This window comes from Sus scrofa, chromosome 18 (assembly GCF_000003025.6).
Source record: "Sus scrofa isolate TJ Tabasco breed Duroc chromosome 18, Sscrofa11.1, whole genome shotgun sequence".
Taxonomy (NCBI): Eukaryota; Metazoa; Chordata; class Mammalia; order Artiodactyla; family Suidae; genus Sus; species Sus scrofa.
In genome coordinates, this window is record NC_010460.4 from 13,545,192 (window position 1) to 13,667,087 (window position 121,896).

Below are 121,896 nucleotides of genomic sequence, written 5' to 3' on the forward strand. Positions count from 1 at the left end.
ACACGACTCACAGCCTAGCTCACAACTGACCCAACCTACCCTGCTCAGCTTCTCTACCAGGTGTTGGGAGCTGAGACATCCTCAAGTCTCCCCCTTTGAACTGGGGGGGCAAAGTCTGCCATTTTGTGGCAGCCATGTCTGTCTGTGCTCATGCCAAAGAAGTAAAAGTTGGTCTACAGACAAAAAGAAGCGTGGATTAACCTGAAGAAAGAAGTGGAGAGTTGAGGTGGCCCCAAGTGAGAGAGAAAAGTGAGAATGAAATAACTACTACCCATTTCCTAGTTTCAGCCTTCATGAAGCTCAAGCTCTAGTTCTTGGCCTTGGAGTCTTGAGATCCTCCAGTATTTGTCCAATAAATCCCCTTTAAGAGAATTTAAGGAGAGTTAAATGAGTTTAGAAGCAGCAACAACAACAAACGAGTAATCCATGACTTCAAAACCCAGAGAATCAAGACAGAGAGCAATGGGGCTTCACCAGATCAGTGCAGAGCCACACATCCTGGTGCAAGACCCTCTTCCACTGTAAGAAGACATCAGTTCTTAGGTGCTTCCTGTTAACCCAGGGTGAAGATACCCTGCTTGGCAGTCAAGTGACACAGTAGGCAGGTCTTATCATGAGCCAAGGGCTGCACTGGGCTAAGCCCGTGAACTCATTTACATGATGCGTGTGGCAATCCCATCTCTCTTCTTTCCAGCTCTTTATTGGCCATTCAGAGAGCCTACAGCTGACATCTCACAGCCTGTGTGTGGCATGTCCTCTCTTGCCTATATTAGTATAAAGAAAAACACAAGAAAATGTCTGTAGCTCTTTAGTTCGATTTATCAGGTTAATTTAGGGGGTGCAATTAGGAACTTAAAATGCCCACACCTCCAGTGGGAATTTTCACTTTTATATTGAAATGTTTTATGTGTTCAGGCTTTCAAGCTAAAACCAGACACTAGGACCTCTCTAGAAAGACCCACGGGAGAGAGAAGAGAGAGGCACCCATAGGAAGGCGGAACAGAGGAAGGGCAATGATGAAATCACAGGGAGGTAGCTGGGGAGGGAGAGGCCCCTGTGAGAGAGAGAAAGTGGAGCTGAAATGACAGAAATTGAATCTGCTAATCTATGGCAAACGTGGGAAAACTAGCTATCACCAACTACTTGGCCTGGATAAATCTTTTTAAAATGACCCTGGTGCAAGTGACAGCAAATAAGAAACTGGAAAGGGACTTTTATGAAAAAGCTTTTCAGAATGTGTGAAATAACAAAAGCTCTAGTTTTCCATCTAGCTCTTTTGTGTAATCACATCAAATAGAAACTCAGCAGGCCCGAGGGCCACTGCTGCTTCTAATTAAGGCCCCAAGGTGAGGCAGCACTTTAGGGGGTAACATCCCAGCAAAACAGAAATTCCACCTCTGTCTCTAGCAACAGAAGGCTGATTGGGGCCCGGGATGCAGTGTTTGTTCTCAGCTTGCACTGAATGTGGCAGGCCGCACCTGCCTTCCAGATAGCCTACAAGCGAGTTTATGCTAATGCTGATACTCTTGCTCAAACAACTCGAAGCACGGGTAACAGATGTTAAATAGAAGAGGAATGAGAAGCAAACCATTTCTCATTTTTGTGTGTCTGTTTGTTTGTGGAGCAGGGGTTTTATCCCTGCAAGAATCACAGTCGCTCTCCTCTGCAAAAATGATACCCCATCTGTCATCTGGACGTCAACGCCGAAATCATGGGCGCTGATGGAGGGCCTTATTTCAGCCATGTGTCTCAAGGAGAGGGGGTCGCAAACTTCCAGGAGCATTGGAATCCCGTGGCGACCTTGTCTGACTGCAGAGCACCAGCCTCACCTCCAGAGTTTTTGACTCAGTAGGTCTGGGCTGGAGTCTAGGAATGAGCAGTCTAACAATTTACCAGGTAAGGCTGATGCTGCAGGAACCCCACCTTCAGAATCACTGCTCTAGGACGGCAAGGAGAAAAGCCTAAGATCATCCACTGTGCAGCCTCAGGCCCAGCCTGATTGGTTTTTCAAGACTCTGCGGTGGAGCCGGCTGTGTTTGGATCTGAGCAGGTATGTGAATGGGTGAGCTGACAGCAGGCAGAAAAGAGCTTCTAAACGGTCACCAATGGAACGGTTGGTTATGAAGACGGGGTACTTAGCCAGGGAGAGTGTCAGGGGGACTCAAATTTGTTGCAGGAGGGAGTGTGAATCTCTCTAACTTCTGCCCCAGCTTCCTAGGGGACCATGGGGGGGGACCTGTTCTTCATTTCTTCCCTCTCTCAGATGCCGTGGGTGCCCGGGCCGCCAGACCCACCCCAGTTACTACCACCTCACTGCCCGTCTCCCCCTGCAGGTAAACCAGGCCAGTGGAGAAAGGCCCTTCCTCAGCGTGGCTCCCAGCAGCGGAGACTGAGGGCTGAGATGCCCTTTGGGGTGTTGTTGTTGGGGCCTGAGACGCAGGGCTGTCAGCCTCCAAACCAGCTCCCAGGCAAGCATCCCTCACATCCCGTCAGTCCTGCCAGAGATGAGTCATTCTGCCAGATGGGGTGGGTGGGGAAGGGGCTCTGTCATACAGAAGCTCTTCGGTTAATTAAACAAGGAAGCATTAGACTGAGGGGCGCCAATGCCATGGCAGCCTGTGTAGGCAAACCAAAGCCTAATCAGTAAATGCCTCCAAGTCCCCAAATCAAGACGCCAAGCATAGACAGAGCTGGAGATTATCACACTAAGTGAAGGACATCAGGGAAAGACAAGTATCATATGGTATCACTTATATATGTGGAAACTCATAAAAAAAAAAAAAAGGTACAGGAGTTACTGTCATGGCCCAGCAGAAATGAATCTGATTAGTATCCATGAGGACGAAGTTCGATCCCTGGCCTTGCTCAGTGGGCTAAAGATCCAGCACTGCGGTGAGCTATGGTGTAGGTCGCAGAGAGGCTTGGACCTGACATTGCTGTGGCTGTGGTGTAGGCCAGCAGCTACAGCTCTGATTCGACCCCTAGCCTGGGAAGCTCCATATGCCTGGGGGGGGCAACCCCAGAAAGCAAAAAAAAAAAAAAAAAAGCGATCAAGAGAGCCAAATGAACTTATGTATAAAACAGAAACAGACTCACAGATCTCGAAATCAAACTTAGGGTTACCAAAGAGGAAACGTATGGGGAAGGGATGGATTAGGACTTTGGGATTAACGTATACACCTCACTATATATAAAATCGCTAACTAACGAGGATCTACTGCAGAGCACAAGGAGCTCTATTTAATCTTCTAGGATAACCTATACGGGAAAAGAATCTGAGACAATGGATATACGTGTATAACTGAATCACTCTGCTGTACCTCTGAAACTTAACACAACATTGTAAATCAACTGCACTCTAATAGATTTTTTTTTAAAAAAAGACACTAAGCACAACCAATCATAAACCCAACCAGGCTTTAGTTATAGCCAATCAAATTTCCTTACTTTTCTCTCCCAATTCCTCTCGGTCTGTCCCCAGCTCCTGCTGGGCAGAGCACTCCTAACCACCTCCAGTTCATTACTACCTGATTCCAGTCAATTTTTGCTGAAATAAACTCTTAATTTTCCTTTTTTCTTTTTACACGCACCCCCGGCATATGGAAGTTCCCAGGTTGGGGGCTGACTCTGAGCTGCAGCTGCCTGCCGACACCACAGCCACAACAACACGGGATCCAAGGCATGTCTGCGACCTACACCACAGCTCACGGCCACGCCAGATTCCCGACCCACTGAGCAAGGCCAGGGATCAAATCCGCATCCTCATGGATTCCAGTTGGATTCATTTCCACTGTGTCACAACAAGAACACCCATAAACTCTTAAAATTTTTAACAGGCTTCAGTTTATCTTTTAATAAAGGAAAGAGGAATACAGCATTCATTTTTGCCTGGAGTCTTCCTTTCCCCACTGACCCACCTCCCCACCAGTGCTTAGTGAGATAGTACAGGCTGCACGAAGGAAACAGCCACAATGCCTAGTCTCAACCACATGTGATCTGAGTCATAGCAGGACCACCTAGGTAACTGTCAGGCCTGGTATAAAATGAAAATGCAAGGCCCCTTTTTCAAAGTAGAAAGAATTTCAAGATGGCACTAAAGAACATTAAGCCAACCCCGAGGCTTACCTATGCATGGGGCCCCGAGCAACCACGCTGGTTGCACATCCACAGAGCTGGACCTGGTCATGGATCATGTATGGAAGCCTTAGCATTCAAGTAAGAAGCTCCAATCTCTCCCCAAGTGGGCCTGCTGCCCCCAGTGGGCTGGAGGGAACCTCTCCTGTGGAAGGAATCGAAGGGGAGTGAGGTCGGACAAACAGGAAATGCAGCCCCTGACCTCAGAGACACTCTGGGGCCCTGGGCAGGCAGCTATCAATTACCAAAGAACAGGTTCTTAGAACAGTTTCCTACACCCAAGGTACTGCAGCTGGCCATCTATATATCTAACTCCACTTGCTGGCACTTCTCCAGCAAGGTTGTCCAGGAAACCACTCACTTTCAAGGGCTGGAAAGGTGAGACTGAAATTAGGAGGCTTAGGCACTTCTGCATGATCACTGCATTTTTAAAAAATTTTTTATTATCATCTTTTTTTTGTTTTTGTCTTTTTAGGGCTACACCTGTGGCATATGGAGGTTCTCGGGCTAGGGGTCGATTCAGAGCTGTAGCCAGCCAGCCTATGCTACAGCTACAACAATGCGGGAGCCGGGAGGTCCCGTGGTGGCACCATGGTTAACAAATCCAACTAGGAACCATGAGGTTGTGGGTTCGATCCTGGCCTTGCTCAGTGGGTTAAGGATCTGGTGTTGCCATGAGCTGTGATGTAGGTCACAGACACAGCTTGGGTCTGGCATTTCTGTATCTGTGGTGTAGGCCAGCAGCTCCGATTAGACCCCTAGCCTGGGAACCTCCATATGCCGAGGGAGAGGCTCAAGAAAAGGCAAAAAGACAAACAAAACAAAACAAATAATGCGGGATCCAAGCCTCATCTGTGACCTACACCACAGCTCACAGCAATGCTGAACCCTTAACCCACTGAGCGAGGCCAGGGATCAAACCTGCGTCCTCATGGCTGCTAGTCAGATTTGTTTCTGCTGAGCCACGATGGGAACTCCATCACTGCATTTATATGTCAGTTTCTGGAAGCCTCTGCCAGGACTCAGAATTCTCATGTGTACATCGGAAAGCTGAACGATCCAAACTCTTGGTCTCTCCCAGTCCTCTGAGCACGTGCGCAGCCTTCTTTACCACAAAGCTCCAAGCATTTACTATACAACAAACTACCTGAAAACTTGGTGGCTTAAAACCACCCCCATTTTATTATCTCACAATTGTGTGGACTAGAAATTCAGAGAGGGCTCAGCCATCCCATTTTTCTGCTTCACCTGGTATCAATTCACTTGGTATCAAGGAAGGAAGACCCAAGACGGGCGCACTCACGTCTTGTGCCCACGATGGCTGGAAAGCTGAGCCCAGCTGGGACTGTCCTCTGGAGCACATGTTGGTGGCCTTTCAAGACATCAAAGGGAATCAAGGGAATGAATTTTTTTTTTTTTTTTGTCTTTTGTCTTTTTAGGGCTGTACTAAGCTAGGGGTTGAATCAGAGCTGTAGCTGCTGGCCTACACCACAGCCACAGCAATGCAGGATCCGAGCCGCATCTGCAACCTGCACCACAGCTCACGGCAGATCCTTAACCACTGAGCGAGGCCAGGGATGGAACCCAAAACCTCATGCTTGCTAGTCGGGTTCGTTAACCATTGAGCCTCAGAGGGAACTCCAAGGAGTGAATTCTTTCGTGGCAGCTCCCATGAGCCTCCTAGAGCTCAGAGCTCCCAGGACAGCACTCGAAGGAGCCCAGCAGGGAGTTTCTGGTCTAACCACAGAAGTCACAGAATATCACTTCCACTGCATCCTGCAGGCCAAGAAAACCACCAAGGTGAGGTCAGATTCAGTAGAGGGAAACTGGGCCCTACCCCTCAATGGAAGAAGTAGCAAAGGAATTGTGGCCATTATTGACCCATTACGAATGTGGTTCACAGAAGAAGGAAAATAGGGAATTCCAATCACTAACCCTATGGTCAGAGAAAAAAAACCTAGACTCAGTATTAAAATGTTAGGAAAGGTACCTTTTGTGTTTTAAACTAAAATGTTTAAGATATGTAGGTCCTATTTTTATATTGATTCACCAACCTTTTTTTTAACTAGTTATATAGGATAAGATCTTATCTCTCTATTGTAAGTTTTTAAAAATTCAAGAACTTAGATCCATGACAATTTCTTATTTGTATTTAAGGATTCAAAGCACAAAGCACAGGGTGTACTTGCTAATTCAGGTCAAAAAAAAAAAAAAAAAAGGTGCCCACTCTTTTTTTGCCCCAGAGCTGCCTGCTCCAGCCTTGGTGGTTTGTATGGCAAGGCTCCATTTCCTAGAACTAAGCTGCCTTTGCTGCCAGCCGTCTGCACCGCCTCTTTCCAGTCATCTTGGCTGAAGCTGCCATTTTCCAGAGCAAACCTCAGCCCCATTCCTTTCAAAACACAGAGACTGTCTCTGACAGCTTCTAACTTAAGCTGGGTGATGCTCCCACTCCAGAATTCCAAGAAAAATTAATGCTTTCCTAACTCAGGTTTTGAAATACCCACCACCTACCAACCCCTACAGCTCGGGCCCCTGAGAGTTTCACTAGAGCTCCAACCCCAGGGGCCCTCACACCCCCAGCACCCCTAGACGCTCTCAGTGGCCCATCAGAAGCTGCACACCTGAGTCCTCTCATCCTTTGTTGCCCTGGGAACCATCTCTGGGCTTCCTCTCCCTTCCCCCACCCCAAAGGTGCCTTCTCCACTGTCTCTGGCAAATAGTTCTCGAACTTTCTACTTCCCCATTCAGCCCTTTCCAGTTAACCTCACCCAAGGCTGTCCTCGCCTCGTGTCGAATCCTAGCACTCCTCTGCCAGGGCTCCAGGCCGCCTCTGTCCCTGTAGCACGTGCAGTGCTCGAAGACCACGTCTAGCCTGTCGCACGTTTCCCTTTTCCCCCAAAATGTGAACTTTGGTCACTCTCATGGCAGGTGAAAGGGATCAAATGAGGCCAGGGAATTGAACCTTAGCCACAGCAGTGACAACACTGAATTTTTAACTACTAGGCCACCAGGGAACTCCCAAAATGCAAACATTTGAGAGCAGAGACCATGGTTTGTGTATGGTGTGTGTGAGAGAGAGAGAGAGGAGACGGGGGTGGGGGGGAGATTTTAAAATTATTATTCAGTATAGAGAATAGACTTGGGCTTCCTAATACATGCTCTAAAGATGCATATTGAAATTAAATGTCAAAAAAATGTACATAAATTGTGCCAGGCACTGGACTAAGCACTTTACATTATTTAATCCATACATTTAATCCTCATCCTCTACCACTATTACTTCCTCTAGGGTCTAATTTTAACAAAATTCCACCAAAAGGAAGAATTGGGACATCCCACATAACTCATTTGGACTGGGATGTGGCACCCGGAACAGCGCCCCTCCAAACGCCCGAAGACGGCGTGCGCGTTGTCAGGTGCGATCAGCGACTTCCTGGCAGGTGTGCTCAGGTGTGTTAGGAGGGACACAGCTCTGACGGCGGGCAGAGAATGAGACCGATAAGCCTGTGCTCTGGGATCCAGGCGCTCACAAGCAAGGGGCAAGAGGAGGTTTCCTGTTCTGGATGAGAGGAGTCGTGTAGGAGGTATGAGGAATGAAGCCGTGGAAGTGATGGGTGGACCTCAAACCCCACACCCCCAAAAAGGTCTGCCTTTAATTGTTTTATTAGAGAGTTCACCAAAATTGGAACCAGGAAGAAAAAGAACAAGCCACAGAAATTTGTTCTTGGCTCCAGTCAGACAGCTGAGCCCCAAACTGCGATTCTAAAGTCTGTTTGCTATTGAACAGGCGAATCGAGGACCAAAAGGCACTGGCACATCTAGTGGGCTCACAGGAGCCATGGCCAAGTTGAGGGTTAGGGACATGTGCCAGCAGCACGCTCGGGTACACTCTGTCCCTGCCCGAGTCTACTGCAGTAATTAGCTTTGCTCATTAGTTTCAAGTAAATAATCTCCTTGTCACAGCTGGGATCCTTTATCAGAACAGTGGACATCAGGGTTTGCAAAAGCAAAGGATTCCCCCCCCCACCCCCAGAATTCCCTGGAACACTAAGTCATGACCCAGAGATTTGAATGAAGGAAGGAAATGTCCAAAGAGGTCTAAAATTCCAAGGAATAGCTCTGTCTAGAGAGTGGAAGCATTCGGTATGAAAAACAAATGAAAAACAACAACAAAACCTTTGAAATGGATATTGATCTGTTCTTCAACTCAGTTTAAGTTCAGATCAACAAAGACACGTAACTATCTGCTATATAGCAGGAAATGCAGCCCAGACCTCAGAGATCCTGGGAGGAAACGGGTAATAAATGCACAAATAGCATTAACATGCTAGTAATGCACTCTGATGGCAGAATGTGCGGAGGGAGGGTGCCCAAGCCTGCCTGGGTCTTCAGGGAGGATTTCCCGGAGGTGTGACTGGCACTGATTTAAGACGAGAAGGAGCAGCGAGGAGCACTTGTGAAGACTTGCAGAGGAGGGAGGCCTGGGCATGATTCTGAGCCTTTTAAAACAATGGGCAAAATACATACGCTCAACCTTTTATCCCTTGGTATCCCATCATTATGCCCATTTCGAGGAAGGAGAAAATGAAGAGAGATTTCAACGCTGCCCGTGGATTGCCTGTGGGGTTGGGGTTGAGGGAGGACAATGCTGGGATAGTGAGGCAGGACCCTACCAGCCCTGGGGGCACCCAATAAGGGGCTGACCCTTTAAACTCTGCCCCCATCCCCCAAGCATCGCCAGGGGCACCGGCAACACCCTTAGTGCCAAGGGCATGGTCACTGCCAAAGAGGGGGCCAGATTGCTCATAGTCTCAACACCTGCCTGGGGTAGAGCTCAACACCAAACCCCAATCTCCTTTCCGTGCAGGAGAACCTCGCTAGAATTCAACCCAGGCTGCCAGAGAGAAGAAAGGAGACAGGGGTAGTTGGGGGGCAAAAGGGAAACATTTTCTCTTAGACTGACTGGAAATCACAAGTTGGGGAGAAAAGGCCAAGAGGTAAATGACTGCATGCTGGTTGAGAGAATGGACTTTGGGATTAAGACAGTTCTGGGTGTAGGTCCCAGTTCTGCTGCTTCCTAACTGTATGGACACGTTTCCCAAACTCCCTATAGCTCAGTGTCCTCATCTGTAAAGTGGGTGCAACAGTACTTACGCCAGTGGGTTGATGGGAGAATTAAACGCAATAATGTGTGTAAACACTTTATGCCATGTCTGGCACAAAGAACCTACTCAAGTAAACATTAGCCAGTGTTTCTTCTGTCCATCTGCATTCCTCACATCCAGGCACAGGATCCACTGAGGTTTCTACCAGACCCGTCTGGATGATCGCCTTCATTTGGCCGTGCTGGAGACAGCCGATGACTTTTTCACTCTAATGTATTTTTTCTAACCAGAAAATGAAAAGAGACTTCCCAGTAGCAAAGAAGAGTTTCTGGGAGAGATCAGAGCTAGAACAAACAAGGGGGGTGCACACCAGGAAGCAGTTCTCATCTCCTTTCAGGCAGAAGGGACTTATACAATGGGACTTTGTCTTACTGGTGGCCACCTTCCGCTTATGGGCGCATTTAGTCATGTGTGCTGCCTCAGAAAGGACACTCCAGAGTTCCCATCGTGGTGCAGCAAAAATGAATCTGACTAGGAACCATGAGATTGCAGGTTCGATCCCCAGCCTCACTCACTGGGATAAGGATCCGGTATTGCCGTGAGCTGTGGTGTAGGTCATAGACATGGCTCGGATCTGGTGTTGCTGTGGCTGGGGTGTAGGCTGGCAGCTGTAGCTCCAATTAGACCCCTAGCCTGGGAACCTCCATAGGCTGTGGGTGTGGCCCTAAAAAGACAAAAATACCAAAAAACAAACAAACAAAAAAACCAAAAAGGACACTCTGAACAGCTTGGCTGGACCACAGCGTCCCTAGTCTGGGCTGAGCTGAATCAGAGGAGACAGGGCCTTTGCCATTTGTTCATCTGGACTAATTCTTGTCACGTTTACTTTGATTAGCAGTTACTTCATTCAAATGAATTAGAAATCTCTGTCTTGGCCAGGGACAAGCAGGGGCCAAGTTGCCAAACAGACTGTCCCTTGATGATGAAATTAACACAGTTCACCCACAGCTGTGATCACCATCAGCAAACTATACTTACTTAAAACTAAGTAACGCTCAGCATTCGAAATTTACATTCACACCCATGACCCTCCCATGAGAGCAGCAATCAGGATTTTTATCCATCTCTCACAGAGGAGGAAACAAACCCTGAGAACTTTACGACTTGTATGGTTCCTGCAACCAGACAGGGGAGGGAGCCATGGCTTGCCTCCCGGGCTCCGGATTCCAAAGCTCCTATCGTCACCAAATTAAACAGCTTTTGTTGCATGGAGGGGACACACTGCACACTCTCTATCCTTTGGAAACTAGAGGACACGTTTCTGGGGCAGCTGGCTGCAGTCAGAGTGCAGGCTATGGCCCTGGAACCACTAAGCCCCATTTATGTCATGATCTATCCATCCATGGAGAGAATTTTACAACCGGCTTCATCACACTCCAAATTCTGTTGTAGGAATTAGAAATGGCATTCGGTCAGCTAACCGTGACTGAGGAGAGGGCCACCTCTGGGACTCACAGACCTTCTGGGGGGAAGAGGACAGTGTGGTTCCTTCTTCCATCCAAGTTCTAACCAGGCCTGACCACGCTCAGCTTCCGAGGTCAGGCGTGTTCAGGGAGGTGTGGTCATAGACAGGTTCATTCGCGATGAGAAGTCGCATGCATTGCTCCAGCTGGTCCAAGCTCCCTGACCTTCAGGCCACACACTCTCTCTCTTCTCAGGCTTTAGTCTTCAGGAATAAAATGGAACTGAGTTGACTCTGGTGAAAGAATTCTTTGTGTAGGGCAAGCAAGCATTGTGACCACTGCTTTTCCGTTAAGTAGGGTTTGAATGGAAGGCTCAGAAAAAAGTCATCCTGGGTCCAGAGAAACTACTGAGATCCAGGCACCAAACTAGATCCTACAGTCCCTGGTACCCTCCCCAAAGAAGGGAAGGCAGAGGTGGTGCCTAGATGGGGTCAAACATCTCTTGGGGAAATGAAACACCTGACCACTTGCCAAGATGAATGGCACTGGAAACCAAACCATCAGGACGGTAGATGTTTCTCCAGATAGAAAGAGAAAAGCCCAGAAATGCCAGAGCTATCTTGAAGATACTCCAGTGATTTTCTTCCGGGCCCTGCAGCTTACTGAACACTGATGCCACGTGCCTTGCCCTCCTCTACCATAGATTGGCAGATGCGGCATATCCCAGATGCCATGCTGGAGCACAGTCAGCCCATGCTGACTGCTCTGGACCTGCTGCCACATGAGGAAAAGAAACTCCATAAGGTTCAAGCCCCTGGCTGTGGGTTCCCCCTTCCCTGCAGCCTAAGGCCTTCCTGCCCGCTATAGCCCGGCAGAGCCTTCCCTCTCTGTGCTCACATGTCTCCTGGCATTGAGGAGGCAGGGGTAAGAAAACTAAGCAGAATTGAGTGGCTCCAACTCACACAGAGGAGCCGGACAGGAATTCAGGGCCCTGACCTTGGCAATGCCTGGTCCAAGTTTGTCCAGAAAGTCAGGGATGCTTCTGGCCTTGGAGCCCCAGCAGAGAGGTAGGTGGCTTCACCCTGAACCGTTCTCCGCCTCTTGTCTCCTCTTGTTCCTCCCCTCTTCCCACTTCCCTCGTCCTCCTCAACTGCCCAGGCCCTGAATTTCTGGACTGCTGTCGTCTTCCCTCTCCCTGGGTCAACCTCTCTATCTCCCAGTCCCCATAAGGATTGCCTGGCCGAGGATCCAATAACCCCGAGACCCTACTCTCAGCCAAACGTGGGGGTAGGAAGACTCAAAGTTTCCACTGTTTATAAGCATTAAAAAAAAAAAAAAGGAACTAATTCATTCCAAAAGGATAATCACTTAATATGGTATGGTTCTCAGGGAAATATGCATTTTTTTAAAGATGAAAGTCATTAACCTTAAGACTCAGAGCAGAGCTTTGTGCATTAAGACAGGCAGTGGGGAAATACTTTGTCGCAGAAACTGTATCACCATATGGGGCCCCCGGATGGTGGTAAACTTTCCCTCCACCACGGTCCAATACGGCCAGCCCGAGGTCACTGCTTTTCCTCTGAAATCAGAAACTCCTCATCCAGCTGCCGGGAATGAGAAAAAAAGCTGCCAGCTGATTATTATTCAAGAACAAAGCAGATAATTTATTTTAGCAGGTTGAGAGCCATTATCTCCCCAGGACACACGCTCCAGAGTGTGCTAGCTTTATCAAGCCACATTTCCTTCCATCTGCAAATCCATAAAAACTTGAGTTGTGCCTCCTGCTGGAGCAAGACAAAAGGGAACTGGAGAAAGCAATGTGTGGGAGGAATGACCTACAGCTCTGTTCTGTCCTTCCTTTACCGCCTGGACTTCTACAAGGTAATAGGATTTCCTGTCTCTCTAGAAACCCCAGATGCATGAGAGCAGGTAGGAGGGGAGAGGACCCGGCAGCCACCTTGCACCTGATAAAGGAGGACACGGCGCCCTCAGCATCACTACCGTCATCAGGGATCCAGGCTGCCTGCGGCTGAGCATCCCAGGAAAGGATGCCCGATAAAACACGAGAAGCCTGGTTAGATGTGAATTTCAGACAAACAGAGAATAGGATTTTTTTAGCATATAAGGCTATCCCATGCAATATTAGGCACATACTTATAATAAAATATATTGGAGTTCCCGTCGTGGCTCAGCAGTAACGAACCCGACTAGAATCCCTGAAGACACGGGTCCGATCCCTGGCCTCGCTCAGTGGGTTAAGGATCCGGCGCTGCTGTGAGCTGTGGTGTAAGTCACAGACGCAGCTCCAATCCCATGTTGCTGTGGCTGTGGTGTGGGTCGGCAGCTGCAACTTCAATTCAATCCCTAGCCTGGAAACTTCCATATGTAGTGGATATGGCCCTAAAAAGATCCCCCTCCCAAAAAAAATCATTCATTCTTCATCTGAAGTTCAAATTTTACTGTATTTTTGTGTACTTAATCTGGCAACCTGAGGATATCCTCACCCCACATCCCCACCCCCATCTCCTGTACCCTCCCCCACAGTCCTGGGCTGGCCACCTGCCCATGAGGATTTAAGTACCCCTGCCCCCAGAAGCATGTGAAATTATGTGGATCCAGGCTCAGCACCGAGAAGCATCAGAGATAAATCTCCCGGGGAGACATTTCATATCTGGCTGCCTCAAATGTGCACTTGCCTAAGGTCATCCTGAACACCCACAACACCAACAAATATGGAGTTCCTGTTGTGGCTCAATGGTTAACGAATCCGACTAGGAACCATGAGGTTGCGGGTTCGATCCCTGGCCTTGCTCAGTGGGTTAAGGATCCGGCGTTGCTGTGAGCTGTGGTGTAGGTTGCAGATGCGGCTCGGATCCCAAGTTGCTGTGGCTCTGGAGTAGACCGGAGGCTACAGCTCTGATTAGACCCCTAGCCTGGGAACCTCCATATTCCGTGGGAGCGGCCCTAGAAAAGGCAAAAAGACAAAAAAAAGACTAAAAAAAAAAAAACCAAACAAATATGTTCTATGTTCTCAGAGAAAACAGGGACCATTTCTCTAGAAAAGATGGGGAAATTTTTGAGGGCAGCCTCCCACTTGCATATGTCAATATGCATCTGAAAAACTGTGAGATTTCAGCTAGATTTTTGAGACCTTTCCTGTTTGAAATTCTGTGGGTCTGTGTACCCCCAGCTGGCTAGAAAGTCCAGTCTTCCTCCCCTGGCTCTGCCTAGACCTGCTCCAGTCCCAGGACACCCAGGGGCCAGCTGCTCTCTCAGTGGTGGTCCCAGAGCAAGCTGCCTCCTCATTCCTTCCAGAACATCTGATATGTCACCTTCCCAATCTTTCCCTTATGTCTCAGAGATGGGTCCTATTCAGAGATGCTCTTTTGAGCTGGGGCCCGGAGCCTTCCCACTCTCTCACTGGCTTAGCTTCATCTCCTACTTCCCCAAGGGCAACAACACTATCCCTGCGAGTGACCTACGAAAATGTAGGCTGAAAAGCAATCACATAAATTCTAACACGGGGGCCAGACGCGAGGGCTCTATGGTAGGGTTCTGGATGCACGTCAGCAGCTTAGTGAAATGCATCTTTAAGATCACACTCGCCTGGAAGTCCACCTATGGTTCAGTGGGTTAAGGACCCCACATTGTCTCTCTGAGGATGCAGGTTTGATTCCTAGCCTCGATCATTGGGTTAGGGATCCAGCGTTGCCGCAAACTGCAACAGAGGTCGCAGATGTGACTCACATTGGACCCCTAGCCTGGGAACTTTCATGTGCCGCAGGTGCAGGTGTAAAAAGAAAAAATAAAATAAAATTAACCCAATCTTTCTTATAACAAAATCATTCTTTCCTCTCACTGCCACATCTTTATTCCCCTTTTTGTCCTTATTCCTGTTTTAACTGTGTTCTCATTGACCATTTACATTCAAGAGCATTTGTCTATTTGAATTAATTGACCAGGAACGTCTTTGGAAAGGTCAGTCTATCTTTTTTTTTAAGTGATTTCCCTATAAGATCCATGTAAGAAAGAGTTTGTGTTTTCTCTCAGTCCCTTCCTTTTTTTTTTTTAAGGGCCACACACACAGCATATGGAAGTCAGGCGAGGGGTGGAATCAGAGCTGCAGCTGCCGGCCTACACCACAGCTCACGGCAACACCGGATCCCTAACCCACTGAGGGAGGCCAGGGATTGAACCTGCACCTCATGGATCCTAGTCAGGCTCATTAACTGCTGAGCCACAAAGGGAACTCCAGTCCCTTCCATTTTTAGTCGCCCAAAGTAAACCATAAAATAGAAAGTTCCAGGGAATGTCAAGAATCCAGTGAATCTTAACATTCACTGGAACTTACATGTTGGAACTTTGCACAAAAGGTCTTCTGAGAGAACTCTACCCTCTCATGCACTTTCTTGTCTGGAAAACAGACGCACCAGACTCTAGTCACTTGCCCAAAGACAACACTGGTGACATTTTCTGGGATTAAGAAAAACGATAAAATAGGATTTTTGTGGTAGAAATGTTTCCTTTTCTATTTCACGTGTGACTTTTCCCAATGCCAGAATTTCATGACGGCATCACAAAAATCCTCCAGTGGCTCTTGTGGCAGCTAATGGCAATTTTTAAGGGCTTTGGGTTTCTATGAGGATCTCAAGGCTTAACATTCCAGACTGCTGGCCCTGCCCCCGGTGAGAAAAATCTCTTTGGTGCTGTGTCTATTTCTATTGTTTTGCAAGAATAAAAAGAAACCACAGAATTAAGCCTGGAGCATAAGGAAAGGTGCTCAAGGAGAAGACGGTGTCTCTGTGGGGCTGGGACAATGAAGGACAAAGCAGATGACCCAGGGGCCTCCCCCCCTCCCTCCAGTTGAAGCATGCAGGTCACTCTCCCGCCTTTCCGCCAGCCTCTACGCAGGTGATGGTTAATATAATACGAGATATCCAGGAAATGAAAGTTCACCTTTCAGGGTCTCCCCAGGAGTCGATTCGTTCATGCATTCATGCATTCATCCACCCAGAAGCCTTTATTGCATGTCTCCCACACCCCAGGTCCTGTGTACTCCAGGTACACAGGAAGCATAAAGGTGAATCAGACCCTGTCTGTGTCCTCAAAGAACTTACAGACTAACACCTGAACAGCTCAACAAATAGTTAAGCGCATCACAGTGCATCTCTTTTGTTTGTGTTTTAGGGCCGCACCCTCAGCATATGGAAGTTCCCAGGCTAGGGGTAGAATCAGAGCTGCAGCTGCCAGCCTACACCACAGCCACAGCAATGTGGGATCCAAGTTGTGTCTGCAACCTATACCACAGTTCAGGGCAATGCCAATCCTTAACCCACTGAGCAAGGCCAGGGATCAAACTTGCATCCTCATGGATGTTAGTCGGTTCTTAACCCTCTGAGTCACAGCAGGAAGCACAGTACATCTTTGGGTGTGGAGCTGAGAGCACTGGCTCTCCATTGCAGTGATTCTCAACCATGGACAAGTCCATCCCCCAGCAGATACTTAATATTTTGGTTGCCTCAACTGGGCTGAGGGGTGCTACTGACATCCAATGGGTAGAAGCCAGGAATACTGCTCAACAGCCTACACTGTGCAGACCGGCACCCCACAACAAAGTGTTACCCAGCCCAAATGTGAATAGCGCCAGGGTCCAGAAGCCTGGTCTAGTGGAACAAACAAGATACAGGGTCAGTTCTATGTGGCTGGCTCAGGAATTGGAGTTCTCACAGCCACTTGTGTTCTTTTCCTGGTTCTATGGCTGATTGGCTTTTGCCCCTAAGCTTTTTGCCCCTCAGCTTAAGTTTCCTCACCTATAAAACAGCCTTGGAGTCTCGGATCTCCACATCTCTTCCTGTCTAAGAATCTGTGGTTTCACTGGGTCAACATTTGTGCTTTCTATGAACCCTGCTCCTGTGAAAAGAATGTCTTGACCAAAGTCTGTTGACGCTGCTCCAGGTCAAGGAGATAAGCCAGCTTCCTGTGTGGATCCCGAGTGTAAATCAGGCAGGGCGAGTGTGACCTGTGTTTGCACCTCCCTTAGGAGGTCTTTATCTGGCAGCCTGAAAGTTCCCATCAGCAAACAAGAGACACTTAGCCCATCTGCCTCCCTGTGTAGAGACGACAGGATTAAGTGAAGCCAGATAGAAAACCATCCAGATGCTGCTCCTCTGGTGACCAGGTCCAAGCCACATACCCACTTTTCTCCCTTTTGGGGGCTCTGAGGCAGTGAGGGGGTAGGAGGGACTGCGCTCAGAGCCAGCTCAGTGGCTGGGGGGGTGGGCTGGGGTTGGGAGGGGTCAGTACCTCTTTCTATGTCTTTGATCTGCCTGAAGGAAGACCTGGGTCATTGTCTCTCTGTGGAATTCTTAGCCACATATTTTAGGCATTGGGGGCTGGGTGACAGTCAAGTGTCCTCAGACTCATTTTCTCTCTCTCTCTCTCTCTCTCTCTCTCCATCCTTCCTCCCTCCCTCCCTGGCTTCAAACTCATTCAAAAAAAAAGGGCCTTTCAGGGCCATTGGGCCGGAGCTCAAGGGCAGCTCAAGGGCACGGGAAGCAAGGCCCTGGGAGGAAGGAGAGAAGCAGCTGTCTGGGAAGAAACACAGGCATTTTCACAGCTCCCGCAGTGCTGGCTGGAACCAGGAGGAGGAAGGGGAGACAGGGCAGGGCCGGCTGTGGCAGCGGCCAGCCGTGTATTTCTGCATTCCCGGGCTCCCTGCACCTGCAGCGTGGCATCAGGTCTGCGAACAGAGTCTTTGCGTCCCTGCCCCCACCCACCCCTGCTAGACCAGTGCCATTGGATGTGGCAGATTCTGTGTGCGAGGAATAAAGAAACCCTCTCTCTGTTTTTAAACAGAAGAAAAACTAAAATTCAGAGGCATTAATAGAGCCAAGTGATTTAAACTGCCAGGCAAGGGGACTTTTATTAGTGTCACTTACTCTTCAGTTTGCTTCATTGAGCCACAGTGCTCTTTAGTCAGTTAACCACATATGTCCCGTTCTGCATTGTTCATTGTTTGGGTCTCGGTTTGTTTTTTTTTTTTTCCTGATATAATTTACATTCAGTAAAATGTACAAACCTTAAGCATAGAGCTCAATCACACACACCACACACACCTGCAAGCAGCATGCACCTGGATAAAAATATAAAACATTTCCATCATTCCATAAAGTTTTCTCATCCCTTGTTCCAGTCAACAGACACCCTCACTCCAAGAAATAACTACTTTTTAAAATTTCTATCCCCATAGTATAGTTTGTTTCTCTTCCAACCTCTTGTCAACCTCATAATCTTCTTCTTTTTTTTAAGGTAGGTTTTTAGTAATGGTTTTAGGTTCATCTATGACGTGTCAGCAATTTGTCTTTTTGTTTTTGGACAGTATTCCAGGGTATGAAATACCACATTTCCTTTATCCACATTCCTATTGGTAGATATGTGCATTGATTTCAGTTTGGGGCTATTATCTTGTGGGTTTTTTTAACATTAATTAGTCTTGGGTGCCTATTTAATTCTCTATTCAAATGAGCTTTAACGAAAGTCACCCTCCATGGTGTGGAGAGGAAAAGAGGCACCAGCTGATCCTAAAGGTCCTTTCAGTCACAGGCTTCTCCAACTCGGCCTCAAGAGCCGCTATCAAGCACCTGCTTGCACAGGGGTTATGGCAACATTCTGAATTGCAGAGTGGAGAGTGCTTGTTTCCTCATAAACAGAGATGTGACCCCCACTATGAGTTTCCCAGCAAAGGCGATAGGTCTTATGCAAATACAGAAACAGGCCCAGGCCTCTTCACCGGATGCCATATGTTCCTGCAGGAATGACGCTCTCCTGTCCTAGCCACTGGAAGCAACTTGAGAGAGGCCAGCGGCAATGCTGAGGCAATGGTAATACACGGGTCCCCTTCAGCCAGTATTTCCATCCTCCACGGAAAACAGCAGCAGTGTCTCCTTCGAGGTGAGTGGCCAAGACTCAGGCCCACAGCGAGATGATGAACCAGGTCTCAAAGCACTTCTGCCAGATGGAGGTGCCGGATCCTTCCATGAATTCCCACCACTCATTCATCCTTCTGATGTTTATTTTATCTAACGCTAGCTGCTCTGGCACATCTGTCCTACAGCTTGTGCACCTACCAGCAGTGCACTCTTGGGCACCAGCACAAAGCTAGGCACCCATTAACCACAGAAAGGGTCTTTCTGGGCCAGGCAAAAAAAAGATCAGGAAGGAGCATTTGTAGGGTACAGGTTAAAAATAAATAATAGAAGTTTCTATGTGGCTCAGCAGTAACAAACCCTACTGGCACCCATGAGGATGTGGGTTTGATCCCTGGCCTTGCTCAGAAGGTGAAGGATCCAGCATTGCTGTGAGCTGTGGTGTACGTCACAGACTTGGCTTGGATCCAGTGTTGCTATAGCTGGGGTGTAGGCCGGCAGCTGTGGCTCCCTTTCAACCCCTAACCTGGTAACTTACATATACCACGAGAACAGCCCTAAAAAGCAAGATAGATAGATAGATAATCACTTTGCCTTAAGGTTTATTCAACAAGTATTGACTGAACCACAAAGGCATGACCTCCTAATGGCCTGAATTATTACCCTGCGTTAACATCCAGCCTGGGTACCAGCCAGTGAAGCCCTTCCCTCCTCACCTGCTCCTGGGATGGAAAGTACCATGGGAAGGGCGGGGGGTGAGGGATACAAACTCCATCTTTCACCCCTCCTACCTCAGCCCTTGAGCTCTCCTCCTTCCGCACCTCTCTCCCCCTGCCTTTTCCTAGTTAGTTCCATTTCCCTGCTGATCTTTAGGGGTTCCCAAGGAAGAGGACAGTCAGGTGCAAAATTCACCACCAAAGAGCCTTTCCTCAAGCCTCTCAGCCCCCTTTACCTCCCCTTAAGCACTACTGGTCCCTCAAATGACCCCACGTGCACCCCAGGAATACCTCAGCCTTGCCAGCTGACCTAATATATCCCTGTTTTCTCAGCTCGCTCGGATCAAGACTCACACCTTCAGGTCCCAACGCCTTGCTTTTCTAAGACAGGGAGCGAAACACTTCCCCGGGATCAGGTCCCGGAGCTCACCTCTCTCTCATCTTCGGGACAGGCGGGGATGGTGCTTGTGTGTCACTTTGATGCCTTGTTCCCTTCCCCACAGTAGCTTCTCCTTTTCCTAAAATGACAACACTGAATAATCAGCTCCTGACAGCCGCCCCCAAGCCCAACCCCGGTCCGCCCAACCCAGCCCCTGGCCAGCACTAGCTCTGACGACACCGCCCAAAACCAAGATATTTTTCTAACCTCTCCCCACCCTCTACTCACCTCTTATTCTTTCAAGACCAAATTCTTCCCACTCCCCCCAACCCCCCTGCCAGGTTTTCTAAATAAAGAAGATAAAAAGAGTTTCTTCCATGTTGACGGCTGGTGAAATAAACTAGCTGTTGGTTATTTACCAAAATCTGATTCGGAAATGAACCAGTCTGGAACTGAGTTTGGATTTTTCAGGACAAACCTAAAAGAGCTTCTGAGGTATTTTTTGAAAATTCCCCCAAAGGAGCAAGGACGTGGATTTGTGAAGCTGTGGTTATTGGCACGAAGGAGGGCGCAGGCAGGAAATTCCCCGCATAACCAGCCTCTCTCCCGAAGCCTGCTGGGGCCAGGAAACTGGACTCCTCCCCGGAGTGGCTACTCCTTCTGGGTTCCCAGCCCGGCCACCCAGCGGCTCTGACGCGACGGGCCACTTACTGTAAATTTCAGCTTCATGACATATTTTCACATCCATTCATCAAATCCCTTCCAGGCAAGAATTCAGAGAAGACAGCCTTTAACTTGCAGAGACACCAGCCACCTCCTCTATAAAGTCTCTGCAGTGTTCTCCCCTTCTCGGGAATCTAATCAAAGAGCAGCCCAGATGCCCAGCCCAGAGAATTTTCCATTCTGAGAAATTCCTTCCAGACCTCTGCTGCCTACTCCTGCCACTGCACACACATGCACGTACACACGTGCACATGCACAAAGACACACACACAGAGTACATGAGTCATGTTACAGCCTAGCTATAACAAACATTCCCAAAATCTCAGTGGATTAATGGACCGAGGGGTTGTCTCTCCCATTTAATGTCTGCTGTTCTTCCCAAATATTGCCTTGATTGTAAGGTTTTTTCCTCAATTATATGTCTTGCCTTCTAGGTCATAATTCCTGGAGGAATTGTGTCAGATATACATGTATGTATGTATATATATGTGAAAATATATATTTTTTGTCTTTTTAGGGACACACTTGCAGCATATGGAAGTTCCCAGGCTAGGGGTTGAATTGGAGCTGTAGCTGCCAGCCTACACCACAGCCTCAGCCACACCAGATCCAAGCCGCGTCTGCGACCTACACCACAGCTCACGGAAATGCCAGATCCTTAACCCACTGAGCGAGACCAGGGATTGAACCGGCGTCCCATCATGGATACTAGTCGGATTCATTACCACTGAGCCACAAGAATTTCAATACATTTTTATATAACTCAAATGCCCCTCTTTACAGTTTGTAGTGCAAACAGCACACCTCAACCAGGTCCCAGAGTTGGTAGTGGCTAGAAATCTAGTCTACATTTTCCCAAGCCCCAACTCCTTTGCCTTTATATATCCAAACACATCTGAGTTCTTATGAGTATGTAGGTAGGGGTAGGGTGAGAAAATATAAAGGAAATGAGAAGCCTTGGGAAGGGGTTAAAGCTTATTTAGTCCTCCCCCTAGCTGTGCCCACAGCAGTGGCAGACTGATGGCTGGAGAAAACTTTCACTTCCCTGGTGTAGAGTCAAGATAAGAAAAGTGCCTCCTGGAAGCCTCTGGGCCATGCTCAGTCAAAAAACTACACCAGGGACAGGGAGAGTGGGAGTAAAGCGGTCACAAGATACTAAATTGGAGTTCCCGTTGTGACTCAGCGGAAACGAATCTGACTAGCATCCATGAGGATGCAGTTTGATCCCTGGCCTCGCTCAGAGGGTTAAGGATCTGGTGTTGCCATGAGCTGCAGTGTAGGTCAAAGACACAGCTCAGATCTGGTGTGGCTGTGGCTGTGGCTGTGGTGAAGGCCGGCAGCTACAGCTCCAATTTAACCCCTAGCCTGGAAACCTCCCTATGCCGCGGGTGCGGCCCTGAAAAGACCGAAAAAAAAAAAAAAAAAAGATACAAAATTTCAGTTGTAAAATAAGTAAGTACCAGAGATATAATGTACAACCTGATGCTTGCAGGTAAAACTGCTGGATGCTATTTGGGAAGGTTGGTAGGAGAGTAGATCCTAAGAGTTTACAGCACAAGGAGAAATTTTTTTCTTTTTTAATTGTATCTATATGAGATGGTGAATGTTAACTTACTGTGGTCGTCATTTCCCAATATATGTTAAGTCAAACAAGCACTGTACGCCTTAAACTTATACAGCAATGAACGTCAACTATTTTCCACAAAACTGTGGGGGGAAAAGAAAACGACACCAAAAATCTGAGCCCCTCTCCCAAGGATTCCTTCCACTGCTTCTCAGGGTGAGCCAGCCCCTGGAGAACTGGATCAGGATGCGCTCCAGCAAGCACCTCATGGACCCAGAACCATTATCCCCTTCTCTCCAGCCTCAGCCAGATGGACCCAGCAGCCCCTCCCTCCCTCTCCCCCCCTCACAAACTTCCTGCTAACTTCATTTTGGGAATCCAGCTGCCCATCCCTGCAACTGGCCGTGACAGGAGCCACCTGATGCTCCCTAATTCTGCAGCCCAATGCTCGGCCCCTGAGCCATACCCGCATCTTCCCAATTCTGAATCTCAGGAGGAAAGCACAATTATATAAGGCAGATTATATTAATGATTACTAAATATTCCATTTTTCCATCCTATGGGAGAATTATGCATCCCTGCCCCCTCTGAGCTCAGGAATTGTCCATATCTTGTTCTAGCCATTTAAACGTGCAGGGGGGCAGTTCCCGTCTTGGCTCAGCAGAAACAAATCTGACTAACATCCATGAGGACGCAGGTTTGATCCCTGGGCTTGATCAGTGGGTTCTGAATCCAGCATTGCCATGAGCTATGGTGTCCATTGCAGATACAGATCTGCCGTTGCTGTGGCTGTGGTGTAGGCCAGCAGCTACAGCTCTGATTCGACCCGTAGCCTGGGACCCTCCATACGCCACAGGTGTGGCCCTAAAAAGAGAAAAAAAAATTTTTTTTAAATAAACATGGGGGAATTGAAAGGTGGGATATGCATCACTGTGGAGGAGAAATTTGTAAGAACCAGAGTGTGGTCGACATGACTCTTTCTCTCTCTGCTGCAATGACCAAGCAGCACTTTATACAGAAGCTGCTTCACTAGCCAGGATTCCAGGACAAAGACAGCATGGAGCAAAGCCCTGGCCCTCTCCTGATGCAGATGTCACGTGAGTGAGAAGCAAAGCTTTACTGTTGTTGTGAGCCACTGACATGTTCAGGTTTTGGGTAAAGCAGCATAACATTGCAAATCCTGACTAACAAAGTGAATATCCAGCCCTTCCTTCGCTCCCTGAATAACCTGGGACGCCCTGAACAAATTAGACCACCTTCTCCCTCAGCATTTCATACCAAAAGAGGCCTCCCAAAGACATCATTTGGCATCTCTTCTCCGGTCTCCTGCCTGCCTTATATCTGTCTAGTAAGTGAGGAGGCTCAACACCTGTCCTGAGGGAGCGCCCGTTGTGGCTCAGTGGTTAACGAATCCAACTGGGAACCATGAGGTTGTGGGTTCAATCCCTGGCCTTGCTCAGTGGGTTAAGGATCCAGCGTTGCCATGAGCTGTGCTGTAGGTCGCAGACGTGGCTCGGATCCCGCGTGGCTGTGGCTGTGGTGTAGGCTGGCAGCTCCAGCTCCTATTAGACCCCTAGCCTGGGAATCTCCATATGCCATGGGTGCGGCCCTAGAAAAAACAAAAAGACAAAAAAAAAAAAAAAAAAAAACCACCTGTCCTGAGGTACCCTTCTGGTTTGGCTTCTACAGCAACTGTCTGGCAATTCCATTTACTCAAAAAAGGAAAAAATCATCACCTTTCAAAGGGCAGAGCCACTGCTTATGTTTTCCTCATGTATGGACGTGGTAGACACCTGCGAATGTTTTCCATCTGCGGCAATTCTGAGAGGAATTCACAGCATTCCCAGCATAGTTAGAAAACCTGAGTGATGGGTGGGAACATCTAGAATGTATTCCATTTAAATCTCTACACATGCCCTGTCCCTGTTTTAGCAACCTCCCTTGAAACAAACAAAACACTCTAGAAGCAAAGGGGACGACTGGTTATTTTTAATCTGAGAAACACAAAGATCGCCCACTGGACAGTCAAGATCCCTGATGGAGAATGGAGATTACAGGGTCATGGGGTCTGTCCAAAGCCAAGCAGCTGAACTGATAGCACTGCAGATGATTTAGTGACGCGTCCACTTGGCATCAGAGGCTCTGCCGGTACAGGTTGATCTTGACGGAATTTCTGCCAGGGGAGAGGGCGGGCCCCTCTTGTCCAATTGGCCCATCAGCTGGTGCGCCACCATTCCCGCCCCGTGTGACTGCTCTGGCTAGCAGAGCTGGCCACACCTGGCTGTTGGGGCCCCACGTCGACACAGGAGCTGAATCAACCCACTGTTCCCTATGCTCGGCACCCATTGCAGGACGGCCTGGCCTGCCTGACACATGCCTGCATGTCCACCTGAGTCATTTGTGTTGGCAACCCTTGAGGGCTGATGGCGTTCCGGCTTTGGAGGCTGGCACTTCCTAATTACAGCTGGGTTTCTGTTGCTGAACCAAATTACCTCACTGAGAGCCTTAAAATAGACTCCAGCCTAAAGGAGCTGGCTGCACCAAGAGGGAGGCTTCCCAAGACTCAGGGCCTGGGTGCCCAGCCAGAGGGCAGGGCTGGAGGTAGACTCAAAAACCCTGACTGTGAAAAACCTCAGACTCCCCCTCCTTCCTTCTGACCTATGGAAACAGAGCAGCGCCACAAAACCATCTGCTTCCAAACTAGACATGAGACTTAACTAGCAGTTCTGTCTCCATCACACTCCCACTCGTTCATTCATTCAGTCAACGTTTTACTCCCCTCCTGGATGGGATCGACTCTTGTCACCCTCTGGATCACTCTCCCCAGCCCCTCTGTTCCATGCCTGGGAGGCCGACTTCTACGGACCATGTCACCAGGCCCCCTTGCCCTCTGGCTGCCTGAAGGGTTAGGCTAATTAGTGGGAGCAGAAGATGGAAATCAGAAAGTGGGAGAAGTAAGAGGCCTGGGCATCTGTTCCCTGTTCTGTCCCTGCTCGGTCAGGGTTTGCAATAACTGCATTTGTCTACCTGGGCCACTGCTCCTGGTCGGTGGCCCCTCTGCTACACATTATCGCCAATGGTTTCCTCTCTTTGTCCTTTCAGGCCCAGGAGTGGTGTATAGATTTTCTAGGGCTGCCATAACAAAATCCCACAAACTGAGAGGCTGCACACAACAGAAAAGTATTGTCTAAAGGTTCTGAAGGCAAGGTCTTAGTGAGGCCAGAATCCCTCTGAAACACGTAGGGGAGACTTCCTTGCCTCTTTTGGTGGATTGTCTGGTGGTTACGACAATCTTTGGCGTTCCCCGGCTTACAGGTGCACCCTCCGACCTCTGCCGCCATCATCACACGGCTGCCTTCTCTCTGCGCCTCTGCGTCTCCTCTTCTCTTCTGAGGACACCAGTTGTGTTGGATGAGGACCATCCAAGTGACCTCAGCTTCCCTAGATGACATCTGCAAAGACCCTATTCCCAAGTAAGATCACAGTCACAGAAACTGGGGTTGGGACTTCAAACCGTCTTCTTGGAGGACATATTTCAATCTAGAACAAGTTTGGCTTGTCCCACCATGGCTCGTCCCTGGACTGCTCCCTTCATCCTTTCACTCCTCTATAAATGCTCCCTTCAACAGACTCTTTTCTATGCCTTTTCAGAAAGGGCCACCTGTTCCCTACCAGGACCTTGACCGAGACGCCTACGTCTCAGATGCCCTTGAGCACCAAGTGCCAGAAGCTACTGAGAATACAGTGGTGAGCAAACAATAGCACAGTCCCTGCCTTCAAAGGGCTTACAGTCTGCCACTTAATCAGCTGAAACAAAACATCACAAAATAACACTGCAACTGGAATGCAATATCAAAGAGAGGTCCATGGTACCATGAATATGCTTTATCAATGGAGTCACTGTGGTCGGGGAGGCAGGGAGGGCTCCCCAGGCAGAGGGACACTGGAGCCAGAATGTGGAGGATGAATGGAGTCAACCAGATAAAGAAGGGGTCTTAAGCACTCCCTGCCTTGGCTACGGAGGAGAAAGGGCCAGAAGAGGGAAACCAGTGTCTCTATTCGTCTCCAATGGCAGATCTGCCTTCATTCATTTCCCAATCCACCCACATGTGATGCTTCCCTCCAGGCAGAACTTACACGGCCCTTGGTCCTCACAGCAGCAGATCATAGCAGAGAACCCTATGCAGAAAAGAGCACCTGAATCACCCAGGGCCACCAGAGAAAAGCAGCAGTGCAGGGCATGGAGCAAGCGCCCCAGAAACTAGGGAACGGTGACGCCCAGAACACACCTCAACCTTAACACCCAACACTGAAATCTCAACATCCAGGAGGCAGCACCTCCCCTCCTGGGCTCCCCGTCTCACTGGGGACACTCCAGAACTTATCTGCTCCCTCTCTCACTCACTCAGTTCTCCCTCTCAGAAGTCATTGTATGTTTCTGTTTTTTTAGAGTTTGAGGGGAGTTTTGTTGTGTTTTTTTCTCTTTTTTTTTTTTTTTTTGTCTTTAAGGTCGCACCTGCAGCATAGGGAGGTTCCCAGGCTAGGGGTCGAATAGGAGCTGTAGCTGCTGGCCTACACCATAGCCACAGCAACGTGGGATCTGAGCCACGTCTGCGTCCTACGCTACAGCTCACGGCAATGCGGATCCTTAACCCACTGAGCGTGGCCAGAGATCAAACCCGCGTCTTCATGGATACTAGTCGGGTTCATTAACCACTGAGCCACGGGATGAGAACTCAGTGGTCAACGCGGAGCCACCACTCGCTCCCGCCCTGTCTCAGGTCTTCACCATCTCGCCCTAGAACTTTGCATTTGCTCCCTCCTTGACCGCCTGCTTCCCTGTCAAATTCACCCTCAATAGCACAGCCGCCAGAAGCAGCCACCTCCCTCCCCGGAGGGTGGCCCTCCCTGGCTCCTCCTTCCCAGGAGGGTACTGCCCAGGAGTGGCGCTAGAGGTGCTCCTTTCCCCGCCCTGCCTGCCCGCCAGCCTGCCTCCCGCTGCTCAGGCTTCATCAGCCAACGAGAACAAACCCCTTTTAGGTCCTCAGACACATCGAGTTCTCTCTCCTGCCTGTGCCAGTTTTCAGGTTGTCCCATCCCTCACCTTATCCTCTCCTGCAACCTAAGTAAATCCAACTCATGCCTAAAATCTTTTTTTTTAATGATTTTTATTTTTTCCATTATAGTTGGTTTAGGGTGCCATCAGTTTTCTACTGTGTAGCACAGTGACCCAGTCACACACACAAATACATTCTTTTTCTCACATTCTCCTCCATCGTGCCCCATCACAAGTGACTAGATAAAATTCCCAGTGCTATACAGCAGCATCTCATTGCTTATCCACTCCAAATGCAGTAGTTTGCATCTATTAACCCCGGACTCCCAGTCCATCCCACTCCCTCCCCCTCGGCAACCCCAAGTCTGTTCTCCAAGTCCATGAGTTTCTTTTCTGTGGAAAGGGTCATTTGTGCCAGATACTGGATTCCACAAAAATGATATCACGTGGTATTTTTTTCTCTTTCTGACTGACTTCTCTTAGTATGAGAGTCTCTAGTTCCATCCATGTTCATGCCTAAAATCTTTATTCAGGGGCCAACGCCTCCAAAGAGTCTTCCTGACACCCCTCCCCTCCTATTTCCTACCGAGGATCTTCCATCGTTAAATCTAACGCCCCGTGTTCCACATCTCTGTGGAGGTGTCTATTTCCGTGGTGAGAAAGAAGATTCTTTTTAGGGCAACACCCGCAGCATATGTCTATTTCCCAGGCTAGGGGTCGAATCAGAGCCGCAGCTGCCAGCCTGTGCCACAGCCGCAGCCATGCCAGATCCAAGCCACATCTGTGACCTACACTGCAGCTCACGGCAACGCCAGATCCTTAACCCACTGAGCCGGGCCAGGGATGGAACCCACATCCTCATGGACACCAGTCGGGTTTCTAACCTGCAGAGCCACAGGGAGAACCCCAGAATGAAGATTCTTGATGGCAGGGACCTGTCTTGTTAGGTTTGCTATACCTATTAGCCTGGCACAGAGGAGATGCTCAAAGAGCAGATGAATGAATGAATAAGTGACATTTAAACAAGGGTTGACTGCGCTACCTCTGTGCTGGAGTCACAACCCTCGAAGTGAACAGAATTTTCCTCTCCACCCCACCCCCACCTGTCACTGTGACAGGGTCCCCACCCAGCACTCTCTCTGCTGCATTATGCTTCCAATACCCAGAAGCTGCTTTATTGGCGTGTGGTTCATCTCAGCCCCAAGTAGGCAATCTATGCACGTGTCTGCCCTGTAGCAGCTGTGTGACCCTAGTTCTTTATCCTTTCTAAGCTTCAGTTTTCCATGTGTAAGATGGACTCTATTCCAGCATCCACTGAACAGAATGGCTGTGAAAATTGAATGAAATTAAATAGGTGCATGGTCAGAACTCAGTAAATGGTAGACATAACGAAAGATGGTGCCAACAAGAGACACACAGTGGGGATTCAGAGGTAAAATGCACTTGAAAACTGTTGCCCAAAGGAGAACCGCCCTCCCCCATAAAAAGCACTTTCCACATGATCAACAGCTCTGTAGCATTCCTCTGCTATAGGTTTACTGGGCTGTTACAAAAGGCAGGGCTTCCTTTCGCTTGCCAGTCTTAACCAGTAGGCATGGAACTGCAGAAAGAACAAGAAAAACATGAAGAGAGTAAAAAAAAAAAGAAAAAATCATGTGTTAGGCCAGGGTTTCCCAAGACTTCCACCAAGTTCCGGGAGAAACTGTATGTGTTCGCCTCCTGCTGCTCAGGTGAAGTGGCAGAAGACAGGGCCTGGCTTATCATCTCACAAAATGAAATGAGTTACAAACACACCCACCCCCAACCCAAATCCAAAAGCTAATCCTCATCCGAGTTGAGTAATTGGTAGGGGACTGTTTGATGATTTGTGTCTACAGATGAGAAAGTCCAGGACTAGCGGCCAAGACTGTGACTTCTGGTCATGGTTTCCCAGTGGCCAGGCCAGTCATGTCCATCTTCCTTCCCCAGCAACCTCCTCGCTCACAGGAATTCTCTTGGCAAAAGAACAGGGGTTACAGAAGCTTTCTCAGCTTCAGCATCAATCAACACATACTCTGTGGGCAGCTACAGAGCACCCAGCCCTGGGCTAGGTCCTCTGGGAAGCTTCACAAATTTAAAAAGGAAGAACACAGAAGAGAAAAGAAAACCATCAACAAAATGAAAAGGCGAGGTATGGAATGGGAGACCATATTTGCAAATCATATATATATGATAAGGGGATAATATCTACAATATATAAATAATCTATACAACTCAATGGCAAACAACCAAACAATCCAACTTAAACATGGGCAGAGGAACTGAACAGACATTTTTCTAAAGAAGACAAACAACGGTCAACAGATATTTGAAAAGGTGCTCCACCTCACTCATCGTCAGGAAATGCAAATCAAAAGCACAAACTATCACCTCACACCTGTTACCAATGGCTGTCATCAAAGAGACAAGTGATAACAAGTGTTGGTAAGGGGGTGGAAAAAATTGCCTTGAGCGCTGTTGGTCCATAGGAATATAAAATATTTTTTGTCTTTTTAGAGCCGCACCCACAGCATACGGAGGTTCCCAGGGTACGGGTCAAATCAGAGCTGCAGCTTCTGGCCTATGCACAGCCACAGCAACACTGGATCTGAGCCTCATCTGTGACCTACACCACAGCTCATGGCAACACCAGATCCTTAACCCACTGAGCAAGGCCAGGGATCGAACTTGCATCCTCTTGGATGCTAGTTAGATTCATTTCTGCTCCACGAATATAAACGGAAATTCCCATAATAGATATTGGTACAACCACTACAGAAAACAGTATGGCGGCTCCTCCAAAAATTAAGAATAGAACTACCATATGATCCAGCAATCCCACTTCTGAGAATATATCCAAAGAAAGGAAATCACCATCTCACAGAGAAATGAATCACTGTCACTTGTTTCAGAACAAGTGACACTCAGCCCTGACACCACAATGACGTTGCTGTCCCAAAGGCCACTCTGGGCTCTCAGCCCCGGCGTCAGCCCAGCAAGACTCTGGGCTCTTGCTGCAGCCCTCGCCTCTGGCGCTGGGGTGTGTGTGTGGACAGGGACAGCAGCCAGCTCTTTGCCGGGCTCTCTAACAAGCTCTGCGAGTCTGTTTGTTAAAGAAAAATTCCAGTGGGTGCATCCAACACATGGAACTCAAGTACAGAAATTATATTTATCCACCCCACTGCCAAGGAGATCACATGCCCGTGAGTCACTCCAGATGTGCTCAAAAACAGAGTCTCTCTGTGGAAGCTCAGGGCCCCAATCCCGGAGAGAGTAGCTTAACAGGTCCCACTCCTGCCCTCCCCAGGAGGCAGCCCCCTGCCTCCACCCCTCTAGGGCAGGAGAGGGCATCTCAGCACGTCCGGAAAGGGAAGGGCAGTAAGATCAATATTGTTGCACTGCGAGGACCAGTACAGGCATACCTGGGGCTCCTGGGGTCCCACTGGTTGGAAGACGACTTTGCACCTTTTCGGAGGAAAAGATGTGTTGGAAGACGCTGCTGCTTCTGCTGTTGTGTTATGATGCTCAGGCCACTCTGTCCCACAGGTGGAGCAGGGGTGAGTTGCTTTTGATTTATTTGATTGATGCTCCTTATTCTTTCCCCAATATGATTAGGAAATTTGGGGGAGGGGGGTAAAAGTGGAGGGGGCAGGAGGAAGTTAGAAACCCTGCTCCCTCCTTTTCTCTCCTTTCTGCCCATTGCTTTATGCTTCTCGACATGCTAAAGGGTAATGATACCAAAAAAATCAGAGCCGCTGAGGGAACTGGGTCAAGGTGGAGAAGGCAGAGAGCATCCCTTTCTGACAGGCCAGAGGAAGGTGTCCTAGCTTCACAGAAGTGGACAGACTCGGCCGAGTTCCCCCAGGCGGCTGCAGCTGGGAAGGGGGCGCAGAGAGCAGGTGCCCAGGACTGATGCTAACATGACAGGAGGAAGGTGCTGGCTGGCAAACAGCCTGCTACCTGGCTGGGGGTGCTGTCCACGTGGAGGTCTCCATGCTGCTGCCTGAGCAGGAGTGGACACATCTTTCCAGCTGCAGAGAGCCAGCCCGGTGACGGGAATGGAAGCGCAACCCCTCAGCATCCTCGGGTCCGCCTGGCTGCCACTTCCAGCGCCCCAGCCAGCCCCCCTTGGGAAGGAAAGAGCCCAGCAAGGCTTCTCCCAAACGCTGACTTTCTTTCCCTCGGGATACAGCATCTCAAAGCCGGCCTGGCATCTTTCCTGGTTCCTGTGGGCAGACACCGACAGCACCTCCAAACAGCAAGGGTTTATCACTTAGGGAGCGAGGGACCGAGAGGGCTGACCACTCCGCGCTGAGCGGAACTGAAATCTTTCTGCTGCTTAAAGTCAACTGAGGTCTCTCTCTTGGAAAGAACTGGAAAAAAATAAAGTCAGTCTCACTGGTGTTTCTCGAGATCCAAAACAGGGTGAAGACTGCAGGGCAGCAGCGGGATGAGCCCCCCGGTTCTGAGAGAGAGTGTCAGGGAAGGAAGGGGCTGCCGGGCTGGGCGTAAAACAACGGAGCAGATGGATCTGAAATCAAGAAAAGCCAAAACTACTGACAGCACTTATTAGAGCTTTCATTCCCTCATTTGTTAAACCTGAGATTAGGGACTTGCCAGTTGTCTGAATTGGGCTGTGAAATGATTGTTGCCCAGAGGCAAATAATGAATGTAGCATTTTCCCTCTTTTTCTGGTAAACATCACACACAGAGACACACAGACACAACTTCCTGCTCACTCTGTGTACAAATTTACGTGCAATGATTGGAAGCACAGAGCAAAGGGACCTTGGTGTTGTGTTCTGCCACTTACCCGTGTGTGACACTGGGGGCCTTCCTTAATTAACCTATTAAAAAAGGATGATAGGATGTTCCCTTCCTGACTCAGTGGTTAAGGCACTTGACTAGGATCCACAGAGCTGTGGTTCAATCCCTGGCCTTGCTCAGTGGGTTAAGGATCCAGCTTTGCCGTAAGCTGTGGTGTGGGTCAAAGACATGGCTCTGATCCCCAGTTGCTGTGGCTGTGGTGTAGGCCAGCAGCTGTAGCTCCTTTTGGACCCCGAGCCTAGGAACCTCCGTATGCCGAAGTGCAGCCCTAAAAAGAAAAAAAAAAAAAAAGGGTGATAATACCCACCTTTCCTTAATGCACAGGCTGTCAGAAAGCCAAATGAGACAAACTGATGTGTTACAAGCCTTGGAAACACAAGAGCTGCATCATAAGCTAACATAGAAGAAATGGAAAGACTTAAGATCTTCCTCTAAATGGCTATGTGATGTGTGGCAAGTTTCTTAACCTCTCTGAGTTTTAGTTCCGAAGAGGTAACATAGTAACAAAAACAAAAACTGACCCATACCGCTTTATCCGGGGAGGATGTGTTCCACATGTAAATAAAGCACTTGGTAAAAGATGAGGAGCTATGTGAATGTCAGCTATTACCTACCACTTAAAAAAAAACCAGAAAAGTTTCATCAAAGAAAGTCTGAGGTCTCGAGGGCTCCATAGCAACATCCTGGGAGCAGCAGCTCCAGCCCCACCCCTCCTCACCGCGGAAGGTTCCCCCCCCCCAAGTAATGATAACCATCTCTGTAAAACACAAAAGCAACGCAGCTGAAGCAGAGGCCACGGCGAGGCAGCTGGTGTCAAGTGCTGGATTAGTGGTTCATCCCAGTGTTCAGAGCCAGCAGATGATACAAAGCCCTCCCAACCATCATCAAAAATCTTCCACGTAGTTGCTTTTTTTTTTCATTTTTAACATTTTTTTCTAATCATAAAAGAAATACATGTTGCTGTGGCTATGGTGTGGGCCAGCAACTGCAGGGCTGATTCGACCTCTAGCCTGGGAACGTCCATATGCCACAGTGCGGCCCTAAAAAGAAAAAAAAAAATTAAAATTTTAAAAAAGAAAAGGAATACAGGAGTTCCCATCGTGGCTCAGTGGTTAATGAATCCAACTAGGAACCAGGAGGTTGTGGGTTCAATCCCTGGCCTCGCTCAGTGGGTTAAGGATCCAGCGTTGCCGTGAGCTGTGGTCGGCGGCTAGGCGTGGCTGGGTGGCTACAGCTCCGATTCGACCCCTAGCCTGGGAACCTCCATATGCTTCGGGAGCAGCCCAAGAAATGGCAAAAGAAAAGGAATGCACAACTGCCATTTTTTAAAGACAGAATGGGAGTCACACCCAAAGAAAAGCCAATTTTTCCAAATGTATTAACTGTTCCCTTCACCTTCAACCTTATCCCACCCCAACATGAGGTCTAATTTAGAATTTCCTTTGGAAACAATCTGAGGAAGACCTCTCCCTACCAAATCCTCCTCCCACCCCCTCAGCACCACCCCAGCCTCCACCCTCACCCACCCTCTGCCTCCACATATAGAAGAAAACCAAAAGGAATACATCCTGCCATCAGGACGTCTTTTTTCCTACTGTCCTTCCAGCCTCTCCCTCAGAAGCGCTCTCTAGGATTCCCCCCGGGGAGGCAGCTTTTGTGCCAGGATGGCTGGTCCAGCCCCACCTGCTTGACTAAGGCCAAGTGACTCACCTGTGGTTAGCGAGGCCGCCAGGAAGCCAGCCATACCTGGCCCAGGTCCCAGCCCCACCCAGGTCCTGCCAGCGCACCACAGGGCAGGCCAGGGGAACCAGCCAGTCTTAAAAAAATACGTATGCAATGTATCTATTAATTCCTATAAATATCTCATTTTTATTCAATACATACGTTATTTCTTTTAAACCCAGCTTAATAAGGAAGAATGACCCTTCAGAAAATGTATGCTTTAGTGTTGTGTGTGTGTGTTCAGTCGTAAATGTTCCATGAAGGGAAGGGCCCAGGGTCGGTGTTCAGTGTTGACTGACCTGGTCCAGCATCACCAAGTATACCATGCACTGCGTCCATCACTCCACAGTCAGGGCATGTGGCAGGGGCGAGGCTAACCATTTACAGGTAAGAAAGCTGGAGGGTGGGAAGACGTTAACGCGCCCCCGGATCCTCAGCTGGAAGCTCTGAGCTGGATCTTACTCCCAACCCAGTCTACTGCGGCATCCATTCATGCCTCTCCATGCCTGCCAGGTGCCCCCAGCAGCCCCGGGCTCACCCTGGTGGTGGGATGTTCTGGCCAAGGGGAGCTGACTCACAGCAGCCCTTTCAGAAGCCCTCCAGAGGACCTCAACACACGGGGCCAAGATCCCGGCTCCCTCCGAATATCACTGTGCTTCTAAAGGGCTGGCCCCAGAGCAAAAAAGTGAATGACATCAGTAGAATCTGGCAAAAGATCTTTCACGAAAGAGCGTTTCCTTTCCACACCCACCCACTGCTGTTTCCACAGAGTCACTTCAACTGATTCATTTCAATTGTGATTGTGTTTTGGCTTGATATGTCTACACTTTGAATCCTTTCCAATGAGCTCTTTAAAACTGATGCTGTGCAGTTACACGGAAACCACCATCAGCCTTAACACTGTTCTGGGTTTCATTTTATTTTACTGTCTTTTTAGGGCCACATCTGCAGCATATGGAAGTTCCCAGGCTAGGGGTCGAATCGGAGCTACAGCCGCTGGCCTACACCACAGCCACAGCCACGTGGGATCCGAGCCGTGTCTACGACCTACACCACAGATCACGGCAACGCTGGATCCTTAACCCACTAAGCAAGGCCAGGGATAGAACCCGAGTCCTCTGGATACTAGTCGGGTTCATTACCACTGAGATATGACAGGAACTCCTGTTCTGGGCGCTTTTTTTTTTTTTTTTTTTTTTTTTTTTTTTTTTAATGTATTTGGGAGATGGAAGGGAAGAAGAGATTTTTATCCCAGGTTATAAAAAAATCAACAAGAGGATCAGTCTCAAAACAGAAATAGACTCTTCCACTGAGGGAGGCTTCTGCCCTTAGGTCTGGGCAAGAAAGCTTGCAGGAGCTAAGGCATGGAGAGCAAGACAGGCGCCAGCCTTGCCCAAGAGAATTAAAAGTAGCTTCTCCCAGGCAGGCACAGGGGCTCCTCAGAGATAAAGGAGGGTGTGACAGAGACAGAAGACAACATCCACTTTCTGATAATCAGCCAGGACTTGTAACCACAAACAAGTTCCAGAATCACCCTGTTAAAGGAGGATTTAGTGAAACATTCTGAAGAGAATGGAGTTTAATAACAAGGATGGTTAATGTGTTTCTATGGGATTGCGTATTCATTCAACAAACAGTCATGGGCAGGATGCTAGGCACTGGGAATACAGCAGTAAACAGTACAGACAAAATCCCAGGCCTTTGTAGAGCTGACATTCCTAATGAAAGGAAACAGACAATAAAGACATGAAAATAAAACAGCTGGTTCATCGAATGGCAAGTAAGTAAAGGCAGATTGGAGTTGCCGTCGTGTCTCAGTGGTTAACAAATCTGACTAGGAACCATGAGGTTGCGGGTTCGGTCCCTGGCCTTGCTCAGTGGGTTAAGGATCCGGCGTTGCTGTGAGCTGTGGTGTAGGTTGCAGACTAGGCTCAGATCCCAGTTGCTGTGGCTGTGGTATAGGCCGGTGGCTACAGCTCCGATTAGACCCCTAGCCTGGGAACCTCCATATGCCGCAGGAGTGGCCCTAGAAAAGGCAAAAAGACAAAAAAAAAAAAAAAAGTAAGGGCGATTATAGAGTATAAAAGATCATAATTTTAAATAGGGTAGTCAGGGAGGGCCCCACTGAGAAAATGACTTAAGATCTGAAGGAGGAGTTCCTGTTGTGGCTCAGTGGTCAACAAATCCGACTAGCATCCATGAGGACGTGGGTTGGATCCCTGACCTCAATCAGTGGGTTAAGGATCTGGCATTGCCGTGAGCTGTGATGTAACAGGTTGCAGACATGGCTCGGATCTGGCATTGCTGTGGCTGTGGTGTAGGCCGGCAGCTTCAGCTCCAATTTGACCCCTAGCCTGAGAACTTCCATATGCCTCAGCTGCAGCCCTAAAAAGCAAAAAAAAAAAAAAGACCTGAAGGAAACATGGGAGCCAGCCACACAGTCTCCAAAGAGAGTATTCCAGGCAGAAGGAGCAGAAGTGCAAAGGCCCTGTGGCAGAAGCATGCGTGGTGAGCTCAAGGAACAGTGAGGAGGCCTGTGGCTGGAGGGGCATGAGCCAGGGATACTAGCAGATGAGTTGCAAGGGGTAGGAAGAGGTCAAGTCTGCAATGCCTGGTGGCCATCCGAAGATCTCTGGCTCCTGCTCTGAGTGAGACGGAAAGCCATAGAGGGCTCTGGGCAGAGAACGGACATCATCCAACCTGTGTTTCCTACATGCTTTCACAGAATCTCTTTCACTGCCGTGTTAAGAACAGAATAAGTGTAGGAGCCAAAGATGGGAGCAGAGACACTCCTAGGAGACACGCTCAAGGTTTAGAGCAGGAGGCAAGCAGGAATGTGGTGAGAAGCAGCCGGGTCCCAGATATATTCTGCAAGTAAAGCCCACAAGATTCGCTGATTCACTGGGTGTGGGATGTGCAAGAAAGGGCAGGGGCAAGGATGACTCCCAGGTCTGGGCCTGAGCACGGGCACGCTGGGGAAGACGGAGCAGCAGATGAGGAGCAGGTGCCAGGGATGGGGAGGCGTTGGGACTGGGTCCCAGGGAAAGACTTCCTCGAGCAACAGGGCTGTTTTTCTAGCCATGTGGAAGCAGGTCTGGTCTAAAGCTTGAGGAGAACCTGCAGAAGGTGGGGGAGGCTGTGGGGGAGGGGAAGAAGGGGAGGGTCCATCTTTTTGCCATTTCTAGGCTCTCTCCCCATGCCTGCTTTCTGAAGCAATGTTTAGCCTTAGACCAGAGGCTCAACTTATTTCTTTTTTTTTTTTTTTTTTTTTTTTTTTTTTTTTTTGTCTTTTTCTTTGTTGTTGTTGTTGTTGTTGTTGCTATTTCTTGGGCCGTTCCCGCGGCATATGGAGGTTCCCAGGCTAGGGGTCCAATCGGAGCTGTAGCCACCGGCCTACACCAGAGCCACAGCAACGCGGGATCCGAGCCGCATCTGCAACCTACACCACAGCTCACGGCAACACCGGATCGTTAACCCACTGAGCAAGGGCAGGGACCGAACCCGCACCTCATGGTTCCTAGTCAGATTCGTTAACCACTGCGCCACGACGGGAACTCCCCTTCTTTTTTTTTTTTTTTTTTTTATTTTTTTTGTCTTTGTCTTTTGTCTTTTTTGTTGTTGTTGTTGTTGTTGTTATTTCTTGACAACTTATTTCTAACACTTTTCTCCCAACCCCTATTGTTTAAAAACCATAGAGCAAGGGCTATGGGAAACAATGTTCCCATTGTGAAGCTCGCTCTTCTGAGAAGCATTTTCTGCCCAGCTCTTTGAGAACCAGGGGTCCACCTGGGGGGTGCCCGTTAAAGGAAGCAGCTGAAGGGAGCGGCTGTTCGCAGGGAAAGAATTGAGCGAGGAAAGACAGGGCTGGCCGTGAATAACTTCCCAGGAGGCAGCACAAAGGGCCCCGGGCCCAGGACCTTGTTCCCTCCTATCCCCCCACCTGCTGCGGTGTGAATTTTTTAAAAAGGAACAATACCTTTAATTTCACAGTAAGCGAGCTGAAGTCAAGAAGGCGGCTCAGATCCTACCCTGACAAGGGGTTTCACGGTAAGAAGAGAGGGTCACGGGGGAAGAAACGGGCCACATCTTGGTCGGGGATGAGTTCTGGTCCTGGTGTCTCCTCCCATCAAGGAGAAAGCAGGGTCAAAATACACCCCTCTTTGTGGCTCCGCTCTTGTCTCTGAGAACACGAGAGAGCCTTGGTCTCTTCCGATGCCCCTGTGAGGCCCTTCGGGTGGACCAAGCCCGGCTACTAGCAGGGCATCAGCTCCTGGGCAGTGGGTCTGGATAGCCCAGCAGTCATAACCCTGCTGCCGGTTGTAAGACCTGGGGTCAGGAGTCCTGAGGCCTACATCCACCCCAGAGATGCCCACGAACCTGCCTGGAAGGTGGCCTTGGGCACTTAGGTTTTAAAAGCTCCCCGGAGGTTTTAACGCACAGTCAAGGTTGAGACAAACTGAGCTGGGCCAGCTCCTGCTCACAGCTTTAGGTCAAGCAGCCTCTGATCCTCAACCTTGGCTGCCATTAGAAGCACCTAGGAAGCTTTCAAAAAGTTTACTGTCCTAATCATACCCTGGTCACTTAAATCAGAACTTCAGGAGCTAGGACGTAGGCGCTCTAGGTGATTCTTCTATTTGGCCAAGATCGCAAAAGCAAGGAGTAGGAGATGCCTCGCCCTCCTGTGCCCTACTGGAGACAGAGGCCATGAGTGAGCAGAGGCCAGCCCTAAAATCTATGATTCTGTGGGAAATGGGCTCTTTGGCAAAGAGAGCAAATTCTGCTAAAATTCTGAGCTAGGAAATAATTCTATAGCGTTGAGAGGCTCCGTCCCCCAAGATGGCCCTGGGGAGGCAGGGCTGTCACTCTGTCCATCAAGGTCCCCTTCAATGCAGGGACATGGTTTGCTAACAGCTCTGCCTCGTGCACCCTGGAAGCCTGCCAGGCTCCACCTGGTGTGCAGAAGCCTGAAAGCGCATTTCATCCTAGTCCCTGCAGAACTTGTGGGCTACAGTATACATGGATCACAGAGAAAGCAACTCTACAGCCAACCAGCTTTTCCAGGAGGTGGGAGATTCCAACCAGTGGGCTTTTCAGGAAATGTCCTTTATGTGGAAGATGTTTTACTGTGATCACTTCTGATAGAAATCCTTCTAAATCCCTCTAAATGCAGGTCCCTTCTTCAACACAGTACTCTGGACATCCCTGGCCCCTTTCTTTTCTTTTTTTTTTATTTTTATTTGTATATTTATTTATTTATTTATTTATTTTTTGCTTTTTAGGGCCACACCTGCAGCATAGGGAGATTCCCAGGCTAGGGGTCAAATCAGAGCTACAGCTGCCAGTCTACACCACAGCCACAGCAGTGCCAGATCTGAGCCACGTCTGCGACCTACACCACAGCTCATGGCAAGGCAGATCCTTAACCCACTGAGTGAGGCCAGGGATCGAACCCACATCCTCAAGGATCCAACCCGCATCCTCAGGGATCCTAGTCCGGTTTGTTAACCACCAAGCAGCAAAGGAAACTCCAGCCCCTTTCTGATGAAGCAAAGTTGTCATGTGTCATTATGCAAATTCAGCTTTGCACAACTTCAGGGGGCGCTACTTACCTCAAAGTTTCACCAATTTTCACAGTTACTTGCCTAGTTTTCTAGTAGATCACAATCAAGTGTCTGGAAGAAGCTGCCCCTTTTTCTCTGAGCTGGCGGCAGGCTGGTCGATCCTTTCCGCATAGTGTCCTGAGACTCAGAGGGGCTGTCTGCTCTCAGTCTGATACAACCCTGGAGAAGTGCAATTTATTATGACTGTTCCTACACTCTGCCATACTCTGTCCTTCTCTTTCATGTGTCTTAATCAGTTCCTAATTCTTGGTACCCCTCTACCTCTAGCATCCCTCCCAGCTTCCTCCAACTGCCACTTCTAGATGCAGCCACTGAGGAGCCACAGTGGCAAGTCACTGACTTTACACCAAATGCATTTCTGAATCAGGCCCTTGGGGGAGGTCTGGGCTTGGCTCCATACACCTGAGAGACATCGTCGGGGGCTGTGCAGCTCTCTTCCTACACTTTGTCACGTGTGCATGGGTTCTTGGCAGCTCTCCCCGGACGGCTGGGGAGTAGCCAGGAGTCTGAGTCTCCAATTAAAAGGGTCAATAAACATAAGCCAGCAAACTGCTCACTGACAAAGCACTGACATGTGCAGTGCTATGAGGGAACCGTAGTATTAGGGAGGTTGTTAAACTTGGGAGGAGGGGTGGCATTGGTTTACTCATTTCTCTTCTGTTTGAACATAAATGCTTGGGTATACATTTCCCTAGACATACATATTTTTCAAAACTGTTCGGGATAATTCTGATGTGAAGCCAGGTTTGAAAGTACTGGTGTGAAACAGTAACATCGGACATGCCTGGGAGCTCTCTGGGACACACAGGGGCTGTCTGTCACCTCTTCCTCTTTGTGTCCACCAGCACTCGAAGTCAGTTGCCTTCAAGACTGGCTGGCTCACCTCGGGCTCCCCTGAGGGAGAAGCTGGTGCTCACAGCAGCCCCGAGAGCTCATTCTTGCTTTCTTGCAGCTGTGCTCTTCCCTGCAGCCCACCGGCCAAAGAGGTCCTCGTCTGTGCCCTTGAACCCCATCCTGCAGAGCTCCCTGGAGGAAGTGCAACTGCTCTATGAGGTAGGCAGAGGGCACAGTGGGCCACTCGTGTCACCCAAAGGCATTGCTCCTTCTCTATGTTTTTCGGGGAAGTGACCTGACTCCTCGAAAATAAGTGGCCTCTGCCACCTGGGGGACTGCCTAGACCTGTTTGTGGAGGTTGTGGAATCCTGCCCAACCCAGAGGAAGGTGTTCCTGGTACCTCCTCTCCTTTCCCACAGGCTGTCCCAAGCAAGATGGCATCAAGAGTTCAGTGGAGGCAAAATTAGAGATTTAGGCTCAGCCCAGAGGTGCCCCCACCAGCACCCAAGCTGCAGGGTGGGTGGTCTTCCCCCCGCCAGGACTTCTCGGCAGCATTCAGTCAATGCCAAATCTATTGTTTGAGTGGAACTGTGTCTCGGCAACTTCACAGTGTGACAGACCCGTTTTCAACAGCCTGGAGCCACCCCAAAGGCTCTCTTCCTCTGCCTGTCACACCTCTGCCACCCAGACCCACTTCTCCAAACCATGGGTAGATTTCCCAAGGCTGCTTGGTTTGGTTCATGGATTAAAATTCCAGGGTCAAGATGTGAGCTTTAGTTCTGGTTCTGCCGCCTATCGGCTACGTGACCTTGCACAGGCCACTGTTTCTCTCTGGGCCTGAACCTTCTCAGCTGTTAAGTGAGGGTCTCCACCGATCACCAAAGTTCCCCTCCTGCTCTGACATCGTGAGACTTCCTTCACGTACCAGGACAGTCTGGCCAAGAAGGAGACAGCCCGCTGCAGCCAAGCAGCTGGGCCAGGCAGCGAATTTCAAATCCTGCCTCAGGGAACAAACTGGAAAATGCAGAGCCTTCGCCACATTGTGAACACAGGAGTCAGAGGATCTTTCTAAACAGATCTGTTTTAGGGAAGATAACAGACAGGAGCGTGGAGGATGGATTAGAGCCGAGGGAAGCCAGCCACAGAGAGGAGAGTTAGGACTCGGAGTCCAAGAGGTACTTCTTAGGTTTCTTTTCTTTTTTTCTTTTTCTTTTGTATTTTTGTCTTTTTAGGGCTGCACCCATGGCACGTGGAGGTTCCCAGGCTAGAGGTCTTATTGGAGCTGTAGCCGCCGGCCTATGCCACAGCCACAGCAACGTGGGATCCGAGCTGTGTCTGCACCTACCACAGCTCACAGCAACACTGGATCCTTAACCCGCTGAGTGAGGCCAGGGATCAAACTCGCACCCTCATGGTTCCTAGTCAGATTCATTTCCACTGTGCCACTATGGGAACTCCTTAGGTTTCCGATCTGGGCCTGGCACTGCAGGAGCCTGGGGAGGGGGGACAGACCCCACCCCCTAACCTTCAAGCACAGGTGAGAAACAAGGACAAATCTGTAGCCCATTTAATTCCTGGTGCCATTGTCTACATCTTTCAAATTCCCAGCTTCTAGTTTTAAATTCTCCAAAACAGTCAGTTTGTGCTTTAGAAGATCTTTAGTGGGTGAGAGGGAGAAAGGGAAGAAGCAGCTGATTCGGGACACTAGAAACACAAATAGCCACTTACACAGTGGCTTTGTATCAGGCACAGTGTCAGATGACACCCGTATTTGTCTTATTTACTCCTCGCAATCTCCTGGTGAAGTACTGTGCTTGTTCATCATTTCACGAAGAGGAAAAGGACACTGAGAGGAGTAACTCATCCGAGGTTACCCGGTTAGTGGGACAGTTGAAACTGGGCCCCTGACCTCTTGATTCCAGAGCTCTTTGCAGAGCCACTCCCTACATAACTACACGTGATCAGAATCCACGGGTGCCCTCAACCATGCCTCGTGCCCGAGTTCCCATCGTGGCTCAGTGGTTAACAAACCCAACTAGCATCCATGAGGACAGGGATTTGATCCCTGGCCTTGCTCAGTGGGTTAAGGATCCAGTGTTGCCATGAGCTGTGGTGTAGGTCACAGATGAGGCTCAGATCCCACATTGCATGGCTGTGGCGTAGGCTGGCAGCTACAGCTCCGATTCACCCCTAGCCTGGGAACCTCCATCTGCCGTGGGTGCAGCCCTAAAAAGACAAAAAAAAAAAAAAAAAGCCTCATGCCTTTCCGCACCCTGTGTCTCTCCTCAGTTCCTGCTGGCTGAACTGGAGATCGGCCCCGACCTGAAGATCTCCATCAAGGACGAGGAGCTGGCCTCCCTACGGAAGGCCGCCGACTTCCACACCATCTGCAATGACGTGATCCCCAAGAGCATCCCGGACATCCGCCGGCTGAGCGCCAGCCTCTCCAGCCACCCCGGTGTCCTCAAGAAAGAGGACTTCGAAAGGACAGCACTGACCCTGGCCTACGTGGCCTACCGCACAGCTCTGTCCCAAGGGCATCAGAAGGACGTCTGGGCCCAGGCCCTCCTTAGCCTCTTCCAGGCCCTGAGGCATGACTTGATGCGGTCCTCAGGCCCCAGAGCATCTCCCTGAGAGACTGGCCGGCACCAGGACCACAGAGCAGGGACCAGCACACACAGTAATCCAGAAAGTCTTCATTCTCAACTCCCTTTAGAGACCAGCCTCAAAACACATACCACCAACTCAGAGTAACAGAGATAAAATAAGAAAGCCCGATGCTCTTTGCCCCTTAACTTCTTAACAAGCACAAGATTGTGATTCATATCATAATGTGACCTGGGCTGGAAAAAAAAAAAAAAAAAAAGGCTGGAGTGACCATTCAAGATGCCTCCAGAGGCCAAACGGTTTGCCTGGTGACATGTACGCATCTAAGATATGCTTCGACACTGAGTGAATGTGACACAAACACCCACATTTGTGAGAACAGAGCTGGGGGCGACAGCACAGAAGCCTGGGCATGGCAGGAAGGTGGGGGACAGATTTCTTTGGTCCTAAGAGACCAGGGTACTCGACTGAATGAACATCTTTCCACAGTTCTGTAGTAAGCAACTAGAGCTACGCCCAATCAATCCATTGTTAACCAAGGATGTATTTCCCAACTCTTCCAAAAGCCACCAAGAAGAATCAGTCAGAACATCAGTCATGTACCCATGTATCTAGACTCTTCTTTTCTGAAAGCTGGAGAAACACAGAGGGGGCCCACAGAAATGCGACTGTCATGCGTTGCATTTTGTACCGAGAAACAAAGCTAACGTGGAGAGAGTCAGCCTAACAAAAGAGGTGACACCAACAGCCAGGCCTGCCTAGCCTCATGCTAAAATTGCCCAGCATCCCCAGAGATTTAAGTGCTTCAAATAAATGTGACTTTCAGAGGACAGAATTTTACCCTTTCAAATACCAAAGCTTCCATTTTAGCAATAGCGATTGGATGTGTTTTCTAAAGTATTCACATAAAATGCCTTAAGCTTTTATTTAGTATCTTGGAAACGTTCTAATGAAGGAGCTAGATAAGATCATCCTGAGATTCTTCTACTTCTGAACTTCCCACAGTCATCAACCATGAGATGTGACCAGGGAGGACACCTAGACCCGACAGCTCTGCCAGACTGTTGGTACCAACCCTGAAAGGCCCCAGGTTTTGCTAAGTCCGCACCTGTGTGAGTTTTTCTGCTGCCTTCCTTGCTGTCAGCCTGTAAGAGTGCCCTTTTCCTTGGTACCAACGTAACTTGCCCTTTTTGATTGTTCTTCCTTACGATCAGGCCATTGCTGAAAAAAAAGAAGACAGTGAGTCTTGTTCTAATGGTTTGTTAAATGAGAGTTAATAGGGAGTTCCCGTTGTGGGCTCATCGGTTAACGAACCCAGCTAATATCCATGAGGGTGCGTGGCTTTGATCTCTGGACTTGCTCAGTGGGTTAAGGTCACAGCTAAGCCTTGGATCTGGAGTTGCTGTGGCTGTGGCCTAGGCCGGCTGCTGTAGCTCCGATTGGACCCCTAGCCTGGGAACTTCCATATGCCACAGGTATGACCCTAAAAAGCCAAAAAAAAAAAAAAAAAAAAAAAAAAAGAGTTAATAGATGAGGGCTTCTGCTAGCAGTAAAGCACCTGGGTTCTTTTTTTTTTTTGTCTTTCCTAGGGCCACACCCGTGACATACGGAGGTTCCCAGGCTATGAGTCCAATCAGAGCTGTAGATGCCGGCCTACACCAGAGCCACAGCAACTTGGGATCTGAGCCAAGTCTGCAACCTACACCACAGCTCACGGCAATGCCAGATCCTTAACCCACTGAGCGAAGCCAGGGATCGAACCCACAACCTCCTGGTTCCTATTCAGATTCGTTAACCACTGAGCCACAACGGGAACTCCACACCTGGGTTCTAATAAAGATTCTTCACCAGCTCAGAGATCTATCCAGCCACTCTGAGGTTTGCAGCTGGGCTCTGGAAGCTAAAGTGGCAGCAAGTCTGATCTTGGAATAAGCGAGGATTCGTGGGGCTAAATTTGATTCTGAAATGGGTATTTAACAATTGTCATTTGATGATGATGAAAGCTGGTCTGGACTTCTTTACAATCTTTGAGCACGGGAGCTCTGCCTGGCAGCACAAGCTGCTCGGGCTCGTGGGGGGACACCAGCGTGCGGTGAGAAGGTGCTCCGCCCCAAAGAAAACCCAGTTTTGCATCCTGCCGCTCTCAGTCTCTCTGGTTCTCATTCCCTGATCATCCTGCTGTTTTATCTCCCTCAAATTCAGACTCTTGATATATATACTTTTTGTTCCATTTTTCTCTCTCTAATATTACACATTCTCTTTGACATGGTCACTCCCCTTGTCTCTTTCTTGCTTCACACTGGAGTTGGTGTCTCTGCTGCTCTGTCTTTGGGCCTGATTCTGATTATCTTTATAACCATTCCTCGAGGCATCTCCAAGCTTCTTCTGGGTGACTTCTCGCTATCTCTGCAGTCTGTGCTTGGATGCACAGTTTCCTTCAGGGATCACTGCCTGATTAAAACGAAGGGCAACATACAGACAAGTTTGGGACTGCCCAGAACGCAGAGAGCCTCCCGGCCAACCTTCCATTTTTGTGCTTGTCCTGGATGTGGATTGGGGTGGGGGTCAGCAGAGATCTCAACCCCTAGACACTGTGTAATACTGGACAGTCAGCCTTACACCCACCCTGGGGCTGCACCCCTATCCAAAAGGATCTGAGGAGTTCTCATCATGGCTCAGTGGAAACAAATCTGACTGGTATCCATGAGGACTCAGGTTCGATCCCTGGCCTCCCTCAGTGGGTTAAGGATCTGGCATTGCCATGAGCTGTGGTGTAGGTCATAGCCATGGCTCGGATCTGGCGTGCCTGTGGCTGTGGCATAGGCCGGCGGCTACAGTTCTGATTCAACCCCTAGCCTGGGAACCTCCATAGGCTGCCAGTATGGGCCTAAAAAGACCAAAAAAAAAAAAAAAAAAAAAAAGGATCCCAAAGCTTTCTTCTAGTCACCAGGTGGAAAGACCCACCATTGTCGTCCCCGCCTACCACATTAGGACATGCACAGTTGCTCCCAGGGGTAGGAGAGCCATGAAAGAGACGATGGCTCCTAGGACCAGTGACCACAATGACAGTTCCCTATCCCTGCCACAAAAAAATTAAAGGCACTTTGTACCAATATGTCAGGTCCATACTGGTGTAGCAATCAATGACTGAACAATAGAAACAAGAAGGGCACAACCTTTTTAAAGACAAATGAAGATTTCATTTTCAGTAACTAGATCCTTAAACACTATTTTAGTCTGAATACAAATTGTTTACCCACGAAGAGTCTTCTAGCAATGACTTCATTTCCATGCAAAATCAAATATTCTGCTCACCACCACCCAAAAACCTGACTCTTTGCCCAGTGAGCAGGGGAGGACTGGTCCAGTGACAGCAATGGACTCTTCCATTTTGCCTCATTAATGCCACACCACACACACCACAGTCACAGCCCAGTCCCATTTTGTCCTTTTACTCACAGAATAATCCAGGTGTGATACTGGCAGTGAAACTTGCCTGTGACTTAAGAGAAACATTCTGCCATTTCTATACTGCTGGGAAATTTTAGGATCTAAAAATTCTGGGTTTCCTCTGTAGTTGGCATTCTCATGGCTACCTCTGGTGTCACTCAAGAGAAATTGGAAATCATCTACATGCTGAAACTGTCATTGCTCTGTCATCTCAACCTGAGTCTAACTAAAGGAGAATCACGTTAAGTGGTCAGTCAGTCAGAAGGTATCTCCACAGGGCACGGGTCTAAAACTAAATGCTTATTAAATGACTTTACATGGTGCTCTTTACTTTCCTAAATCATTTTAATATCTTTCATTTTTTATTATGGTTAAAAAATAACACATCATATGAAATTACCATCTAAATTTCTAAGACCCATTTCTAAGCAGGTGGTATAGTATCGTTCATATATGCACACTGTCGGGTGACAGACAGCTGGACTTGCTCATCACGCAAAAAGCAATACCTAGGAAACCACAACTCTTCTCTCTCCCCCTAGCCCCTTACAACTACCATTCAACTTCCTGTTTCTAAGAGTCTGACTACTTTTAATACCTCTTATAAGTGGAATCTGACTTACATTTCTTGAAGAATGTAAAAAATTTTCTTAAGAAACTGTTTTCTCAGAGTTCCTTTTGTGGCTTAACAGGTTAGGGACCCAACTAGTATCCATGAGGCTGTGGGTTCAATCCCTGACCACGCTCCGTGGCTTAAGGATCCCATGTTGCTGCAAGCTGCAGTGCAGGTCACAAATGTGGCTTGGATCTGGTGTCACTGTGGCTGTGGTGTAGGCCAGCTGCTGCACCATATGCCTCAGGTGTGGCCCTAAAAAGAAAAAAAAAATGTTTTCTTTAACTGGAAAATGGATAGAGTTCTAAAAGAGAACTACTGGTCCTACTGTGCCACTCACCTGATGTAATTTTATTTAACAAATATTCACTTATGATGTAATAAAAATGTCCTGATGGAATTTCCAGGCTCAATGGAATCTTTGTTATCTCAGATTATCTCACCAAGGAATGTGAAGTGGCCCTTGGGTTTGACAGCAAATGCTGACTTCCACAGCTGTTTATTTTTCATCCAGTCTTTTTAATGTTTGCCACCAAGACATCACACACGTGGTAGCATTCATTCTGAGTTTTAAAATCATCACAAAAATGAGGCCCGAATATAGCAAATATGGTAGCCAGTCCTGAATATGCATTCAAAGAGACAAATCATGGAGGCTCAGCCTACAATGACAAGCCAGTTTCAAAGGGGACCAGGGCTGTCCACAGGTGCTCCTGCCTTAGAGGTCAAGAAGAACGCGTTTTATGGAGTCACCTTTCTGGAGTTACTTTGCCTTTAGCCTGGGGATTATTTCCAACTGGCATAGCTGCAGACCTGGAAATGCCATTCCTTGCATTCTGTGAGTTCAAGAGAACATGCATTTCATAACCCTTGACTCTGCTCATCATCTCTCAGATGGAGGCAATGCTGCCAAGGACCACCAGTTATAAAAGTGTGGGGGGTTTCCTTTTGTTTTTTCTTTCTTCTTTGCCCCGGATCCACATGACCTTTCTGAGAAAAGACAAATGCTTCTCCTGATCTGTAAGCAGCAGAAATTCCAGAGTCCAAGGGCTGAAAAGGCCCTATACCTGAAACCACCCATTTTTTTTCCTGCCCTCCCACCTTCTCCTTCCATACCAGCCAAAAGAAGCCTTCCGTTTTGGTAAAGAGCCTCAGAGAGGAGCCTACGAACATTTACTCCAGCCCAAAAGACCATTGGCATCTGGGTTTCATGCGTCTCTGAAACGAGACTGGCATTTAGACTTTTCCAGAGGGGCAGTTCCCTTCCACTCTTCCTAAAAGGCCTGTGGTCTTTCTGACATAACATCCTCTGCTGACTCAGATGCTTTGTATTCACCCAGGTGCTCATGCCAAGGACCTTGGCCACCAGGGAAGTCCAAAAGACTTAATATTGTGTACTCTGGGGCCAATTTCTCCAGGATTAATACTTCATTTTCTCCCTGCAACCAGACATATCTTCCTAAGGACTAGGTCAGCAAGTGGCCCTCCCAGAGAAAGATCGGTGTCCTATGCTCTGAAATGTTGAAGCAGTGCTCGGGGAAGTGGGATTATGTTTACAAAGATGGCCATCACTCCAGCCCCTGGGACGTTTGAGAAACAAAAATAAGCTCTGCAAGTTGCTTAGGTTCTGCAAAATCAGCAGGCCCCTGCTGGGACCAATCCTGAACTGCCTTTGGAAGAGATACTGACTCATTCTTTCCAACGCGGTGATTGGCTGTGAGGAATGGGCGGGGCCACCGCCTGTGTCCTGCTTCCCATAGGTGAAGGAAAGTTAAGGTGGGCCTCCAGCAAGATTTTGTCCCGTGACAAAAAGGAATGTCTTGGGGACTTTTTTCCTGCTTTGGAGGCCCAGGCTCAAGGCAAATTACAATGGGAAATCAATCAGAAGGAAAGAAATTTGCACAGAGTTAAGGTGCCAGGTCCTGGGAGAGGAGACCAGCTCTACCTGAAGTCTGCATCCTGTGCTGACAAACTCGGGGTTTGTTTTAAAGAAAGAAGGGACTAGATAATTTTTTGTGTCTTTTTTTTGTTTGTCTATTTGCTTTGTTTTTTTTAAAGGGAAGGGGGCACAGCCAGCACAGGTAGAAAGAGGAAGTGGTAATGCCCCAAACAGGCCATTAGAGAGAGGAAGATTATGGAGGTGTTCGGTATTTTTAATTTTTTTAAAGCTCTTAAATGACTTCTTCAAAACCAAACAGCTGCAGCAGAGGAATAATCTAGATTGCTTAAGGGGGCTTTGGCTGCGCTTTAGCATGAAGTTACTCCATTACTGATCAAGCAAAGAGGGAGCCATTATGTGCCCATTTAGCATCCTTCCCCGCTTCCTTTTGGCCGGGCATAAAACTATGCTCGCCAATCCCACCTAAAACAGGAGGTGAGAAGCCCAGCCTGTGGTGCAAACAGGGCCTGTACCTGCCCTCCTGTTCTGCCCTGGAGAGGCCAGAGGACTCTTGGAAGCCAAGAAAGGTTGGAGAAGTCTTTCTGACTGGGGGCGAGCATCGCAAGCAGTCCAGGCACTTGGTTGGCGCGAAGGCTCCGAGGGGGAGGAGGCGACTCGAGGTCCAGGATGGGCTTGCTGAAGGGCCTTCTCCGAGCCAGGAAGCTGCTGCTCATCATCTTGGTGCCGCTCCTGCTGCTGCCTCTGCCGGTGCTCCATCCCAGCAGCGTGAGTACCGGCCTGTCCCCCCGACCCCACCTGTTGGGGTCGGTGGAGGGAGTGGGGTGTTTGCCAAGCTCGGCGTGGTTTTCTGTTGGTGGAAAGAAGTGGAAATGCTTTCCTGGAGGAGGCTGACATACTTTCTGCCTAAAAACTGCCATTGTCATCCCTCTCCCCCATTCTGCATGGGCCACCCCACGGCCCCCAGCCAGGAGGGAGATTAGAGGAGGGGCAGTGGCTGGAGGAGCAGTTGTGTGGGACACAGAGCAGTGGGCAGCCTGCTGTGGATGCAGGGCCAGGCGGACACCCCAATAAGGAGGAGGACGCTCTGGAGAGCCCCTGTTTGCCATGTGGGGGCTCACCGGTGTGGGAGAGCGCCTGGACAGGAAGACCTCCCAGTAGATGCTGAGGAGGAGGATGGGGGATGGAGGGACTGTGGCCCCTGGCCTGGGGTGGGGTGGGCTGGGATCCTTGCGCATCTAGCCAGGGTCTGTGGGCGACCATGGTGGGCTCTGATAACCAGAATTTGAAACTCTTCATCTCTCCCGATCCTTCTGAACCTTAAGCTGAAAGGAGAGCTTGGCAGCCTGCCCTGGTCCCATGCATATGGCCCTTGGATTATCTGCATCCTCTGAGTTTTCTCTGTGCTCTTGAAGGAGACACAACAAATGCCTCCATAAAAAAGAATCAAGAGCTTCCAACTCTAGATTGTGACCCAATTTTTGTCCAGGTTCGTGTGAGCAGAAGTTCCACAGCGCTGGCTCCACTTCTAGGACCATCATTTGCCGCCTTTCTCCTTCCTTCTCTCCCGCCCCTCCCCCCCCTCCTTCCCTTCCTCCTCCTCCTCCTCCTTCCCTCCCCCCACCCCTCCTCCCATTTCTCCTCCTTCTCTCCCTCCCCCCCTTCCTCTTCCTTCTCTTCCTCCCCTTCCTCCTTCTCCTCCCCTCCTCCTCCCCTTCCTCCTCCTCCCATTCCTCCTCCTTCTCCCTGTGTCCTTACCCCTTCCCCCAGCTGGCACTACCCTTGAGACTTTAGGAAAAAGAAGCTAAGAGGGGTTAATCGTTTTTGTGGGGGGAGAAATCAGTTCCCTTAGTAACTTAGTAACCAAGATTAAATTACACAGTTAGAAGGGATTAGGATGTTTCTTAAAAACAAACTGGTTTAAATCTTTAGTAGAATAAATACCTCAGAATGCCAGGGAGTCACTGATGAAAACCGGGTTGGGATTAGCAGACAGTGATTCGGGCTGACAGTGTTCCTGGCCTTGCACACGACTCAATTTTCTGCTTTGTCCAAATAGGCTGAGTTTTTTTTTTTTTTTTCTTTTCATGTTTTTGTTTTTGTTTTTTACTCAATGTCAGATGGATTAAGGGAATGCTAACCCAGTGGCACCTGCTCTTCTCCATGGCAGCATCAGGCAGCCCTGTGTCCCCTAAGCCAGCTCCATCTTTGGGGACCATGGTCCAGACTCCTCTCATTCTGGGAGTCTGTCTTTGAGCTTCTTGGTTACCAATGACTAGTGAGAAGTATCCACAAGAAGAAAAAAGTAAAATAACAAGTCATCCATCAAAGCAGGCAAAGTAATCTATAAATGTGACAAAAGAGGGATATGTGGGAAAAAAGAGGAGTGAAAAGGAAGGAAAGGTGAGCCTCTGCTCTGCTGGGCTCTACGAATAATTTTTGAAGAGATTTTTAAAGTTGGACTGCTAAGAACAGGAGACACTGGCCTTCCTTGACCCCGCCCCTTCTTTCACACTGAGTTTCTCCTTAGGGCAGGGCTTCTCAGCAGCCACACTGGTGACACTTGGTTTGGAGGGGGGGATGATCCTTTGTCATGGGGGGAGGCCGTCCTGTGATTGTAGGACATTTAGCAGCATCCCTGGTCTCCACCCATTAGATGCCCCTAGCACACATGCTCCCTCTCCCCCAGCAACTGTGACAGTCAAAAATGCTTCCAGGGAGTTCCCATCATGGCTCAGGGGTTAATGAACACGACTAGTATCCATGAGGACCCAGGTTCGATCCCTGGCCTCACTCAGTGGGTTAAGGATCCGACGTTGCCGTGAGCTGTGGTGTAGGTCACAGACATGGCTTGGATCCTCCATTGCTGTGGCTGTGGTGTAGGCCAGTGGCTACAGCTCTGATTGGACCCATAGTCTGGGAACCTCCATATGCAGCAGGTGTGGCCCTAAAAAGACAAAAAAAAAAAAAAATGCTTCCAGATATTACCAAGTATACCCTGGGGGACAAAATCAGCCCCAGTTGAGAACCAGGGCCTCAAGAAAATAGAAATGTGATACCTCAGAGTTTCCCAGTGTATGCACATGGGTTAGTGGAGGGTAGCTCCTTTGACCCCACAGCCCTTGGGGCAGCTAGACGGAGCCTAGGTGGCCGAAGCCCTCAGGGCTGGAGGCAGATGCAAAGACAATTTCTCCGTTTGTCCAGTGTCAACAAGATACTGCTCCTCTCCCTCTATGACGATGTGGAAGCACCTTGAGGCCACCATTCCTACAGCAGGCACAAAGCACCAAGGAGCCTGGACCTCTTGCATCGTCACACTTAGATTCTGATATTTAATCTTTAAGATTCCTAAATGGACTTAGATTCTGATATTTAATCTTTAAGATTCCTAAATGGGCTAGAGCTGAGAGAAGTGACCTGGGCAGGAACTCCCAGCCTGTAGTTTCGATGGCTCTTCAACGTGACAAAAGCCACAGCGCATTTTAGGAAAAATGAGAATGACCTTCCCCTTTTTCCTACCCAACCCTCTAAGACCAGAGGCCCAGACTCGGTTCCCATATTACAGAAGGGGAGGCCAAGAGGGGGCGCCCATGACTAAGCGCTGCCTCGGTGCCCCTGTGACATAAAAGGTACACCCAACTCCCAAGCCAATTCACTTATTTTTCACTTTCTAAGGCCGCACCTGTGGCATATGGAAGTTCCCAGCCTAGGGGTCGAATCAGAGCTGTAACTACCAGCCTACACCACAGCCACAGCAACACCATATCCAAGTCATGGCTGTGATCTACACTGAAGCTCATGGCAACGCCAGATCTTTAATCCACTGAGCAAGGCCAGGGATCAAACCCACTTCCTCGTGGATATTAGTTGGGTTCATTACTGCGGAGCCACAATGGGAACTTCCCAAGCCAAATTTTAAGAAGCCCTTCTATCATTTACAGCACCAAATAAACAAACCTCCAGCTCCTTCCCAGTAAGTCTGAGGGGATTTCATCAAGGTGATCCGACTGTGGGGAAAGGAAGGAGCAGATGCAAACATTAGTTAGCAGCAGAGTCAGGAAATAGGCCGTCTGGGGAAATGCCACTTTGAATTCACTCCTTTATTTGTAAACGGGAGCAAAAAAGAAGAAATGACAACATTATCCCTTCAAGGCCTGAATACACACCAGCCCCACACACCTGCAGACCAGTGGCAGTGATAAGGGGCCGGGGGTCTCCAGAAGATTTTCTCCAGTAGATAACAGAGACCTGGTAGCCAGCAGACGGGCCCAGCGCAGTTCAGGCAGCTTTGACTGAGCTCTCTGCCAGACCCCAGCCAGACGCGGGGGGGACAGCATCCCTGCAATCAAACTTCACAGAATATCCTGAGTTATGTGAATATAAGCTTACCTACCGAATTTTGAGAAGGTTGAAAAGGAGCAAAAGGGAGTTCCCATTGTAGTGCAGTGGAAATGGATCCAACTAGTATCCATGAGGATGCGAGTTTGATCCCTGGCCTTGCTCAGTGGGTTAAGGATCCAGCGTTGCCATGAGCTGTGGTGTAGGTCGTAGACGCATCCCTCAGGTATGGCCCTAGAAAAAACAAAACAAAACAAAGTTTACCCTGACTTAACCCAAATTCTCCTAATTCAAACCAAAATGGTGCACAGTAGCAGGAAATCGTTCCCTTTCTCTCCCTCTCCCTCTCTCCCTCTCCCTCTCCCTCTCTCTTGCCCCACTCCCCTCCCTCCACTCCTGGACCTGTGATGCCCAAGCCAAGAAAGGCTGAAGGCTCTCAGGAAGGCACAGGACTTCTCAATGAGGGAAAGACATTCTATCTCATTTTGTTCAACTGGAATCAAGACTCCCACCCCCCACCCCTGTTCTGTCTCTTTCCCAGGAAGGAGATGGGGAAAAGTGAGCTCAAGTGGGCTAAGTGCTTAGGGCTTCTTTAGGTATTTTTATTTCTGCGATAAAGGGAACATTTCTCTAAATTGCATTCTTTTCCAAATGGAGGCTTTTTATTTCCCCCACACACACCCCCCACTATTGCTTCTGTTGTCTTATCAGCACTTCCAAAAGTTTTAACTTCTCTCTGATCTTTTGGCCCCAGAGGAAATCTCAGTGGGAGCCACAGTCAACAATTGTTGGGCCCAGTTCCCATTTCTCAACCCCCAACCCCATAATCCATGCATATCAGGAGGGAGCAAGGTCCCATCCTGCCAGGCTGGGTTAATCCCTCCTGACGCCCCTCACTGATCTCGGTGACCTTTTGAAACTTTTGTCTAAGAGTCTGAGGACGCGTGTTCCGAACCCAAGGGAGAGATAAACAGAACTAGATCTGTCAGGTTCCTTGATCACCAGCCAGCCTCCAGGCAGGTCAGACCTGAGCCCAGATGGTTTAGAAGTAGGTATAAAGGGAGGAATCCACAGGCAGCTTGGATCTTCTGCACAGCGGCCCTCCAGAATCCAGTGTTCAAGCCCTTTGGACAGTGACCTCTCCCGAGAGTAAGCCAGTGACCCTTCTCATCAGTGCTAATCAGCACCATTCCAGATGCTGATTAACGGTTAACCAGCATTACTGGGGGATAAGGTTAAGGACTGATTTTTTTTAAAAGAATGTTGTACTTATTTATTGTGTGCACCCCAATGTTACACAACCAGCAAAGGGAAGACTCTGGGGAAGGTCCAGGACTTCCCTTCCAGGTGGATGGTGCTCTTTACTCCCTTTGTCAGAAAGATGTTCCCATGTGCATCGAGCACGTGGGGTGAAGTCCTAGACACTGGTTAGGGCGCTGGTTTTCAACCACCGATAATCCCTCCCCTCCCCACCCCCGGACATTTAGCAAAGTCTAGAAACAGTGTTAGTTGTCACAATTGGGGAGGTACTACTGACATCTAGTGGGTAGAAGCCAGGGGTGCTGCTAAACATTTCATAATGCACAGCACAGCACACACACACACACACACACAGAGAATGATCCAGCCCCAAATGAGCCAATTTCAGAACCCATATGTCAACCAATTACACAATTTTTTTTTTTTTTTGTATTTTCAGGGCCACACCCACAGCATAGGGAGGTTCCCAGGCTAGGGGTCGAATCAGAGCTGCAGCTGCTGGCCTACACCATAGCCACAGCAGTGCCGGATCCAAGCCACATCTGCATTCTACACCACAGCTCATGAGAACACCAGATCCTTAATCCACTGAGCGAGGCCAGGGATCGAACCCACATCCTCATGGATACTAGTCGGGTTCATTAATGGCTGAGCCATGACAGGAGCTGCCAATTACACAATTTAATCCCTACCTTTAGCTATCCTAAGAACCTAGTGTCTAATCAACTTGAAACCAAAATATTCTATTTCGACCAAGTCAAAGCTGTGATCATCGCCTGTATAGTACATGATCTTGGGTCTGGACATTGCAATTAATTTCAGTCCCTGCCCTGCTCAGTTTCAGGAACCAGTGGGGCAATGATAGCGTAACAGTCCTGTGGCCACCCTGTTGCAAACCAATGCAAACCACGTGCCAGGCATCAATCCACCCAAGGAGCTGCCATAACTTCACCCACCAAACTCCTCTGCCTAATACAGCTTTGCACCTTCCAGGACTGTGACCCAGTGCCCATGTCTGAGTCCAGGTACCTCTGCCCTGGGTCTCCTTTGGATTCTCAGGGGCAGTGGCTGTTCCTGTGACTAACTGCCCACTTTCTTCCCCTTCCAGGAGGCTGCGTGTGCTTATGTGTTGATCGTGACTGCTGTGTACTGGGTGTCCGAGGCGGTGCCTCTTGGAGCTGCAGCCCTGGTGCCTGCCTTCCTCTACCCGTTCTTCGGAGTCCTCCGATCCAACGAGGTTAGACCACTCGTGGCCAGCCCCCTGCTCGGTCCCTGCTGGGCCGGTGAAGGGAGATTTCACAAAGCACTGGAGGAGGGGCTTCTCTCACCCTCCGAACCACTCCTTAACATTAAGCCTTGGTGCCTGCTCTGCTGGATCCTGAGCTCCTTTCCATCCATCCATGACTCTCCTCTCCCTCAAACTGCCTCTTTCATGAAGCCTTTTAATTAACCACATCCAATTGTTCCTTCAGCCTGAAACCCTTTAGCAACCGTATGACGGGGCACAGTCAGCAAGACTGCTGTTAATCGTTCTCAGTCTTCTGATTGTCCACTTAGACAATAAGCACAAAAGGGCAGGAATCAGGCCTCCTGGGTCTTTGGAATCTCATGGTAAACGTTGAGCCCATGTTGAGTAGGTGCTCGATAAATGCTTGTGGCCAGAGAGACAGACCGTGTTTCCCCAAGTCCTGACAAGGTCTTCGTTGACTTTGTCTAAAAAACATTTCTGTCCCTTCTTCTCCCATTCGAGATGATCTCTCCTTGACTGCTGCCTGCCTAGAGTCTGCCCTCTGCTCACGCTTTCTCTCTATGGCATGCTTACAGCTCTAACAGATACTGGCAACATGAAGTCCAGGGTCGTGTCAAATTTCAGGGCAAACACTTAAGCCAACCACAGATAGAAAAGAAGAACATCACAGCCAGAAACCAGGAGCAAGAGGAAGAACGGTCCTCATTCATTAACACCTAGTTCCTCTGGACGCTCTCCTTATAGCACCTGGTCTCTGCTTAGGGTTTCTGAAGAAGACAGAATGGGAGAGGTTAGCCAAGGACAGAGGCACAGAAGAAAGAGGAAAGGGAACCAATGTTTGAGAGCCTACTAAGAACCAGAAGAGCTGTATCTGCTATTACTCCCAAGATCGCTACAAAATAGATATTAATATGTCCATTCCACAGATGGGGTGAGAGGTTCAGAGTTAAGAAACTTATCCAAGATCACGAAGTAGGAAATAGGAGAACTGGACTCAAACTCATAGCTGTCAAGGTCTGTGTACTTGCTTACTGCACCCTAAGAAAAACACTCCAAGTATTATGTAGCTTCATGGCAGGTTAATGGTAAGAATGGGGCATCTGTGCTGTGAGGAAGGAATAATTAAACCTGGTCTGTGGAATGCCTCAACCATGGGTAGTAGGATGTTTCTTGACAGTGCAAAGCCATCCCCTAATTGCTGTACTTGACTACAAATTAACAGGCTATCCTACTGGATGGACTCAACTGGCCAGCTTTGGTTTGCTTATTTTGCAGGGCATTTTGGTTTGGGGGTTGCTGGTACATTTATTTATTTGTTTGTCGGCACGGAGTAGTCATAGTAATCTCAGACTCTCCCATAAGACAGGATCCCCAAACCCTCAGCAGTGCTCTGATGCCTGGAGATGGGTCCTAAACCAATACCCTGAGGGCCCACATAAAATCTAGCCTGGGGCCTGAAGCACTAGGCAATCGCTTCAATTGTTCCTCTTCCTTTGTGGAAAGAGAACAGGTATTCTGGGTCTGTGTGTGTGCCTAAAAGAACAACCAACCTTAAATATAACTTTTCTTAAGAAAAACATAGGAACTTGTTCTGCAGATTTCTCTTTAAAATTGTGAAAGCAAAAGCCAGTGAATGGGGGGCGGGGGTGAAATAGAGAGTAGAGAAAAAACTAAAGTTACAGAAAGAAACTTAAGTAATATTCATTAAAATACTATGTATTTCATTACAGGCAGCTCAAAAGCCAGCAGCATGCCTTGCCTTAAAGTAGATGACTATTTTCCCAGGGGCTTCCTGCAGGGGGATCTACAGATAGGTGGGCCAATCAGCTTCTCCACCACTGGGGATGTTGCTAGGCAACAATTCATCCTAGGGCCCACCCATCTGCACAACCTAGAAGGCCTACCTTATAGTTCTAGGGAGGCAGTCGTTTGTGAAGGCAACATGCCTTCGTGAGGAGAAAATAAAGACTGTCCCAGCATTAGGTGTTGCTATGGCTGGGGCTAGAGCTGGAAAGCATTGGAGGAGCCGGGGGCAAATTTTATCTTTTGAGGTGAGAAATCCCACCTCATCTGTTTGCTGAAGTGGCTTTGGCTGGTGATGTTACTTAACAGCTGGGCTACAGGGAGCAAATAGAATCTGTTTAGCTAGACTTCTACACTCAGATTAAAGGGAATGCCCATCATGGAGAGGACATGGGTTATAGCCTTTGTGAGCCAGTTACCTTTGCAAATAAAGAAATTATCCATACCACCGACTTCACCCCTACACCAGCCCATGTCACAGGTTCCCAGGACAAGCAAGGCCGGGGTCTACAGGAGCCCCTACTCTGGACAAATCATCTCCTTGTCCCTCCCCAAACCCACCTTGTGCTTGCCCAGCCCCCTGCCAGGACTCAGGCCCAGCTACTTGGGTAGCTGTTAAAATCCTACCCTGCTCAGTGAAGCCTTTCCAAAAACCTCAGCTAAAAGCATTGTTCCCTTCCCTCAGAGCCCCCTGATATCTTTGTCCTTTAAATGGTACTGAAATAAATCAGATATAAACTTGCTACAGACATGTCCTCTCTATACCAAGATTCACACTATCTAAAATTTACGATGTTTTATACACGTGGGCCACTCTCACACGCCCTCTGTGACTTGTCGTGTTTCTTGATGGTCCATCACGTGTACTCTCCCTATGAAGGAATGCATGAAAATGAGATCAGTGTGACCCTGAAACTGTGGCTTTTGTCCCTCAGGTTATTCAGTTAACATTCAGAGAAATATTTTCTGAGTCCCTATCTACCACATGCCATATGGGATGTTACAGATATCTTGCAGCTGACAAAAATGAAAAAATATGTAATTACTGCCCTCTTGAATCTCGTAGCTAATGCTTTGAGCTTCCCCCTGGGGCTGGATGTGTGCGTGTAAACGGTTGCGTTTTACAGTGATGACTTGCCAGTCCCTAGGTAGTAAGAGTTCACTGTGTGCATAGCTTCACAGAAGACCCTCTGCAGTAATGCCTCATTTTCTAGATAAATGAAATTCACCTTGTCGAATGCCCAAACTTTCTACTGACCACTTTTTGACTGAGGTCTTTCCTTAAGGCTTTATAATTTCCCTGGCCTTTTAAACAGAAGGTGTTGACCATAATTTAACTTTTTCTTTTGAGGCTTCAATAGTTCCAGGGATAAAAGTTTCTGACTCAGAGGAGCCAATGTGGGCTGGCTGATAGCACAGTTGAATAACTTGAGTGCTGGTTGAATACTTGAACCTAAAGAATCTTGAGTAATCTATTGGCACTGCACTGGAAAGAAAGCACAGATGAAAATAGAAGAGGCACGTTATTGGATCTGCAGATGAATCAGAACTGCTCAGACTACTGTACAGTGACAGAATCAATGTTGCCAGGATGAGAATGGACTAGAACTGGCAAAATGAAGTTTAATAGGATAAAGCGTAGCAGTTGTGTAAAAAAGACCCTTGGCTTTTATCTGGGTAGAGACTCGGTATGAGTCAGCTCTCTGATCGAGGTGGCTGCTGAAATGCTGAGCCTTTACCACATGCCGTCCTTTCCATGCACTCTGTATCTTTGATCCTCTGTAAAGTGCCCATCATTTTTATCTTCATTCTACAGAGGAGGAAACTGAAGTTCAGAGAGGTTAAGTAACTTACTCAAGGTGACACAGCTAGTGAGCAGTAAAGCAAGGACTTGAACCCAGGATTGCATGATCCTAGAACTGGCACCCTTAACTGCTGGCCAGTATGGACTGACATCTGCTCAATTAATAAATGTGTGTCCAGCACATCAATTCTGGATAAGGAATTCATTCAGAGCTGGGTAGCCAGGTTGTCTGAAATCTGGAAGCTGAGTCACATGAGGAAGGCAGAGAAGCCTCAAGAGGGCCATGATTTTCGGCTTCTACAGCTCAACACACCAGGTGCAAAGGGCCAAGCCAGAACCAGAGACAAAGCACCATAAAGGAGATGCTGTCTCGGGCGGGGGGGCAGTTGGGGGTGGGGGAGGGTCTGAAACGGGGGCCACACGTGGTCTTGGTGTTTCTGTCCCCAGAAGCACAAGCCAGATGACCATGTCAGGGACATCAGAGGCAGACTCCATGCTGTGGAAGAGGGGCTGGGCTCTAAGGGCCCTTTGACTTTAGGATTCTATCATCTTGTAAGTATCCACCCTCTGCTGGTGTACAGAGCTCAGTCCCCTGTTTTAGATTTGAGTCTGGTGTGTGTTTGTTTTGCCTCCATTGTGATTCTCATCGCTATCATCCCATCTGCCTTGAAAGTCCTCTAAGCCCTTCTAATGTGCTACCATAGCCTGGGACAGCACCTGTGTCCATCAAGAGAGCTAAGATTTACCATTTATAGGAGAATGGCATAGATATGGAGGGTCAGGGGCTTTCTGGGGAACTCAACAGGATGGTTTGAACACTGGGACGTGTAAAAAGTCTCAGGGATACCCAGGGTCAGGAACTGCTTCTGGCAGTGATTTCACCTCCTCTCTATCTCTAACCTCCTCAACGCAGGTGCACACACACACTCACTCCCTCTCTCTCTCTCTGCTGTCTCAGTGGCCCTTCACTGCAGGCCTTCAGCAAGTCTCATTCAGATGCTAGCTCCTGCCAGGGCAAGAGAGGCAGCAAAGCAGCTCCAGCTGGAAAAACAAAACAGCCTCTACAGCCAAGTGATGCTTGAGTTTGATGTCATGAAACCTGCTTCCCTGTTGGCTCCTGACCTTTCTGACCTGCTGGATTCCTGACCAGTGCCTAGACCCTGTCTTTGTTTGTCTAAACCTAGGGCTATTTCATATGCCACTTTCCACTCTGCCTTTCTGGACTTTAATCACCATGGAGGCTAACACCTTCCACCTCCACCCCACCCCCACATACAGGCCTGTGAGGATACAGGCTGAGCATCTGTGCCCAGCCACCTACCTAAACCCAGGCTGCCCAACATCCGCAGCCGTCCAGACACAGCCCAGAGCTCAGCCCACACCCAGGCCATAAGTAGGGCCTGGTACCAGGAACCTACAGATCTTGCAGCCTTTTGAGGCCAAGCTAACATTTCCATGAGAAGAGCTACAGAGGCAGATCATACGGTACCAGGGAAACTAGGGGCATTTTAAAAGTCAGCATTTCCAGGTTCTCCAAGAGCTGGGCTGACTTTGGGCCAGGTCAGCACCCATCTGGGTCTCTCAGCTTTCAACTTCTCCAGGGTTGGGTTTGCAAAGAATGTTTTTTATGCAACAAAACCTTTTCTTAGGAGAAACTAAATCTTAGGAGAATCAATGCATAAAATAGATGGAAGAGGGCATGGTGGCCCAGAGCCCTGGCTGCCTGGGCCCTTCCCCCAGTACCTATGGCCCCCTGTTCCCACAGTAGCCCCTGAAGTTTCAGAGGCAGTGAGTAGCTTGAAAACCTCTACGCTCTGGGATACAGACAGGTGAAGAGGAGGGTGCCTGAGCCCACACAGACTTACCCAGCTGAAAGAGCATTCCTGCCCCCAGGGAAAGGCAGACAGGCAGCCACATTGGACTTAGCTGCACTGCTAGGGCAATGGTGGAAATCAAGGAGTGAGACGGCGCCAGCTCTGATGCAGGCTTAGCTCAGCACTGAGGGGGAGCCAGTGCAGGCATCCCTTCCTAGGGTCACTGCAGAATTATTCAGAAGACCCAAAGGAGCGGTATCACAGGTCCACATCCGGAGACCATCACTGGGCTCCTGAGGGTCTGCCCCATTCCCGCCACATGAAGAGACCCCACCCCTCTCAACCAGCTTGCAAAGAGAGCCTGGGTCTGTGCAGCCAGCAGCAGGGTGCAGACTGGATGCTTTTCTGATAGGATCCATGCAATGCCACCAATGCCCATGTCAAGACACAGATCCACACAACCTGCCAGCCTCTGGCTGCCACCACCAGGACAGTGACATTGCAGAAAGGGTCAGGATCCAAGTTGGAAGTAGGGTAGAACTGAGTTTGAATCTAGTTTTGTCCCTCACTAGACTTGAGCAAGTTGTGTGTTGCCGGATATAAAAGGTGTGAGTCATGTTTTATGCGGGAAACTCACTGAGGACTATAGCCCAGGAGACAGCCTCTCAGATAAAAGAAGAACTGCTCAGAGAGTTAAGGGAGGAGCCAGGATATATATGAATTTTTTTTTTCTGGAAAAAGAAACAGGTAGTCAAACATCAAAAGATTACTGCTAATCACAACAGGCATCTCAAGTTAATGATTTTAGTGCTTTTCTACCTATGGGAAGAAGCAAGAAGATGAGGTCATTGAAATTATTCCCCAGATATACATCTTAACTATTTAGGGCCAGTACCCAAAGTCCAACATGTTCCCTGTTTTTCTCCATCCTAAATTCCCCTCGGGGTATATGGCTGCAGGGGCTAATGGCTTGGTCCTTGTAGAAATGGAATGGAGGGCAACATGCTTTTCTTCGCGTGTGTAACCTCTCTGGCCTGCCATTTTACTCATGTGGAAAATGAAAGCATCAGACATACCCACCCCATGGGGAGTCGTGAGGATTGTAGCATTTTCCGAGTGAGAAAGCTTATCACTTCACAGAAAGCCAACACAGCACCCAGCTTACCTGCTCGAATGAGTTGTGATCTGTCTCTGTCTTCCCCCCCGTTCTCAGTGACAAAAGCACTGAGCGGAAATCAATGTTCAGATTTCCCCTCTCCTCAGTCTTCTAGGATTAGATCCACAACTCCCCTTTCTCATTAAAAAAAACAAACAAAAAAAACAAACAAACAAAAAAACCAACCAAACAAAAACTTTGTAAAAAAATTAAAATCTGAGGAGTTCTCGTCATGGCTCAGTGGTAACGAACACAACTAGGAACCATGAGGATGTAGGTTTGATCCCTGGCCTCGCCCAGTGGGTTAAGGATCCAGTGTTGCCCTGAGCTGTGGTGTAGGTCCCAGACACGGCTCAGATCTGACGTTGCTGTGGCTGTGGCATAGGCCGGCAGCTGCAGCTCCGATTCGGCCCCTGTATCCCATGGGTGTGGCCCTAAAAAGAAAAAAAAAATTAAAATCTGACATATCTAGAGGGCAATAAATAATTCTGTGACTAAAGAACATGATGTTTTTAAAACTCATCACTAACAGATGTCACTTGCAATTCACTAACAATGAACTAGTCAGTGAATAGACTCCATCACCAGCACGTCTGTCCTTGTGCCTCTCAATCCAGGCTGGGTTAGAAAGCTCTTGGCATGTACTCACCCTCCACTTAGGAAAATTTGGGGGACTCTTTGTCTTTTAGGTCCATTTTGCCCCTTCTTACTTCCTTTCTCTTATCCCCTCACTTGATCACGCTGATTGCTAAATCTCAACTTGAAGCATTTCATTTTTTCACTTCCGTACTGATAACAATGGGCATTTATTGGGCCCTTCCTCTGTGCCAGGCCTGTCTGCATTATCTGACTTAAGGCCCACGTCACGATGGATTCATTGTGCTGTGTATTGTTACCTAAAAGGTTAGAGTAAAGGGGGCAGGGGCTTCAGTGGTTGGTCCAAGAACATACAGCTCTCCTGTAGAGAGCGAGCATTGGCACTCCAGTCATCCAAACACCAGAGCCTGAGCTCTTACTTGCTGCCCTCTGCTCCACCTTTGCCAAGCGGCCTGCTTGAGCCCTTCTCTTCTTCAACACAGTCCAGAGACACCTCTGCTCTCCAAGCCCGGCAATTTGGCACACTAAGAAAAACCACAGAGCAGAAAAGCCATTAAGGCATGAAAACTGCCAACACAAACGTCCCCAAATCCATGTACCCTAGCCATGGGAGGAGCCCTCATTTTCAAATTTCTTTTCTCTTTGCAAATAACTCTAACAATTTTCGTTATGTAGTTTCCCAACTCACAGCACATGAGTCTTAGAAATTAGATAGTGGGGAAAGGAATGCTTGTGGCCAGCGTGAGTATGCAACACATTTTAGAAAGCGATTAAAATCATCCTCAACAATTCTGGGACTCTGGCATTCCCAGAGGGGTTCTGAATAACCAAGGTTTTAACGTAAAAGAAAAACAAGTGAGCTAGAAAACCAACCAGTATCACCACTGGATAATATTTTATTTCTTGTGCCTGGGCCCTCTGTGTGTGCTGGTGGCCTCAGACCTGGTCGGCTTTTGTCTAAACAACTTGCTAAAAGAAGAGCCACCAGGAACCCGGCATGTCCATGTGGTGGGCCGCACTAGCTGGTGTGCCTGTGTCACTTAAACTTCACAACAGCTTTACAAAAGGTACGGGCTCATCCAGTCCTCATTTTCTTTTCTTTTTTTTTTAAGATGAGGGAAATGAGGCCCAGAGAGTCTGAATAACTTGTCCAGGGTCACACAGCCATGTTCTGGCTGACTCTAGAGCCCTCACTTTTCCTCACTTGACTGTGCTATTCGTGATCACCAACTACACCCAGGCTACATCACCCAAACATGTGGCATCACTTATAAGGGGGCAGGGATGGCACATGAATAGACCTGAGCCCACCAAACACCAAATAAGAAAATAGCACAGCCCCTTGGGTGAGAGCCTCCTTGCCTGCCCACTTGCATCTCACAAGCATCCTATCTTAATAAATCTATTTTGTCCATATCAAAACAAAGAAGAGAAAAGAGCACAGGGCCAATATCCTGCGAAAGCTGGGCCTGAGGCTTCCACTGGACGGACCAGGCCCGGGTGTTTGGGGCCAGTGTCAGGATAAGGAATGTGGGCTGGCCTGGGGGACTGGGAGTTTCCCCTGGAGTTGAATTAGATGAGTGGTTTCCAGTCAGCCGCCCTGAGTGGCATGGTGTATAGTAGCTTTGCATCCAGATGGACCTGGATTGAGATCCCAGCTCTCCCACTCCTCCTGTGATCCTGGTAACCTTCCTTAACCTCTCTGAGTCTGTTTCCTCACCTTATGTGAGAAAGCGAATGCAAAATACAAAATTTCTGGCCCATGGAAGGTGCTCTACACATGTTGATTCCTTACTCCATCCCTCTGAAAGGAACACAGAGAAAGCAGCCCTGCCTGTTGTGCAGGCTCTGGGCCTCCTAAAAGGCCATCACAAACTGGGTTCTATTAGGAAATGTAAAAGAGGCAGAAAACTAAAATGCTGTCAGTCAGTCCCCTGGGACACACGGACTCTTTAAAAACTTTGCAGAGGGCCAAGAGTCATGGGGCTGGCAGTGGGACTGTCAGCCAGGACAACGGTTTCCCAGATCTTCTGTGGCTTCCCCTCCTTGGTAGATAGAGGAAATTAAAACACCAATTCCAACACAAAGCTGCCTCTCAGCCACCTGGGAAGTTAAGAGGGCAAAAAAAAAAAAAAAAAAAAAAAACAACGGAGTTCCCGTCGTGGCGCAGTGGTTAACGAATCCGACTAGGAACCATGAGGTTGCGGGTTCGGTCCCTGCCCTTGCTCAGTGGGTTAACGATCCGGCGTTGCCGTGAGCTGTGGTGTAGGTTGCAGATGCAGCTCGGATCCCGCGTTGCTGTGGCTCTGGCGTAGGCCAGTGGCTACAGCTCCGATTCGACCCCTAGCCTGGGAAGCTCCATATGCCGCGGGAGCGGCCCAAGAAATGGCAAAAAGACAAAAAAAAAAAAAGAGGGCAATGAGCAAGGTCCTAAGGCCCCCAGTTCAGTCAGCCCTCAGGCATTCCCGCAGGGCTTCCACCTCCACTAGGGGGCAGCACCTCCACCCATGGTCACAGCCCCGCAGCCTTGTTGCCCCTTCCAGAGGGGACTCTGGCCAGAGTCACAAGCCCAGCAAAGCAGAGGGTCTTCTTCTCTGGAAGCATTAGTGACGGTGTCAATGGGGACTGGGGTTGAGGACGAGAACTAGATTAACCAGAAGCAGGGAACTCCAAGAAATGGTCACAATGAGGAAAGATGATCCTTATGCCGCATAAAACTCATCAACCACACAAGAGGAAATCTCCATGGGGCAAAAGAGGGAAGGGGGAAAGGGAGCAGGTTGCTTGTTTTTTGGCTTTTATCTTACTGAAGTGTTCCATGCAGAATTTAAAAATCAAATAATACAAAAAAGGTCATCATGAAAAAACAGCAATCGCCTTCCCACCCCTCCCCCATTGCACCCTCAACCAAATCCCACCTCCCCCAACCCACAGTCAATAACTTTACTTTGCTAACTGCTTCCTCTGGTGTTAAGCGCCACATCCCTATGCAACCTTCTTACATTAATTCTTGAATTATCACTTTTTAGACATTATCAGTTGACTTTTGATTATACCAAATGAGGATTTCGTAACTTTTTTTGTCTTTTTTGTCCTTTTTTTTTTTTTTAGGGCTGCACCCTTGGCATATGGAGGTTCCCAGGCTAGGGGTCAAACCGGTGCTGCAGCCTCTGGCCTATGCTGCAGCCACAGCAACGCAGGATCCAAGCCACATATCTAACCTATACCACAGCTCATGGCAATGCCAGATCCTTAACCCACTGAGCAAGGTCAGGGAATCAAACCTGCGTCCTCATGGATACTAGTCAGATTTGTTTCTGCTGAGCCACAGATGGAAACTCCGAGGATTTTGTACTATTCTATCACCCAATTCTCCCTCCATCCTCCCAGTACAGACATATAATTCAATAGTCAAAGTCTGATTATATAATTCTACTTCAAGTGCCAGAGAGTTTACTATATTTTCACTTCCTTCCCTGTTCAGTTTTTATTTTTTCTTGCAATTAAAAATGTTCTTGTTTTCTCACTTTAAGAGGGTTTCTAGGTTAGGAGTTAAACTCCTCTATATCATGTCCTCCCAATTTCCGTCATGTTTCTCATACATGTGACAAGTATGAGAACAACTCTCGTACATGTGACAAGTATTTACTGAGCATCCACTTTCGCATATTATTCGATTAGATATTGAGAGAGAGAGAGAGAAACATGATCCTTTGCCTTCTGCAGCCTAAAATTCAATTGAGAGACAAGAGAGGTACACATTAAAAAGCAAATAAACAGTACAAGCATGAAGCAACAATTAAAGCATTGCCCTAGGTGCTCTGTGATGTGTGGAATTAATGGTACCAACAGGGAATGTTCTGGAGTCAGAGGCCAGAGTCACAGGAAGGTTTTCTGGATGGCACATGGCCTGAACTTTGAAGTTTGATCAAAGTGGAGATAAGAAGAGAATGTTCCAAGGCAGGGAATCAATGAAGAGCTGGTCGTGGAGCCCAAACATAGGAAACATGTTCGAACAGGGATAGGTCTCAATTTTCTCGCCATTAAGAAGCAAGAAGCTGGTAACTGGTGCTGTGGTTGTGTGAGAAGAAACCTCTAATCTTAAGAATTAGACACAAGTATTTAGAGATAAAGGACCAAAATGTATATAACTTATCTTCAAATGGTTCAAGACAAAAACAAAACAAAACAAAACATAGACAGTATATGGATATTCCTTGCACTATAACCATGTTGGAACTCTTTAGAACTTTGGAATCATTTGGAGTTAGAGGGTTTTTTTTTTTATCTCTTTAGTGCCGCACCCGTAGCATATGGAGATTCCCAGGCTAAGGGTCCAGTCAGAGCTACAGCTGCCAGCTTACACCACAGCCACAGCAATGCGGGATCCAAGTCGCATCTGCGAACTACACCACAGCTCATGGCAATGCCGGACCCTTAACCCACTGATCGAGGCCAGGGATCAAACCCAAAACCTCATGGTGCCTACTCAGATTTGTTTCTGCTGCACCACGACGGGAACTCCGAGTTTTTTGTTTTTTTAAGGTTTAAGGCAAAAACACCTCCAAGAACTTTATCCTAAGGAAATAATCACATTTATGTAAGGTTAACAATTTAAGCAGAAAATTATTCTTTGCTCCATTTGTAGCAAAGAAAAAAAAATCAAATAATTCAACAAAAGGAAAACAGCTAAGAAAATTCTGAGGTACTTCATGCTGCCATGAGCCATTAGCATGAATTCTTCCACTAAACTTAATCTCATAAGAAAATGATCAGGATATAAGGTCATATGAAAAAAGAAGCAGAATATAAACCAGTATATACTGTGTAAATCCAATTAATATCTATACATATGTTAAAGAGTTGAAGAGTTGTATTAACAGTAGTGGAATTAAGGATAATTTTATCTTCAATTTTCCTATATGTTGAAACTTCATAGTGAACATGGATTAATTTTTCTAATTTAAGAAGTGAACATAATCTTCTAAAAAGCTAAAGAAAATGAGATTTGTGGACCAACCCAGGGTTATCTTAATAATTGTTAAGGATTAAGGTAAAATTATATACGTTTATTCATTAAAACCATATTTGTATCATAATTAGTGTTTCTACATTTTTTTTTAGTGCACCACAGAGGGAATCTTTATTTTTTTTAAATTGAGGTATAGTTGATGTGTGCTATATTTCAAGTGTACAGCAGTGATTCCCAATTTTAAAAGGTTATATTCCATTTATAATTATTATAAAGCCCAAAGGTTTATGATGAGCAGCTAGACCTCTTATGGTCTGCCTCTGAACAGGGCCCTGGGATGGGTGTGTTCCCAGATCACTGCAGCCTTGTAGGTCTGGTGGACGCAAGCTCCACTGGCTGTCAAGCTCGATGTTCTACATTTTTTAAAAAGTGGAGAAGAATTTCTACCCTCGGATTATTGGTAGGATTAAATGAAATAATCTTTGTAAAGTGTTTAGCACAGTGCCCGCCCAAGGTAGCATATATGTATGGATGAAATTTTAAAAATTAAACAATCAGGAGTTCCCATCGTGGCTCAGTGGTTAACGAATCCGACTAGAAACCATGAGGTTGTGGGTTCGAGCCCTGGCCTTGCTCCGTGGGTTAAGGATCCGGCGTTGCCGTGAGCTGTGGTGTAGGTTGCAGACGTGGCTTGGATCCCATGTTGCTGTGGCTCTGGAGTAAGCTGCTGGCTACAGCTCTGATTCGACCCCGAGCCTGGGAACCTCCATATGCCACAGGAGTGGCCCAAGAAATGGCAAAAAGGCAAAAAAAAAAAAAATTAAACAATCATAGGAGTTCCAACTGTAGCCCAAAGGGATCTGGAGCACTGGATGCAGGTGCAATCCCCAGCTGTGGCTGTGGCACAAGCCAGCAACTACAGCTCTGATTCAACCCCTAGCCTGGGAACATCCATATGCCATAGGTGCGGCCCTAAAAATACATATAAACAGTTGGCTATTTTAATAATCCTCATCTCCCTGCTCTTTTTTGGCTGTGCCCAGCATGTGGGAGCTGCCAGGGCCAGGGATCAAACTGGCAGGACAGCAGTGACTCAAGCCACTGCAGTGACAACACCAGATCTTTAACCCACTGAGCCACAGAGAATTCCTCCCTGCTTCTTGTTTGCCAGCTTCTGGTTGAAAGGCAGTTGTGTTGGGCAGGGGCTGGGCCCGGGTCAGGTAGGGTGATCCATGGTGGCCTCTGCAGGTGGCGGCTGAATACTTCAAGAACACCACGATGCTGCTGGTGGGCGTCATCTGCGTGGCGGCAGCCGTGGAAAAGTGGAACCTGCACAAGCGCATTGCTCTGCGCATGGTCCTGATGGCCGGAGCCAAGCCAGGCATGTAAGTCACATCTAGTGCATCCCGCCTCCAACACGCCACGCCCCCAACCAGGGGAAAGCTACTTAGGCTTTAGCCATCTGGATGGGAGGACACGAGGGCCACAAGGCTCCAACCTCCCCTTCCAGAGAGTGGGCTTGTGAACACGGAACAGAGACGTGAGTGTGTGACTTCGGTGTCCTTTGTTGTCACAATCGAAATAGCACACCTGTGTAACCTAGACTGTAATAGCAGCAGGTTACAAAATCTAAGGGGCTCATTTGGTAAAACAAGACAGAGCAATGTGAATTGTTTCCCAGCCTTTTCTGGTGTATCAGGGAACAGGCCCAACAGTTGTCATTTACGGAGGTGTGGTGGTTTCCTCCCATCCACCCTGAGCTGTTGTTTCAGGTTCAGACCACAGGCCTGTCCAACGCAGCCTTTGACCCAGCATCCCTCAATGCACTGCAGTTCCTCGGCTGCCCCCTCTCTCCTCTCTACTGTCCAGAAGGCCCTCAGGAATGTGCAGGAAGGGCCAGATGGACAGTTTTGTGTGAGCTCACGCCTGCCCTGTTGGGTAACCCTGCCCTTCCCTTCCCCTTGGAATTCTGTTCTCGCCTCCTAGTTTACAGCTTTCTTGCAACCCTTTGTAAGCTTCCCTGACTCCTTCGGGGGTCCAATAGGGCCTAAATATTATAGAGTAATCATTTTCAACATTACTCATTAGATGAACATAGGTTATACTTAAAAGGCTGCTCCTGTCTCTCATTCAACTACAGTTCAACTAAGAGCATCATTTGCCCCCTCACTCAGTAATAACCCTGTACCCCACACTCAACCTTCTAGACACACAATGGCATTTCCTCACGTGGTGTTGGGACTCCGTGGCTCTTTAAAACCTCCTTGTATTGTCTTTAAGAATCTTTATCCCATTGCGTCTCCACTGGTCTCTGTCTACCACATCCTCCAGCAAGTTTCCACCCCCACGGGGCCCTCTGTCTACTGGGGCAGCAAACGCAAGTCCCCATCAGCCTAAGCAGAGACACGCTCAGGGCTCTGACCTCCCCAGTCATAATCCACACGGTACACATGCTGTCCCCCAGCTGTGCCAAGCCAATGAGCCCACCTAAAGTGATCGACATGCATAGTCTTTGCATTGGTCTCTCTTAATGGAAATAAGAACTGTATCTGTACAAATACACACTGCACGTTTTCAAAGTCAAAGAGAAATAGCTGGAGAGTTAATCTTTGTTAGTGTTCTCCTCCAAGCATCAACTCTGAAGACACCAGCTTGGAAAAGTGCACACAGTGAAATGGGACACTGCTGTGCCTTTGGGGGCTGTGCCTTCAACATGTGGGACAAGCAGTGGGCAGAAGCCCACAAGTGAGCTCTGCCCATTAATCACTATTTGGTCACTAATAACTGCAGTGACTTGGCTGCAGAGCAAGCAATGTGATGGTACTCATTCAACTGCTGGCTGCAAGGGCCAAGGAAGAATTCCTTTGCACATGACAAAGCACACATCATCACCAAGCCTAATGTCCGCAGAGAGAGATGAGCAATCAGAAAGTCTGTGCCCTGTGACCCTACTACCAAAGTGATTCTTTGCTTAAATAAGGGCTTTTTTTTTTCCTTTTTGGCTAAGGCCACTAGCCCATGAAGTGTAATTCATTCAACACAATTTTAACGTTTACTGTGTGCCAAGCCCTGGGAGTACAAAGCTGTATGTATGACATAAAGCCAAGTTTTCTGGATAAATGCCAGCTCAGGGGGGCCCCGTGTGCTGCATTGCTCCCCCCACTCCACCCTCCCTGCTCCTCCTCCCCCTTCCAGGCTGCTGCTCTGCTTCATGTGCTGCACCACGATGCTGTCCATGTGGCTCTCCAACACGTCCACCACCGCCATGGTCATGCCCATCGTGGAGGCCGTGCTGCAGGAGCTGGTCAGTGCAGAGGAGGAGCAGCTCGTGGCCGGCAACGCCAGCGCCGAAGAGGCCGAGCTCATCAGTACAGTTTGCTGGAGTTCATCTCCCCTTCTCCTCTTCCCTCCCCTGATGCTGCCCAGCTTGGCACCCACGCCCCCTCCCCTGCGTCCCTCCCTCACCTTCTGCTGCTTCCTCTCCCCCCACATCCCACACCAGCCCTTGTGACCCGAAGCTTGCCTGTGACCCCCCCCATCCCCAGCTCCTCCTTCCTGCCCTGCTTACAGCAGCCACCGCTGCTCCTTCCCCCACAAATGCTCCAGGATCACAAGACCCAGGCCCCCAGGCGTCTGTGAGTCCTACCAAGCCTTCAGAGCAGAGGCCAGAGGCATGACCATGCACCCGGCCCCGGCAGGAGCCTCCATGCCCTTGTTTCCCCATCCAGCCCCGGCCTGGCCCGGAGCCCTTGCCCTTGCCCTTCTGAGTCGGGTCCAGCCTCCACATCTCACTGTCCGCTTTCCTTTTGCTACTGTAGGTCTCAAGGCGAACAACAGCCAACCCTCTCTGGAACTCATCTTTGTGAATGAAGAGTGAGTATGATGCCCTCCTCCCTGGCCCATCCGGGGGTCAGGAAGGAGCCCATAAACAGCTGTATGGGCCAAGCTCGCATGTACCATGCAGCTACCTCTCCTGCCCCGATTTCCCCCCCTACGCCCAGGAGCCACTTACCAAAATCTTGAGGGTGACTCCCTTAAGTACAGGGTATTGCGGTGCTGAGAAGAGAGAAGAAGCCTCACGGGGTCTGGGGGAGTACATGGCTGAGCCACACATCTACCAAGTAGAATTTCATCTACATTGATGTCTCTCTTGGGAGAGTAATATAGCTAATCTATTAATGAAACATGCTCGCCTATTAGACGACACTGGAGATTCTTAGAGAGTCACGAAGTATTTTTTAGATATTAGATGTGGTCTTACTAGGTATGGTCTGGTTAGAGATGCCAAAGGAAAACTCAGTGGCAGGTAGGGGACTAGAGGACAGTGGGGACAGCCACGAGATGAGGAAAAGCAGTAGCTTTTGGAAAAGGAGAAATATCATCTCAAACACTCAAATAACAGGTCTTTTGGAGATTCAATATCAAAATATGGTCTTCAAGGAATACTGTGATGAAAAGCTCATTCTGAAAGATGGATTTGTACCAGAGCTCAGTTTTGTAATCTGCCCTGGTCCTTAAAAAAGGGAGAACTCATGCTGAGTGAAACTGGCGCTGTGTGGTGGTATCAGCACAGAAGAGCCATCAGCTCTGTGCCCCTCTCACCACCGTCCCCCTCATAAGAGCCTGGGTTTCCCTCCCGACCCTCGCTGCTCTCAGGCAAATCCACAGCTCTTTGGCCTCCTTTCAGATATTAGAACCATCTCATTTTCCGATATTCAGCAACCTGGTCCAGACTCGTATCAGAACTGCAATCTCTCATCCAAAGCTTCTCCCTGCCTCCTCTCATGCTCACACCCACCCCCTTCAGCCCAGGTCCACAGAATAAGAGGTAAAAGCAAGCAGGGGAGACAGTGACTTTCCCTCACTCTCCCTCCACCTGCCTCTCCCCTCACCAACTCTGTCTGTCACTTCCAACCTCGCCAGGGTCAGGGAAAAGGCTGCAGGAGCAGGAAAGACAAAGGGGCAGGAGGGAGAGTGTGGCCAGTGCCCTGAGATTCAGGCCCGCGCTCTTTCGTGTGTCGGGCATTCATCTCCAGGGTCTTCAGAGGGTCCCCTGGAGGCCACTTACAAAGCCTGATGGCTGTGAGGGGCTCTTGGATGCCTGCTTGCGCCCCAAGATCGGTGCTCTGGTGGCTCACTCCCCACAGCCTCTTTACCCTGGGGTTGCCTCTGTTCCTTGGGCAAAACCTTTGCAAGGTGGGCCCCCGGCAAGGCCTTGGCCACTGAGCTCACAGGCTGCTCCCGATGCGGTGGGCCATTCCTCCTCATTCTGGTCTCCTGGACAGTGCCCACCGGCCACTTGCCTCTGTTCCTTTCAGGATGGAAATGCATGTCCCCGCACTCCAAAGCTAAAGCTTGAGTTGTCCCTGGGCCCTCAGGGGAGGCCGCTTGGCTCTGCGGGGGAGGGTGGCAGGCCTCTCTCTTGGCCAGCACCACCCAGGCTGTCTGAAGGGCTCCTTGCAGGCCCCTCCCCCAAGCTGGGAAGAGGGACGGGAAACATCCCAACTCCCTGCTGCACCCAGGCTACGGACTCTCTCCAAAGAAGGCTGCCCTCTGAGCTCCCATCAACCCCTTGTCCTTCCCTGACAGAGCCTGGCAGTGGGTGATGCCCCAAGACCCCATGGCTTGCACGTGTGGTCCTCTGCCTCCCAGCACCCACTGTCCTCAGAACTACAACAAACCACAACATGCCTTTAGTGCTCGGATAGGTCAGCAATGCTGGCAGTAAGATCCCCACCTTCCTCCCCATCCAAGGCAAAGGCTTGGGACCAGTAGGGGCGGGAGGGGCTTGGCGCATGTGCTGGCTGCCACCCTCTGACTGCAGCTGCCAATGAGAAGTTCACCCCCATCTGCTTGCTCTCACCCGCCTTTTGCCCTGTGTGGTCCTGGCCCTCTGTGCTCCTGTGGCCTCAGAAAAGCATTTCACCTTTCTCTTAGATCACGGCCAAGTCAGCCAGTGAGACCAGGGCCAGGGTGCAGGCTCTCCAGACAGACAGATAGGTTCCTCTCTGGCATGACCACTCATCACCCGGGGCCCTCGCTTCCTACTCTGTAAACACACGTCATGGTACCTGCCCCATGGATCTGCTGTGAGGACTGAAGTCCATACGTGACTGCTTGGCACCTAATAAGCCCCATGAGAGCTGAACCCTGAGTCTCGGGGGCAGAGGAGAGGCCCTGGCCCTGTCCCTATGGATCCTTACCAGGGAAGGCAAGGATGACGAGGGTGAGATTGATTTTTGTGGCCTAGAACACCAGAGTCTAGCAGGGCCACCTACATCAAAGCTGATGTGGGGAGAAGTCCCATCTCAGCAAGTTGGGGCCACTGTTGTTTTTCCCACTTCTTTGTTTTCCTGCAGCACGTCGAATGCAGACTTCAGTTCTCTGATGATGAACAAGGTATGGCCTTGGGTTTCTGCGGTACTTTGAGATCCATGAAAGACCCTCAAGGTAACTGGGGGACAGAGATGCCCGGCAGCCTTCACAGATGTGAGGGCAGAGGGGGTCACCTGATCCTGGCCGCCAAGGCCTCGCCCTGAGTGCTGGGTGTAGTTTTTACAAAGCGCAGTTAACCTCCCCTCACAGAAACCCAGATTCAGCCAGACAGACACCCAGGAGCCACAGACTCAGCCTAGGGCTCCTTTGAGGAGGGATTCATTATAGAAATCTTGTTACAAAAGGGGCATGTGCGCAGGGGAACTCGAAGATGGCCTGCACGCAGCTCCTTGGCCTCGCCCTCCCCCAGAGCTGGTTTTACCTCTCTCTCTTTTTTTTTTTGCTTTTTGCCTTTTAGGGCCGCATCCTTGGCATATGGAAGTTCCCAGGCTAGGGGTCGAATCAGAGTTATCGGGTTTGTTAACCACTGAGCCGCAAAGGGCATTCCCCTTCTCTTCTTAACAGCATTCCCAACAGATGGGCTGTGATCAATCTCAACTGTGGACTTGGTTGTGGTGCAATTTTGTTTTTCTTTATGTTAAAGAAAAATGAAGTGTTTTTCATTAGCTAACAAAGTTCTAGAAAGCCAAGTTCTCCTATAAGGACAGGGCTGTGCTCTGCCAAGTTTCAAAAACCTCTTCAAATCCGGTGCTTGGCCCCAGCCGGACGGGAACCTTGAGGAGGAGGCAGGCACTGTGGGGGGCTCTCCACCGCATGCTCTCCCTGGCTCTGGTCTCCGGGTCCCAGAGGGCAGAGGAGTGGGTGCCCCCGGGACGATCAGGTGGCTTCACCAGGCCCCCACATCCTCCTTTTGATACTGTGACGGTCTTTGTCCCGACAGAACCTGAATGGTGTGCCCACCGTCACCAGCCCCGTCAAAACGGCAAACCACCAGGACCAGAAGCGGCACCCGCCCCAGGTAATGCAACTGCACCTCCTGGTCGTGTTTCCACATCACGTGCCTTCAGTTGCCCAGGGGGCCCCGCTCAGGGGGCTGTGAGGGCGTCAGGCTAGCGAGCTGTCACAGGCCCTCTCCGTCCACATGTGTGTCTGGCCTGCATGCGCCTCGGAGATAAGACAGCTCACTCACTGCTGACTTCGGCAAGTCATTCCACTATCTGAGCTCGTTTCTTCAGCTGTAAAGACCGAGCTTGGTCTATATCAGAGCTGTTCAAACTATTCCCCAAAGGTGCTTCAGGAGCACTGCAAATATTTTATTCAAATATCCTGAGGGGTTTTTCTGTTTTTTGGGTTTTTGTTTTTGTTTTTTTTGCTTTTTAGGGCCACACCTGCAGGATATGGAGGTTCCCAGGTTAGGCGTACAATCAGAGCTACAGCTGCCAGCCTATGCCACAGCCACAGCCATACCAGATCCGAGCTGCATCTGCAACTTACACCACGGCTCATGGCAACACAAGATCCTTAACCCACTAAGCAAGGCCAGGGATCGAACCTGCATCCTCGAGGATGCTAGTCAGGTTCGTTAACCACTGAGCCATGATGGGAACTTCTCAAGTATCCTGAGATTTTTAAGGCTACCGCTTTTCTGTGACCTTATTTTCCTAGTACTATATCACCGAAACAAAATGCAGACGTAAAACAGACGTTGAAGCTGGTGTAAAATTGCAAGGATCACTTATAACCCTTGATTTCAATGTTCTGCGTTCATCAGAATCATCTGTTATATAACATCCATGTCATCATAAATAAATGCCATCGTTATTCAACACCTGAGCTGAGCGTCTGCTCTCTAGTCTTGCCTCAGTAGGTAGCAATTTTGATTTCTATTTTTACAGAGACGCAGGGAGATGAAATTTTGTACCCAAGGCCCTAGAGCTAGTGAGAGGAGCGCCTCAATTCCAATCCAAGTCTTTTGGACCCTATGTGGATACTTTCAGTTAAAAAACAGAAGTGTGGCCATTAAATGCTCATTTCTGCTTTTCTGTTGGAGGGGCCATGTGCGCTTTCATTGGGAGAAAGGATCATGGAGAACCACCCGGCCAGAGAATCTAGAGGCCCCTCCAGCTCTTGCCGATGACTCGTTCAGGAGGATGTGGAGGCGCTTAGCCTCTCCCCGGGCCCTCCCAGGAAGACGGGGCAGTGCTTACGGGCTTGGAGAAGTGTGGCCTTGCTTTTCCTATGAGCTGGCCGGCAGACATCTGCACCCAGCTACGCCTAGTGCCTCACGATTGCAGGCCAGGCCTGGCAGGACAGAGGGGCACTTACTTTCTTCTTTAGTCCACAGTTGAGATCAGAGGTCAGCAACTCCTGACCCTGAAAGACCATCACGTGGACCATGCAGGGCCTGAGAGGCCCATGGCAAGGCCTGTATGCAACGAGGAAGGGGAAAGTGGGGAGGAAAAGCCAGTTCACAAGAAGGGAAAAAGACTGAGGAAGAGAGAGGAGAGAATCACACTTTTTCACTCTCCACCCAATCAAAGTAGACTCTTTCTGTGCTGCAAGGCATATTTTTTAGTCATCTCCCAACTAGGACTGTGTTCTAACTCCATGTAGAGCAACCATTTTCTATTTGGTATTTAAACACAAAGTGGAGAGCAGTCTGTTTTACTGAAATTCAAGTAAAAACCAGAACGTGTTGTCAATATTCCTAACAACAAAAATAATAACAATAGCTTACCATTTGTCAAATGCCAGCAAGTGTTCCAAGGTCTTTCCATTTCCTCTTCACAACAGTTTGGCAAAGAAAATATGATTTCCTCATTTTACAGAAGAAACTGCAGCTTGGATGAGGCTGCTCAAATGTAAAGGGTAGCAGAACTGGAACTGGGATCTGTCTCTCTTTTTTTTTTTAAGGGCCGAACCACAGCATACGGAGGTTCCCAGGCTAGAGGTCGAATTGGAGCTTCAGCTGCCGGCCACAGACACAGCAACACAGGATCCGAGCCGTGTGTACAACCTACACCACAGCTCGTGGCAATGCCAGATCCTAACCCACTGATCGAGGCCAGGGATCAACCCACATCCTCACAGACACTATGCCAGGTTCTTAACCTGCTGAGCCACAGCGGGAACTCCTGGGATCTGTCTTTCTGACACCCAAGCTCAAAATTTTCCACGGCACAACGGTGCCCCTGCTTTTCAGGCTTTGTGCGCCAGACGGTTCAAGCTGGGTTGGAGAAATTCACTGATTTTCCTTTGCTAGGAAAAGCCACCAGTACCGACCCCCCGCCCCAGGAACCAGGAACTCAAAAAGAAATACAAGTCCCAGCACGACCAAATGATCTGCAAGTGCCTCTCCCTGAGCATCTCCTACGCTGCCACCATCGGGGGCCTGACCACCATCATTGGCACCTCCACCAGCCTCATCTTCCTGGAACACTTCAACAAGTAAGCCACTCGCTCGGTCAGTACATGCTGGCGAATCACCCACTGTGTGTCAGGAACAGAACCAGGTGCTGAGGATACCGGAAGATGGAACCAGAACAGTTTCTGTACCAAGAGGGGAAAGAGGCGGTCGAGTCACTACAGTTGAATGGGATGGGAAGGGCGGGATTCTGCAGGAGCAGCCCAGCCAGTGGAGAGGGAAACCCCTCCCCAAAGAGGTGACAATGAAAGGGAAGACCTGGGACACGGGCCGGAGTAAACCACATGAAGGGACAGCTTCCAGACCAAGGAAACAGTGCAGGAGGGCTCAGAGCAAGAGAATGGAGCTCCCAAAGAACACAGGGCAAAAGGAGGCCAGGGAGGTCGATGCGCAGGTCACAGGGAGCCTCACGAGGCCGGCGAAGGACCTTGGACTTCATCCAGAAGGCTGCGGGGAGCCTTTGAAGAATTTCCTGGTGACCTAGATCAGAGCAATGTGGTCAAGTGATTGGAAAGAAATGTCCGTAGGTTGGGGAATAAGATGGAGACGAGGAAAGGGAGAGATGGCTGTGAAGGGAAGGAGAGATGGGGGTGATGACTAAAGGAGGGCGAAGTAGGATCAAGAAGGGGGTTTGGTTCCATCGTGGCGCAGGGTAACGATCGATAGACATGAGTTGAGGTCGGTCCTGCCTGTCAGGGTTAACGATCCGGCGTTGCTGTGAGCTGTGGTGGGTGCAGACGCGGCTCGGATCCGCGTGCTGTGGCTCTGGCGAGGCGGGCTACAGCTCGATCAACCCTAGCCTGGGAACCTCCATATGCTGAGGGAGAAAGAAATAGCAAAAAAAAAAATAAATAAAAAAAAAAAAAAAAAAGAGAAAGACATTAAATGCTGCTAGGAATGATCCTGATGGGGGGATAATTACTGACTTGGGAGAGAGGGGATGACCGATAGAGTGAAGTCACTGAGAAAACAGGACAGGATGGGATCCAGGGCAGGGAGTGAAGAAAATGACTGTGTGGGCTACTTTGCTGTATAGCAGAAATTGACAGAACACTGTAAATCACCTCTACTTTAATTTAAAATTTTTTTTTGTAAAGAAAAAAAAAAAAACCTCATCATCCACAGCAAGAGAACACATCTTTCATCTCAGCTCAAAAGGGAAGGAGAGAAGAAAGGAAAGAGGGAGGGAGGGGGGAGGGACGAAGACCCAAGCAAAGTTTAAGACCTAACTGCCCAGGATCTGAGCTCCTCACACCACAGTACTCTGTCCAGGCCCTGAATTTCTTCTCTTTAATTTCTGGCTCACTTTGCAACTGAGCAAATTCATATTCCTTTACTCTATTTCCTGCGTGGTAAAATGGTCTTTAACCCTAATTGTGGTTTACCTGGACAATCAGGATTCTAGGAAGGTGGGCTCCCTGGATCCCCACTGGTCTGAAAAGGCCACCAGGCTGTTTTTCTTGGCACTGGTGAACAGACCACCCCCAGAGTTGATTCTGGCTGTGTTTAAGAATCACTTTCAGCATATACAGTCTCACTTCTAAAAATTCTATAAATCCTATTAGGCCTTGCATTAAATCATAGAAGTCTATTATTTAATTGATTCTAAAAGTCCATCGCTTTTCCTGGGTCCAGGAGCAGGGCCTGGGCTTCTGGGTACAGGGAAGAGATGACGCAACAGACTTCACATCTGCTAGCCCAGGACAGCCACAGACTCACTGAGGGATTTATACCCTCGGGTATCCTTCTGTCTCCAAGAGCCCTTCCCAATGCCCACTGTCAGTGACCCACCCTGGCCTTCAGGGAGGGCACAAGCCGTCATAACACGGATGTTAGAGGCACACAGATGTTAGTAAAAGCAAGTCCATGACCAGGCCACAGTGCAAAAGAAGTAGATGTCCCTGTGACAAGAGAGATTCAACATCTGGTGTTCTCTTTGGGGGTGGGGTGGGGGATCCTGTTCTTGGCCCGTCTCTCCATTTCCATGAAGAGTCTATTGTGAAAAGAGGGGCGCCGTCTCTCCCACCTCTGACAAGTTCTATGCCCAGCCCAACAAAAGGGTCCACAGGCCTTGTTCAGGCTCAAGTCATGGCTCCCATGTGGTCCAGCCAGCCAGGAAACCATGCCTGGGATCTGGGGACGAGAAGTCCTCTGGATAACCTCCTTGGCCCCCAAGACAGCAGTGGATTTGGGGATTGCAACTCATGGTTCCCCTGTGGGAACAGTTAACATCGAAACGCATGCCAATCAGAACTCACCTGCCTTCGCTGATTTTATAAACAAAGCTATCAGATTGCCTCCCCTAGTCTCTGTTCTCTGTCTTGAAAACCAGAGGAGTAAAGTTATCAGAATCCTTATGTAAAGTAAAAACAAACAGTTCTGGAAGTGATTTTCCTGGGTGGAAAGTACATATGCCTCAATGATACAAATTTTGGTTGTTTCAGTGATATAAATTTTAGCTCATTTCATAAGTCTTGATTGGGTTCAGTTGCAGCTGTCAAATGAATTCTAGATAATGTTTAACCATATTTATATCATTATCTCTATCATTAGCTCTGCTGTATGTCTTCTTAAGGAGCATTTAGCTTATTACCCCCAAATCAGCACATGGAAAGCCACCTTTTTCTAATCGCTGACCTGGCTCTTTCCCTCCAGCCAGTATCCAGGTGCAGACGTGGTCAACTTTGGCACCTGGTTCCTCTTCAGCTTCCCCATCTCCCTCATCATGCTGGTGGTCAGCTGGTTCTGGATGCACTGGCTGTTCCTGGGCTGCAAGTGAGTCCCGGGCCCCTGCCCATGAGGCGCTAAGCCTCTCCTGTCCATCCAGGGACATGGACATGGCCCATGCCCTGGAGGACGCCACTCCAGGGAGCTGCCACCTAACCACAGAGGATGCCCTGAGGAGGACGCAGTGCCTACATGAGTCAGGCATCACCTGTTCCAGACACTGAACATACACAGAGTCCACACTGCGAGCTCTACGGTGACATGTTCTTCATTTCAACCAATTGGTTAGAGGAAGTGCAGGAGTCATAAAAAGTCCAAATTGTGGAGTGTTTAAGGTAGTTTCATTTCTCTCAAAGCATACAGAGTCATCTGAACTAATTTCTAGAGAAATGACTTTAAGCAGAAGTTCCTTTGGCTTCATTTTATCGACATGACTGATTTATACTTAATAAGTGTGTGAAATATGCTCATATCCTTCAAAATATCAGACATGCCTCTTGCAATCTTATTTCTACTATTAACCTGCTCAGCGAGCCTTTTTTCCATTACCATACACTTACTCCAAATACATAAAGGAAGATATATAAGAATTTTTGCTTTTAGTCCATGAACCCAACATTCCCATTGCTCAGGGAATGTTCTCTGAGCTGACTTTTTAAAAAATAACTCATAGACTACTGTCAAATCAATGACAGCTGTATACATCTATGCCTCCAGTTAGCTAACTGAGAAGTAGCATCCACTTTTACCCCGGACAAGCCTTGTCTCTAGACAGAGACACACACACACCAATATATAAGCATCTACAGATATGCCACATCACATCAATTCTCGCTTATATAAAGGACAAGCGTACAGAAGCAATCCCACATAAATACACTCAGACAAGCCCATGAGACGTGACTTCACACTGATACACCAGAGAAATCCCCAGAGGCTGTGTAACTTGGAAGATCAAGTCGTAGGATAGGTGGGGTGGGTGGGAGGGAGAAGAGTGATTGCAGCAAACCTGTAGTATCTGTATTTGCTTGAGACTTGATCTCACCGGGCCTCAGAAGTGTGCTTCCTTTATTCTTCTGCCCATTCTCCCTTCTCAGTTTTAAAGAGACCTGCTCTCTAAGCAAGAAGAAGAAGACCAAAAGGGAAGAGTTATCAGAGAAGCGGATCCAACAGGAATATGAAAAGCTGGGAGCCGTTAGGTGGGAATCAGCTCTTCCTCCACTTTCCTTCCCCAGGAGAAAGCTCAGCAGGTCACGTGCCCACAGAAGCAGCCTTGTTCTCAGCCATCCCTTGAGTAGGGGGGGAGTTCTCCTCAACTCTAAATCCAGGCATTCGGAGATGCCCCCGACTCTGGGGGCTGCCCTTCCCTTTCCGGGGGAAGGTCCAAGTGATTAAGCAGTAACTGTGCTCTCCTCTCTGGTGCTGGAGCTCCGAGTACAGACGCATCCCAAAGCGAAGGGCCAGAGCCAGCGGAGATGCCCCAGGTCCCGAGTGGGTCTTTCTGTTTTATTTTATAGTTACCCTGAAATGGTGACTGGATTTTTCTTCATCCTGATGACAGTGCTGTGGTTTACTCGGGAGCCTGGCTTTGTCCCCGGCTGGGACTCCTTCTTTGAAAAGTAAGTAATAGCATCTCTGAGAACAACCTCTTCACCCAAACTCTTCAAAGAGAACTCACCTGGCTCCCCTCCTGGACTCTCAGGTACAGTCATGAGCCCAGGGAGCACCTTGTTCCCTTGAAAGTCCTCTTTTTTGGGGAAGCCGCCATGTGGAGTCAGGAAGAATAGTCTCTGGAGTCTGAGTTTGGGGATCAGAGCTGCCATGTATTGGCCACATGACCTTGGTCTTATTATTTAAGCTCTGGGAACCCCAGTTTTTATGAGGGTTAAAGAAGACAATGTTTGTAAAGTAAAACACCGCCTATGAAGACTGGGCCACGGGGTCGAGGCGGTGTAAGGAGAGGCAAACACAAGCTCTAGCCCCACCCCTATGCGCCAGGACCAGGGCCACCGGCCACAAGCTCTCAGTGCCAGCTTGTGACCCTCTCAGGAGAGAGGGGCATCCTTTTCTATTTCCTTTATCTAAACAATTCCAGTCACTCCTCCTAATAGGCCCACAAATTCACACTAGGACAGCTACCCCAGCCAGGCCCTGCCTCCGGACATTAACCATTGCTCACCAAATCCACTGCTGAACAGCACGGCAGCAACTGGCAAGAAAGAAGGTTGACATTCCCTCTAGACAAGGTCTGAAGAGAGGCACTGTGTCCAGACAGGCTGGTACCCCCGGGGCTTCCCAACCCTCCTCCCCAGCTCTGCTCATCTCTTTGCCAGGAAGGGCTATTGCACCGACGCTACAGTCTCCATCTTCCTTGGCTTCCTCCTCTTTCTGATTCCAGCAAAGAAGCCTTGTTTCAGGAAAAAGAATGATGGTGAGAGGAGTTCAAAGGAAGAACTTGGGGGCGGGCTCTGGTCAAATATGGTCCAAGTCAGAACTGTCAGGTAAAATACCCAAGCCCTCCTGCCTGCCCCCCCCTTCCCAAGTAGCAGAGCATCCTCCCAAATCACCTGGTGCCTCCACGAGGCCCCGAGCTCCACAAATCACCCCCACTAGTGTTCATCCGGCTCTACCTCCCTGTCTACCTGTGATCCAGGGGAGGACCAGGAGCCCTCCCCGGGGATGGAGCCCATCATCACATGGAAGGACTTCCAGAAGACCATGCCTTGGGAGATTGTCATCCTGGTGGGAGGAGGCTATGCTCTGGCTTCTGGCAGCAAGGTAACCCTTGAGTCTGTTTTACTGGGCCAAATATTTTTCCAGCAGCTTTACCTGATGAGTCATGATGGCCCTGGGAGGGGAATGTACAGGCACTGAGAGGCGAAAAGTCCCAACTCACTGGAAAGGGAGCCAGTACAACCAGGAATAGACATCCTGTCCCATGCTGAGCCTCTAAGCTGGCACTACTAGGAACAGAGGTACAGACCGGCTGTGCCCTGGTCATGGCACAGTCATTCACACCTCATTTATGGGCCCACGCTGCTATAAGCAAAACATGTACTGGATTTTGCAGCCATCTCCCTCTGGGGTTTTGACAGCGGTGACAGGTGTGTCCGCAAGGGCCAGAGGTGCCCCACCTTGACCCACAGCAAAATGTCCTCCGCCAGTCCATATGCACTGCATATGGGAGAATGTATGCTAAAAGCTGACGTAAATGCCTCCCGATTTCCTGATTGGGAGGATCTGGGATGAGATCTTTTAAAGGGGGCTGGTGGGAAAAAATGATTTTCCTGGACTGTTAAACCTTTCCTGAAGTAAACCAGCCTAAGCATCAGTCAGGAGAAGGTTCTGTTTTCTCCCTCTACCGTCTCTATACGTCAACCCATTCTAAACTTGGCTCACTTCTGATGGCCACTGTGGGCCCAAACATCATTTATATCTACACCATTCACAGGTCACAGAATCCTCCCCTTGGAAGTTACGGCGGAAGACGCCGGGTCCCGTCTCCCACTCAGAGATCTTTCCCTGCGTGACCCCTGAGCTCGAACACCCCAGGGACAGCAAGCCCTGCGGAGATAACGAAGAGTAGCTGGTCTTTACTTTCAGCTCAGCCCTTCTGGATGTCTTCCACTCTTTGTTCTGGCTTTCTTCTCGGGACCCCTCTCCTAGTGATAATTATTGAAACAATAAAGGCAGTGATTAGGTCCCCATAGATCATTTTGTCCCCCAAGTAGAGAACTCCCTGGTTGCTTTCACCATTCCTCAGGGGAGTAGAGACCTCTTAGCATGCTGGTCTCTCTCCTTAGAACTCACCCTGCTCTGCCCTTGGTCAGACCTGGTCCAGGGCGGTCAGTCTACCCAAGCCCCAACCTGTACTTCTATGGTAGATTTTACAAGCCTTCCCTGCACTCATGTCATTGTTTATATGCAGTCAACTAAAACCCGTCCTTCTTTTCGCTGTTAGCCACCATTAAGCTTCACGTCCTTCAACCAATCCTGTATATATGCTGTCAGTATTTTTAGCTCCAAGTTCACACCATCATACTTAGCTTCGTTGAATTTCAGTTTTGGCCAGTTTTGGCCTCTGAGCCCAGGCTGGCAAGATCTTTTTTTTTTTTAACCAAAATGTGCATGTAGAGTTGGTACATCTGTAAAACCTACTGACTCTACTAACTTTAATAAGATAATTCAGGTACTATATATATGGTTCTTATTCAAAATAATTTCAGAGTCTTAACATAAGGGAGGAAAACACAATAAAAAAATGTTTTCATCCAAGGGTTTAAAAAAGTAAACTTTCCTTCGTGTTTTCTTTTCCTTACTTTGCAATTTAATGTATCAGTTTATTTCAAATTATAGCATAAACTAGTTTTTCTGAAAAAAAAAATTGCCACTAAGTTATTTCACTTTACTTATGAGTACTACTTGGATAACATGAAAAATAAAACTCCATTTCTTTTAAACATACCCTTTCCACTCAGCTAACTGCTCTCCCTCTCCTGTCTTTGTCCAGTAAGCAAGGGTTAATGTGTGACAAGAGATAGTAGGTGCAGAGTTCCTGTAGGGCTCAAGCCTCTGCACCAACCATTAATTGACGCGGGCCCCACGTACTGGGTTTACAGCTCTCAGTCGGTTGATACAAAAGAAAGTGCTCCAAGGTAAAAATGGCTACATCAGAGAATTCTGAAGTCCTTTGGCCATGAGCATGCCATCAAGTGGCCAGGGTGCTGTGGAGATCAAATGAGCTTTTGATGAACTTGCAAAAGAGGAAAGGTAGTAAAACATGAGTAGGACTTACAGTTTGAGGAATCATACATAGAATGTGTCACCTTGCTTCCTGCCCTACTCCCACTTCTTTATTGCATTTGCAGTCTGGAAGGTAAAGAGGAAAAGTCAAAGCCTGTCAACCATGTACGAGAGAGGAGGGAGGGGAGAAGAGCCAAAGAAGGCATGTGGCAACCTGGGGTTTTCTAAGAACAAAACCTCAATTGTGCCCTTCATTTTTAGGGGAAGGAGAGAGCCCTCGTCATTGGCAGATGAACATCTTCCAACCAAATAAATTATTCCAAGTGGGAATATTCATTTATTTGAGAAGACAGGTTTAAGTGTTACTAATTGCAAGGTTCAAGCATGGCAACATGGCTTTATGTGGTCAAAAAGTATGGGCAAGCGTGGATCTTGACGTCAGCCATGATGAGACTTAAATCTAAGACAGGCTGAGAATGAATGACTGTTTTCTAGGCCAATAAGGTGGCACCTTCTCCTCTGAATGGAGACAGACCTGTGATCCCTCTCCCCTTCATTACTCATGTAAAACTTCCAACTTCAGCCCTGCACACTCATACCCCTAAAATTAAAGGACGAGTCACTATCCAAAGACACTGATAATGTTTTCTCGTTCAGAGGTGATAAAATAAGTAGATTTCAAAGCAGAATTAGGGATTATACTTGGCACCCTGTGTAAAGGGCCTTGTTGATTGCATGGCGAGAGGGTCAGAGGCTGGAGAAAGAGTAACCAGTTTGAAGGTAAGGGGCTGATCTCCAACCCCTGCCACGTCATCACAGCGCTGAGAAGGTTGCCAGGAATTGGGGGGGGGGGGGCCTCCATGCCCTGAGACAACAACTGACCAGGAGATTCCAAGACTGAATGCTGTACAATCATGAAAAAAAAAAAAATTTGCTGGGCTACAAAAAAAGACCTAATCATCAGAATCAGGAATGCCCATGGGTCCAGTGTATCTGAAAATAAGGAGGCAAATTAGATGGCTCCTGGTGGTCCCTTCCGGCCCCCCACCATCCCTGACCTGGAGCTAAGAATCCCATTGGGAGCGCACTTCTCCTTTCTTCTGACTGCATCACCCCGTCTCCCTGCAGACCTCTGGTCTCTCCACGTGGATTGGGTACCAGATGTTGTCTCTGAGCAGCCTGCCACCGTGGGCCGTCACCCTGCTGGCATGCATCCTGGTGTCCATCGTCACAGAGTTTGTGAGCAATCCAGCCACCATCACCATCTTCCTGCCCATCCTGTGCAGCTTGGTGAGTAGAGCAGAGCTCCCAGATGTCCAGACAGGCTGCCCCAGGAACAGAGTGGCAGGCCAGGCCCAGGGGCAGTTCCACAGCCATGCTCTCTCTTCTGGTCATGGCCACAGCCTTCACTGACTGGCGCTCCAGCCCAGTTTGAAAAATGAAGTCTTTCAAATAGTCACTGATAAGTAAATAGATAATAACAGCAAGAACTCTAGAAACCCTTTCCCAAAAGACTAGCTTTTTTTTTTTTTTTTTTTTTGTCTTTTTTGCTATTTCTTGGGCCACTCCCGCGGCATATGGAGGTTCCCAGGCTAGGGGTCCAATCGGAGCTGTAGCCGCCAGCCTACGCCAGAGCCACAACAACTCGGGATCTGAGCCACGTCTGCAACCTACACCTCAGCTCACGGCAACGCCGGATCGTTAACCCACTGAGCGAGGCCAGGGATCGAACCCGCAACCTCATGGTTCCTAGTCGGATTCATTAACCACTGCGCCACGACAGGAACTCCCCAAAAGACTAGGTTTAGTTTAGGAGCAACCCTGAAGGGAAATAAGAATGGACAACATACCGGTAAAACCCTTAGTTTCCTATTCCCCCAATCGTGATCAACCTTCCTCTCCTGAGATAAGACCTAACAGGAAGGCAGGAGAAATAGCTACAGAAAATGGAGGCAAAACACTCCCAGAAGGACTCTCAGTTGCACAGTCCAAAACCCCAGCTCTATCATCACCGACTCCACCCAGTTTCTCTATCCAGAGTCTGAGAGTTATGAGCAAGGCCGTTCTGCTCTTTCTAACCCCAAACAACCCTAGCCACTCTTTGCTCATTGCTCGGCTGTCTCCCTCCAACTTCTCCCTCCCATCATCCCACTGTGTGAGCCTGGGAATGCACTTACTCAAAACTTGGCAATGTGGAGGGTAGAACCATGGATTCAAGTCCCATATAAACAGGCAATTATCTTACTGGGAAAAAAAACCTTAGGTCTGCACGCCAAGAACAAGAGATCCCTACTTCAATCAAAGCAACTTATTCATGAGATTTATGTTTGAAGAGTTTATCAGCTAAAGAATAAAATTTTTAAATCACTTTAAGGCTAGCACCAAGAAATGAAACATCCCTTCTGGTTAGTAACTCAGGGCCCATGTTTCCATGGGAACGAGTGAGCAGCAGGAGCCAATCCAAGGTCGCACAGCGCTGCATGTTTTTGAGGGCAGGATTTAACCACCCCCAGCACATGGTGTCCAGCCAAGGTTAGCCAACACGGAGCCATCATTTAAAGCATACTCGTGACGATAAGCACGGGAAATGCAGGTCTCGCCTCAACGCTCATGTTTCTGTGAATTTCCTCTTCTAGTCGGAGACGCTGCACATCAATCCACTCTACACCCTGATCCCTGTCACCATGTGCATCTCCTTTGCAGTGATGTTGCCTGTGGGCAACCCCCCCAACGCCATCGTCTTCAGCTATGGGCACTGCCAGATTAAAGATATGGTGAGTCACGGGGGTCCTCTTCCCACCAGCCCACCTGCCATGAGAACAGGGGTGACTGGCTTCACAGCCTTCTCTGAAGTTTATCATTTTGTAAGCGGTGCCCTTGATCTGTCAGAGATCAAGCCAGTGTGACAGGGAGAACGGTCCTGGTGAAAGGTTCTTGTTTAATCCACGAGCACCAAGAAGGGCAATAATGTATTCTCCCCAGCCCGTATCTGGGAAAAAGTGGGTAGGCGGACAGAAAAGCTGGAACAGATGCAGGCTGTGACCCAGTTCCAGAAGGTGAGAGCTTGTTCGAGTCTTTGCTGCAGATTCTTCATTGGATGGTGGGGCTATTCATTCAAAGAGTTGCAGGTTTATTCATAGAAGGTGAAGTCAGAGAAACTATGTGATCCAAGGGCAAAAGATATGTTGTGAGAACAGGATCCTTCTGTTCAGCCCCCACCCCCAAGCAAGAAACCCCCAAAACAACAAGGGCACAACGAAGCATCCATAGCTCATTCCTTAGTTTTCAGCAAGGCTCACAGAAGACGGCTTTGAGGAGACACCCTGCCACTGACTTCAGTGTCAGGCACATCCACCCTCCATGCCTCAACCCACGCTCACTGCTGTGCTCAATACCCATGGCTGATGGGCTGGGGAGGGATGAAAAAACTAACAAGGTACCTGGGGCCCGGCTGGCTGAAACAGGGCCCATTCACCCCTGCTGGGGGTGGGTGTCTCTATTTCTCACTCGAGTCCAAATTTGATCTCGGCAGCCCTGTAAACATCAAATGGAGAAAGAGAAGAGCTTCAGGCTGGCAGCAGATATTCAAATCCTTTCTACTTTCAAGCTGCTCATGAGTCATCTGAATTACTTCAGAGAGGGGAGGTCACAGCTACCCCTCTGTCCCCCTCATATCTTAGTGCAACCCCCCAACACTCTCTTCCTGCACACCTCCCACAATCCTCGCCTCCGCTGCCTCTGCCATGCACTCCTGCCGCTCTCCCCCTGCCTTCCTCTCTGCAATCAGGTGCTCATCCATTTTTAAAAGCACTGGATGACAAGCAGTGAGTGAGCTGGCTCTGGGTTCTATTCCCAGCCTGGCCCCTGACTTAAGACTTCACTTTCTTCATCCGCTAAGTGAAGACTTTCAAACCAGATGCTCTATGTGGTCTCTTTCAGCTCTGTTCAACCTTAACTTTGCTCCTTTAGAACATGCCTCCCCTCACCTGCTACAAAACATGGGCAGCTCTCCATGCCAAAAGGCCTAGGAGGCCAGGATGAGTCATAAATCCAGGGCAGAAAGGCAACATGTCTAGTCATTTGCTTGGAACAATTTCCTAGCCTTCATTTTCCCCTCCTAACTTTCCCAACTTAATCCCAGCAACTGGCCTTGTTGTGGCGACATGCTGTGTGCTTATTACCTGGCAGGTTGCCAGCCATCCTTACACTTTTCCAAATGGCCCTGGTTCTGCCATCCTGTCATCCCTCACGTTCCCCTTCCGCCTGTGTCAATGCCATGACAAATGGAAGGGGTCAGAGCCATGGAGGTGACAGTCCCTCAGGAGGAAGCAGTGAAGGGGAGGGACTGAAGGCCCCGTGCCATCCAGGGCGCCTGTGTCACCTTCCTGAGGAAGGGCTGAGCAGAGACAGCTGACTTGTTTCTCCCAGTGCACCCAAGGCTCACTACCTGCATGAGCTGTTCTTTGGAGAAAAGAAGTAACGGTGGCAAAACTTGGTAGAACACAGCCTCTCCTCCAAGTCCCCCATATACATCAGCACATTAAAGGTTCTGAGAGGTTCCTGCTTTAAAGAGCTGTTTAATTTTGATAAACACGTTTCCCATCACAGAGCTACAGAACCCTTCTTTGGTGAAACCTAACATTCCAAGATCTGGGGTTCAAGTTCATACCTTCCAGGCCTCCATGTGATAGGGAGAGTGTGACAAGCGTAGAGATGATTCTAATGGCCCTCGTCCAGCCCCAAGCCCTCCCTGCTCTCAACAGTCCCCCGCCCCTACGAGGCCCGACTCGAGCACCCCAGTGACTGGGACAAATCAGGGCCAAGCAGGTGGGCTGTGATCGTGTCCGGGGCGAGGTTCGGGCGGGAGTGCTTGGATCCGTGCTGCTGCCCGCTCACAGTGACTAGGGCACGCTGCTTTGTGTCCCGCAGGTGAAAGCTGGCCTGGGGATCAATGTCATTGGCCTGGTGATCGTGATGGTGGCCATCAATACATGGGGGATTAACCTCTTCCACCTGGACACTTATCCCGCCTGGGCTAAGGTCGGGAACGTCACTGATCAGGCCTAACTCGTGGGCAAAGAGCCCAACCAGAGGAGCTGCCAGCGCCTGGCAGAATCTGATCAACAGGCCAAGAAAACCACCAGGAGCACACAACCTCCACCAGAAGGTTCCTCCGTCCACCGCCTCGAGTGGAGCGCAGGGAGTCTCCCACGAGAGCACAGGCTCGGGTGCTGGTGTCTCCTGCTCCGCCCTCCCTCCTCAGCACCTTGGCTCGTGGAGACGTAAAGCCTTCCCCTCCCTCCCCATATATCGTCTCTCCAATCAGCTCTTCTGAAAACAGGACGAGACAAAAGCCTGTCTTGGTTGCCCTCAGAGGCTGAGCCTCAACGACTGAAGAGTCTCACTGGGTTTGATGTTATTCTTAATTTTGTAATCCCCTTTAGGAGTCGAAGGAGAAATCCATTCTGCCTTCACCCAGAGAGCAAAACGAGTGACGTCTCCTCTTTGGGAGAAAGTCTCAACCAGCACTTGAGCCTAACATCAGCTCCTTTCTCCTAAGGGTTTCTGTCCTGAGTTCTCTCCACACAAAGGCAGTTCTTACGAAGGCCTCTCTGTGGCTATCAGCACTCTTATCATTACTTCAAGTCCCTTCTAAGCATCTTTCTTCAATAGCTTCTCTATGCCTTGCACCAAATTCCTGTAAAGAAATAGTGTTTTCCTTCAGAAAAGAGGCTGGCTGTTCTGAGTGTGAAAGGAAAAGGAAGTAGAGAAAGAAGACACATCGTGATGAGTATCTCCCTTCACTCATCACTAAGCATCAGTGCCACCTCACTGGTTAAGAGGGAGGAAAAAACGCTCCATACCTGTCTTGGTAAGGAGGCCAGAACTGTGACTAAGATCACAGCACTATTAGTGATATCTGACAGGCTTTCTTCTGGAGGTAATGAATACTTCCACCCTGAGAAGACAAGTACAGAAAGGTCCAAACACATCAGTGACTTTCTACAAGTCATTGAGCCCTTGAGGGGAGGGGAGATGTCTTCTATCTCGTAAAGTCCTGGCAACTTAGGCAGTAGAGTAATCTGTACCTGCTCAATAAACGTTTCCCTTGAGAAAAATCACTTTGGAAATGCAAGCCTTCTTCCTGTTGAACTGCACCATTTTGCCCACAACAGAGGTCCCTGCTATATGACTGGATGTAGCCCCACTGCCCTCTGGTTTTCAGGCATTACACATTTCTGGTTACTTGCTAAATATGTCTTATGGGAAAAGGAGGACCCCAAAGTTAACTGCACTAGTTGAACCGATTTTAAGTTACTACTGATAGCACGTTATGTTACAGCTTCTGCCAATTAGCTTAGGCCAATTTATTTGGCCACTTATAAAAGTGAATGAGCCCAAATGAAATATCAACATTAGGCACATCACAGCCGGTCTGATGAAGCCAGCATCCTATAGTCACGCTGTTCTAACATGTTCAGAAGAGTCAGGATGTTACTCCTGTTGTCAGGGTGGCCAAACTGTCAGATGTCTGACCCTCTAAAGAACTTAGACATTGAGCCACTGAGCTGCATCAGACAATAAAACAAAGGCTCAGATAATCAATGAAGATTCTAGGAGTAGAAATAGGTAAAAAGAGAAAGAAAAGCTGACTTAGAATGACTGGCCCCTGTTCAGCTGTTTAAGAGCCTGACTTGCTCCAAAGGGAAAGCAGCTCAGCCACTCTGTTGCTCCAAGCCAAGTGCTTCCAGCAGCTAATACACTCAAGCGGCCAATTCAGAAAGGGTGTTTATTTCAGTCTGGCCCACTGATCATTCTAAAGAACAGCAGTGTTCTCTCCCCAAACCAAAGGTTCAGGCCAAACAAGACTGCTCATTCCAACAACAGGGAATGTCAGATATGACTAACAACTCCCAGTCTTTAAAGTCACTCTGCTGTGGGACAGTAACTAACAGCTCTAATTAATAGTCTTGTGTCTCTTGCAAATATATTACATCTGATTTTTATTTTTTCACATCACAACTCTACATGGGTGGAAAAGCTCTAAATGATCATCTTATACCAGCTCATTTTATATATGATGAAGGTGAGAAACAAAGACACTAAGTAGAGTTATATCTTGTTCTCAATTATACATCAAATTGGCCTAAAGCTGCCTCTGAAATTTTTTTTGGTCATTTTTTTTTTGCCGTTTCTTGGGCCGCTCCTGCGGCATATGGAGATTCCCAGGCTAGGGGTTGAATCGAAGCTGCAGCTGCCCGCCTATGCCAGAGCCACAGCAACGTGGGATCCGAGCCGCATCTGCGACCTACACCACAGCTCATAGCAACGCCGGATCCTTAACCCACTGAGCAAGGCTAGGGATCGAACCCGCAACCTCATGGTTCCTAGTCGGATTCATTAATCACTGAGCCACGACAGCAACTCCTGAAATTTCTTTAAGTCGCCCATGAAGTACACAGTATAAAATCTTATATGTTAGTATGTACAGGAAACAAAGACTCACATGCCATCTTGAGTATAAAATAGCTAGTTTTCCCTGCATTGTCAGATCCCTCTTTCTTTAGCTGAACCCAAATAAAATAGGTGGCTTCACAGTTACGACAGTTTGAAAAGTACATCTAAACCCTAGAATCACTCTCAGGAGATCGAGGCAACAGACCCCTTAGAAGACAAAGGAAACTGACAGCACCCGAGGGCACAGGAAGCTGTCCTGCAGCTGCTGCACAGTTTACAGGGCAGCGCCTGCTTGGCCCGCTGCCGTACAACTGCACCCGCAAGAGTGAGGCAACCAAACCGCATTTTTCACAGGCAGGCCCCAAGCTCTAGTTCTGCAATGTCCCGTCCCGTGCACTTTCCACAAAACCTCACTGCTTGGTTCTTTCATTCCTCTCCCAGTGCCTCAAGACACACCATTCACTAGGTCTTCAGTTCTTGACCATGGTGCATCCAAATTTAGAAAGATATAAAAACTGAACATTAGAAAATCCAAGTTTCACAAACTGTTTAAGGTCAGGCGAGGTCTCAAAATATTTCCTCTCCACCACCCTGTTCCTTTCCACAAGGTAAGGCCTTCACAGTCAGTAGCGAAAAAAGAGCTCATTCATCTGCATAAGGAATGGAAATGCTATGTGCAAAGTCTGAACTGGGAAGCTGAAGAAAAGCGTCATTTGCTCCAGCACAGTATATAGTGTTCCTTCAGGAAGAATAACAGAGAAAGCATTTAAAATGTAGGAGATCTCAGCAGAAAAACAAACACCAGCATGGTATCTAGGGAGGGAACTGCCCAGTGGAAATGAGAACATTATACATGTTACATATGTTCCATGAGCCTGTAAGTACAGACAACCAGAAAGCCCACACATTGTAACTGTTCTCTAGTCACACGAATAAAAAATGAGTAAATTAGTTAGAAAGAAGGAAATAAAATTGTTCCTTTAAATCAAAAACTGCTTAATTGTATAAAACACATCTACAGATATCAACTTATAACCTCAAATTATAAAATACAATGCCCTCTGGACAATTTAAGTAAGGTTGTTTTGGTTTTTCTTCCCCCTTTTTTTTTAATTTGGGAGACTTACAATTCAAGGATAAGGTTTCCATTTCAAAGTATTTTTTAAGTATCTGACATTAATCCTGAAGTCTTATTTTTTACATGTGAGCATCCTTCCGTAGTATCTTACGTAACTCTCCTGTCATGGTTGGGTGTAGCAAAAGTTTCCTTAAAATCCCATCAAGTAGTTTTAAATTTTTTTTTTCTTTTTTTGCCTTTTTGGGCTGCATCGGCAGCATATGGAAGTTCCCAGGCTGGGGGTCCACTAGGAGCTGCAGCTGCTGGCCTATGCCACAGCCATAGCAACAGTGGGTCCGAGCCACATCTGCAACCCACACCACAGCCCACAGCAATGTCAGATCCTTAACCCACTGAGGGAGGCCAAGGATCAAACCCACATCCTCATGGATACTAGTCGCATTCATTTCCACTGTGCCACAACAGGAACTCCTCAAGATTTTTTTAAAGGAAAAAAAAAAAGGCATGTCTTGCAGTAGTTCTTCCCACCCCTCTGCAGGGACCTCTACAAAACACCCAGAGAATGTTAACTTTGAGTACCACGATCACAACCACCACACCGCCTAAAACCCATAATGGTTCTAGGTCCCCCAACAATATGTCTCCGTGAAGATAATCCTGCCTGAGAACTCCAGATCCCTTTCACTCCTACAAGAGCCTGAAATGGGAGAGGGAATCTGAATGGTGACCATGAAGTTGGCCTGCACTCTTTGTGTTGCTGTTCACACGTTTAAGGTGATTAGCTGGGTGGCTCCCACTGGTGGAGATGATCCCGTCAGCAAGGTTAAGTGTCACTCCCAGGGGAAGCTCCAAGTCCAATCGTGCCTCATTTACAAGTACAATTATAGAGACCTCATCATGCAACATCTAAGTGACTCACATCCCCAAAGAAGCCACCTGGGAGACCATACACACAAGCATCAAGGCTCCATGGCTGATAACAATGAATCCCTCTTTGAAAACAGCTTTCTAAGCTTGTGAAAGTTTGAATACCTATCAAGATGGTAAACCATTATCCTTCAAGGCTGTAGTTCATTCTGCTAACAATTCAGTCATTTAAGATCAAACCTGGTAAGCCAGGTGGTATGATCACAGTGGATACTACAGATTTTCATTTTACAAAGAGAATGACACATTTTGCATGGTTCATAAACTGGTTCCAGAAGTGAGTGCAGAAAAAAGTATTCTGACCAAAGGCAGCACGTTCCAACTAATATCTACTATTTATTGGACAATCTGCAAAGCACTGTGCTACACACCACGTATGTTATCTCAACAGTTTCTCATGGAAGCCCTATGAGGTAGGTACTGCATCCACATCTTAAAGAGAAAACAACAGTTTTGGAGAAATAAGCCACTTGCCCCTGATCACACTCTGTCTGAGGAGAAGACAAACTATAATAAGGTCCTAATTTGTCTCACGAACCAGGACAACCTGACAGGGACAAAATGTATCTCCATGTTTGAAAGATCCACGTTTTCAAAGAAAAGTAGAATCACCTCACTGTATAATCACATTTACTGTCAGTGCCATCAGTGTCTGAAAAAAAGGTGTCTCTAAAATCATCCTTCCAGTTTACTAATTCTGCTAAAATGTTTCCAGGAATGGCATTATCAGTGAAGCTGATACCCAACAAACTATACTTCGAGGGCTTTAGCTTGGTAAAGCCCTAGAAACTACAGGGTAAACTACACTTCTAGGGCTTTAGCTTGGCGCTATCCCTGGCATAGATATGCATAACAATATTAGGTTTAAGGTTATCACCATAATAACAAAAGACAGGAAACAACCTAAATGTTCACCAGGAGCTGACTAAATCAACTGCAGCATATTCATTCAACAGAACCTTATGCAGTCACAAAAGGGGAAGAGGTTTTTTGTTCCTTACATACGGATATGGAATGATCTCCACTGAGGAAAATTCTGTATATAGCTTGTTATCATTTGTATAATAACCCTCATGAACATGTTTGTTTAGGGACAGAATCTTTTTCAAAAAAACTGGCAACAGTGCCTGACTCCAGGAAGAGGAATTAGGAGCTGCAGGACATGGGTGGGAGAAGTCCTTAATTCTAAATCACTTTTGTACTGACCCAAGGGGAAGTTACCTATTTAAATTTTTTTCACTTAAAAAAATGTGGACTGATTATACATTTGACAAACTAAGAGAGCAATTTCTGATTGCAGGAAAAAAACACAAAAAGGCTTCCTATGAGACTGAGCAATGCCAGATCCTTAACCCACTCACTCAGGGGCTCACTATAAAGTTATAATGTAAACATATTTTTTAAATATAAAAAGGCATAAAACTTCCCTTATAATCAACTTCTCATTTATCCACCAGGTAATGTCACATGCACCTGTTATCCCATAAAGTATGATTCTTACGAGGGAAAAGAACCAGATCAAACACATCATTAAAAAACAACATGAATATTAGACTAGGAATACTATTGAGGACAACGGCCATTATTTTAAATATTTGTAAGTTCTCAGGGTTCTCAGAACACTGTTTCTTGGTTAATGAATAGCAAATTGATATAGTGGTTACAATAGCAACTATGCAGCTTCCTGACAACAATGGATAATTCACCAGGAACTGGCTTCTTGATTTTAACTACTATTTTGAAATAACATAATTAAGTACCGAATGTTTAAATACCCATTATATAATTGCTAGAATGTGAAATCAGCATTATTTATATCTCATCTGCTATACAAAATTTATCAATTTTTCTTTTGAAAAAAGGTAATAGAAATTCCAAAGAAAAAGGGAGAGACTACTAATTAAAGGTCATGTTTACTAATCTAGCACCATAATTCCAGTTTCAGGGCCTTCCAAGTGGCTGGAAGGAGCAAGGGAAGAAGTGATGCTGTTGGAAAATTAAGGGTAGTTCTTAACTTGTGGCCCCATTTGTGCTCTAAGGCAACACAATGAAGAAAACTGCTGAGGCTGGAAATTAAAACAAAAGCTTTTGGTTCAGAGTAAAGAAGGCCCTCGACAATAGTAGAATCCAGAAGGCAGGGCTGGAGTCGGCCTCATGAACTAGGGGGTTTCTTCTTGGCATCCAGGTCCTTTTTAATGTCTTCAAGTTTTTTAGCCAGGTTTGGTATCTTTAAAGAGAAAAAAAGATTATTATAATTTCCCATCTACCTAATCAATATTCTTTCACTTCTCTTCCCAAGATAAATGGCTTTTAAATTTTTCCTAAAAGAAACCTGCTAAGGGTAGGTTCTTAGTCTCATAACTGCCTAAGGGTATCAAAAGTTGTCAAGAAAGCTCTCTCCCCAAAAGCCAGACCCCGACTTCTACTTTTATATACCCACTCTAGCCCCTCAACCCAGTTCCAAGTAACAGATATACATATCAACAATAAATGTGCCCTCCATTAATACGCCCCTGCCTAGAAAGCCGTATGATTCAAGGGAAGGTTGACAAAGAGAATTCCCTGTGTCACACTCAAAGCTTCACTACAAAACAAATCAAAAGTTAATACCATGCTTCCCCTTGCTTGTCTCTTTAAAGGAAGTATTACCTTTTGGGATCCCCATTCGTGGGCAGTTGTGTCCCTTGGTTTTCCACCTCCCCATCTGTAAAGTGAAGCTCCTACAACTCTGTCCTCCCTGACTGTGCTGCACTATATAGATCCACCTCCAAACAGCTCAGTCATCTCTACTACTGGGCAGGGGGCTGGAAAGAGCATCCAATCAAAGTCTCACTTCACATGATTTTCCAGAGAACTATAGGAATCTAACTTAATGTTACTCTGGCCAACAAACACAGCTCAGTGTCACCATGAGACCATTTAAACTGATGGGATTTTGCCCTCTTAGACTGAAACAGGGGACAAAAGCTTCTGTGAGTTCTATTTTTTTTTCAAACAATGGAAAACCTTTCTACAAAATACAGGACTTTCTCCTCCGAAATTCAGACCTATGGACCTCAAGCACATCTTACTTCAAAGAACACAAGTCACTACCTATTGGTTACATGGAATCAAGGAGGATGTGGATGTGGTCACTTACATCATAGTTCTGAGCCAGATACATTCCAACCACGTTGCCAAGAGTAAATCCAAGCTGTAAGAATAGAACAGCAAGAGTCACACTGGAGACGGAGTTCTGTGCCATCTGATACCAAACCAGACTACATGGACAATATTTTCCTAAGGAGCTCAGGTCAGTTAGAAGACCCCACTGTACAGTCTAGGGCTGTGCACACCATGAAATTCACATTTTCCTTCTATAAAATAAACATATGAATATTCTCTCAAAAGGTTAAAGAGCATAGGAAAGAATATACGGTGGCACTCAACACACCTCCCCTACATTCGCCTTACCCCTTGAAATCCCCATCAATACTAGGCTGTAAGTTCTAGAAACTCAAGCCAAAATTCTGAATATTGTTAAAAGCTGAAATTTATTTTTTGAACTTTTTCTGTTATGAAATATGATATGTCTAGCTATACCAAATTAAAAGTATTCCATTAAAAAAAGTATTCAACTGAATCACAGGATCTTAGAAAATAAAGAGACTTTTCACAGTTCAATCTCTTCCTACTTCAAGAGGAACCCGAGGCCTAGGGCAGTGAAGTTAACTTGTTCAGGGTCATTCATAACAAGGAGCACGAGACATCCTAAATTAGATTCACATTCAAACCTAAAATATAGGAGTTCCCGTCGTGGCGCAGTGGTTAACGAATCCGACTAGGAACATGAGGTTGCATGTTCGTCCTGCCTGCTCAGTGGGTAACGATCCAGCGTTGCGTGAGCTGTGGTGTAGGTTGCAGACGCGGCTCGGATCCGCGTGCTGTGGCTCTGGCGTAGGCGTGGCTACAGCTCGATTCAACCCTAGCCTGGAACCTCCATATGCCGCAGGAGCGCCAAGAAATAGCACAACAACGACAAAAGACAAAAGACAAAAAAAAAAAAAATGTAAACCTAAAATATACAATGATATAACGCATACAACTGGCTTAGCACTCTGCCATGGGTGGTATCTAATGGGCAGGACACTTAAGACCTGCAGAGAACACAGGTCCCATAACCAGCTCTTAATCAGTGACAAGACAGACGGGCATGATTTTTAAAGAACTGTAAGTGTTTACCCCTTTGGGGGACTGTTTTCCTGAACAAAATCTGTTTCACGAAAATTAAGCACTCCATTCACATTATAAAAGCTTCAAAGCTCCTTAAGCTTCAAGTTTCAGTGATGATCTAAATTCCTTGGGGATTTTCCCCAATAACTTTTTCTTTCTTTTTCTTTTTTGCTGCCCCTCAGCATATGGAGTTCCTGGGCCAAGGATCACATCCGAGCTGCAGTTGCGACCTAAGCTGCAGCTGCAGCAACAATGGATCCTTAGCCCACTGTGCCAGGCCGGGGATCAAACCTGTGTCCCAGAGCTTCCAAGACAGCACTGATCCCATTTTACCACAACAGGAACTCCTAATTTCTAAATTCATAAATTCAAACTGGCATTTGATTTTTTTTACCATTCTCTTTAATCTATGTTTCTCCCATTCAACACACAGCAAAGGTCAACATAGGAAAAAAACTAAAGCACAGCACTTGAGACTACTGGTCACATGCAGAATGGTCTAACTGTCCTCAAGTTAGAGATGCACACAGGAGACAGAACACAGGTGGACCCTTACAAGCTTTAAAACCAAAAGCATTATCTAAATTGCCTAGAAAACTAATAAGCATAAAAGAGGACACTGACGTCTAACCATAGACCATTTTTTGATCATTTCATTAATCACAATCTTGTGAAATATTTTTACCAACAAGGTACCAAAAAGCAAAATTATTTTTTTCACTCCTATAGGTTGGAATCAGGTAGTCAAAGGTTTTCCTAATTCAGAGTATTAAACTTGCTTAAAAGAAGAGAAAGGAGTTCCCATCGTGGCACAGTGGAAACAAATCCGACTAAGAACCATGAGGTTGTGGGTTCGATCCCTGGCTTCGCTCAGTGGCTTAAGGATCCGGCGTTACTGTGAGCTGTGGTGTAGGCTGCAGACGTGGTTCAGATCTGGCACTGCTGTGGCTCTGGCGGAGGCTGGTAGCAACAGCTCCGATTCGACCCCTAGCCTGGGAACCTCCATATGCTGCAGGTGTGGCCCTAAAAAGACAAAAGACAAAAGACAAAAAAAAAAAAAAAAAAGAAGAGGAGGAAAGAAGCTACATTTTAGCTCAGCAGGTTAAGAACCCGACATGGAATCCATGAGGATGCAGGTTCAATTCCTTGCCTTGCTCAATGGGTTAAGGATCCGATGTTGCTGCTAGCTGCAGCGTAAGTCACAGATGCAGCTCGGGTCTGGTGTTGCTGTAGCTGTGGCACAAGCTGGCAGCTGCAGCTCTGACTTGACCCCTAGCCTGGAAACTTCCACATACCACAGGTGCAGCCATTAAAAAGGAAAAAAAAAAAAAAAAAAAAAAAAAAAAAGAAGAGGGGGAAAAAAATCATCGGAGAGTGTTAGCTCTAAGACCAAATAAAATTTAGGCCTGTGAAGAAGATGGCAGAATAGAAGGACTGGAGCTCAACTTCTCTCTAAAAACAATAAAATTCACAACTAAAGACTGAGCACTCTTCACCCAGATGGACTGGAAACCTTAATAAAGATATCCTACTCCAGAAGAAAAAGAGGAGGACACATCAAGAGGTAGGAGGGGTGATTCTGTGATATAAACAACCCCATACCTCCTGGGTGGGAAGCCCCACAGACTGGAAACTAACTGGGTCACAGAGAGTCACCTACAGGAGTCAGAGTTCTGAGCCCCACATCAAACTCTCTTGTGTGGGGATCTGACACGGGGAGAAAGAGCCCCAGAGCATCTGGCACTGAAGGCCAGTGGGGCTTGTGCGCAGGAACTCCACAGGACTAGGGGAAACGGAAACCCCATTCTTAAAAGGCACACACGGACTTTCACAAGCACTGGGTCCCAGGGCAGAGCGAGGTCTCCATAGGAATCTGGGTCAAACCTGACTGCAGTTCTTGGAGGACATCCTGGGAAAACAGGGGTGAATGTGGCTTGTTGTGAGGGAAGGACATTGAAAGCAAAGCTCTCGGGAATATTCAGTAGCCTTTCTCTGGGGGTGGCCATTTTGGGAAAATCTGGCCCCACCAGACAGTCAGCTGCTGAGAAGCCCCAGGGCAAACAACAACCCAGGTGGGATCACAGCCCTGCCCCTCAGTAAACAGGCTACCTAAAGACCCCTCAGGTACTCAGCCGCCTCTGATCCCATCCAGAGACAAAGCCCCACCCACCAGAGGGATTAGAATCGGCTCCACCCACCAGTGGGCAGGCATCAGCCCCGCCCATCAGGAAGCCTACAACAAGCCCCCATACTGACTTTAGCCACATGGGGGCAAAAATCAGAAGTAAGAGAGGCTACAGCTCTATTATCTGTGAAAAGGTCACCACACCAAAAACCTACAAAAATAAAAAGACAGAGACCTATAACTCAGATGAGGAAGAAAAGAAAAACCCCAGAAAAACAACTAAGTGAGGAGGAGATTCTTAGCCTCCAGGAAAAAGACTTTAGACTGTTGATGCTGAAGATGATTGAAGACATTGGAAATAAACTGGAGGCAAAGATGGATAACTTACAGGAAACACTGACCAAAGAGATACAAGATATAAAACTGAAACAAGAAGAGATGCAAAATACAATAACTGAAATAAAAAATTCACTAGAAGCAGCCAACAGCAGAATACAGGGGCAGAAGAATGAATAAGTGAGGTGGAGGACAGATTAGTAGAAATTACAGATGCAGAACAGAAAAGAGAAAAAAGACTGAAAATAAATGAAGAGAGTCTCAGAAAACTCTGGGACAACGTTAAATGCACCAACATCCGTATTATAAGGGTGCCAGAAGAAGAAGAGAGAGAGGAGACGGAAAAAATATTCCAAGAGATAATAGCCGAAAATGTCCCTAACATGGGGAAGGAATCACTCACTCAAATCCAGGAAGCACAACGAGTACCATATAAAATAAACCCAAGGAGGAACACCCCAAGACACATATTCGTCAAACTGACCAAAATTAAAGACAAAGAGAAAATCCTGAAAGCAGCTAGGGAAAAGAAACAAATAACATACAAGGGAACCCTGATAAGGTTATCGACAGATTTTCAACAGAAACTCTGCAGGCCAGAAGGGAGTGGCATGATATACTTAACGTGATAAAAGGGAAAAACCTCCAACCAAGATTACTCTACCCAGCAAGGCTCTCATTCAGATTTGAAGGAGAAATCAAAACCTTCACAGATAAGCAAAAATTGAGAGAATTCAACAACACTAAACCAGCCTTACAACAAATACTAAAGGAACTTCTATAGGCAGAAAAGAACAAGAGAATAAGGAAAGGAAAAAGAGTAGCAAAAACAAATCCAAAGTAATTAATAAAATGGCAATGAGAACATACATATCAATAATTACCTTAAATGTGAATGGACTATATGCCCCAACCAAAAGACAGAGACTGGCTGAATGGATACGAAAACAAGACCCATATATATGCTGTCTTCAAGAGACCCACTTCACTTCTAGGGACATATACAAATTGAAAGTGAAAGGGTGGAAGAAAATATTTCATGCAAACAGGGATCAAAAGAAAGCTGGAGTAGCAATACTCATATTAGTCAAAATAGACTTTAAAATGAAGAATATTTCAGGGACAAAGAAGGACATTACATAATGATCAAAGGATCAATCCAAGAAGATGATATAACAATTCTAAATATCTATGCACCCAACACAGGTTCACCACAATATATAAGGCAACTGCTAACAACCTTAAAAGGAGAAATAGACAATAACACAATCATAGTGGGGGACTTTAACACCCCACTTACAGCAATGGACAGATCAACCAGACAGTAAATCAATAAGAAAACACAGGCCCTGAATGATACATTAAACCAGATGGACTTAATAGATACTTATAGGACATTTCATCCAAAAGAAACAGAATACACATTCTTCTCAAGTGCACATGGTACATTCTCTAAGACTGATCATATCCTGGGCTACAAATCCAACCTCAGTAACTTTAAGAAAATGAAATCATATCAAGCATCTTTTCCGACCACAATGCTATACGACTGGAAATCACAACAAGAAAAAAACTGCAAAAAACACAAACACGTGGAGACTAAACAACATGCTACTAAACAACCAATGGATCACTGAAGAAATCAAAGAGGAAATTAAAAAATACCTGGCAGCAAATGACAACAAAGATATGACACTCCAAAACCTATGGGATGCAGCAAAAGCCGTTCTAAGAGGAAAGTTTATAGCAATACAAGCCCACCTCAGGAAACAAGAAAAAGTTCAAATAAACAACCTAACTTTACATCTAAAGCAGCTCAAGAGAGAAGAACAGACAAGACCCAAAGTTAGTAGAAGGAAAGAAATCATAAAGGTCAGAGCAGAAATCAATGAAATAGAAACAAAGAAAACCATAGAAAAGATCAATGAAATGAAAAGCTGGTTCTTTGAAAAGATCAACAAAATTGATGAACCCCTAGCCAGACTTACCAAGAAAAAAAGAGAGAGGACTCAAATCAATAAAATTAGAAATGAAAAAGGAGAAGTAACAACGGACATCACAGAAATACAAAGGACCATAAGAGACTACTATATGCAACTATATGCCAATAAAATGGAAAACCTAGAAGAAATGGACAAATTCTTAGAAAAGTACAATTTTCCAAGACTAAACCAAGATGAAATAGAAAAGATGAATGGACCCATCACAAGAACTGAAATTGAAACTGTGATTAAAAAACTTCCAACAGGAGTTCCCGTCATGGCGCAGTGGTTAACGAATCTGACTAGGAACCATGAGGTTGAGGGTTCGGTCCCTGCCCTTGCTCAGCGGGTTAACGATCCGGCATTGCCGTGAGTTGTAGTGTAGGTTGCAGACGCGGCTTGGATCCTGCATTGCTGTGGCTCTGGTGTAGGCTGGGGGCTACAGCTCCATTCGACCCCTAGCCTGGGAACCTCCATATGCCATGGGAGCAGCCCAAAGAAATAGCAAAAAGACCAAAAAAAAAAAACAAAAACAAAAACAAAAACTTCCAACAAACAAAAGTCCAGGACCAGATGGCTTCACAGGTGAATTCCATCAAACATTTAGAGAAGAGCTAAAACCTCTCCTTCTGAAACTATTTCAAAAAATTGCAGAGGAAGGGATACTCCCAAACTCATTCTATGAGGCCACCATCACCCTGATACCAAAACCAGACAAAGACACCACCAAAAAAGAAAACTATAGGCCAATTTCACTGATGAACATCGATGCAAAAATTCTCAACAAAATTCCAGCAAACCGCATCCAACAATACATTAAAAGGACTGTACATCACGATCAAGTGGGATTCATCCCAGGGATGCAAGGGTTCTTCAATATCCGCAAATCCATCAGTGTGATACACCACATTAACAAACTGAAGAATAAAAACCATATGATCCTCTCAATAGATGCAGAAAAAGCCTTTGACAAAATCCAACACCCATTTCTGATAAAAACCCTTCAGAAGGTGGGCATAACGGGAACCTACCTCAACATGATAAACTCCATATACAACAAACCCACAGCGAACATCATTCTCAATGGTGAAAAGCTGAAAGAATTCCTGCTGAGATCAGGAACAAGACAAGGATGTCTGCTCTTGCCACTACTCTTCAACATAGTTCTGGAAGTACTAGCCATGGCAATCAGAGAAGTAAAAGAAATAAAAGGAATCCAAACTGGAAATGAAGAAGTAAACTATCACTATCTACAGATGACATGTTTCTATACCTAAAGAATCCTAAAGACTCTACAAGAAAACTGTTAGAGCTCATCCACGAATTTGGCAAAGTCACAGGATACAAAATCAATACACAGAAATCAACAGCATTTCTATACACCAACAATGAAAGAGCAGAAAAAGAAATTAGGGAAGCCATCCCGCTCACCATCACATCCAAAAGAATAAAATTCCTAGGAGTAAACCTACCTAAAGAGACAAAAGACCTGTATTCTAAAAACTATAAGCCACTGATGAAAGAAATCAAAGATGACACAAATAGATGGAAAGACACACCATGCTCGTGGATTGGAAGAGTTAATATTATCAAAATTACTACACTACCTAAAGCAATCTACAGAGTCAATGCAATCCCTATCAAATTACCAAGGACATTTTTCACAGAACTCGAACAAAATATTTTAGTTTGTTTCGAAGCACAAAAACCCAGAATAGCCAAAGACATCCTGAAAAAGAAAAATGGAGCTGGAGGAATCAGGCTCCCGGACTTCAGACTATACTACAAAGCAACAATCATCAAAACCACATGGTACTGGCACAAAGACAGAAATATAGATCAGTGGAACAGGATAGAAAGCCCAGAATTAAATCCATGCACCTACAGCCAACTAATCTAAGACAAAGGAGGCAAGGATATACAATGGAGAAAGGACAGCTTGTTCAATAAGTGGTGCTGGGAAAACTGGACAGCCACATGGAAAAGAATGAAATTAGAACACTCCCTAACACCATACACAAAAATAAACTCCAAATGGATTAAAGACCTACATAAAAGACCAGGCACTATAAAACTTAGAGGAAAACATAGGCCAAACACTCTCTGACATAAACCACAGCAACATCTCAGATCCACCTCTTAGAGCAATGACAATAAAAACAAAAATAAACAAATGGGACCTAATCAAACTGAAAAGTTTCTGCACAGCAAAGGAAACTCTAAACAAAACGAAAAGACAACCCATAGAATGGGAGAAAACCTTTGCAAGTGAATCGACTGACAAGGGATTAATCTCCAAAATTTAAAAACAATTTCTGCAGCTCCATACCAAAAAAACAAACAACCCCATCGACAAATGGGCAGATCTAAACAGACAGTTCTCCAAAGAAGACATACAGATGGCCAAGAAACACATGAAAAGATGTTCAACATCACTCATTATTAGAGAGATGCAAATCAAAACCATGATGAGGTACCACCTTACACCAGCCAGAATGGCCATCATCCAAAAGTCTACAAACAATAAGTGCTGGAGAGGGTGTGGAGAATAAGAACCCTAGTACACTGTTGGTGGGATTGTAAATTGGTGCAACCACTGTGGAAAGCAGTATGGAGATGCCTCAGAAAACTAAACATAGAACTACCATTGGATCCAGCAATCCCACTCCTGGGCATCTATCCAGAGAAAACCACGACTCAAAAAGACACATGTACTCCAATGTTCGTTGCAGCACTATTCACAATAGCCAAGACATGGAAACAACCTCAATGTCCATCAACAGAGGAGTGGATCAAGACGATGTAGTACATGGAGTTCCCGTCATGGCGCAGTGGTTAACAAATCTGACTAGGAACCATGAGGTTGCGGGTTCGATCCCTGGCCTTGCTCAGTGGGTTAAGGATCCGGTCTTGCTGTGAGGTGTGGTGTAGCTCGCAGACGCGGCTCAGATCCCTTGTTGCTGTAGCTGTGGTGTAGGCCAGTGGCTACAGCTCCAATTAGACCCCTAGCCTGTTAACCTCCATATGCCACAGGAGTGGCTCTAGAAAATGCAAAAAAGCCAAAAAAGCAAAAAAAAAAAAAAAAAAGATGTTGTACATATACACAATGGAATATTACTCAGCCATTAAAATGAACAAAATACCAGCATTTTTAGCAACATGGATGGACCTAGAAATTATCATGCTAAGTGAAGTCAGCCATACAATGAGACACCAACATCCAATGCTTTCACTGACATGCGGAATCTGACAAAAGGACACAATGACCATATTTACAGAACAGATGCTGACTCCCAGACATTGAAAAACTTACAGTCTCAGGAGGAGACAGTTTGGGGGGTGGGGAGATGTGCTTGGGCTGTGGGATGGAAATCCTGTGAAATCAGATTGTTATGATCATTATACAACTACAGATGTGATAAATTCATTTGAGTAATTAAAAAAAAAATAAGACCAAATAAAATTTAAAAAAAAAACAAAGTTCTGTTTCTACCACTATCTAGCCGTGTACGTTTAGGCAAGACCTTTAACCTCATTGGCCCTTAGCCAATTTCAGTTTCCTGCTTTATAAAACATTATACTAACAATGTTCCTTCCAACTCCAACATTCTAGGATTCCTGGCTCTTAACATGTGTGTCTCAAAATAAATATGACATATTTTGACAATTTCACCAGGCATCAGGGCACATGAAAAAAATTTAAAAAAAGCAATTATTTTAAAACACGAAATGAAACAAAAACCACAGGCCTCTAGACAAGTCATATCCAATTCCAGTTTCAGAATACTGCCAGGTCTACCAGTGAGGTATCATAAAATTAAATACACAACATGAGAGAAATGGTGCACATTAAGACGTGCTGAGGAAAATGCATGGTGTCAGAAAAGCATTTATATGCTGTTCATAGGATACTCAACAGGAAAATTTAAACAGAAAAAAAGACACTAAGAATCTAAAAAAAATAACACCGAAATCCGAGGAACAGTGACTCATTAGTCTGAGAAGTTAGACTGGACCCAGAGTACAAAAGGCCTTGAAGGAGTCTGAAGCTCCTCTGCAGGCCAGGACCTGGAAGCCTCACCAGGAGGCAACCCCGAGGGCTGCTGCTATCACATGGTCCGCCTCCACGTCACATGTTCCCCACAGCAGTCCCGCAGGGAAGACAGTGCAGAAGAAGGGAAAGGCCTTCTTCCCAAGGTCAACACTAAAGACATTACTATTGCATCCCTTCTGCAATCATTTTGAGACTTTAGGAATATGCAGCTTCTTCTCACAAACACACCAGGGACAATAAAAGGTAAGACACCAGAAGTCTGGGGACTGAGGGAGTGACACAAGCAAAGTGACGTAGAGGATAAGTGGGTGAAAAGAAATCTGAAAAAAATCCTCCCAACTACGTCTGGCCTCCAAAGGTTTTGATTAAAGGATTATAAAATGGTCTCCATCTTAAAGAAATTACATTATGCATAGGAAGAAAAACTACATGAAATAACACAGTTATAAAACCAACAGAAAGCAGCACCTAATACAGGACTTTGAATGTAACAGATGCATGAAAAACCAAAACTGGGTCATGTATTAAGTAACAAAATGAATGATAGAGAAGTGATTCTTTTAAGAAACCATACCTGAAAGAGATCAATGCACCTCAACTTGTTGTTAAAGGCTCTAAGGATGCTGAGGAAGTGTCAAAATTTAAACTGGGAAGGGCAGTGGCTGTAAAGAATCAAGGTACAAGACAGGAAGGACAATGTGACGACCTGAACAAAAGAGGCTTGATTAGAAAAGATGACTTGAACTAAAAAATGGAAAGAAGTGTGGAGAGCTGGTAGGGCTAGAGGATGGACCTCAAAAAAAAAGCAAAAGAATTTAGTTCACAAGGAAAATGGTAGGGAGCCACCGACTGCTCTTTACCAGCAGCAAAATAATGAAAACACTGTTTTGCAAGAACTCACCTGAAAGCTGTACCCACAGGCTGAATAAACACAGATTAGAGAAGGCACAGGGCATTGCAAGCAAATGTGAATGGATTGTTTTTCTTCTTAAAAATCAATGAAGATCAATGGAATAGAATACGAGGTCCCAGAATAAACCTTTTATATTTATGGCCATGCCCTTTTCAGCAAGGGTGCGAAGACATTGAATGGGGAAGGAATGTTTTTTTCAAGAAATGATGCTGAGGCGTTCCCTTTGTGGCTCAGCAGAAACGAATCTGACTAGCATCAATGAGGATATAAGGTTCAATCCCTAGCCTTGCTCAGTGGGTTAAGGATCTGGCGTTGCCATGAGCTGTGGTGTGGGTCACAGATACGGCTCGGATCCGGCCTTGCTGTGGCATAGGCCAGCAGCTACAACTCCAATTCGAACCCTAGCCTGGGAACCTCCATATGCCATGGGGGAGCCGTAAGACAAAAGAAAAAAAAGTGATTCTGAGACAACTGGATGCCACATGCAAAAGAATGAAGTCAGACACCCCCCCACCTCAGATCACAAACAAAACAACTCAAAAGGGATCAAAGACCTAAATGTAAGCTAGAACTACAGATCTCTTAGGAGAAAATACAGGAGTAAATCTTCATGATCTTGGGGTAGGCAACACTTTCTGAAATATGACACCAAAAGCACAAGAGACCAAAAAAAAAAAAGATTTGATTTTATCAAAATTTAAAATGTTGGTGTTTCCAGGGTATATCCAGTCTCTTGGATGGACCATGATGGAAGATAAATAAGAAAGGGAATGTATATATTTATGACTGGGTCACTTTGCCCGACAGGAAAAATTGGCACAACATTGTAAATCAACTATACTTTACTTCAAAAAATTAAAAAAGAGAAAACATTAAAGTATTGTCATGTTAAAAAAAATTAAAAATAAAATGTTTGTGTTTCAAAGAATACCAACAAGAAAGTGAAAAGACAATTTACAGGATGAAATAACTATGTGTGCAAATCATTTATCTAATAGTGGACTTGTACCCAGGATACATAAAGAATTCTTATGACCAAATAACAAAAAGACAAACAGCTCAATTTAAAAACAGGCAAGGAGGGGAGTTCCCATCATGGGTCAGTGGTTAACGAATCCGACTAGGAACCATGAGGTTGCGGGTTCGATCCCTGGCCCTGCTCAGTGGGTTAAGGATCCAGCGTTGCCGTGAGCTGTGGTGAAGGTTACAGACATGGCTCAGATCTGGCGTTGCGGTGGCTATGGCATAGGCTGGTGGCTACAGCTCCGATTCGACCCCTAGCCTGGGAACCTCCATATGCTGCAGCAGAGGCCCAAGAAATGGCAAAAAGACAGAATAAATAAATAAATAAATACAGGCAAGGAGGGAGTTCCCATTGTGGCTCAGTGGTAATGAACCCAACTAGTATCCATGAGGTTGCGGGTTCAATCCCTGGCCTTGTTCAGTGGGTTAAGGATCCAGCGTTGCCGTGAGCTGTGGTGAAGGTCGAAGACATGGCTCGGATCCTCCATTGCTGTGGCTATGGTGTAGGCCGGCAGCTGCAGCTCAGGTTAGATCACTATTCTGGGAACCTCCCATATGAGGCACATGAGGTCTTAAAAAGCAAAACAAACAAAGGGGCAAGGGAGTTCCCACTGTGACACAGTGGGCTAAGAATCCAACTGCAGAGCTCTGGATGCTGCAGAGGCACAGATTCAAGCCCTAGCCTGCACAGTGGGTGAACAGACCTGGTGTTGCTCAAGTTGCCACACAGGTTGTACCTGTGCCCTGGATTCAGTCCCTAGCCCAGGAACTTCCACATGCTGCTGGTATGGCCATAAAAATAAGTAAATAAATAAACAAATATTTTTAAATTAAATAATAAAATAAAAATGGGCAAAGGATTTGAACAGACATTTCTCCACATAAGATACACAAATAAATGGCCAACAAACATGAAAAGATGCTCAACATCATTGGTCACTGAGGAAATGCAAATCAAGGCCACAATGAGGTGCCCATCCACTGGGATGACTTGAATCGTGAAAAGATGAGCAAGTGCTGGCCAAGGATATGGAAAAACTGGAGCCTTCACACGATGCTGGTGGGAATGAAGAATGGTGCAGCCACTTTAGAAGTCTTACAAATCCTCAAAAAGCTAAATATAGAGTTACCCTCTGATGCAGCAATCCCATTTTAGGGTGTACAACCAAGAAAACCCAAATGTGTATCTACGCAAAAATGTGTACGTGAATGTTCACAGCAGGATTACTCATAAAAGCCAAAAGGTGGAATAACCCAATGTCTATGAACTGGTGAACAGACCAACAATATGTGGTATATTCATACAATGTAATATTAATTGGCCATAGAGAGGAATGAAGTACTGATCCATGACACAACACGGATGAAACTAGAAAACATGCTAAGTGAAAGGCAGTCAGAAAAGACCACATACTGTAGGATTCTGCTTAAAGGAAATGCCCAAAATAGGCAGATCCAGAGAGACACAAAATAAATGAGTGGCTATCCAGGGCTGGATATGAGGGGAATGGGAAATGAATGCTAATGACATGTAGCTTCTTTGGGGGAACAATGAAATAATAGATATAAAAATCAGATAGTGATGATGCTTGCACAACTCTGTGAACACATTAAAAAAAAATCACTAAATTCTACACTTTAAATGGGCGAACTGCATGATATGTGAACTCTACCTCAAAACTAGTTAAAAAAACCAGAAAGATTTGGTAGAATGTCAGCTAAATGGGGTAAAACTGAGGAAATTAAGGACAACTTTAAGATTTCCGGATTGCACAAATGTTCAAAAAGAATGGAAATGATGTCAGGGTGGATCCTCAAATAAACAGTTTGCTTTTTATAAATGAGAGGTCCCTGGAAAATGGTGCCAGTCAATTCTTTTGTATGTATAGACATGACTGGCTTGGTTACAACACTGTACCTATTAACCCAAGGAAGCACTAAGTCTTAAAAAGAAGACAACTCCAGAGCAACCTGACTCATTTGCTGTTCAACTCCCGCCCCAGTCAAAAAGTTGTTACATGTATACATCAGGAAATAAAACTATAATTTTTATCTGGGGATGGTTACTGGCAACAAACCAGAGTGAGTATTACCAAAGTCTGAAATATGACTCATCATATCAGATGTTCAAAAAGTACACACCCAAATCCAAGCTACACAAAAGAATCCGAACCATCTTATATTTACCAACAAGGGTTTAGGAAATCTAAAAATAATCTTATTTAGAAAATATAGCTACAACTACCATTCAAAAGGACACCTAAATGCTCCACAGTCTCAGATGAGAAAAGCTACACACTGTCAAGAAAACCGAAAATACGTATTACAGTACACTGACAAGATAAATTGAATTTTTACTTCTCCATTTTAGTCTCAGATACAGGAATTGTCAGATCTCTCCATTCTAAGGAAGCAGGAAAAAAAATTGACCTTTTTTTGTGCCTTAGTCAAGACTTGGTGTGGAGAAGATTATCAAACATGTGTAACAACCGCTTTGGGTAATAATAAAAGTCTGTACATTAAGCCAAAAATCTGCTGAAGATACAACCTATATCCCTTCTACTACCACCACAGAAAAGCGCATTTAAGATGTAAGGTAAGTTTTACATTCAGTAATTTTCCTTAGAGAATGAAGAAACAAAAAAGCTATAATCCTTCAACTGAATCAATAATTTAAATAGGGACATTAATAGAAATTAGCCAGTAATACTCTGGAGAGTATGGCCTCAGGTAGAACTGGTTTGCCTATTCTCAAAGAGGCTGATTCAAACATTCAAGGTATCTTATGAATATCTGACGTAGTAATCAGGAAAAGAGGAATAGCTAACTAAATAAATGAAATCAATCCCAAAGTATTGGCTAAGTGCCATCTGCTTGGAAATCTAAGTATAAATATAAAGTATGTTGCTTATTCCCATAAAGTTTATAATCTCTCCTAGAAAGACAAGATAAAATAAAACACATCAAGATGGAGTTCCTGTCATGGCACAGTGGTTAACAAATGCAACTAGGAACCATGAGGTTGTGGGTTCGATCCCTGCCCTTGCTCAGTGGGTTAAGGACCAGCATTGCTGTGAGCTGTGGTGTAGGTCGCAGACAAGGCTTGGATCCCGCATTGCTGTGGCTGTGGTGTAGGCCGGCAGCTACAGCTCCGATTCGACCCCTAGCCCGGGAACCTCCATATGCCGTGGGAAGCGGCCCTAGAAAAGGCAAAAAGACAAAAAAAAAAAAAAAAAAAAACAAGATGCAATGAGCTTTTGTTCATTTTGATCAGCACATGATGGTCTGATTGGGCCATACAGTTTAAGTGCTTTGTGCAGAAATCTAATTCGTTCACATTAACATATTAAAGAAGACAAGTCATATGATCACCAGATGAGGGAAAGGCATGATAAAATTCAACAGCCAATTACAATAAAAACTCCTAAGAGCGAGCCTTTCCTTAAACTGTTAGAAAACATCAGAAACACAAACATCATACTAAGACCTGAGAAGCATTTCCACTCAAAACAAAACTAGAACATCCACTCTACTTCCACTGCAAGTCCTAGCTTGAAAGTGAGAGCAAGAGAAGAGGGAAAGAAAAATTGGAAAAGAACACAAACTGTCATCTTTGTCTTCGGTGGAGATATGAATGTCTTCATGGTATTGTCTTTTCTGACTCACAAGCAAATCTACAATCTACTGGAGCTAAAAGATAGGCAAGAACGCTAGATACAAAATTATTAGCATTTCTATACATCTGCAACAACTAATTTGAAAATATTGAAACTGAGTCCTCCAAAAAGGAGCTTTCCCGTCAAGTTTATGATTAACCAACATATCTATCCAAAATTTTATTCCCTTTCTTGTCGCCTCTGACCTCGGTCCTGTGCTAACTAAACACTAGTCAACCATTTTAATCAGATGACTAAAATTGCTGTAATAGCATTGGTAATGTACCAAAATTGCTGTTGTTCATAGTATCGCTAATGTACAAAACCAGTTTATTTCTCTGGGATGAGTTAACAGACTCCTGAGCCATGATGGCCAAAGACTTGTAAACCAGAGACATCCTGACTCCAAAACTATGATGAAGCAATGTCACAAGACAATGATTAACGCCAGCTTCTTTGTCACTCCCCTTTAAAAAACCCAAACTCAGGAGTTCCCGCCATGGCGCAGTGGTTAACGAATTCGACTAGGAACCATGAGGTTGTGGGTTCGATCCCTGTCCTTGCTCAGTGGGTTAATGATCCGGCGTTGCCGTGAGCTGTGGTGTAGGTGCAGACGCGGCTCGGATCCTGCGTTGCTGTGGCTCTGGTGTAGGCCAATGGCTACAGCTCCGATTGGACCCCTAGCCTGGGAACCTCCATATGCCGTGGGAGCAGCCCAAAGAAATAGCAACAAGACAAAAAAAATAAATAAATAAAAATAAAATAAAATAAAAAACCCAAACTCAAAGACCAAGTCAGAGTGGAGCTGAGGCTTGTCTCCCCCCTCCTTTGCTTGGCACCCTGCAATAAAGTCCTTACTTTGCAGCAAACACCTGCTGTCAAAGTTTGGCTTTCTGCACAGCCAACAACAAGCCCTTTGCTCATTTACAATGTAATTTTATTTTATTTTTTTGATTTTTTAATTTTTTGGGGGCAGCACCCGAGACATGTGGAAGTTCCCAGGCCAGGGATCAAACCCATGTCACAGCAGCAACCCAAGCCACAGCAGTGACAATGCCAGATCTTTAACCCATTGAGCCATAAAGGAACTTCCACAATGTAATTCTTTTTTTTTTTTTTTCAATTTTCAAGTTTTTATTTGTAAAATAATAATTGTAAAACAACAGAGACCAAACTCATAAGTAGTTTCAAACATTTTTACCTGTTTTATTACCAAAAGGATTAAATGGTTCATTTTTTTTTTCCTTTTTATGGCAGCACCTGCAGCATATGGAAGTTCTCAGGTCAAAGCAGAGCTGCAGCTGTGGCCTACGTCACAGACACAGATTTGAGCTGCATCTGTGACCTTACAGCAATGCTTTCACTGAGCAAGGCCACGGATCCGACCTGCATCATCACAGAGACAACATTGGGTCCTTAACCCACTGAACCCAAACAAATCTTAAGAAGTTCATTTGGAAAGATTAAGGTAATAAATTCATAGATTTCTCTTCTCCTAAAATCCTCTCTAAAACTGAATGAAGAATAGAATCAGTGTGTTATACAATGTAATTCTTTAAAGGATGTCCAAAAAAAAAAAAAAAATGGGGGAGGAGTTCTCTTGTGGCTCAGTGGGTTAAGGATCCAGTGTTGTCACTGCTGTGGTTTGGGTTTGATCCCTGGCCTGGGAACTTTTGCATGCCCCAGGTGTGGCCTAAAAAATAAATAAAAATTTAGAAACAATTAAAAAAATTAAAAAGATGTCGCACTAACAAAAAAACTAAAAGTTCCTAGAAATACTAGGTAAAACTAAATACAATAAAAATGGAAGAGAAAATACTAGACAAAACTAAAAAGTACCCAGAAAAACATGGAGCAAGACTATTAATTAAAAAATTTTTAAATACTGATTAAAGACATGTACAACCTAAATAAATGGGAGATGGATCACAACAAATGAAGGTTTCAGAAGCTTACAGTCATCAGGAAGGTGGAGAAGGATGGAAGTTGGGCCATTAAGAGTAGCTGGGGTGGAGTTCCCCTTGTGGCTCAGCAGAAATGACTCTGACTAGGAACCAAGAGGATGCAGGTTTGATCCCTGGCCTTGCTCAGTGAATTAATGATCCAGCACTGCCATGAGCTGTGGTGTAGGCTGCAGACAAGGCTCGGATCCTGCATTACTGTGGCATAGGCTAGCAGCTACAGCTTTGATTTGACCCCCAGTCTGGGAACCTACATATGCTGCAGATTTGGCCCTAAAAATACAAAAAAAAAAAAGAGTAGCTGGGGTTTTCCCAGGTATCAAAACTCATTTCAAAGTTGTAGTCACTAAAGCAGTATGGTTGGTGCAGAATTAGACAAACAGGTCAATGGTCAAGGGGAGACAGCTGAAAAATAGATTTGTAAACATACAAAAGCGTATTAGATGAAAAAATAACCTCAAAATCAGTGAGTAAAACAATGACTTCAACAAATTGTTCTGGAATTCCCGTTGTGGCACAGTGGTTAGCGAATCCGACTAGGAACCATGAGGTTGCGGGTTCGATCCCTGCCCTTGGTCAGTGGGTTAAGGATCCGGCGTTGCCCTGAGCTGTGGTGTAGGTTGCAGACATGGCTTGGATCCCGCGTTGCTGCAGCTCTGGTGTAGGCCGATGGCTACAGCTTCGATTCAACCCCTAGCCTGGGAACCTCCATATGCCGTGGGAAGCGGCCCTAGAAAAGGCAAAAAGACAAAAAAATAAAAATAAAAAAACAAATTGTTCTGTCATAATTGGCCATACATTTAGAAAAAACATATATAATAACGAAGAAATCCATATGGATTAAAGATCTAAATGTAAAGTATACAACCCTAGAAATACCAGAAGATAATATGGGGAAATATTTTTACAAGTGTATAATGGGAAAAGACTCTCTTAAAAAAAAAAAGAGTAGCTGGGAAGGCAAAAAGGAGGATAAAGGGGAAACCATGCGGGAAGGTATGAAGGCAAGATTATGGAGGAGTTCCCATCCTAGTGCAGCGGAAACAAATCCGACTAAGAACCATGAGGTTGCAGGTTCAATCCCTGGCCTCACTCAGTGGGTTAAGGATCCGACGTTGCCATGAGCTGTGGAGTAGGTCACAGACACAGCTCGGATCAGGTGTTGCTCTGGCTGTGGCGTAGGCCGGCGGCTACAGCTCCGATTAGACCCCTAGCAGGGAACCTCCGTATGCCGTGGGTACAGCTCTAAAAAGACTAAATAAATAAATAAATAATATAAAACAGAGGATATATGCTGACAGGCAGTGGGAAAGGAAAATGAGGCCAGATCACCAAAGCTTGAAAATCAAGTAAAAGTGGTTACAATCTGATGTGGAAGGACACAGGGACCACTGACAGTTTCTAAGCGTGAACAAAGCAATTAACCTGAATGATTACTATGGCAGCTGCAAGAGGCAAGAGAAACAAGGGTGTCAAGGAAAACATACTAACTAGAGGCAACAACCTTGCTATTCCACAGCTCATCAGACTACAATGAGCATGCTATGTTTAAAAAAAAATTCAAAAACTAGAATATTCTTACAAGGGTGATAGGCATGAACCTGGAATCATAAAGAATGGGTGGAAGAAGTAGGGATGTGTAGCCTGTAAAAGATAAGAATGGTGGGGATGGCTGACAGGCATATGAAAAAAATGCTCAACGCCATTAATTTTTAGAGAAATGCAAATCAAAACTACAATGAGGTACCACCTCACACCAGTCAGAATGGCCACCATTAAGAAGTCTACAAATAACAAATGCTGGTGAGGGTGTGGGGAAAAGGTACCCTCCTTCACTGCTGGTGGGAATGTAAATTCGTACAACCACAATGGAAAACAGTCTGAAGGCACCTCAGAAAACTAAATATAGAACTCCTGTATGATTCAGCAATCCCAGTGCTGCGTACATATCCAGACAAAACTTTCACTGAAAAAGATACATGCACCCGCATGTTCATCACAGCATTATTCACAACAGCCAAGACATGGAAACAACCTAAATAGCCAATAACAGATGAATGGATTAAGAAGATGTGGTACATGGATACATACAATGGAAAATTACTCAGCCATAAAAAAAGACAAACTAATGCTATCTGCAGCATGGGTGGAACTAGAGATTCTCATACTAAGTCAGAAAGAGAAAGACAAATACCATAGGATATCACTTATTTGTGGAATCTAAAATATGGAAGAGATGATTATATCTAAAAAAACCGAAATAGATCATAGCCAAGGAGAGCAGACTTGGGGTTCCGGGGCGGGGGGGGAGTAGGATGGATGGGCATTTGGGGGGTTTTTTTGGATACAAACTGGTATATTTGGAATGGATGGGCAATGGGGCTCTATTGTGCACAGCACAGGGAAACGTGTGTGATTGGGTCACTTCGCTGTAAACAGAACTTGAAGAAACACTGTAAATCAACTATATCTTAATAATAATAATAAAGAAATGAGGCAAAGACCAGTTAAGTAACTTGCCCAAAAATACACAGCAGGTAAATATATGTGCCAGACACATAGCAGGTAAATGATGTGGCGCATGAAGGAGAGAAATAAATCAAAGATTATGTCAACATTTCAAATTTGAGAAAGCCAGGGCCGAGAAAGAAAGAAGCTAGGTGTATGGTGCAGGGTAGAGAAAGAAGAGGTAATGGGTCCCTCCGTGTTGGGTCTAAGACAGACAGAAGACAGGAGACGTTCGGTAGGCAGCTGATGACAGAGAACTGCAAGCAGAGAAAGGACTCACTGCAGTTTTGAAAGCTGTCAGCAAAGAGGTGAAGGTGGCAGCATGCCAGGGAACACACCCCCTAAGGGAGCTAGAGAGAAGAGCAGAGAGTCAAGGACTGAGTCTTGAGAAACACCCAGAAACCAAATGAAGGGATATGCAGCCCGTACAAACTGGAGTGATGAGATAGGGCCACTTCCCAACTGGTGCACCAAGATACTGCTCCCCTGAGCTTTGGAGCAGCCAGCACCTAGGGCTGGGCACTTGCACTCTACACAGGTTCTTCCATAAAAATAAGTCTACATGTGTTATAATATGAAAGAATGTTGGAAAGTACTTAGATGCAGGATCCAAGAGCCAAGGGAGAAGGGACTAAAGAGGAGGTGATTAAGAGGACCAAGCGCTGCTACGCTGAGAGGTAAGAAAAGCAATGCCATTAGCTCAGGAACAGTACAACAAACAGTTACACAAGCCCCAAGCAGTGCCCATCATAGCTGGTTTCCCTTTAAAAGCTGCACATGTGTCCTTACAACATCTGTGGCTAAACCATGCTGCAACTAAGGAAGTCACTGCAATAAAAGGAAAGGGGAAAGAGGCATTAGGACCACAGGAATAAGTTTCGATATAGGGATAATGGGCAAGTATTTTAATCCAAGGAGAGATGAACAATGAAGAGAATATATAAGCAGCACTACCAGGTGCAGTGTTTTCAAAGAGTGTTCCAAGAAATGACAACTGTAGGAAACACCCTGGAGGGTTCCCAACGGGTGGTGACAGTGCACCCTCCGAGACATGTAACTTGTGACTATCCCATTACGTTCCTTCTGAGGAAAACTAGTCCCATTCCTAAGAAGAAACTAAATCAGAGTTCAACTAATTATCTTGCAAAAGAGAAAGTGAAAAATACCTAAAAACTTATTGTCACTGTTTTAAGTTCTTTAATGTATTATCTCATTTTTAATCCTCACAATAAAACCATGAAGTAGGCTCCCATTTTCGGATGTGGAAACTGAAGCACAGAGAATTTAAATAACTTGCCCAAGTTCCCACTGCTTAAAAATGATGGTTCAGGACTTTCCGTCAGTGGATCAGTGGTTAATGAACCCAACTAGTATCCATGAGGACGAGGGTTCAATCCCTGGCCTTGCTCAGTGGGTTAAGGATCCGGTGTTTCCGTGAGCTGTGGAGTAGGTCACAGACTGGCTCGGATCCGCACTGCTGTGGCTATGGTGTAGACTGGAAGCTACAGCTCCAATTCGACCCCTAGCCTGGGAACCTCCATGTACCGCAGCCCTAAAAAGACCCAAAACAAAAAAAGATGGTTCAAACCCAGGAGTCTGATTTTTGAGTCTGATCTCATGGCAGCATGGGATCCTTAACCCACTGAGTGAGGCCAGAGATCGAAGCCACAACCTCATGGTTCCTAGTCAGATTCACCACTGAGTCTGATCTCTTAAGCATTAGGACATGATGTCGGGGCACAGGTTAAAAGCTAGATCTATGGCTGAAAGCAAACAGAAAGACTTGCCCAAGTTCACTGAGCTACTGAATCATCTGACAGAGGTAGAATCCAGGCACAGATGCTATCACTTCTTTCAACGAATAGCAGTGAGGAGGTGGGAGAACTTCTGTGTTACTTAAGAGCTAGGAATTTAATGAATAACTCTGATTAAAGCTTCAGCAACTCTCCTTAGATGCTAAGAATTCTGAATTCGCAAATCAATGACATCCATATTTATACAAAGCAAAAGTTTACTCCAAAACTAAATAAGCTTGCTCTTCAAAAGCACCTACGAAGGGTAAATGAATCCATGCCCTCCCAATTATCAATGAGCTACAGCTGTAGGGCACTCCATTATATCATCTTGCACTTTGAGGCTGATATTGTTTTTAACCTGAGTGTTTCCTACAACTATACGGCAGTAATTATTTCTATTGACTCCTACGCTGATACCCAGTGAGGACACTCAGAAACTTCCAGAAGCAGAGTTGTAGCCATGTCTTGGTTATGAACTTTATGTTAAGGATACTTTCTTTGGGCCTAAGAATGAAAAATCAATTACTATCTCAAAAAGGGCAGAGGGGCACTTTTTCTTTTTTAATCCCTTTGATAGAAAGTATAACATTTGGGAAAGTATCTCATTCCAAGAGCACTCTATTTCCACTGGCCACTTGGAAGTGGAATAAGAATACCTGCCTCTTATCAGAATCAGCGTTTAAGCATTAGGTTTTGAAGGCAAAAAAGCCTGGAAGAAAGACTTTCACTTGGAAATTTGATTGTCAAGTACTTCTGAAGCCTTCAACCAGGCAATCTTTGAAACACACTGGGCTTTGCCAGAAAATTCGTTTTTAACCGAAATAAAGAGCCTTGAGAAACAATTTGTTTACTCATGGTAACACTCACTTCCCCCAGAATGGACATTTTGGAAAAATTACTTGTACACCAGGGTCTGACTCATGCCAGCAACCAGCCATCCTCGGTCTGGAAGCTATAAAAGATCTGACGAGGACTCCCTAAGCCTCTAACTCTGATGGTTTACTAATTCTGAGTTTATTCCCGGCCTTCCTGGCCCTCCTAGGTTCTCTACGATGCCAACTAGCAGGGCTCTAAATCGGGAAGAGGGTACGTGTCCAGGAAGAGCGAGGGCAGAAAAGTCACTAAGGACCCCGGGAACCTTAACATGAGGACCACACTAAGCGGGGCTTTGAAAACGCATGCTCTGACACCTCAAAAGTTTTAGAGACTTGAATGGCGGCAGAAAAAATACCGGCAAAAAGATTTGGGCAAAGCAGAAACAAAACCCCACAATCCACCCTGACAGGCGACGAGCGGGCTCGGGGGCTGAGGGTCGGCGGGACTCTCGCCGAGGCCCCCGGGCCCAGGCCGGCACAGCAAAGTCTGGCGCCCCAAGGCCCTGGGCCAAGCCGCCAGCGCGCTATTCGACAGCTCCACTCACCAGGAACTGGAGCATGATGTCCGCAAGGAGGGAGCGATGGGCGGCTGCAACTCCGTGGGCCGGTCCCAGGCTGCCTCCCACCGCGCGACAGGCGGGGCCCGCGGTTAACTTCCGGTTCACGCCCTGCTCCGCCCCTCCGGCGCCTCGCGCCTCGCCTCACCCGGAAGCGGCTCGCTGCGCCCCCTGGCGGAGCGCCTCAGGATCACCTCTTGAGCTGGCGGCTGGCTAGAGACGCGCGGGACCGTGTGGGAGCAAGTCTTCAGTGCGAAGGCTGGCTTGAAGCTTTGAATTTCAGATTCTGGGGTCCAGTCCCCAAATCGTGCTTCTGTAAACCTGGGTCGGGGCCCAGGAATGGGAATTATTATAACAATTCTGATGCACAAGTCCTAGGACTCGTTGACCTAAAAGACGATCAGAGGGAGTGGTTCCCATCCCCTTTTACAAAGCAGAATCCCCTGTGGAGCTTTTGCGACGCACTTCACCCGGGCCCCACGCGCAGGGTTGTGTTTTTCAAAAGCTCCACGGATAGGCTGTGTAACCTGCGTTGAGCATCTGTGATAGAGGTGAAGTTGTAAGATGGAGGCTTTTGGAGTCTGGCCCAGCTGGGTCCAATTCACGAAGTGCCTTGCACTTTCTGGGAGCCATAAACAAGTTAATCTTTCTTCACTTTAAAGTGGCGCTAGCACCAGCTCCCTTCCTGAATTGCTGGGGGATCAGGACAATGTAAGGGATCAATAAATGCTTGTCGTGTGTCTGGTGTGCACCGCGAGCTCTGAAGACCTCTTCCTGTCCTCTCTCCACTCACAGCTACCCCCTCACACTGTGGGCCACCTTCTGCTCCTGGTCTTCAAATCCCTCTACAATCCCGCACACTTACAAAGCAAGACCTCCCTTTTCTCTTTGCTCTCAGCCTTTGAGTCTTTTGGTTTGTTTTGTTTTTTGTCCCTTTAGGGCCGCACCCGCGGCATATGAGGGTACCCAGGCTAGGGGTCCAATCGGAGCGTTGCTGCTGGCCTACACCACAGCCACAGCAATGCCAGATCAGAGCCGCGGCCAGCCACGACCCACACCACAGCTCACAGCAACGTCAGATCCTTAACCCACTGAGAGAGGCCAGGGATTGAACCTGCAACCCCATGGTTCCTAGTCTGATTCGTATCTGCTGCTCCACTGAGGGAACTCCATGCTCTCAGCCTTTGAATTCACCCTTATTTTCCATATTAAGTGGAACTCTGGTTCTGAATAAAAACAAAATCCTATTAGCTTAAACCAAATGAGAACATATTATAAAGTAGACAAGAAGGAATAGGAAAGCTATGAAGAGTTTAAGTAGCATTTTCCTTCCATTTCTGCCCTTCTCCATCCATCTGCCTCTTTGCTCCCTCTCTTTGCCTTAGTTTTTTTCCACTTTCCAGAATAAGGCCACTGTAAGCTACTTAAATTTAGTCATTAAATGGTCCATCCAATAGAAAGACTGGATCGCTCTTTCATTACCATTTTCAAATACCAAGAAAGGAATGATGATTGGTGTCAGCTGCTTTCTAATCAATTCTAACTAGAAGGGACAGGG

At 47.1% G+C, this 121,896-nt stretch overlaps 2 protein-coding genes and 1 long non-coding RNA gene across 6 annotated transcripts; 2 read left to right on the top strand and 1 right to left on the bottom strand.

Moving 5' to 3' along the window:
• Positions 28,833-43,926, top strand: FAM180A (family with sequence similarity 180 member A). Its single transcript, XM_003484013.4, has 3 exons — positions 28,833-30,640; positions 40,206-40,306; positions 42,377-43,926. The coding sequence occupies exons 1-3, from the start codon at positions 30,565-30,567 to the stop codon at positions 42,719-42,721; spliced, it is 522 nt and encodes a 173-aa protein (XP_003484061.2). The 5' UTR covers positions 28,833-30,564; the 3' UTR covers positions 42,722-43,926.
• Positions 43,836-120,878, bottom strand: LOC106506763. 4 transcript variants are annotated; one of them, XR_001302304.2, is made up of 11 exons: positions 120,327-120,878; positions 97,480-97,533; positions 90,742-96,567; positions 88,318-88,411; positions 84,930-85,003; positions 81,144-81,250; positions 53,048-63,199; positions 52,612-52,661; positions 50,599-50,929; positions 49,170-49,504; positions 43,836-43,915 (listed from the first exon to the last, which is right to left on the bottom strand). It is a non-coding gene; the product is annotated as an uncharacterized LOC106506763 (long non-coding RNA). The 4 variants fall into 4 exon arrangements; XR_002340480.1 differs by lacking the exons at positions 43,836-43,915; positions 84,930-85,003 and having other exon boundaries at positions 46,485-63,199; positions 120,327-120,664; XR_002340482.1 differs by lacking the exons at positions 43,836-43,915; positions 49,170-49,504; positions 50,599-50,929; ... (1 more) ...; positions 53,048-63,199; positions 81,144-81,250 and adding an exon at positions 82,977-83,796 and having other exon boundaries at positions 120,327-120,654.
• On the top strand, positions 48,544-96,458 carry SLC13A4 (solute carrier family 13 member 4). Its single transcript, XM_003134643.4, has 16 exons — positions 48,544-49,422; positions 55,361-55,489; positions 68,896-69,032; positions 70,843-71,015; positions 71,466-71,520; positions 74,007-74,046; positions 74,924-75,001; positions 77,246-77,430; positions 80,063-80,182; positions 81,232-81,333; positions 81,652-81,753; positions 82,468-82,565; positions 82,788-82,912; positions 86,006-86,167; positions 87,514-87,651; positions 89,807-96,458. The coding sequence occupies exons 1-16, from the start codon at positions 49,324-49,326 to the stop codon at positions 89,942-89,944; spliced, it is 1,881 nt and encodes a 626-aa protein (XP_003134691.1). The 5' UTR covers positions 48,544-49,323; the 3' UTR covers positions 89,945-96,458.

Excerpts from the sequence above, each read along its gene's own strand:
- FAM180A (XM_003484013.4), top strand. The coding sequence starts at position 30,565 with ATGTGTTGGAAGACGCTGCTGCTTCTGCTGTTGTGTTATGATGCTCAG. Across the intron at positions 30,641-40,205 it reads GTCCCACAGGTGGAGCAGGG|CTGTGCTCTTCCCTGCAGCC; the intron begins GTGAGTTGCTTT and ends GCTTTCTTGCAG. Across the intron at positions 40,307-42,376 it reads AAGTGCAACTGCTCTATGAG|TTCCTGCTGGCTGAACTGGA; the intron begins GTAGGCAGAGGG and ends GTCTCTCCTCAG.
- SLC13A4 (XM_003134643.4), top strand. The coding sequence starts at position 49,324 with ATGGGCTTGCTGAAGGGCCTTCTCCGAGCCAGGAAGCTGCTGCTCATC. Across the intron at positions 71,016-71,465 it reads CGAAGAGGCCGAGCTCATCA|GTCTCAAGGCGAACAACAGC; the intron begins GTACAGTTTGCT and ends TTGCTACTGTAG. Across the intron at positions 81,334-81,651 it reads GAAAAGCTGGGAGCCGTTAG|TTACCCTGAAATGGTGACTG; the intron begins GTGGGAATCAGC and ends TTTATTTTATAG.